At 52.7% G+C, this 142,027-nt stretch overlaps 1 protein-coding gene across 2 annotated transcripts; it reads right to left on the minus strand.

The window, feature by feature from the left end:
• Positions 1-3,550: 3,550 nt before the first annotated feature.
• RUNX3 (RUNX family transcription factor 3) lies at positions 3,551-63,854 on the minus strand. 2 transcript variants are annotated; one of them, XM_066375461.1, is made up of 6 exons: positions 63,362-63,854; positions 29,568-29,842; positions 27,549-27,705; positions 19,968-20,072; positions 10,203-10,361; positions 3,551-5,165 (listed from the first exon to the last, which is right to left on the minus strand). In XM_066375461.1, exons 1-6 carry the CDS (start codon positions 63,417-63,419, stop codon positions 4,621-4,623), a joined length of 1,299 nt encoding a protein of 432 aa, XP_066231558.1. In that variant the 5' UTR covers positions 63,420-63,854; the 3' UTR covers positions 3,551-4,620. The 2 variants fall into 2 exon arrangements, with proteins under 2 accessions (XP_066231558.1, XP_066231559.1); XM_066375462.1 differs by lacking the exon at positions 19,968-20,072.
• Positions 63,855-142,027: the final 78,173 nt, after the last annotated feature.

Consider the following 142,027-nt stretch of genomic DNA (forward strand, 5'->3'; position numbering starts at 1 on the left):
CCAGGCGGTGGCACAGTGGATAGAGCATCGGCCTGGGACACAGAGGACCCAGGTTTGAAACCCTGAGGTCACTGGCTTGACTGCAGGCTCACCAGCTTGAGTGCGGGGTCACTGGGTTGAGTGTGGGATCATAGACATGACCCCATGGTTACTGGCTTGAACTCAAAGATCGCTGGCTTGAAGTCCAAGGTCTCTGGCTTGAGCAAAAGGTCACTGGCTGGGCTGGAGCCCCCCAGGTAAAGGTACATACAAGAAAGCAATCAATGAACAACTAAGGAGCCATAACAAAAAATTGATGCTTCTCATCTCTCTCCTTTTCTGTCTGTCTCTGTCCCTTACTCTCTCTGTCTCTGCCTTGCTAAAAACAAACAAACAAACAAAAAACAAAGAAAAAAATGTCTTCCAGTGCACGTGCTCTTACTATAAGGTATCAAGGAAAACTGGTACAAGTCAAGGTCTTGCAAGGGGCATTGTCTTCTTGTTTTTGCACTGAATTAGGTCAAACCCCCAAAACCACAGCCTCCTACACCCAAGCTTCTCATCTCAGGAAGGGGTGGTCAGAAGGAAGAATAACCGGACATCTTTGTGTAAACCTTTAAAGATCCCAGGGCCTGGGATCCTGCTCCACACCTGGTTGGTGCCCATGTAAGATGTGAATAAAAAAGAGGCTCAGAGAGGGACAGGGCGCTCCCACAGCACGTAGCTGAGGGAGGAGAGCAGACCCTTCCTTCCCATCAAGACATTCCCTCGGCCCTCCTGGAGGCGAACCTCCGAGGTTAGGAGCCGCTTTCTAATACCTAACCTGAGTTCTGGCTGCAACTGAGGCCGCCCCTGCTCACCCTTCTCTGAAGGGGAATGTCCACTCGCCTCACTTGCTGCCACCTGCAGGTCACTGTGGTTACTGCAGGGCTCCCCTCCACAGCCCTCAAACTGTGTGACCTTGGGCAAGTCCCCGACTTCTCTGGGCCTCCGTTTTCTGGAGGAAGCTGGGTCTGTGCCTGGTGAGGTACAAGGGATGAAGTTTTGAGTCAGGGGCTCTGGAGAACACAGCTTCTCTCCCGTGAACTGTGCCCCCAAAGTGTGGCTGGCGGGGAGGGTCTTCAACTGTGGTCACCTCATAATCTGTATCACTCCTACATTGTGATCCCAGTGCACACGCCTATGGAAGCAGAGTGGTGGCCTGCAGACACTGCTTCAGGACCAGCGCGGCTCACCCAGGCTGATACTACTCAGCACATCACAGAAATTCTGCAGCCATGGCTGGGATCCTGCTCAGCGAAGAACCTGTGGTCCCCCCTTGAGAGAGGGGGTGAGCAGACGGGGAGCAGGGGGGTGGGGTGGGGTTAGGCCAGGGAAATAGAACTTCCTGTTGGGTGTTGGGTTTCAGGCAGGCCAACCTTAACTGAACAGGGCTAAGTCTTGGGATTAGCTTTCGAAGTGGGTACTTTCACTCGAAAATAAGGTCTGTTTTATGAAAATTCCCCTCCACAAGTCCCGACTAGACAGGCATGGCAGGCCCAGGCCTCCTGGCTGGCAGGGTGGGTGGGGGGCTGCCAAGACAGGCCTCCCCCGCATCACACCCATCACGGCCCCACCATCAGGCTGCGGTCCCAGCTCAGCCACAAACAACTCCAGGGTGATGTGAAGCCAGATGACACCCCTTCTTAGCACCTTAGTCGTTTCATCTGAAAAATGGGGGAGCTGACAACCGCTGCTTGCTTTGCAGTCTGGTCGCTGCTACCTTGCCACCGGTCCAGCAAGCACAGGTCCCGGGCGGCTCTCACCGGGGTGCGTCACACTCCGCTCCACGCCGCTGCCCTCTCCCCAGCGCTGAGCCCGGAAACAAGCTGGAAGAGATGCACTGTTTCTGCTGCTCACTCGTGAAAAACTACAGGCCACTGTAAGGGGAGAAGCGTGGTGGCACCTTGAGGGCCTGACATTCCTCGGTGTCCCAGCCACAGCAGGAGGAGGCCTTGCGCTGCATTTGCCTGCAGTGGGCTCTGCAGCCACTCCTGACGGAGCAGACCAGGGAGGCCTGACGTCGGGTTTCCACGCCAGTGGGTCTAATCCTGATCCTGCCCCATTCCTCCTCAGCCACAGTCAGGGGTGGGGGTCTCCATCAGCCCCGCCCCCCCCCCACAGCCCTAGAAGCCTGGCATTGGAATCCTGCAACACATCTCAGTTACATTATTGTAACAAATCAGTCAAAATTCCATTTTACAGTTAAATAGTATGGGAGACAGTTTACTGTACAAGCAAATTGTGCATTAAAAACAAATACACTAAGCAAATTATAGTGCAAAGCATTTTCCACCCCTCCCCCACCCTCTTTCTAGCTCTGGGACCAGTCTGATGGAAGATGTGTGTAGCAGGTATTATGAACATGACAATGTGTCACAACAGATGGTATCAAACACTTGGTTTCCTTGTGCTTTCTAAATCAGTGTGTTCACTCAGTATAACTTTAAAGTAGCCTTGTACAAAGGGCCCACGTCTCAAAGTCCAGGTTCTCTGTACCTACTATGGGCCTTAAGACTCAGCATGAATGCTGTCACTTTTAGTCAGGAGATGGGGGGGAGGGTCAATTTATTTGTCTCTGCCCCTACCAGGGCTTGGGTGTCAGGAAGGGGTAGTAATCTTGGGTGTGGGGGGGGACTACAAAGTGCTGGGCACTGGGAACCGAAGGGCACCTCCCACACGGGCCTGGGCCACTCCATAACCACAGAGGAGTGAAGATACGAGGACAATGGATTTATAGCTGCTTCCTGAGAAGGGGTGGGAGCCCCCCTGGGTGCAGGAGGTCAGCAGGACACCCCCAGCAGCTATTCTGAAGAGATGGAGGATGTTTCTCCAGTGGGGGAAGGGTAGGAGAAACTGCAGCAGGAGGGGTATGAATAATGAAGATCAGGAGGACATCCTATATGTCCAGAGTGTGAAACCGCTGTGCGTCTCTGGCTGCTGTGACAGGTGGGGGTGGAACAGCAGCCGAGTGCTATGACAGAGACAACCACTCAGGAGCATTTTGATGGGGAGATTCCCGCATACACAGAGGATGTGGCTGAAAACCACATGCTGTCTGTCCCTGTAAGCTTTCTTGCTCTTTTCCACATAAGCCCTTCTAGACATAGGAATCCACACAGCCTGAACCCTGGGCAAGGCTTGCTTTCCCACTTACAAACTGAAGGGGCAATCTTTACCTCAGCCCTGGCACGGGTGCCGAGCAGAGGCTGAACCTCTTCTGCTCTGCCCTCCCCCAGTCCTGCGCTCCACCTCCCACCCACCTGTGCAGAACGCCCTCTTGGATAAATGTTCAAGAGCCAGACGTGAGATTCTAGCATCTCACCAGTGTTTCCCTTGGTTCCCACCAGGGCCAGCCTCTGGGAAATGTTGGTGGGATGCTGCCAAACCAATGTGACCTCTTGGGGCAATATTGAGGTCCCAACAATTCCATACTCGGAAGGGGGAGGGATATTGTTCATTATCTTGAGGCATTACTTGTAAGGGATTGTGTTTGAAAGTGTTTGACTGAAGCTTCTTTTTCTAAAATCAGTTTTAAAAAACTAGCTTTGGTTCAAGATGGATTTTGGTTCAGTATTGGTTAAAGATGGAGAGTTGTGTGTTAGAGGTTGGAAGATTTGGTTGGGTCTTCCACGAGGTAGGGTTTAGGGGTGTACACAGCTTGGCTGGACCTAGGTAGGATAGGGACATTGACATCTGACCCTGTGACCTCTCACCCCAGTGCTTTCCGCTAGGACCTACCTGGCCTCTATGTTCTCTCCAAAAATTGCAATTTTGAGACCAGCCTAGGGTGAAGGGGGATTCCTGGCCCCTGACCAACAGAAGAGAGTGAATGCCTTGGGCTGGTAAAGTGCAAGGAGGACCCATCTGCCTTCCCTGGTTTGGGGAGCCTGCTGCCAGAAGCAGGGGACCCACAGGCGCCTGGACGGGACGGGGCTTCTTCGCTGTCAGGATCAGGAATCGTGGGAAGACTGGCTTGGGGGTGCCCTCCATCTCTGCCAGCGGTCTTTTTTGGGACTCTGGATGGGTCCCTTCCCTGTTTATACAATGAAGGGAACCCTTCTTAGGGTGGGAGGACCTTCCAGTTCTGCCTCAATTTGTGTGAATGCAGAGGAAGGGCTGGGCCTCTGGGCTGCAGGTCTCCGAGGAAGGTGGGGTGGGGAGGTCTCTCAGGGCCCTGTGGATAAGAGGCCAAACCATGTAGGCAAATGCTGCCTTTCTCTGGAACAGAGATGGTCTCTGTCCCAGGAGACCTGGGCCCTGTGACAACACTGGGCATAGCTGGGGACAGCCAGGCCACCACGAGAGGTGGCTGGAGGAGGATACTTTTCCCACAGGAAAAGTGGGATGAGATGACAAATCTGGACTGGGGGAGGTGTCCTGGGGCGGTCCTCGCCCCTCTGTCCAAAGACATGGCTGGACTAGACGCTCTCAGAGCCGCCCACCAGCTCTCGGCCCCAGACCTGTGGACCCTGGGCCCATGGCTGCCATGGAGCATAGGTCCCATTCCTGCCTCGAGCCTTGGAGCTTGGCCAGCCACTTGTTGGAAAGGTTCCTGGGGCCCTGGCCTCCATTGGGAACAGTCCACTTTGACCCAGGAGGTCAGTAGGGCCGCCATACGGCCTCGTCCATGCGGCCCGGCGTGCTCAAGGCGGTGGGTGAGTTGCTGTGGCTGCCGTCGGCCTCCACACCATCGCTCTGGCCGCCCAGGCTGGGGTTCATGAGGTTGCCGGCGGCCACAGAGGCGGCACTGCTGGTGCAGGAGGCCAGCATGCGCGTGGGCGAGCGGTCGCCCCCGCTGCTGCTGCCGGCCACCATGGAGAACTGATAGGAGCCAGAGGACGCGCCATAGTAGAGGTGGTACGGGGACGGGTTGGCCTGGAAAGGCCCGCTCTGGTTCTGCGGGGCCCCGGGGTAGGGCGGCGGGAGGTAGGTGTGGTGGAAGCGGCTGGTGGCTGGCATGCTGGCCACGCTGAGGCTGCTGATGCTCGTGCCTGAGGGCGTGGCACTGTAGGGGAAGGCAGCCGACATGGCCCCCGGGTAATGCATCCTGGGGTCCGGGAAGCGGCTCTCCGTGAGGGTCTGTAGAGCTGGGAAGGGGCGGTCGAACTGGCGGGGGTCGGAGAAAGGGTTCAGGTCCGAGGTGCCTGGGGGACAGCAAGGAGGATGGTCAGTCACAGCCCAACACCACCCCAGCGACCTTCTTTAAGAACGACCTTGCTCAAGGGGGATCAAATGCACTGTGACGGGAGGAGGCGGGGCTTCGGGTGGTGAGCACACAGTCGAGTATACAGATGTGTCATAAAGTTGTCCATCTGAAATTTATGTCTTACTAACCATGTTACCCCAGTAAGTTTAACTGAAGGGAAAGAACCACCGCAGGGCTCAGGTTCAGGGGCCTGTGGCCGGCTCCCTGGATCTACATCTGGCTCTGCTCTTACTGCTGCGGTCGCCTGCGGGCAGGAGTGCTCCCGACTCTATGACCCTGCCTCGAAGCAGGTAGGAGCAGGCACCTGGGCCAGCGGTGGCCATGGGCGCCTCCCTGGGCGGCCGGAGGAGGGGGAGGCTCTCTGTTACCTCTTGGAATCCTCTTCACAGCCTAGCAGCGCCGAGGGCTCTTAGGGGTGTTAGAGTGGGAGCTGACAGGGCCAGTACAGGCCTGGCCTGGCAGCTTCTGCCTGCCTGCCTGCCTCCCTCCCTCCCTCCCTCCCTCCCTCCCTCCCTCCCTCCCAGGGATTCAGAACCTGCTTTTGCAGATAAGGAAACTGAGGCAGAGAGAAAGATTAATTTTCCAGACATTGCAGAAAGAACTCAAACTGCTCATGAGGCCTCCGCTTTCTGCTCTTTGCTGGGGTGCTATGTATGCCCACGCCGCTCCTGCCGGGCAGGGGTTAGGCTACAGAATCTATAGAGTCTTGAGTCTGTGCCTGTTGGGGCACAGGTCCGGAGGGGCCCCCACCCCCACACACCTTGCTCTGTGCCTGTGTCTCTAGAGCCACCTGCGGGCAACGAGAGGCCACCTTCGCTTGCCTCAGCAGCAAAGTGAGATGGCGGCCAGGGGGCTTGGTGGCCCGGAACCTGCTGTTGTCAGAGAGACTCAGTGTCCAGCCCACGTCCAGTTTGGCTCCTCACCAGACTCCAAGACAAGGGCACCTGAGCCTTTGCCCCCCACTTTTGTTTACACAGATCCCCAATACCTCAGCATTCAAAGGGGCTTTGGGATTGAGTCTAACTTCCCTGTCAGGAAAGCTGAGGCCCAGAGAGGGTGAGGCATTTGCCTAATGGTCACAGAGCACACTGGGCCTGGCACAAAACTCTTGGGTTCCAGTCTTGAGCCCCATCACAGGCCTGACAGGTAGCGGTCTCCTCTCTGAGGCAGCACAGGACAAAGGTGAACTGTGCGGCCTCTGCAGCTGGATACTCATCTTGGTTCTGACACTTACTAGCTGTGTGCCCTTGGGCAAGTCACTTAAATTCTCTGTGCATCAGTCATCCCACATGAAAAATGAGACAGACAGTAACAGATCCTAGGAATTAAATCAGTCAATACTTGTAAAATGCTTAGACTGGGCACAGAGTAGAGGCCCGAGGAGGGTCTGTGCCGTGGCAGTGGCCGTGACACCTCTTGCTCTGGGCACCCAAGAGAACTGGCCCTTTTGGGGCCCTGCAAGGATGACCCCCGGGCCCTCAGTCTTCCTTGTACCCTGGCCAGGGGAGTGACCCTGGCAGCAGCGGGGAGGTGGGTAAGCCCCCAGCTGTGGTCCTGAAGGAAGGTCTGTCTGGCCCACCTCTCTGTGCAGCCCACGCGAGGAGTCAGGGAGATCAGCCTCTGCCCCCTCGGCAGCTCTGGGCTGGCACCACCTACTGCAACTAAGGCTTGGCTGAGGACAGGGAGCTGCAGGTGCCCTCAGGCCTCTTGCTTCCCCAGATTTTTTTTTTTTTTTTTTTTTTCATTTTTCTGAAGCTGGAAACAGGGAGAGACAGTCAGACAGACTCCCGCATGCGCCCGACCGGGATCCACCCGGCACGCCCACCAGGGGCGACGCTCTGCCCACCAGGAGGCGATGCTCTGCCCATCCTGGGCGTCGCCATGTTGCGACCAGAGCCACTCTAGCGCCTGAGGCATAGGCCACAGAGCCATCCCCAGCGCCCGGGCCATCTTTGCTCCAATGGAGCCTTGGCTGCGGGAGGGGAAGAGAGAGACAGAGAGGGAAAGCGCGGCGGAGAGGTGGAGAAGCAAATGGGCGCTTCTCCTGTGTGCCCTGGCCGGGAATCGAACCCGGGTCCTCTGCACGCTAGGCTGACGCTCTACCGCTGAGCCAACCGGCCAGGGCCTTGCTTCCCCAGATTTGCCTGAGGTGCTGTGCGACCTGAGGTGAGATGTGTACCTTCTCTGGGCTTTGAGAGGTTAACTCAGTAGTGGGCTCTGGTACTGACTATGGATCAGAATGGAATGGATGTTCCCTTGCTCAAGGTGGGGGCAGGGGTCCCCCTGGAATGTCTCCCTACCAGGTGCTTTTGCTGGTCGGTGCTGCCTTGAAGCCTAGCCGGCCAGAAGTGCCTGGCTCCCCACCCTCATAACCCCAAGGAAGGAGGTCTTGTTGGCACTGCCTGGTACCCCAAACACAGCCAAACATGAGGCTGACTCCTCTGCTCTGAGCCTAAGAGGTGAGTGCGACCCACTGGACAGGAGCCCCATTTCCAAAGCAAAGGAAACCCAAACAGGGACCCCAGGATGGGACAGCAGGGCTGCAGCCCAGGAAATAGGGTGGGCACGGTGGGCCTGGGTCTAGTGTGCCCGCCCCTTGGAGTTTACATGGGCTACAGGCTCTGAGCTGGGCCTGCCCAGACTACCGCTGCCCCCTCTTGCCTCCCTCCCTCCCAGGGTGGTGGGGAAGTGTCTGCCCTCAGTACCCCTGAGGCTCCTGCCCTCCAGCCCCTCCCAGCCCAGTAGCCCCAGGAAACCGGAGCTGGCCGGCTGTCGAGCAGCCAATCCCAACACTGGAAGGAAATGTTTATTTTCTTCTCCAAATTGCCCCAGCTGCTGCGTGGTGGCTGAATGAGCCCTTTGAGCTGTTAGAAGCCCCCATTGTGGGCGGCCGCAGCTGGGGAGGCCGGGGGCTAGGATATGGAGGGGATGGGGCCTCAGCACTGCTTGCCAGTGACCAAAGCCGGGGGTCAAAGCTATTAACAGGCACCGAGATGTGGTGGTGAAGTGTCCTGAGGGGATCCCCAGGACGGAGTCTGAGGCAGAGGCTGGTCCTGCCAGAAGGGGAGGGCCAGCGAGAGGGCCCCAAACCCAGCCCTGCCAACACCCCTCTGTGACAGGTACCTTCTCCTTTCCACTTTACAGATGAGAAAACTGAGGCCCAGAGAGGTTAAGTGACTAGCCTAGGAGCACACAGCCAGTGTCTGGCTGACGCAGAATTCCAAACCCAGTCCACTTGATTGCAAGGTTCATAGTCTTTCCCTGGTCCTGATTGTCAAACGAGCCCTTCCTCTCACTCCAAAGGGGTCAGACCTGGGGAAGAGGAGGTCGGGCTGGGTTAAAGGGCCACAGAGGCAGCCCGAGACCCAGTATTGTGGGTGGTCAGGGAGGGGCTGCGGAGCCCCACGGAAAATGCAGAAGGGGAAGTGGGCCAGGCACACCCAACTCAGGCCCCACCTCTCCTCCCAGCCCCAGGGTAGAGGCAGGGGCTCTGCTTGCTGCTGGCTGGACCTTGTCCTCTGGGGCTGGACAGAGGGAGGGTAATCTGCCTCAGGTTCCCTCAGGCACTGCTGCCTCAGCTCTGCCTTCACGACTGTGCACCCCACCTGCTGGATACCAGACTCCCTGGCTGGGAACCCATGCCCCACTGGGCTGCAGCTCTGCCCGGGGCCAGGTAGGGCCTGAAGTAATAGGCTGCTGGACCTTGATCAATGCTGACCTGTGGGAGACAGGAGCACGGACAGCTTCTGGGCAGGGGTGGGCATGAGCCCAGAGTGCAGAGTACCTCCCCCTCCCCCTGAAGTCAGGCCGCTGCCCTGCAGCCCTCCCCCACCCACTCCACACTCAACTGCAGCTTAAGAGCTGCCGAGTAGCTCAAACTTGCTAGCCCACAGGTTCAGAGCAGCTGGGCCAGAGGCCCCGCCCCACCTCATCAAGGCCCGGCTTCTCAGGCCAGAGTGTGAGGGACTTTCTCTTTACACTAAGGGGCTACCTCAAGTCTGCCACCATCACTCATCTGCCAAATGGGTTCTAACCAGGCCCTGGAGGACAGAGAAAGAACGACACCCACAGTGCGTGACAGCAACCAGCCCTCCTGCCTCCACTCAGTACTGCCAAGGAGTGCACTCTGCCCCAGCCTGGCCCAAGGGCCCGCTGTGCACACGGCCTGCTGTGCCCGACCCCCAGGCTGACCCCCTGGCTGACCGAGCCAGGAGAGGAGTCAATGTTCACCATCCAACCATCTACTGAGCACTTGCTGTGTGCCAGGCATCCGTCTACTCTGGAAGGCCTGAGGTCTAGCTTTGATTGTGCCTGATGTATGCATCCGGGCTATGGGGATAGGGACCCTTTCCTGGGCCTCGGCCCAGAGGCCTTTCTCCTCCTTTCTGTTCGGGAGGAGTCTTTGGGTCCATGGGACCTTCCCCAGGTGATGCTTTCTCCAGGGCTGCAACACCATTTTCCAGTTCACAGAGTTTGAGTGCAGTCACAGCACTTGAATGTCACTCCAGCCCTGGGCAGAGGCGTCCACCACCACCCCATCTTCGGGTGAGAAAGCTGAGGCTTGTGGGGAAGGTGTGTTCCGTGGGGACATGTCTGCCACAGGTTCCCTGGACAAGTCACACCCCATTTAACGGGTACACTATGAGAGTAAGGCCCACTTCCCCAGGGGACAGTGAGATCCTGGAGGACAGGGATCGTGTCTGTCCAGGCTGATCCCTGGGGCCAGGTGCCGGCATGGCACATAGTGGGCGCCAATAAACATTTGCTGTGTGAGTGACTGAAGAGCCTCGCCTAGGCCTGTGCCCAGAGTGTCCCTCAGGAAAACATCTGTAGGAGCAAATGAGCACAGCTGCCTCTTTTATGACATAGGGCGAAGCAGAGAGTGACTTCCAGATGAGCTTTTGGTCTGGAGCACAAGGACCGCGTCGAGGTCTTCGTCCTCCCCACCCCCACCACAGCCCCCGCTGTGCTGTACCTTGGATGGGGGTCTGGGCCTGGCTGTTGAAGTGGCTTGTGGTGCTGAGCGAGCCGCGGGGGCTGGGCATGCTCGGTGTCACCCGCATGCGCACCCGTTCCAGGTCTGGGAAGCGGTCGGAGAACGCCTTGGTCTGGTCCTCCAGCTTCTGCCGGTGTCCTGCAGAGCATGGGGAGCCCATCAGCAGCTGGCTCCCGAGAGTCTCAGGGGGACAGAAACGCCTCGGCTGCTGGGGAAGTTCTTCCTGAGGTCTAACCTTAGGCCTCTGCAGGAAGAACCCTTAGGTCACTACCAACCTCTTTTCTCAGGTTCTCCGAAGGCTTTCTGAACAGAGAATCCTCAAAGGTACCGCCCTGGGCTGCCATACTGATCTCAGCCCGACCTCCTTGAGCAGAAATACTCATTCTCATACCTGAATCCCTAAAACACACTGTTTAGCAGAAGGGGAAACTGAGGTAACAGGCATGGGCAAGTGACTCAAACAGGCTTCTGTAGGGGATGAGGGAGAGAACCCAGGAGTGTTGTCACCCTCTGCCTCTCAGCACCCCAGACCCCACGCCCCCCCATCTGGGAGGTGGCCCTGAAATGGGCCGGTTGCCCCCATCCAGCCCTGAGTCACCCTGGGGCCCACATGCTTCTCCCCCTTCCTTCATGTAGCCAGCTGAGGCCACCTTCAAGGCTTCTTGAAAAACATCAAGCTTCCAGGGAACGAACACACACACACACACACACACACATTTCAATTACACATTTTACGTTTCACAAGCAACACTCGAATATCCACAAAAATAAAAGCATTGCCAACATGGCTATGGCTCCTTTGAGTCCCCCCAAGCCTCTCCCCAGAACTCCCGTGTGAGGTCTTTCCTTCCAGCCCTTTTTGGTTTTACATGCGTGGAAAACATAGAGTTTCTCACTGCACTTTCTTGAATGGTCTCAGCCTGGTTGCATCATTCTGTAACTTGCTTTCCCAGCAGTGCACCCTGGAGCACCGCCTCAGTTATCTTACCCGTAAACCGGGGAGGCAGCCAGCCCCAGAACACAGACCTCCCTCAGGAGCCGGGGGCCCTCCCTCGTGCCTGCTAGTCATATCACCTGGACACTGAGTTTCCTCAGCCATTCTCCTCAGATGGACACTTAGGTTGTTTCCAAATTCCCTGCATCATTCCCTCACATGTGGTACTCCTGAGAACGTGCCTGTTCCCACCTCCGTGTGTCTGGGGATTTCTCCTGGGCAGATGTGGGCATGGGCTGCTCACACACAGGCCAGGGCATTCCTGGGCTCTGCTGCTCAGCCCCAGAGAGGCTGGCCCATTCTGCTTGCCTGGCCACTGAGGGAGGAGGCCAGGCAGGTAGGGGCCCTTTCTTCTTCTGGCAGGCAAAGAAGAGGTTGGCCTGAGGTCACACAGTGAGGAAGGGGGAAGGATCTCCCATACCTAGGACCTCTCGGAAAAAAGTCTGGGGAGGAGCCAAGGGAGAGGGCAAGGCTTGCCTGTGTCCTCAGGTCTGTAGTGACCTGGGGAACTTTCTAGATTGAAAAGGAGAAAAGAAGGAGCGAGAAGTAGCTGGGAGGTAGAGTAGAACTCCTCACTGCCCTTCCTGAAGACCTAGAAAAGGGCATCCTTGGGGCCTGGCAGTGTTGACCAGCACTGGGAATGAGGGGACAGAGCTAGAGGCCTAGAAATGGGCTTGATATCTGGTTTTTAAAATGGGAAAGCAATGGATTCTGGGACCCCCAGACCCCACAGGTCCCCATGCTCCCTACCCATCCCTGCCACAAGCTCAAATGGGCACCTGAGAGCCCTTAGAAATGGAACAGGCAGTCCTGGGAGCCACAGCGGGCTCAGCAAGGCACCTAGAACTAGGGAACCCACTTTCTCCATGAGAAGACCCCAGGCCTAGAGTCAGGGACATTTGACAGCTGAAACGGGACATCTGACAGCTGGGCGTCCGGCCAGGCTCCCCACTGCTGCCTCCCAAGACCCTTGGCAACAAAGGAGGAAATGTGGGTTGGGGATGAGTTTGACTGGAGCCAGGGCCAAAAACTGAGGTGCCTATGGGGGGCTTGACAAGTCCAGTAGATGAGGTACATGGGACGAGTGGGGACTGGGGCAGACTAGGGAGGGTGTGCCTTATCAGAGGGGTAGTTACCACCTAGTCTAGCTGACTGGTGCTCTGGTGGGGGTGGGTTCAGTGTTGCCAGAGTTTCCGAATGACCAGGAGAAACCATAAACCTGCTTTTATATGAAATCTCCCATATTTCATATGCTGGCAGTTAATTCAAACACTGAACAACAACAACCAAAAAGCCAAACTGACCACTTTGTAGAACGTGTCTTGCCCAGGGGCTGCCAGTTTGTAACCACCATGTTCGAAACTTCACTGTCCGGTTAGTTATGTAACCTCAGCCACCGAGACCTGGTTAATGGACACCCTTGAGGACTTGGTTTCTTGGGGAGGGCTGAAAGGCTCAGCCTCAGCCCTGGAGGAAATGTTGCCCTTGCTGCTGATGCATCCGAAAATGGCAGAGCAGAGTGAACAAACTGGGGGACGAATAAATTCAGAACCCTCTCACCCGGCAGGAAGCCGGCCAGATGGACCTGGAGACCGCAGGCTGACCTGACAGCAGCTTGAGCACAAAGGATCTGGGTGTCTTAGTCAACCGCAAGCTCAGAGTGAGCCAATGGGGCTACACCAAAGCTGGTGCAAAACCTCAGGCCCTGTTGTTATCGTCACTGACGAATAAAGTCCCGTTTCTGAGTCACACTGTGTACAAAGTGTTTACAGTGACTCTTGTGGCCCAGCAGAATGAGGGTGAGGTTCACAGCAGGCCTGGGTTCGAGGCCGGGCCCTGCCACTTGCATTCTGGGGGCCTCACTAAAGTCACTCTCCCTTTCTCCCACCCCAAGCCACAGGGTCCCCATCATGGCACCCTCACAGGTGGTGGTGCTGGCTAAACCTGTTCTGTGAACGCCCTCTAGCCACGTGGGTCACTGCCATCTCGACAGGAACTTCCACCCCAGCTTGTTCCAAGGGAGACAGGATGATCACCCTCATATTAGAGACCAGAACATGGAGGCCAGGATGGTAAGTCGTGTCTGGGACACAAAGCCAGGACAGCAGAGTCAGCATTGTCAACCAGAACCCAACAAGTCCAAGAACTCAAAGTCCAGTGTTCTTTCTCTTGATGCTTTCCCTGTTGCTCCCATTGTACAGATGGGCCACTGAGGCTTCAAGATGAGACCCTCGCCGAATGCTTGGTCTGGGATATAAATCAGGTAACCTGGCCCCAGAGCACACATTCCCACCATGTGTTGTTCTGCCTTCACACAGGGCAGACTTCCTGGGGAAGAGAGTTTTAATAGCACTTTGGGAACTGCTTCCTTGTTGCTGGGGAAGGCTGGAGCCACTGCCAGGGAGGAGCCAAGGAACCGAGGAGGCTCCACGCAGTCGGGGTGCCCGAGAGTCTCAGTGCCACGAGGCCGGCCTTCACACTGGGAGCAGAACGGAACTTCCTGTGCCCGAGGAAAGAAGAGGGGCCTGCAGAATAGGCCTCTTTCATTCAGCTACCCACAGTGGGAGCGAAACAGGGATCTCTCGCCGTGCCTCAGTTTCCCCCCTGCATGGGCTGCTCGCTGAGGCCCCTCTCGCTTGGAAAGTCCATGACTTAAGACTGCAAGTACCAGCCACTGGCCAGACCGGGGCCCCAGAATGTAGAAGGCGGGGCTGGCTGTTCCGGGGCCCACGTACCACCTCTTCCTCCTGCTGCGGCTGTTCACGGGGTTTCTCGAGTATTCTCTGCCTGTCGCACTTCACAGCCACAGCTCAGGCAGGAATGCTTTCCTGCCCTTTGGGGCTCAGCCCAGGAAGCCCCCTCTCCTGGCACCGAGCCCTCCAGCACCCCTGTGGGCCGTGAGCAGTAGCAAGCGTGGATGAACAAAGCAGCATCCACACACACCGGGCGCTTCCGCCTCTCCAGGGTCTGAGCAGGTGGCGTGCACTGCCTTTCTCCACCCCACCATGTGGGAGGTCTACACTGTCCTTACTTTATAGGTGAGAAAACAGGCTTGGAGGTGGTCAGTGGCAGGCTGGAGGTCACACAGGGAGCACCCGGCCACCTCCTCTTCCTGGAGCCCATCCCACAGGAAAGGACGCTGTGCTCTAGAGATCAGGGGCTCCAGACACTGGGTGTTCAGGTCTGGCAGGCCCAGCCCACGGCGGCCTCTGCAGGTCCAGGAGGACGGGTGTGGGAGCAGAAGATGACAGGTGCCAGTGGACTTGATCAGGAGCCCTGCCCTGCTCTGAAGGTCAGTGCTGAGAGGCCAACTCTAAACATGCCCCGCTTTAACCCACCGAGTCCCTTCCCTCCTCTGAGCCTCAGTTTCCACACTTATACAATGGTTACACACCATCAACCCCGGAGAGTGAGGAGGAGCCGAGGACAGAGCCCAGAGTTTAAAAGTGGAGCACTCTGCGGGGAGGATGGGGAGCACCTCACCCTCGGGACCTGGCTCAGGCGGCATGTCAGCCTCCAGCAGCTGGGCTCAAACCACTGAGAGCCCCTCCAACGTCACCAAACGCTGTGCCAGGTGAGCCATGAGTATTGTCTCCAACAGCCACAACCCTCTCACCTCTGCTACGGTCACATTTTACAGATGACAAAGTGGAGGCATGTGGTCAAGGTCAAACCTAGAATGGTCAGCACATTGCATGGAGCTTGGCTGCAGAGATCTTGGCTTTCTAAGACCTCCAGGAGAGGGGAGCTAGGGTGTCTGGCCATGAGGTCTGACTGGCAGGAGGCCAGCTCAGTGTCCCGCTTCAGCTGGGTGGAGGGTAACGAGAGGCCCACAGGGGCAGAGAGCAGGGAGCCGAGGAGCCGGGCAGGGCCACAGGACCAGGGTCATCTGTGGGGAACAATGAAGGCTCCCAATTATGGGGCCTTTCACCCATATGAAGCCACTCGGCTGCCTCCTTGGCTGCCGGGCCCGGCTCTGGTGTGGCCACAACCCAGACACAGCAGCCACTGTCTGCCCAGCCGTGGGGTGGGGCACCCGGGCCCTAGGCCCATTCTGCGGCCTGTCAGGAGATTTACACCCGACTCTTAACAACCGCGTGGAATCGCAGGCGGGTGCTGGGCCCGGGGTGGTCTGCCGTGAATCAGCCCCCTGTGAGCAGATGAAAGCCCATCGGTGGCTGGCAGGGGGCCAGCGGGCAGGGAGGCAAGCTGCTCCTTCCCAGGGCTGCAACTGGGGCTTCCAGCGGCCTGGGGTTGATTAGGGGAACCAGGGAGGTCTGAGGTTAACCCCTTCCCTCCGCTAGGCGCATTCCCCTGGGACACATGGGGGTCCTGGGAGCTGGGGCCAGGAGTAGTTGGCTCTCTTCAACTGAGGCATCCCTCCAACTCCCCACACTTGGAGCAGAGGACAAAACTGTGGCAACCGTAGGACCCTCGAAGGTCCAGCTGCAGGCTTAGGATTGCTTTTCCTGCCCATGCCGTCTGGAGCCTCCGGCAGCCACAATGACTGCTCACTTCTTTCAGGCCAGTGCTCAACTGTCACCTCTTCAGGAGGTCTCCCCTGTCCTTTACCCCTGCTGCGTCCCATCCCCTACACTCTGCCCCAGCTTTGCTTTAGCTAATCATTTGTTTACTTTTATTCCACAAATGTTTACTGAACACCTACTAAGTGCTCACTTCTGTACTCCAGAGTCTGCACCAGCGCCTGGCAAAGCAGAGGAGAGAACCCTTTGCCTTGTGGAACATATAAAATAGTGTATGTGTGTGTGTGTGTGAGTGAGAAAGAAAGAAGAGAATAAATGAGCGAACTGCAAAGCATCTTAGAAAGTGATAACTGCTCAAGGTAAAATTAAAGCCAGGAAATATAAGGGGGAAAGGGCGCGCTACTGTGTGTCCGTGATTTGAAACAGGGTGATCAGAAAAGGGTTCACTGCAAAATTTGAAGAAAGACTTCGGGGTGGGAAGGAGTGAGTTGTGAATCTGGGGATGTCTGGGAGGAGTGTTCCAGGTAGTGCAAAGGCCCTGAGGCAGGGGTGTGGTTGCCCAGTTTGAAGACCAGCCAGGAGGATAGGGTGGGGAGAGTGAGGAGGAAGGTGTTTGAGAGGAAGACAGAGAAGAAATGGGCACAGATCAGGTGGAGCCTATTGCCATGGTGACAACAGAAATGTTTACCACCTCTCCCACTTGTCTGAAACCCAAAATGCCTAGAACCCATCTGTTGGGTTCACTATAGTGTCTCCAGCTTCTAGAACAGTGCCTGACACATGGTAGGTGCCTAGGAAAATATCTGTTGAAATCATTCTATATATGTTCTTGGGAAGGGCCCAAGCACAACAGCAAGGCTGCCCCCTCTGCCTCGGACAGGATTCAGAACCTGGGTCCTACCCTTGCAGGTACCAGCACCTGCTAAGCCTGGAAGACATGGGGTGAGCAGTTCTCAAACCATGGTCCACAGCAGAATCACCCGGCGCTGTACTGCCTCCTGCCCAGACCCTGGATCCTGCTCAGCCACCTGCCTTTTAACTAGCCCCCAGTGACTGTGAGGGACACCAGCATTGAGAACCTCAGAAACCGAGGCCACACAAGCAGGAAGCCACCAAGCCAGCCTTCAAACCCAGCCGGCCACCTGGCTGTAGTTCGGGCACGCTCTGCAGGGCACCAGAGGGGAACGACCCAGCCACAGAACCCACAGCAGCCTCAGGTATCTGCAGGCTCCACTACTTGGCTCCCTGGACCAGCCCCTACACCCTACCCCAAAAAGGCTCGGCCCTCACATGGGCAGGGGGGTCACAAAGCAGGAGAAAGGCCCAGAAAGAAAACCCTGTGATAATCCATGAGGGTCCTCAGGCACTTCCTGCATGCCGGGCAGTGGTACCTCGGTCTAATGTTCACAAGAATTCCCCAGAGAAGATGCTAATATCATCCCCATTTTGCAGATGAGCACAGGAAGGTGGGAAGGCCCTTCCAAGTGGCTGGCTTCCCTGAGCCCAGGCTGGAGCTCTGGGGGCACCGAAGCTCACCCTTGGGCACATGGCTTTGCCTCTTGGCCTGTCTCCTACTGGGGCTCTTAAGGATCAATTAAAAGAGACTTCCCACAGGGCCTGGCCCTCAGGGAGGGCCCTATGACCAGCAACGGCTCAGCTGGCCTCATGTATAGGTGAGGAATGAGGCCCAGAAGGCAAGAGGATTTGTCCAAGGTCACAGGCTAAAGGCCAGGCTGGGACCGAACCCAGGGTACTGGTGAGCCCTGACCAGAGGGTGGGGATGGGGGCAGGGGCAAGCAGGTCCTCAGAATGGAACATGGCGAATGGCCCCCTCCCCCCATGGCTGCTCTATAAATGAGCTTCTGCTAAGATTTTGTTGAAAAAGTCATTTTAAAACCACTGATCTGACCCGTGCCAAGGCCCAGAGAGGGACGCCATCTTCCTCAGGTCACACAGCAAGCCTGGCCTCTGACTCAGGCTTATCTCCAGGCCCAACTTTCCTTTCCTCTGTTGCTTCTTCCTGTGGCACCCCTTCCCCACCAACTCACTCCAAGAAGGAGCTCTCCCAGGTCTGGGGGGCCCCGGGAGGGAAGAGCAGGCAGGGGGAGTTGAGTAGGGGCCAAGTCTCCACCCTGATCCAGGGGCCTCAGTGGGGGCCGGTGGGCAGCTGGAGGGCAGAACACGGAAGGGCTCTGAGGGATTCCCGGCACCGCCTGGTCCTGGGAAACCCTCTGCCAGGCTCCAAGACCCTGCTCCCATGCCTCTCTGCACTGGGTGCTCACTGTTCTGGGGAGTGGCTTCTGTGTGCTACATTGTCACACTGAGCCCAGTTGTGGTTTCCCGTCCATCCTGATTCTGCCCTTGGAGATTCAAAGTCCTTCAATAGAAACTTATACCTCTATTGCCATAGCCTGAGCTCTCAGCAGCCACCCTAATGGTAGGATGGCCGAGGACCAGAGATAACAGAACACCATAACCCAGCAACTCACAAGGGGCCTCCCTCTGCTGCAACCAGAAGCAACCCACCTGTCCGCACTGGTCTCCAGGGACCCAGAGTGGGTGATATTATCCCACTTCCTGGAGGAGGCAGCTGAGGCCCAGAGAAGTCAGCAATTTGTCCAAGGTCCCCCAGCCTGGCAAGCTGGCTCACAATCTGCTCTCTGCACAATGGCCTGTGGCCCGCAGGGTTTCCCAACCATCATCACCTGGAGACTTTGTGGATCACTGACCCAGTTCACAGACGACAAAACTGAGGCCAAAAAGGAGACATGACTTGTCCAGGGCTATGCAGCCCAAGGCCGGGCATGAACACATCCACATCCAATGCTGGCAGGAATCTGTTCATAACAGGTGCTTGCTAGAAGCTGACTGCCTTTGGGCCTAATGACCATGTGCAGGAGCTCAGGGTAGGTCGTAGGAGGTGGCCCTGAGAGGCATGGAGAAAACCCTTCCAGGGCCACTGGGCCCAGCTCTGAGCCTTTCCCAGGTAGCTGGGTACTGGAGTAGGCTCAGAAATTGGACAGATGGGCAGGCAGGCCTGCCTGGGTGGCCGTCACTAACCACACCCTGGCACAGTCACACTCCTGTTGTGAGTCTGCTGGGCACTGACAGAGACCAGAGCTTGTCCCACTCCCCAAGCCTAGTCCATGCAGAATCGGGGTCAAAGGCCGTCTCTGGGACACTGGATGCCTCCCCGAAGCTAAGACAGTGTGAGACCCTGGCCAGGATCTCAGGGTTCTCTCCTCACTGGAACTGGGTGACCCTCTGGTTCTGCTATCATGAGAATCCCACTTGAGACAATAAATGTGAGAGGGTTTTCTAAACAGCAGGAGGCCACAGTGACAAAGAAAGAGGACAGGCAGCTCTCAGTACACCAGACGAGCATGCATGAGGGACAGTCCAGACGTGAGCTCTGCTCAGAACTCAGGAGGCAGCCAGTCCAGAGATGGCCAGGTGATTCTTTGTTTCATTCACTCACTCACTCACTCACTCATTTATCCAGTGAACACAGGCCTCTGGCCCACTCTGTGGCAGCTGCCCCTCAGTTTCCCCAATCTGAGTCTGCAAATTCCAGGTCCTTCAGCAGGCAGAAGCAATTAAACACAAACTCTCTTTGGTGCTAAAATGCATGGACCAGGGCTCCCCACATAGTAAGTAGGTGCTCAATAAATATCTGCAGAATCAAACCTGCATTCCTCGTCTTGAGAGTGGCTCCTGGGGTCAGAGTGCCTGGGCTCTGTGCGACTTGAGTAAGTCACATACTAAGATTCAAAGAAAAACTGTCCAAGGAAGGGATCTGGCCTCCCTCAGCAACTGGCAGAGGAAGCTGGGGTGCAGTAGAGTACACCTGGCCCAACCTCCAGCCCCAAACACACATGCGTGCGCGCACACACATACACACACACTCTCTCTCTCTCTCTCCCTCCCTCTTTCTCTCTCAAGCCTTTTCCAGTCTCTTCCTTCCTTTAATGATGACAGTCATACTGCCCAGCAGGCTCTCAACGGCAGCCACCCCACTGGAGAGGGGGTCAGCTGACCCTGCTATCTCTCTGCCCCAGTCTCTTCACTAGCCTGCCGAAGCCCGGCACAGAGGGTTTCGGGCTTTGCTGGCAGGCACACAGTGTGTGGGGGTGCAGAGCAGAGGGCCACAACCCCCTAGAGCAGTGCTCCCAGGGCCCAGTGCCACCTGCCTGACCTCTGCTGCTGTTCTTCCTCCTCTGGACCCTCCTTCCTCCATTCAGAGGACTCAGTGACTCTGGCACTTACGTCGGGGCTCCCGGGGTCCATCCACAGTCACCTTGATGGCTCGGTGGTAGGTGGCCACTTGGGTGGGGTTGGTGAACACGGTGATGGTCAGTGTGAAACTCTTCCCTGAGGGGAGTGGGGAAAAGGCAGGAGGTTGGTACCTGGAACCATTCACAACACCCTGGTCTCCCACCTCATTTGCCTCTCTAGGAAGCCCCTAACCTTTTAGAAGGGGCAGGTTTCTCTCCTTTGAACCTGGGCAGAAGATGGGGCTCTGGGGAAAATTCAGGCTGCTGGAGTTGGCATTCAAGGCTCCGGGAGGTCTGGCACCAACTTTACTGCCCCCCAAACCCCACCCCGTCTCTGGCTGCCCTGGATTATTTCCTCTCCGCTTACTGTCCTGTTTGTGCTGCTCCTTCTATCCAGAGACCCTTGCAATACGGGGGTCAGGAGCAAGGATGGGTGTGTGTGTGTGTGTGTGTGTGTGTGTGTGTGTGTGTATTTTTTGTCCTGAAAGTAATCAGTGATGTTTATGGAAAATTTTGAGAACAGAAAAGATATATATATATATAAAAAAGAAGAAAACGCCCATTGTTCCACTAGCCAGAGATAAGCACTGTTACTATTCGGGTGTTTTCTCCTCCGATCCTTTTTCTGTGGGTATGTGTTTAAATACTTGCAGTGATTCTAAAATATATATTTTTGTACCCTGATTTTTCTTTTTCACTTAACATCACATCATAAGCACTTTCCCATATCATTAAAAATTCTTCACTAAGAAAAAAAAAATTCTTCACTGACTTCACTTTTAATGGCTTCAAAGTATTTCAAGTCACAGGAGCCTCATCCATCCCTTATCCGACTCCTTCCTTTGGGCTACGTTGCGGCTAATTTCTCATTGGGGCGTGTGGCTGGGGCTGAAAAAGGGCTGATTTGGGAGCTGCAGACATTTCATTTGCAGACACAACTGTTATTTCCAGAACTCTGTTCTATTTTTAAATAGACATTTGGCTCCAAAGTCCCCATTCAAAATTCCTGAGAGGGGAAATAAAGACTTTTAAAATAATAATTTATTTTATTTTTTTTTACCAGTTGAAATAAAATGAAAATGACCTTTCTGTTTATAAAAATCTTTGTCTACATCTCCGCTTATTTCCTCAGCGTAGATTCCAAGAAGTGGTGAGTGATTTCATTGCACCCGAGGGCAGGGACACATTTAAGGGCACTGATATCTCTAGTGAGATGACTCTCTGGAGAGAGTCATCGTGATTGGTGTGGAGCCGGTTGTCACCCTGCTGCCACCAGCATCGTGACCATGTCTATCGAGGTGGAAGATCTTTGAAATGTCCCTGACTGAACTTGCCTTTCCTCTATTTACTAGTGAGAAGGAAACCTTTTATATGTTTACTATCAATCCTAACCCAACACAAAGTATGGCTTCATGTTCTTTGATATTTTACTATTAAGGTTTCAGTGCCTTTAAAGCCTCACTCTGGATTAAGCGCCTCGACTCTTTCCATGTCGTATCTGTGGCAGTTTCCCAGTTTGCTGGTCTCTTCATTTCACTTTCTGACTCCGAGCTGTTTTGCAATTTTCAGTTCTATTTCTGGTTTGTGATTTCTCCTCCCGTTTTTAGGTTACAAGGCATTTAAAGGTTTGCCTCTGATAAACAGTGTTCTCTTTACTTTCTACATCTAGTTCTTTGATTCTTCTGGGATGTTACTGGTCCATGTGGTGTAAGGTAAGGGCATGATTCTCACCCCACCAGTTCTCTGCCAGCTCTTATCATCAAAGTCTCCACAAAAATGGGACTGGGACAGGGTGGGAGAGCCTCGCTGATCCCCCAAGTCAAACTTGCCCCCTGTCTGAGCACCCCTATCTCTGGACCCCACTTATAGGCCTGCACCCTCCCTGGGGGGCAGGGGCCATTTTCCCAGGTACTGGTGTCCCCAGGGCGGGCACCAAGGGAGGCTGCCCGAGGGGACCCCTCTGTTGTCCCTGTGCTCCCAACAAGGCTCCAAGACAGCAGGTGGGGCTGCTGGCCTCCTGCACAGGGGGGCGATGGGAACCCAGGGCGGCCTGAGCGCTCACAGTTGTCTCCGCGCGGTTCTTCCTGGGCACTTGTTCGTCCAGCAGTCAAGGGAAAACTCCAGCCCCAGACACAAAAGACTTCAGAACCAAAGGAAACCAGCCAGCTGCTGGGGCCACACAGAGGAACCCGGGGGGGGGGGGGGGCTCTGAGACAGCAGGGCTGGGGGCAGAGGGATGAGGCTCAGACTCAAGTTGATTGGACCTGGAAAAAGTGGGCTCTCTCTGGAAGCAGTTTCCTGAGCTAGCTGGTTGTAGGCAGGGACACAAATGCCAAAAATCAGACCTGGCCCTGGCGTCCTGGGTCAGAGGGACAGATATGGCCCCTCGCTCTCAGACCACAGGGGCACCTTCCATGGTTTCTGGAAACAGAAGGTCTAGGGAAATGCCAGGCAGGTGGGCTCAGTCTCTCTGCCCGCCCCCTCCAGGGGACCCTCCTTCCATTTCTCCTCACCGTGAGGTCACTTCTTCCCTGGGTACCCCTGCCCCTAACCAGTCAGGCACACTTGGGGGTCCCTGGGCCTCTCTGTCCATCATTTCCTTGGTGCTGCCAGGCGCCAAGTGATGGGGAGTTCTGATGGACAGCAGCCCAGAGCTGGGGGGGGGGAACAGCTGGAGAACTGCCAGGCCAGATGGGCCCCAACCCCCCCAAGTCCCCCTGTTCCTCACCTGACCTCCCTCAGGTCTCCACTGAAAAGTCACCTTCTCAGTGAGGCCCTCCCTGGTCACTTTATCTAACTTAAGTAGGAGTTTTTAACTTAACATCTGTGGCCTCCTCTTAGAACTGAGTATGCCTGTGATTAAAAAAAAAAAAAAGGCAATTGTATTTTCCCTAACCTCTAAATAAAATTTAGCATCTCTCTTGAGTATAAACATAGGCAACGAGCCACAGAGCATTACAGAAGTCCCTGTGACCTTGTCACAACAGACGTCATAGATATTTACATATCACATTACAGACATTGCAGATTTCTCTAAATATCTTTGATGCTCATCACAACTTCAAAACCATGGTCGTCATCAGACCCATTGCTAGATCTTATTATTTAATATGCTGCCAGAGAGACACATTTATCACAATTTTAAAAGACATCTTGCTGTTTTAATATAATTGGTTTCATTGTAATACTTTGTATTTTATTTTGTTCCTTAAAAAAACATTATTCTGAGACTGCCAAAGGGGTCCATGGGGTGAAATAAGATTAAGAAGCTTAATTAGAAGCATCACAGACCCTGCCACTCTCACCCTCCCTGTTTGATTTCCCCCAAATGCTTATTACTTCTAATTATTCATCTACTTATTTTAATTTGTCTCCCCTTACTAGACTGCAAGCTCCCTGGGGCCTGCATTTTTGTGTTGTTCCTTGCTGTTTCCCTAGCTCCTAGGACAGCATCTGGCACATAGCGGGAACTCAATAAATGTTTGTTAAATGAATTAAGGGCAGAGATTACTGCTCCCATTTTATAGAAGAGAACACTGAGGCAGAGGGGCAATGGGTCGACATGTCACACGGTATCCAGACAGGGCCCAGAAAGGTTAGACTATGCTGGAGCCTGCCCCTCCACACAGATGTTAAAGTTCTGCTGTGAGAAGCCCCCACCCCACCAGGCAGCAAACCACAGCCCACCCCTGAGGTCACCAGCCCTCCTCTAGGGGTGGAAGGAAGGCAGAGGCTGGGACTTGGGAGAAGTCAGAGGGCTGAGCAGGTGGCAGGGATCCTGGGAACCAGGGGAAGGGCGATCTATCTCTCTGAGTGCTCCTCGCCCCTCTCTGCCTGGCAGCAAACCCATCCATCATGTTTTTCCCCCTCTTGGAGAAGGAAGCCAAGAAAACTTGCAATCAGCCAGGAACCAAGAGTTATAAACCAAGGCACTCCCAGGGCTGGTGAGAAGTCCTAATCTGGAAACAGCTGCCCCTTGGAGCTCTGAGTGGCCCTAGACATTCCCACAGGACCTGGGGCCCTGGACCAATCAGCTCATACAACTGGGTCTGCTAGTATGACCTTGGGCAAGTCCCTGTCCCTCTTAGCCAGGGTTCCTTTGTCAGAAGCCCCAATCATGGGGTTTATGGATAGCAGGAAGGACCATGTCTCAGGGAACCACTGGGTTTTCTCAACACTGGCCAAAGTCATTCATCTCCCAAACTGTGGTCCTCCTAAACCTGCAACCCACACATCTCATCCCAATCTCTCTCCACATGCTACGGGTTCTTTTTAACCAGTTAATGATGGTTCAGGAACTCATGCTCTTTTCATTTTCACCCAGGCCTGTGGCCGCCTCCTAGAGGGTATTTTGGGGGTTGTGGCATGTGGTCCTCAGAAGGTGGGATGGGGAGGAGAAGGGGGTTGCAAATGGCCAGCATGCACAGGGCAGTGAAGTATGCATCCTCCCTGTGCGTGAAAAACTTGCTTTTAAGGATTCTCTGAGCCATGAACCGAACTAAATTTTGCATAAAACAAGGCAAAAATTTTTGCACACTTGTAATGTCTACTGAATTTTCCAAGAGGAAAGACAGTGTTCAAAAACTTTTGTTAAAAACAAACAAACAAAAAAAACACTTTTGTTCAGAACTTTACCAAGACTTGCTCACAACTTCAGAAAATCATGTCATGATGGCAATGTTACGTCCAGACTTTGAGTAATGGACACCTCCCCTGTCTGACCTGCCGTGGCTGTCCCAGGGCTTCTGCCACACGTGTAAGCATCTGCCCACCAAACAATGTGGTCTCGCCCGACATTTACATATTCAAGTAGGTATTTTATTATAAATCACCCCCCCCTTTTTCATTAGAGCTATGGAATTATACAGATTTTGAAACTGCGCGTAAGTAGGTAGGCTATGTTATCTACACGTTTCATTGTGAGAAGGTCAAGGGTGCGTTATAAATTATTTACGAAGGGGGTGCTGCATCGGGCAGGGTGGGGACTTCGGCCTTAATCACTGCAGGAGACATTAATGACTTGGCTTCCTTCCCTTTCTTTTCTTGTTTCACACCTCCAGGCTAATCATGAGAGCTCTGTGGTGGTGGTGGTGTGTATGTCTTTCATGGAAAAGTATCTTCCTGGAATTAAGACAGAATCAAGGAATAAGAAGCAAGGAAACAATCAGAAGTTTCCATCTGGCTTCTAAGCCCTGGCAGAAGTCAGAGAGCCCGGGAAAGGCACTGGAACCCAAATTCCAACATGTCCCTTCTCCTGAAGTAGCCCAGACGGTCTGTCAATCACGGATTTGTTCTCTCCGAGGGAATTTCCCAATGGGCAGGCTGGGCACTGCAGATGCGCTGCTGCTTGCCACTGGACCCCTCGCCCTCCCTTCTCACTGCCACCGCCTCCACTTCTCCCACTCAACAGTTCACACCTTCTGGGTTTCCCCCGCCCCCGCCCAAACCGCACCAGAATCAGAGAATCAGTGACTGTCACCACTCAAACGAACTACAAAGATCTCTTCCAGTCCCAGGCATTTGAAGTAATGAAATCTCTAACATGTATCCAGCTCTCAGTATATGCTAATGAGACACTTGTACCAAGTTCCTTAGCCCTCACAAAATCCCATGAGGTAGGTATACCATTATGATCCCCATTTTACAGATGAGAAAACGGAGGCACAGAAAGATGAAGCCGATTGCCCAACGTCATTCAGCAAGTCCCTGGTGGAGCTGGGGACTAAAATCCAGGTCGGCAGGTTTTAGAGCCCGGGCTGTTTAACACCACAAGCCTCTGAGGTCTGAACATCTTGTCAAGTTCCAGAGGAATTGAAATTTCCACTCGGGCCTTGTCCTGCCTCCCAGGACCAGAGACTGGTGAGAGAAACTCAGCCTCCTGCATCCCTTTTCCAGGGCCACAGTCTGGCCTCCGCTGTACCTGCTCCAGGAGCATGCTGGGCACAGGTGTGTGGGCATAAGTGCCACAAGAAAATCATTTTCAGCAGCAGAGTGGCTAGGCAAGGTCTCAGGGAACTCAAAGAATCATCACCTCTTCTCTTTCTACTTCATACCTCCTATAGGTGGGGTATGGTGCCATGGTCCTGATGCCATGCTGGGCTCTAGGGACTGACCTTCCCTTCTGCCTGCCGCCCCAGGAGCTGCAGCTACACCGCCACCTGGGCTGGCAGAAGGGGCCGCCGCCCTGCAGTCGAGCTGCATCCGAGCAAGCCACCACCAACCAGTGGCAGCTAGCGACTCTCCACTCAGGGCTGGGGCCGGGATTAAGTTGCAAAAGGCTTGAGATATTGGGGATGACAAAAGGAGCTTGGAGACTAATTAGGAGCAGCAATGAAAGCTTAATTCATAAAAGCAAACATTTTCCATCCATCAACCTGCAACCAGTTAAGGGCAACGTTTGAAAGAAATCTGTGCATGGGGAAAGGAGCCAACAGGAACAGGAAATGTTTGAAAGAATGTAAACTATTTCAGTTTCATAAAAAGTAACAAGTAAACAGTTATTACATGCAAATAATGCCCTGGTTTTAATTAATGCTGAAAAGTCAAAATATGTTTGACATTTGTATGTATACACCGAACGGCTGAAGAGGAAAAAATGGTGCCCAGATGCCCACTTCCGAGCAGGGCTGGCGGCTGAGAGGGAACTAAAACCTTGAAAAGGTCTTGTTTATTGGTGATGAAAAGTGCAATTCTGCCTCAGCCTCTGTTGAGACTGAGAGCAGAGGGAACCTAGCTTACTTTCTTAACAAAGCTGGATGGGCAGGCCAGGTGCTTGGGAAAGGCATTCCCCGATTTTCAGCATGCTAGTCTTAAAGGTCTAGTTAGCCCTCAATTCTCCTTTTCTCCAGGGCAGGGTTTCCAGGACTTCTCCACCCAGAAACGGTGATGGGTTTCAGGTCCTAGCAGCCCCTCATCCTCAGCAGCCACAGCTGCGTCTGGTCCTGCCTCCCGCCACACTGCCCGAGGTAGATCAGACAGGGAGGGTGACACATCAGCCTCGACTGCAGGCTGGGAGATGGCAGCCTTTGAGCCGCGCTTTCCAGTATTCAGCATCCTGTATGCATTCGTTTCTTTTCTAAACCACGTTAAGGCTCAAAGGGCTGGGGAAACTGTGGCTTTGGGAGACCACAGCTGCGGAGAGGCAGCCTCGAAGTGTGGGGAGAACGTGCCCCAGTGGGGAGAGTGGCTGGGGTGCTTGGGCCCCCGCAGACCAAGGATTCATACTCTAAACCGCCTGCCACCAGACCTACAAGGCCCCTTTTTGAGCTTGTTAATCTTCTCCCAGCATCTGTCGTGAAATCAGGGCACTTAATCAGGAAAGGGGAGGCATGGTAGGCTTCAGGAGTTAGTACACCCCAGAAACTGGGAGACAATTGTGGCTGTTTTTCTGGCAAGAGACCCCCAACTTCCCTCACATCTTCAAAGCGGTATGTAACACCCTAAGAGGTTCCAGACCGTTGTTTTAGATGGAATTGGGCATGGTCCACTGGGACCCCAAAGCCTATTCTCAGCTTCCTTCCCCCATCTTTTGCTACTGCCAGTGCTGGGCTGGCGTGGTCTCCCTTCCGCTCACCTCGCCCACTGCGGCCCACGAAGCGAAGGTCGTTGAACCTGGCTACCTGGTTCTTCATGACAGCGGAGGCATTGCGCAGTTCAGCAGAGTAGTTCTCATCGTTGCCCGCCATCACCGTCACCACTGTTCCATCTGGCACATCCCCCAGCGCCACCACCTGAGGGCATGGGCAGGGGACAGCTTAGCAAGGTAGGGGGATGCAAGGGAAAGGGTGGAGGGGTTGGGGCGGGCGGCTCCCCTCTGCCCCCGGCGCATTGCGGATTTCTCAAATGCGGGGTGGAGAAGAGGCTTAAAAACAAGAGACCTCCCCCAAATATAACAAAACAAAAAGATCTCTACCTTCCTTAGCAAAATTATAGATAAATTGGTTAAGCCATGTCCTACGAAATTACCCCTTCAAGTCAATTAAATGTAAGCAAGAGCTAAGAACAGGCTCAGTCATTAGGATGCAGGGTGCAGTTTCCCCTTCCTTTTGCTGAAGGAGCAAAAGAGGAATCAACATTGCCTCTAGCAACCAAATCTCTAAGTAAAAATAACATCAACAACAATAATAATGGGGCTCAAATAATGCAAGAGCCGTTTGGAATATGAAATTTGGCCTTGAAATGTGGCCCAGGCCCTGTTTATCAGCCTCTGCATAGCCTGAATTCGTTATGCAGGGAAAATGCAAAACGCATTTTCAAATCAAAAACAAACTGGTGTTTTTTTTTTGAGAGGGTCTGTACAGAAATCCCCTTTAAAGTGCAAGAGGGCCTTTTGATAGCAGGAAGATGCACCTGCTGGGAATTGCAGGATGGAGATACCTCCCCCCCAATCTAGGCTTCCCCCACCCTTCACCCCAAGGAGCATGGAAAGGCAGATGCCTTTCGAAAAGGAATCAGACTGCAAACACAGTCACAGCCATTTAAACGTGGCCACCGCGTGCAGGGACTAAGGGATCCAGATGGTAAAAATTTCAAGGAGAAAATGTTTAGGGTCTGATTAAAAAGGCCAGATTTCCTGTCAACATCCTGTCTTCTTTTAATTTCAAAGATTCCTTTTAAGCTCCAAGTGACAGTAAAACCTCCGATCTGAGGATTAAAGTCACACAGGCCTTCTTCTTCAGCACCCCCCCCCCCCCATGAGATTTTCCCCACTGGTATTTTAAGATGTCACCCGGGAGACCTCAAAGAGCCACTCATCCTTTTTTCCAATTTGGAGCCGTCTTAATGGGAAGCAAGGAGGGCCTCAGCTGCCAGGAGCCGCTGTTTCCAGCCACCTCGGGCACCGCCACCCCCAGCCACTGGCCCTTCCTGCCCTGCCCTTTCTCACGGCAGCTGCGAGAGGTTTAGGGGAAAACCAAGGCGTTTTCGTTTCATCTCGCTGCCCCCTTAAAAAAATGAAAATGAAACACTCGCCTACTCCCTGCCAAAGAGAAAAGGATCCTCTGAATGATTGGGGGCTGCCAGGAGTAGGAGCGCCCCCAGCCTATGTCTGACATTTGGGATCCCGGCCGCAACCGTTTAGGGACAATGACGCTGATACCGGCCCAGAGTCGCCCGGTGTAAAATTTCTGAAGCCAGAGGCTGAGGGCGTGAGCAGGAAGTGTTTCTGAAGCGGTGCAGGAGGAGGGGTGCCGGCAGTAGAGGGTAGGCCCTACCCACCCTCCGAACCCCATCTCCGGTGTCCTCGCCCTGGTCCCTGGGTTCTCTTCTCCCTTGTCCGCAGGGCTGTGTCTGAGGGCTCCGGGTTGGAGGGGAGCCCATCGGCTCGTTACTGTATCAACGTTTCGCCGCAGGGCTCCCCGAAGGTGGAGGGGGGGAAGCCTCTCTCCTAAAAGTCACCCGTGCGGGGTGCGTCCAAGAGGGAAGGCTTAAGTCTCCGCGCTGCGACACCGAAAGGGCCCATCGCCCAGCGGCCTAGCTTTCGCTGCGGGGTCGCGGGAAGGTCCCCTCCCCTTCGTTCTCCGGCTCCGGCTCCTGCAGCTGAGATGCCCAGAGCCCCAGGGCCGGTGTCACCCTCCCCGGGCCCTGCACTCACCTTAAAGGCGACGGGCAGCGTCTTGTTGCAGCGCCAGTGCGAGGGCAGCACAGAGCAGAGGAAGTTGGGGCTGTCGGTGCGCACGAGTTCGCCCGCGTGGTCCGCCAGCACGTCCACCATCGAGCGCACCTCGGGCCGGGCGCGCCCGCCGGGCCCCACGGCTGCCTGCGCGCTCAGCGTGCCGCTGTTCTCTCCCATCTTGCCGCCGCCGCCGCCGCCGCCGCCGCAGGGGAAGGCCGTGGAGGGAGGTGTGAAGCGGCGGCTGGTGCTGGGGTCTACAGGAATACGCATAACAGCGGCCGTCAGGGCGCCGGGCGGGCGGCGGCGGCGCGGCTCCCCCGGGGGCAGCCGGCGCGGGCGCCTCCTTGGCCGCCGCTGCCGCGAGAAGCGGGAAAGCAGAAGCGGCCGGGCCCGGGCCTCAGGGCGCAGGAGGCGGCGCCCGCCCGCAGCGAGGCCTCGCAGCCCCGACGGCCGAGCGCAGCCTGCCCGCTAGTCCCGCATTCTGGGCGCGCGACCCTTGTGCGCCCGCCCCTCGCGGCGGTCCCGTCTGCTTCGGCCGTGGCGCGGCTCCCGCGGACTGTGCCGCCGCCGTCCTCCGCCCCCGCAGCCCGCTTGCGGCCGCCCCACCAACTACGCGGCCGCAGCCCCAGAACAAATCCTCGAGAATCAAGTGGCGGAGCAGCGGCTGCTGGCGCGCGGGGTTAGTACCCCGAGGCCCGTGGGGCGGGGCCGGCCCGAGCGACGCGTTGCGCAGCCAATCGGAGCCCCCATCGCGGGCACCTCGGCCGCGCTCGCGGGGGGGAGGACCGGGGACCGCCGAAGGCCGCCCCACCCGGAGGGGCGGAAGGCCCCGCCTCGCTGAGGACGCCCGGGGTCGGATCCCCGGTGCGATAGCTCTAGGCTCCTCGAGGGTTCTAGGGAACCGGGGCCGAGGTTAAAAATGTGTTTAAAACGTCCGGGTCCTACAGAAGGCTCGTGTGCCGCCGTCTCTGGGGCCGCGCCTCCCCTTCTCTCCCCCTTCCCCGCTGCCTGCGGTCGGGCCTCCCCGACTCCAGCTGCTTTCGGCCTGCGCTGCCTGCATCCTCAGTGGGGAGCCGCGGGGGCCCCAAGGCGGGTGACATCGCGCGGGGAGCAGCCCAAAAGAGGCTTCGCACAGCGGCCTCTGCAGCTCCCAGCCTTGTGCAGCTTTGTGCAGCTTTGGTCCCGGCCTCGGTGCCAACCCCCAGGGATAGAGAGGGATGATGTCCCCCGCCGGCCCGCATCCGTTTTGGGGGCGACTAACCCCGTTCCTCTCTGCTCACCCCTCAAAATTACTGGCAGGATCACGCAGGCCTCACTGCGTCGTTTTTCGTTGTGGAGGTTTCTAGCTTCTTGAGAAAACACGATGGGGCCTGAAAAACGCGAGTGGTTTTCCCTACTCCTATGCCCCCAGCCCCCGTACTTGTAAGCACGGTCCTGCATCGTGGAAGAGGACGCCAGTTGGTGTCGAGAAGGAAACTGCGGAGTACGGGAGGCCGCAAAGCAAAGGGCCCCGGCTTCCAAAGGAGGGAATTTTCTTCCTCCACGTGGACGCAAACAGCCTCCCGGAGCTCCGTCTTCCCAGGTGGTGTGCTCCGGCCGTGCGGCAGGAACGCACTAGCTCTGCCGAGGCTCGGTCTGCCGCCGGCCCTGGGTCCTCGCTCGATCTCCTGGCGGCGCGGCCCAGCCACTCCCGGGGCTTCACGTCAAACAATCCTTGCTTCTCTCGCCTTCTAGGCAAGGCGAGCGGGCCTAGGGACCGGCTACAGAGGAGAGGGGAATACTAAAAGATCGAGCCTGATTCACTTGGGATTATCGCCTCAAATGCGCTCCCTGAAGTCTGATGAGTGAACTCGTGCCGAGTGATCCTGCTGTTTTGAAGACTGGGCTGGACATTCGTTGTTCCCGACCCTCGACAGGTGCAAAAGGACGAGTTCCAAGCCTCGGGATCAAAGAAGTACAGAATCCAACGGTGACTGCAAGATCCCGCCCTCGATCTGACCCCGGCCCAGTGAGCGCCATTTCGTCGTTGACAAACGAAATCAAGCCCGGCGTGCACGGGAGAGCAGACGGGGTTTGGCCCAACCTCGACCACCGTGAGAGCTGGTCCCAGGCCCTCTTAGCGCCTCCCATCAGCTCCTCTGGCCGTTTCGAGTGCGTAGACGGCGAGGGCCCATTACTGGATTTTTTATAGAGCGCTCACCAGGCCCGCGCGCTCTCAGGAGCGCTGCATTAGTAGGGAAACCAGAAGAAAGCGAGGGACCTGGACCTTGGTGCGTCCGACCTCTGGGAGCTTCCGAATGAAAGGCCGGCCCACAGCGTCGGAGCCAGGTAGGGCCCGGGACCTGGGAGGGCGGGCTACGCGTGCTGCCCTGCAGCGGCTGGGGAGCCAAGGCCCGCATCTTGCGGGGTTTGTCATTTCGATTGGTCTATGGTTTCCGTTTGCACCCGTGCCCTTACTTGTTTCTCCACCCAATTTCTCCCTCTTATCCGACGGCGGGTTTATATACGGGTTTCCTGAGCATGGAGCTCCTGTGGGGCTCGGCACCTGGCACAGCGCCCGGCTCGGCACCAGCCCTTGGGAGGGCGCTCGTTGAAGGTGGGAGCCGGAACCAGAGAACCCTGGTTGTTGGCGCCAGGGTCCCCAGCCCGAGGTCGCCCGGGCCGGCGGAGCCAGAGAGGGAGCCGGGGCCGGGGCGGGAGCCGGAGCAGTTCCGGGAGCCACCGCTAGTTGGTGCCTGCACTCTGCCAGCCGCGGGGTTGCCCCCTGCTGGCCCTGAGCACTCACGTGCGCCAGCTGCGATCCCCGTGTTCAGGCGCCGAGGATCATCTCCTAAGAGCTGCCCTTTCTGGACCGACGTCCTGTCCGACTCTGCACCATCTGTGCGGCCATGTCTCGAACAAACCCAAGGTTTTGTGTCATACCGAAGGCTGCCCTCCCCGTCCCGAATGGACATAACGCTTTGACACTGATGCTTTCTGCGTTTGCGTTTCAGACATTGGAGGGTCCTTGTACCCTCTATTCCGCAGAACATTCTTTCCGACAGAAATGCAGTTCTTTCCTGCCCTGTTCTGGGGGGCGAGGGTGAGGAGGACGCATAGAACAGACCAGCTCGTGCCCAATTTCGACCTACCTCTTCCACGTCCTGGAACCGACAGACCTAGAGGGGGCTCTCCCTCACCCCGCCTCCCCCTTCCCTTCTCCCTCTCCTCTCTCTTTTCCCCTCTTACCTCCCTCCCTCCCGCCTTCTCTCTTTGCTCTTTGGGAAGATAGTTGGACAGTTCCCACTCCCTTACCAGGAACACGTGGATACCCTTTCCCTTCCCCATCTTGTATGAACAGCCATCTCCTCTATTTCTAGATGAACGAACACGATGATTTCTCTTAAAGACTCCCACCTAAGAGCATCCCAAGTAGTCTGCGGCAGGGTGAGGAAGCGGGGAAGTCTGGGCCTACCTTGGCCAAGAGCTGGGTAAACAGGGCTGCAGAGCCCCTGTTCTGGAGGTCACTCCTTTACACTGTTCCTCACCCCTGGGGGAGGGTCCAAGGGGTGAGGATGGCCCTGCATCAGGAAGCCCTCTTTCTGTCCCTGGAAGGTGTCTAGGAGTGAGCTCTATCTACATGCTTTCCTGGTAAGGAGGTGCTGGCGAGAGAGCGTCCAAGGGCAGATCTGATTCCTGGAGAGTCCTGGTGCTTGGGGAGGGGGAAAAATCCTGTATGTGCCAGACAATGGACATATAGGCTCTGGAAGACCCAAGAGGCCCCCTGTTGTGAAAGGAGCTTGGGTCTGCAGTTCCACTGCCTTAGTATGCTTGTTCCACCACCTACTCTGATCTAGGGGAAATTGCTTAAAACCTCTTTGAGCCTTATCTGTGTTATCTGCAAAGTGGGGGCTAAGAATAGTGGCCTTTTCATAGAATCATGTATAAAGTGCTTAGTGCAGACCTGGCACATAGGGGGTGCTCCATCCATGCGAGCTGTCACTATTGTTAGACTGTAAAAATAAGGTCTGATTCTTATTTTTAAGGGCCCTCTACCAAGGGGACTATTTGTAGGGGCCTTTGGCAAGTCCCTTCCCCTCTCTGGGCCTCACACTTCCCATTGTGAAATATCCAATTCTCATGTTCAAAGCAGGGTCATCCTGCCCCCTTGGTTCCCTAGGGGCTGCCCAGGGAGGTAAAGACTGTCTGTGTCCTGGCTCCAGACAGAGCTTGCAAGAGCGCTTCCAGTATCCATCACAGGGCTGCCTGTGGATGCTGACAATTCCCCTTCCTTAGGTTCTCAGACCTTCACTTTAGAAACCTACTGGCCCCCACCCCTACCCCTCTTCCCCCACAAGCAGACAATTTTCTAAGTAGGAACTGGCCTCAGCTGACACTGTCAGCCACTACTTCCCTCCCGTCCTCCCCTGGAGGCATCTGCTCCCTTCATCCCGAGTCTCACAAGACCCCCAGTCTAGTGACAAGACAAGCACAGAGGACTGTCTTCTAGAAGCTGATGATTTCTACCACTCTGGCTTCCGCACCCCAACTCCAGAGTGATACATAGCACCATGCCATCCTCCTGCCTGGTGCCCTGGGACTCAAGGTGGGACATTCCTGTCCATCACTGAGCCTGACTTTCCACTTCTGTGAATGGTTCTAACCACTCCATTTTACAATCCAAAGGATTAAAGACCTCATCTAGGAGGGGTGGGGCATCGAGTTTCACCAGATCTAAAATACCATCAATTGTTCCACGTGGAAGAAAAAGAAAGACAATACTGCTAATTAAACCAGCACTTGCCTGCATCCTGGTTCCAGATACATATTTATATGTATATAATTATACATTATATATATATTACACATATTATATATAAAGATATATGTAAAGTTAGCAAGAAAAAACTGTATTATGTTTGAAGGGTTGTTACATCAGGGTTTGAGGCTTTAACCCCAAAGAATCCAGCTCTTAGCCATCCCTCCTGGGCAGCCTCTGAGCCTCTGGAAGGCTCCAGAATGTGCAGGCAGACAAGTGCGCTTCTCAAATTACAGAGGTTTTTTTTGTTTTTTTTTTTTTGAAGGACCAGACTCTGAGGGGAGGAGGGAAGAGCTGGGGGGAGCGCTGTGGTTAAGATACAGCTACTGGCTCTGCCGTTGAGTGGCTGTGTAACTTGTCCACCTCTCTGAGCCTTGGTCCACGGGCCAGTATAATGGGAAGAGCAGTGACAGTCATGTTTGCTGAGGAGTTACCGTGTCCAGGCACTGTGTTGGGGCTTTAAGGGCATCATTCCATGCTCACAGCAATTGTTTGTGGTGTTACTCCCATTTAAATGAAGAGAAACATTGCCTAGGGTTTTCTGGGCTAGGGAGAACCAGAGCCAGGTTGAAAGCCCCATCTGAATCAAAATTTAGGGAGCTGAAGCACCACCTGGTTATGCACATCCCCTTCTTTATTGAATAAAGTAATGGGAAGAGCCAAGTATATAGATGTTGAAAGTGCTCAATAAACATTTGCTATTCTGATGGTGGTGGAACGAGAGGCAATAAAGGAGGTTGAACAGCCACTATGGACTTGGAAATCAGCAGGGCCTTCAAACCCGGCTTGGGAGACAGGGGGGGCGCTGCGGGCTCATCCCGATGCTGAGGGCCTCCCACCTGCGAGGAGGTGACTCAGCTGTAGTCCCCAGTTTACAGATGGGACCACAGGGGACCAGGAAGGGGGAAAATGTCATCTGAGTAACCAAGGAAGAAGCGAGACTGAGACTGAGCTTGGGCAAGGGCAGGGGGCAGCATAGTGCAGCCTGAAGAGGGGTCCTGACCTCCTCCTGCCTGGAACCCTGCCCACCCTGCTGGAGCATGTAGGCAGAGACCCGACCAAGACCAGCACAATAGTCCTGAGGACACCATCTTATGGATGAATGCAACCTGTGAGCATCCATCACCAGAAGGAGAAATGCCAGAGTCCCCATCTGAATGACAGGAGTACACTTCCACGATCTCTCTAGGCGCCCAGCAGGCTCCCCACAGGACTCTGGCTGGCGGAGTTTCGAGTTTCGCTGTGACCATGGGTTGGAGCCCCCCAGACCACTCACCACCTCCTCAGGTGGTGCTGGCTCCTGGTGTCTGGGCTGCAGGGGAACCCTTAGCTCCCAGACCCACCTCACTGTAGGTCCACGGTGAGAGGGCGCCCAGCTTGGGGGATGAGAAAGAGAGGGAGGGAAGAAGGCGAGAGAGGTCATCTTAATGGGAGCCTGGTTCAGGGAGGCAAGGCAGGCCCCGTCAGCAGCTAAGGAAGTGAGTTCTGGGTTTTGGCTCCCACCACTGAGCCTGGCATTCTGACTACCCTCCTTGCTTCTCACTTCGGTCCTCTATAAAATAGAGAAATAATTCTGGTAGAGCCCTTTGGTCTATGACTAATAATTGCTCTAATTTATTGGACTCCAGCCACGTACTGAGGGTTTTAGCCTAAACTCCCCTCATGGTAGAGATTTTATTCTCTCCCTTTTACTGATGGGGAAATTGAGGCTCAGAAAATAAAGAGTTTCTCGGCTCTGGGCCTCAGAACCTGAGAGCCCTTCTCTCAACATGACGTGATCCAAGCTCTGTCTCTTGGCTCTGTCCAGTTGGCTGGTCACAGTGCCTTAGCCTCTCCATCCACAGAAGGGCATGGTACAGAGCTATCTGCTGGCAGAGCCCTCAAATCAGAGGATTCTTCTGTGGGTGAGGCGGGGATGGCGAGAAGGACCTGGGCAGCTTGGAGTTCAGGAGGATTCTGGGAAGGGTGTGACGTGCACTTTCTCCAGCCCCAGAGTGGGCTTCAACTCGGGCGGTCGGGGAGAGAAAGGGCTCCCATCTCATATCCCCTAGAGCGGAGGAAAGACAGGAGGATTTCCAGGTTCAGAACGCCTCCAAACCTTAATCAGGTGGCAAGACTAGGGGACAGTCAGAAACCAATTTTGGGAATAGGATTGTAACCATGGGAGAAGAATCCTGACCTCTATCCGTCTTTTCTGACAACAGTTAAGCTCTTACAGCATGCCAGGCCTCATCTCACACTTTATACTTATTTATGCCTCACAGTAATCTTACGAAAGACATACAGTTATCACTCCCATTTCACAAATAAAAAACCTGAAGACAGAGAGGTTAAGTAATTTACTCAAGGACACACAGCTGGGAAAGTGCAGAGCTGGGATTCCAACCAGGCAGCCTGGCCCCCTAGCCCACGTTCCTGACCACCACACTCTGTTTTCATGGACGAGAATCAGATGCTTGAAGTTACAGTCATAGAATAGAATTAGAATCCTGGCAGGAGAATTGTGGGCAGCATTCAGAATTTTATAATGTCAGACTCAACAGGGCTCTGAGATACCATATCCAAATCTCCCATTTATCAAATGGCAGAACTGAGGCCCAGGGAATGAGGGGAAAGGCCGCACTTCAGGTCACAGCCTAAGCCAAGGGCACAGTCTGGAACCCCCTCTCACCCCCTCCCACTGACTCTGGTCCAGGATGCCTTCTTCTTCACGGCAGGTCCTCCTCACCCCACCGCCCACCCAGTGGCTCCCGGGCCCAGCCAGTCCCATTAGAGATTTTCCACCTCCCTGAAAAGGTCCTAATGACTGTCAGTCCTTGTGAAGCTTTAATTAATCTCAGAGGCCGATGGCTCGAAGGAGACCGGGGCTTTGGCCTTACGCAGATGAAGATTACAGCTCCATTTCATGTGGTGGAGAAGGAACGCCTCAGACATTCCTGCCAGCAATAAAAGCCACATGGCTTTCCAGCGTCGCCCTTGGAAAAGAAAAAAAGCGCAGGCCTTTGCGGAAAGAAATCAACTATGTGCTGTATGCATGGCAGGAGATAAAAACGGGCATAACGAGGTGGAGAACAGTGGCCTTTTATGCTGCCTGTGATGGCCACCAAGAGTGGCAGGGTCCAGCAGTCACGATCCCAGCTGCAGCCCTGGGGGCAGGGGGTGGCCCTCTGCACAGTGACGGAAGTCACAGTGGAAGGACCTCAGCCCCTTCATGTGAGCTGGGTTTGAGTGGCCCCCGGATGTCCCTCAAGCAGGACCAGCGTCCTGGCCTGGGACCCATGCAATCGCAGAAGGCCCTGCTCTCAGAAGGGCCCTGCGCCTGGTTTAATGCTCTGCCATCACTGCCTTGAATTTCTTAATCCTTTTTGAACAAGGGATCTGCTATTTCATTTCGTGCTGGGCCCCCCCAATTATGTAACCAGTCTTGCCCACAGATTACCCCATCAGCCAATTGCCACGTCTCCTGGCCCCACCACGTGCCCAGTAGTGTTGTTGAGCACCTGTTTTGTTTACATTATCTGAGATGAACTTCAAAATAAGCTGGTAGATTGAACAGCTGTGGAAACTGAGGCTCAGAGAGGCCTGGATTGGAGTCAGGGACCTCTGACTCTAAAGCAAGTATATTAACCACTCTACATTCTGCAGTATCTCATCTTCTCCACTTCCCAGGGGTGGGGGGTGCATTCAGCCAGGCTTTGTTATTCTCAGATACCAGAAGGGATAACTGAAGCCACAGAGGCAAAGGTGCTTATGGTCACCCACAGTCAGTGACAAATGGAATAGTCAGTACCAGGCTGTGCAGCAGTGAGCCTGGCCTGGGCCTGGACCTGTTATACATTTACTAGCTCTCTCTGTGCGGCTCACTGCCTCAGTCCGGCCTGGGACAGACGGAGCAGGAGCCCTGGCCCCCACAGCTTTCTGCTCTAAACATCTGCGATTCCTCGTGACTTCCTCCATTCTTTCATGCTCCAGTTTTCTTCTCCCACCTCCACTGGTTGGGGAAGCAGTTGGGCCTCATATCTTGGTAAACTCAAACAAGTCCCAATCTCTCATGAATCCTGGAGCATTGGGCTGAATGGAGCCTGAAAACAGTATAGACTGGTAGCTTGGGCTGGGCCTGTTGCTCGTGGAGCTGGCTGCTGGCTCCAGCGGAGCCTGCTCCTTATTTCTCGCCGGGTGACCCTGGGAAAATCCCTTTCCCCTCCGGACTTCAGACACCCCGTCAGGGAGAGAAGTGCATGGGACCACACTGATCCCCAGGAGGACTGACCATCTTCAGTGTTCTAGAATTCCGTGTTAACTTCTGACAGGTCTGGGCAGAGGTGGATTTAACGGCGGGCGCACCAGGCGTGCGCCCTGGACCCCGACTTCTGAAGGGCCCCGCAAAACCCCAATTGTACACCTTTTTTTTAATGACACCAAGTATGGTTTCATACGTGCAATTTTAACATTAATAGTACATAATATTTTTTATTTATTTAAAAATATGGTTAACATGTATTTTTATTTTCCCTATCTCTCTCTTTTTTTTTTAAGGGGCCCGATATTTTCTTCTGCGCCCTGGGGCTTCAACCGATCTTAATCTGCCTCTGGGTCTGGGAAAACTGAGGCCCAGGAAAGGTCAGGGACTTGCTCAGGGTCACACAGGACGCCCACAGGCAGTTGGACCTGACTCTGAGGGCCCAGCTCTTCTCTGCAAATGCCTTTGGGAGGCCAGCCCTGGTCTTGCCCCCCCCCCACCCCATGCCCCTGCCACCCTGGCCCAGCAGGCACCCCGGGTGCCCAGGTCTGGAATCCACAGCTACAGGTCCTTGATAGGAGCTAAAGACTCACTTTAGAAACAAATGTGTTTGGTGAGGACAACGCCTCCCCCCCCCCCCATTCACATTTTGGCCTTTCCAAACCTCAGTTTCCTATGTCATTGTCCCTGTAATAAAGGCCCCTTTCCCATGGGTTATAATTTAGCTGGAAAATGGGGAGGAAGAGTCAGACTAAGATCTGAGAGGCAGTAAGGAAGAGAGTGCTGGGAAGTCAGGATGGGAAAGTCTCCACCAGATTCCTGGCACACAGGACACGCACACACACACACACGTTCCTCTTCTCGTGGGCACACTCACACACAGCACACAGCACACATGCTCATGGGCAGACTGTCTCATACACACTGGCAACTCACATGTCTATGTGGATGAGCCCTCATGGAGGCCAACACTGTTATGATGCAGCCACATGTTAATCGGTTAAGTGTATGTGTATACAAAGACTCATAAGGAGACACGCAGACCCACTAGTGTAGACACAGATAGGCCTTCACATAAGGTTGTGAGACATACACACAGCACACGCCAAGGTTGTGCAGACACAGACCATTCTATGGTCTGCCACACACAGACTAAGGCAGGTGTGGAATCGGGGCTCAGAGCTTGGATCTATAATCCAGGTCAACCCTGGGAGGAGTAGAAACCTGGCCATGGAAGTTTCTGCATCTCCTTAATTCAGGGGCATCGACTTTCTAGGTAGTTTGCCAGCCTGGGGTTTCCAGACACTTCCCCAGCATCGAACTTTTAACCTTTCTCCCCAGTATCTACCCCCCTTCAAATGTCATGGAGGTGAGGAGAGCCTGCCTTCCTCGTCCAGAGAACAGTGGCTGCAACAAGAGGGTTGCACACAGGGATCCCCAAGGCAGCCAGGGCTGGAGGGCAGAGCTCAGCCTGAGGGCCCAAAGCCCTGGGTTCAGGCTCAGGCTGAGAGGTCCTGGGCATGACAGATGCCCTCCCTGAGCCTCAGCCACCTCAATGGGGCAATTCCTGCTGTTCAGAGAGGGGGGTGAAGGGGCTGTCAGCATGCAGCGGGGGCCTGGAGAGCACAGCCATCATAGTTCCACCACCCCTGGAGAATGGGTCAGCCTGAACCGTTCTGTTAGGGCCTAGATGACACCTCCAGGGACCTCAGCATGGGGAGTAGTGTAGAAATGCTGTCACGTGATGAACTGTCAAAGCAGCTGGGGACTTTGTCCCGGAGAAGATCAGGCCTGAGGGCTGGGAGCCCCGCTTTCAGGTCTGTGAAGAGCTCCTGGGTAGCAGGGGGCCACATGGAAGTGGCGGATGGAACTAGCTAGAGAGAGAATGAGGCACCTCCCTCCAGGGGTAGAGAGCCGTCTGTCATGGGAGATAGTCAAGCTGAGGCCAGGATAGTGCAGAGGGAGTTCAAAGTGTTGGAAGGGGCAGGAAGCTGGACCGGATACTGGTGTCCAGCCCAGGGTTGGTTCATAGTAAGCATTTATTGATCAAATTAGACAGCGAAACCAAAGCTCCACTTATATATAACCTGTCAATCTGCAATTCCATGCATACCAGCTTTGATTTCCCACTCTGGCATCTTCACCTTCTGGCTGTGTGACCTTGAGTCTCCCCAAGCCTCAGTTTTTTCATATGTAAAATGGGAAGAATGAACCCTCTTTCATGCTCTTGCTTGCCCCATGTAAACTTCTTCAGTAGTGTAGCTCACACCACCTATTGCTGCCTTTCAGTTCACCCCAAAATTTCTGCTCTTATAAATAGAGAATGACATTGAAAGCAAAACAGTCTACAGACTTGCAAGAGAATGGTTAATACAAAGACCAGGGGAGTGGGTCTCCCATCCCGCCATGATGGGGGTGGTGGTGAAGGAGAGATGTGATTGGGGAGGGGACACTGGTGGGAGTCCTTAGGTCCAATCAGTGGGGGCTTTTTAAAGCTAGATGGTGGATGTATGAATATCTGTTTTATTGTTTTTCTCTAAATAATATTTATACATTCTCTGTTACTATATTTTATAATAAAATATTTAAAAAGAAAAGCAAAAGATAAAAAATAGAAAGAGCTCCCTTTGCCCAAACCTCTGAAAAAAGGATGGACAAAGTGTTTGCATTTGCATAGTCACAGAACTGCCCGTGGTGCATCCAAGTTGGGGAGTGTTTATCCTTGGCCAAATCCCTGTTTCAACCAGTTGTCCTCTCCACCAGATCACGCTTAGCTGAGCTATCTGGTGGCCCGGAAGCCATCTGCACTATGGCAACCGCCCCAATATGGGACGTTGTTTGGATGCCCAGCCCCTGCTGAGCATGCTCCCTACCAAGCCTCTTAAATCTTACCAGAGCCTTTCAGGTACATGTCCTTGGGCTGCTTTATGGGTGAGGAGCTGAAGTTCATTGAGTAAGTCTCCTGAACCCAGCTAGGCAGGGGCAGAGCTGGGATTTGAACCAAGATCTATTGATGCTGAAAATGTGCTCTGCTGTCTGTAGCAGGACCAGGCCCCTCAACCATAATAACCAATGCTATCTACACTTTACATGTATTATTTCATTTAATCCTTGCAATAGCCTTCTGTGTAAGGGCCCTTATTATCACCTCCATTATAACACTGGGAAAACTCAGGCACGGAGAGGTTAGTATCTTGCCCCAGTTCACACAGCAGGTGAATGTCAGAGCTGAGCTTTGAACCTAGGCAGGCTGTGTTGCCTTGGCCTGGCCCATGGGGAGCACAGACACCATGGAAGCTAGACACAGCTGTGGCCCAGGTTCCGCAGATGTCCCCCAGGGACCAAAGGCCCACAAGGGTGGATGGCTAGGGTTGGGGGGTGCAGCCAGGGAGATCCGCTCCCAGAGTGACGCCAGCCCCATGCAATGAGCTGTGGCCCTTGGGGAGGTGCTGAGGATGTGGGCAGAGCTGAAGAGACGCTAGAGCAAGCTCATAAATCCCCGCCTGGCATGTCTAGGCCACAGGCTCAGACACTGGGCACTCCTTGTCATTTGCTGTTCACATAACTTTGTCATTGGCAAGAATGTGACGTTCATCATATGTGTGTCTCTGGCTGTCCCTAAGTTGACTTCCGGAAAGGGATCAGGGAATGTGCTCAGACCCAGGGTGGGGGCTGGGCCCTCTTAGCGCCCCATTTCTGATCCTCAATCAAATTAGTGGTGGGCTTGATAGTTTCAAGGTCCTAGCTCACAAAGGCCTGGCCCCACCTCAGGGGCGCAGGGGAGAATGTTCCCAAGTGGGGAGTGCACCACTTGATGGGGGAAGAGCTGGGATGACAAAGAAAAAGAGAAAAAGACACAGATGGAGGAGGTGGCACCAGATCTATTCAGTCAATAAACATTCACCGAGCACCAGCTATGTGCTGAGGTTATTTAAGGTGCTGGGGTTCTAACAATGGGCAAGACAGCCTTGGGGCTTCGCGGAGCTTTGATTCCAGAAGAGAAGGCAGAAGATAGACAAGGAGGCAAAGAAATAAACACACCAACAGACTGGGCAAAAAGTTAGAGAGAGACCGGGTGGGCGGGTGTGGCAAAGGGGTGGCCTCTAATACTTCAGACAGGGTGGTCAGGGAAGGTCTCTCGGAGGAAGTGACATTCGAGCTGAGACCTGGATGTTGAGAAGGACCTGGGTGGAGGAAGGGAGAGGGGTCTGATAGGAGAGCCTACTGCGTGGCGGCGGGAACTGGCGCCTCCCCTCCCACAGGCTTTCTGCCCGCTCTTCTGCGCTGGGCGTGGCCACCGTTTCTAAAACGTTGTTCTCCCTTTTATCTCTTAATTCTCCCACAACAGCCCCAGATGGGGTGAGTTTAAGTAGCCCACTGGCAGCTGGGGAAACTGAGGCTAGAGGAGGGAGGAGCTCCTATAGCATTACTTCGTGCCTGGATGCCAGGACCAGACCCGCCCCCGCCTCTGGCCTCTTGCTGCTCAGGCCTCCCCATCATCCAGCATGTTCGTCAACCGCCCGTGTCCAGGCAGGCTGCACCAGAGCGGAGTTGGGCTGTGGGCACCGCTCCTCGGGGTCACGGGGCTGGAAACGTGGGCCGCTGGGCAGGGCCCGGGAGGGGCTGGGTGGGGGTCTGGAGCGGAAGGCGCCCAGCGCTGATTGGAACAAGGTGGTGGCACTGGGAGCCCAGCCGGGCTTCATTGATCTTGCCCGGTGTTCCAGCCACCGGGCGGGGCCAGCGCCGGGCAGGCTGCCGGTTTTCCCAGGTGTGGGGACACCCTGGGGGAATGGCTTTTCATGTGGTTACGGGGTAGGCCTGCCACCCAGCACGTGGGGGAGGCCAGGGCATTGGGGGCATGCTGGCAGTGGGGGGGGGGGGACTGGAGACTCGGAATCCCACAGCCAGCAAATGTCAGGTTCCTGGACACAGGGTCGCAGACTCCGGGCTCCGAGAATGTTGGGATCTTTGTCGTCAGAGCTCACGTTTATCTGAGCACTCACTGTGTGCCAGGCACAGCTCTGAGCACCTTCTGGTGCTGACCCCCTTTCCTCCTCACTCCACCCTGGGCGGTGGGTCCGTGAGCATCCCCACTTACAGATGGGGAAGCTGAGGCTCAGTGGGGGAAGCAGCCTGTCTAAGGTCACCCAGACAGGAGGTTTTCTCTAGAATATGGGATCCCTAGATAAGAGAATCTTAGAGTGTGGGAAGCACTGTGGGCAATGCTGGGAGGGACCTTGAAGATCCTTGAGTCCAACTCCCTCATGTTGGAGAAATAGGTCTGAGAAGGGAACATGGCTTCTTGAGGTCACAGGCTGACCAGTGGCCGAAAGGAGTCCAGTGCCAGGACCTACCACTTCTCCAGGTTATCTCGGGGGCTTGGCTGATCCCTAAATGCAAGGCCCTTGAGGGCACTGGCCTCCTTGACCTTCAGTCAAGACCTAGTCTCCTGCATGTTACCAATCTTTCTGGTTGGTAACCAACAACTTCCTGCTAGCACACTGGAAGTTCCTTTAAACATCTAATCTGAATCCCTCATGTTACAGGTAAACCCTCTTCCTTCTCATATTGCAATGAGAGGAGTTTGGCTTTTGATGTGAACTCTCTTAGAGTGGGTGTCAGCTTAGCAGAACAGGATGGTACTGGGGGCAGGGGTTGGGAGCAGTTGAGGGCCAGGCATGGGGACAGGCATCACCGAGTCTTCCTTCCCATCACCCCTCTGGGTATCTACATGACCAGCGGCCCTTCCATCTGCTGTCCTCATCTCCTTCCATTCTCCCCTTCCCTCTTCTTGCTCTAGCCACACTGGCCTCCTCTCTGGCTCTCGACGCACCAATCACACCCCCCACTGCAGCGCCTTCGCACATCCTGTCTTTCATATTCTGTCTGTACGGCTCAACTCCCCACTTCATTCCGGTCGCTGCACCCTCTGTGAGACACCACCTATGAGCTTCTGTGATAGGCAGAATAATGGCCCCCAAAATGTCCACATCCTAACCCCTGAAACCTGCAAATATGCCGCCTTTGTGGGACTTCGCAGATATGACAAAGGTTAAGGACTTTGAGATGGGGAGATTATTCTGGATTATCCATGGGGGCCCCATATACCATGGGGGTCCTTACAAGTGGAACAGGAGGCAAACAGGGCAGTCAGAGGGAGCTGTGATGTGGAAAACTGATCGGAGAACCGGAGCGATGAGCAGGACTTGACCCAATGTTGCTGAGTGTGAAGACAGAGGAAGAGGCCACTAATCAAGGACAGTGGATGGCCTTTAGAATCTAGACAAGGTGAGGAAATGGATTCTCCCAGAACCCCCAGCAACACAGCCCTGTAACCACGTTGATCTAAGCCCAGAGAGACTTACTCAGGACTTCTGACTCCCCAAACTGTAAGATAATAAATTGTGCTGTGTCAAACGTAGTGATTTGTTATAGCAGCAATAGGAAACGGATACGCCTCCTCCCCAGATTTACATTTATATTTTCATCATGGCTTGACAAATTATATTTTTACTTATGAATTGCTTTCTCTTTTCCCCATAAAAGGAAGGCAATGTTTTTGTTTTCTCATTTGGGATTGCATTCCCAGTTAGAGTTGCCACCTTTAGCAAATAGAAATACAGAACACCCAGTTAAATTGAACTTCGGGTAATCAGCAAACTCTTTCTAGTATAACATTGTCTCAAATGTTGGGATTATTCAGTCTGTCTGAGATTCAAGCAACTTGAGCATTCTGTATTTTTTCTGGTGACTGTTCCCAGTGCCTAAAAAAGTGCTTGGGTCCATTCTAGAACCTCAATAAATATCTGGTGAATGAGTGAAATGAAGGAATGAGTGAACATTAATTTCTAGCTTAAAAATCCTATGGCTTTCAGGATGCCTGCAGGTATAAATGGAAATGATAGCAAATAATAAAAGCGAATGGCTTCATAGCCCTTCTTATATACCAGGCACTGTTCTGACTGCATTGTAATTATTTATTCACTCAGTTTTTGCAGGAACCCAATGTGGTCATTATCCCATTTTCCAGATAAGGAAGCTGAGGCCCTGGAGATTTAGTAGTAACTTTCTCAGAGTCACATAACTATTAAGTGACAGAGCCTGCCAATTTAAGACCCCTGAAGAACCTGGCTCACAGAACATTCTGGCTTTTTCTCCTGACCCACTCCCTCTCCACCCCCCACTCAGCAGATTCTTTCTCTCTAATAGCCCATGTTGCCTTGGGTAGGGGCGCCCTCCCCCATTCTCTGACTGCAGAATTCTTGCTTGGACACCAAATCCCTGTGCTAATTTCCCTTTGTTGTGAGACCATCTCTGACACTCCCAGGAGGACTTGGCTCCTTTCTCTACTACTCCTGTGGCCCCTTGTTGCAATGCACTTTAAGGACTTGCTGTTGTGTCCTTTATCCCCCAGATGGGGACTTCCCTGTGGACGGAGACAGGTCACTTTCAGCTCTTTGGCCATAGAACTTAGAACTCAGCCTGGCTCTAGGGGGTTCCCAGAAACATTTGAGGATGAATGAATGAATGAATGAATGAACATCTCTCCCACTTTCAGCCTCAGTTTTAGAATCTATGAAAGGTAAAGAACAATCTTTGAGCCTCTCGCCCCCAATCTCTTAAAACAAAACACATTTTTCTCTGATTATAAGAATAATACACATTCACTAAAGAAAAATTGGAAAATAATAAAATTATGAAGAAGAAAATTAAAACCACCCATAATCCTGCCACCCAGAACAATTGTTAACATTTTGGTTTTTAGCCTTCTGGTATTCTTACTGTATGTATAGATTTAATTTCTTCTCTCCCTTCCCTTCTCCCTCTCTCCCTTCTTTCTTTTACAGTGTTGGGAACATGTAGTGCATGTTGTTTTGAACCTGCTTTTGAAACTCACCAACATGTAGTGTGCATTTCACCATGTCATTAATTCTCTTCCTGATGGCTGGGGACATGCCTGTGATGATCAGGCATAGTGGGGATAGGAGTGTGGAGACCCCCGTTCACCCACAACACCGGCTGGATCATTGCGGTGTTCCCTAGTAATTGGCTCTTTAAACTGTTTCTGGATTTCAGTTGTGAAGACACTGCTGGGACTACCCTGGTACAGACGTCTTAGCCACATATCTGATACCTTCCTCCCTTCGGATGAGTTCCAGGGGGAGCCCAGTGTAGATAGACACTGTTGGGCTCCCTAGGCCCACTCCCTCCAGCAGCCTCGGTCTTCTAGGCTTGGCAGGAAACCGGGGAAATTATTTGACCTCCTTTGAAGAAAAGCCCCAAGGCTTCACTGGGTCCATCTCAGCTGAAAATAGCCATTTATTCGGTCATTTGTTCACATTATGGTCTGAGGCGAATGGTTTCCATCTCAGTCACTGGGTTTCAACCAGAACAGCCTCAGAGATGACCACGGCCTGAGGGTGCTCGTGGCCTCTGGCCTGGGTAGGCATCACGCTTGTAAATAACTCATTGGCTGAGCTCCTCGCACCAGGCAGGCCCTCACATCTCAGTGTGCCCTCACAGTCACCCTCGGGGGTCGGGAGGGTATCTCTCTTCTTACAGATGAGAACACTGAGGGTGACAACTCAGTGGCTTAGCTGAGGCCACAGAGCAGGGAAATGGGGCTTTTGGGATCTACCCCAGGCTTGTCTGATTTGGTGTGAGGCTGACTTTCCTGCCCTCCAAGGGCTGTATTTTGTGTAGATCACTGATTCTGCTTGTACAGACCCCTGAGCAATGGGCTTTGTAATCTGGGGATGCACAGACCTTGCCCTACTACCTCTGCTGTGGGCTACCCAAGGGGGACACAACCCAGCATCACTGGGAGGCAAGGACTGAGCTTTGGCCTAAAAGCTGGGCAGCCAGATCCTGCTGCCTGGCCTGACTCCACGTCTGTCCTGGGAGGTCACTGTGCCTCACCTTCTCCATCTGTGAAATGGGAGATCAGGGACTCAGGGTAGCCCCTTGGGCTTGCGGCTGCTTGAACAGAGCAGTGGTGACACCGAGTGCCGAGTCAAAAGGAGAAAACTCTGTCCAACAACCTGCCTCGCGGCAGGCAGCCAAGCCTGGTGCTTGGGGGGTTGGAGTGGGCAGGTCCCGGTCCCAGGCCGGGCTGGGAGGACCTGACAGCCCCAAATGGAGCCTGGCCCCCTCAGGCCCTGCAGATGGGAGGCTATTTTTTACCCGACCCCACAGGAAGAAGAGGCCAGAAATGAGTTCAGGGGTTAACCCAGGTCCCTGGGGACCCTTCCTATTTGCATCCTCTTTCCTCTACCAGCCAGGCCTTCACTTGGAGCTCCCCAGCGCCCTCCAGATCCCACCACCTCAGATGGGTGGAGCTGGGAGGTCCCTGACTGGCCCATGGGTGATGGGTGAGGAAACTGAAGCCCAGAGGGGTCTGGGCGAGCCTGTCCTCCTCACTGCTGTCTCTGCTGTGTGCCTCCACGAGCTAGGTCACCCCCTCTGCCTCCACCTTCCTGGAGTGACCCTGCCCCTCCCAGCCTCAGTTTTCTCCACGTGTTAGGTGATGTGTCCCTTCCAGGCATGAGGCATAAGGCGTCTCCCAGACAGGAAACCTCTTCTGAGCCAGGACCTCCACTCTGTCCCGTCAACCCTGGGTTTCCTCCAGAAGCATCAGCCCAGTGGACAGGGGCCAGGGGGAAGTGTCTGGGGACCCCCAGAAGAGGAGGGACTTCCTGAGCAGAGAAGTGGGGACCAGGCTGGGTGGGGAAAAGCAGCTTCCTCCTGCGGCCGCCCTCCGACCACACCACCAGGGGTCCCTTGGTCCCCACAGGCAGGGGTTCCTGAAAAGAAAAGTTGGTTGTCTGTCGCAGAGGGTGTGGCCGCTGATGTGTGTTATCCTGTGTGAGTCTGTGTGCTCACAGGCGGGCTTGGTGGGGTGAGCGTGGGGGCTTGGTGGGTACAAGGTGGGAGCGGAACCAGACTTGGTTGCTAAGCTGAGGCAGCTTGTGACAGAGGAACCACACCCACAGCTCCTACCCAGAACCTCTCTGCTGGTGGGGCAGGTCTAACCTGCCGGTGGGATGCCTGTGGGGGAGGGGCGTGCGGGGGAGGGGCCATGCGAGGAAGGGGGCATGTTGGGAGGGCACAGGGCCCGGATGCTGTGAGGGCCTCTAGGCAGCTGGGACCCCGGTGAATGCTTGAGCAAGGGAATTGACTCTGACTTGCCTCCTTTTCTTTATTGTCTATTTATAAACAATACAGTTAATACATAGCATTAATTGAATCATACACACATGCACACACATGCCCGTGTGATACAAGTAATGGGAGCATAATGAAGAAAAACCACAGAAAATACAGAAAAAGACTTTTAAAATGTTGAAGCCTGAAATCCTAGAGCCAGAGTGAGCATCTTTGAGGGGGGCAGGGGTTTTCGGGGTCTTAATAGAATCATATTCATTCTCAGATACTGAGCATTTCACAGGGGCTGTGGGCGGAGCCAAGCACTTTAAATATTGTCCTACTTGATTCTCTGTCCTCTTACTCTCCCCATTGTATAGACGAGGAAACTGAGTGCAAAGGAAGTGAAATATCTCCCTTGGGGAGTAAGTGGCAGAGTCATGATTTGAATGCAGGTCTGGCTGACTTGAAGGTACAGTTCCTCTCAGGGTCCAGGTCTTGGATCCCTGGGCAAACTGTTCACTTACTCATTCCTCCTGCAGTATTTGCCAAGCACTTCCTATGAGTCGGATCTAGCTCAGCCCTGAGTTCCTGGCAGTGAACAAGACAGATAAGGCCCGTCTCAGCCCCCAAATGGCCACAAACTGAGCCCCAGCCTTGAGCACAGCTTGATCCCAAGTCCAGATTATGGCTAATTGAGCTATGATCCCACTTCCCCCACTCAGCAGGGCCCTCTACGAGCTTTTCAGTGGCCATGATGTGTCTAAAAGCCAAGGTCAGGTGATTCACCATGCCAGGTCCATTGTACACATGGGCAGGGAGGCCATCAACCACCACCTCAGGCCTAGTTCTGTGGGCCAAGACTCCCAGGGGAAGGGGCTGGGCTGGGGTGGCCCGGGGCCTGGCCCGACCAGGGCGGGCATAGAAGCCCAGCTCCCTTCCCGCACTTGGCCAAATGGGCCTCTGCATGGGGCTGCTCGGGAGTGTGAGCCGGTGTGCATCCCTGGCAGCGCCAGGCAGCATGCTGAGCTCAGGGCAGTCACTGGGGGGCTTCCATGTCCCCAGTCCTCAAACTGGGTCTCGTCTTCCTGACAAGGCCATGGACACCCCAGGACGCTGGAGGGACTGGGCTCCTTCTACTCACTCGAAAAAAGCAACATGGCAGGTCTGGTCTGGACTCCCTCTCCACCTGCATCATATTTCTGGGGCCCTGCATGTCCCCCCAGTCCTCAGTCAAGGCCATTACCTAATTTGTGGCACCCAGTGCAAAATGAAAATATGGGCCTCTGTTCAAAAAGAAGGAGAAAAACTTTTTGCTTTCTTCCGCAGTCTCTGGACCTTTCTTTGTCTTTTGTATTTGCTTTTTAATGTCACATTTCCTTGGCCTTGGGGACACCTGTGGGGTGAGTGCAGATCTGCATGGACACCTGTGTTACTGCCCCAAAACTCGGTGTGTGGGTCACAAGCTCTTTCTTCCCCAAACCCGCACTCCTGCCCAGGCCCTGCCCATGGTGGAGGGTGCTGTTGCAGACTTCACTCACAAAACACCAATCCAATGATAAAATTACTAAGAATTTCAAGACAGCAATTGCAGAGCATTGAACCCAAGTGTGGGCCCTGCTTCTGAGTTTGGATCCCTGTGATACCCCCTGGGTTATAGCCTGTGAAGCTGGTCCTGCCTGAGGGAGGGGCCCAGCTCAGACAGGAGGGTCAGCCACCCAACTCCGAGCCTGCAGGGAGCAGGGAGAGTGCAAGGTGTAATCAGCACCTGTATTCAGGAGCTGCCTTTTGTGCCATGGGGCTGTGCCCGTGGGACCCTGTGGCAGTGGTGAGCAGAGGCTGGGTTTGAACCCCCACTCCACCACTTGTTATAAACTATGTGAACTCTGGCTAGGGGCTTCGCTTCTCTGGGCTTCGCTTCTCTGGGCTTCACTTTCCTCCTCTGCAAAATGGGGACAAAAATACTGACCATGGGCTGTGAGAATTAGCAATGATGTCTACAGAGTATCCATCTTGATGCTGGCACACAGTAGGTTCCAGATGGTGACTCAGGGCAGGGGAATGCCCTCCCCTGGGCAAGCATGGGGGTCCGTGAACAGGGGCAGAGGCACGTCTGTATGCATGTCCCTCATCACACATGGGGGACCCGAGAGGGGAATTCCAGGGGACTTCGGCAGGACACCCAGGGCAGCAGGCCTGCTGCATGATGCTGGAACTAACAGGACCTGCACTAGGTAGGAGGGACCCCTGGGAGACCTGGGGGGCCCAGGGAGAGGAGCCCAAGGGGAAAGGCCCCACAAAACTGCTGTTATGAGAATGATAACATGTCTTCCTGACCAGTGAGTCAGAAGAAGCCCTCTGCTGTGGAGCTTGGACAGCCATGGGGTTTTTGCCTGGTTCCGTGGAGTGCTCAGCTCTGACCATGTCCCCTCTCTGTGTCTCAGTTTCCCCAACTCTGCTCTGGCGAAGGAGAGGACCACCACATTTCCAGTTTGTGCTGAGTGGACCATGCACTGTGGTTCACAAATCTCCCCTCTTTTGCTCCTCAAATGATTACTGGTCTACTTTTCCAATGAGAAACTTGATTCTGATTGGTGAGGCTCATAGAAGTACCACCTTCCTACCAGGAAGGGAGCCAGTGGGAGCCAAGGGATGGATATTCCTTGATCCAGGAAAAGCTCAATGAACTCATTCACTAGATTGACTACTGTGCTGTGGTGAGGTATACAGGCTCCAGATACAGGCTACCTGGGTTTGAACCCCAGCTGGGTGACCTTGGACAGGTGACTTAACTTCTCTGGACTCCAGTTTCCTCATCTATAAAACGGGCTTAATAATTGGTCTTATAAGGTTGTGAAGATGAAATGATCAAAGGTATGCAAAGCACCCAGACAGTGCCTGGGATTAGTAAGAGCTGTGTTAAGTAGTCACTGTTAATACTATAACTATTTAAAACTTGAGTTGTCATAATTCATTCATAAATTTTCTAGACCAATGAATTTTAACTAGTGTGCCACAAGAATTTTTTAAACATGCAATACCTGACTTGAGTCAGGGTCACTGACCTCTTTTCCCTTTGACTGTCAAATAAAAAAAAATGACAACAAAATTATGCCTAATTGTTTTGTAAGATCGGCAAAAAATGTATTTTTTGGTGTGCCGCAGAATTTTAGTAACTAGTTTATGGGTGCCATGAGATGGAAAAGTTTGAAAATCACTGTTCTAGACAATTCTGCACTTAACTAATTCCAATTTTGTACTTTTCCGTTTTGTATATAGGACCCAGAAAATATAATTTCTTACGTCCTTGAAAAGAATAATTCTCTGTCCCCACAGCGCCTGTAACCGTGGCCAATTTAATAGCTCTCCCTAGAGCAGCTTTTCCCACAGTGGGCTTCCCGCAGGAGACCCCCCCAGCCCCCCAGGAAGAGAAGCCTATGTTTCTTAGCATATCAAAGGCTCTGAAAAGTTCTGCAGCAAAACACTGTGTTGAACAATGTTTGCTACAGCCATTCCCAATCTTGTTTGGTCACAGAGCCTCCTGTATCTCTGCTCAACACCTGATAACATCTGCAGAACACACGTTGGGAGATGCCCCCTCATTTCCTTGTTTCTAGGAAATGGCACACAAGACTGAGCTGTGATAACTCCCCTCACAAAGATAAGTGGTTCCCAAGAACAGAAATCATCTCCAGTCACATAGCGCTTCACCACTCAGCGGGTCCCCTGTGTTCTCACCTTCACTGTCTGATTCAGTCCCCATGGCAGCTGGGGGAGCTCAGTAAGTGTCAATATCCCCATCTTACAGATGAGGAAATTGAGGTTCACGGAGGTTAAGTGGCCACACAGCCAGTAAGTGGCAGATCCGGGAGACAAACCCACAGCTTCTGATTCTAACCCTCACATTATTTCTTCTGCACATTAATAGGAAAAATAAAAATAGATCCTATTCTGTCAGGATCAATCTTCTCTGGTGATATGCTTTTAAAAATCTAAAGTTTTTTATTCCCCCAATAACATGGACTATGTTAAACACTTAAAATCTCTAGTAGTGTTCTTCTGATTACTAAAGGCATCCGTTCTTGTGGCATATAAGACTTTTCAAACATTTTGAGTTGGAAAATGAGAAACTCCATAATCTCACCCAAGAGGTAACCTAGGTTAACAGCTGGACAAATACTCTTCCAGATCTGCATGGCCCAGCAAGTTAGCTATTAGCCACACATGGCTATTGCAATTAAAATGAAACAATTAAAAATTCAGTCCCTCAGTTACACATGTTGTGGCCCTGGGTTGGCACATTTCAAGTCCTGAGTATTGACATGCAGCAAGTGGCTCCAGTCCTGGGCAGAATGGATATAAACTGTTTCCATCATCACAGGAAGTTCTATGGGCCAGAGCTCCTCTAGACTCTTCCTAGACACATCCCAACATATGTGCACAATGATTATGAATATTCTTGATGAGGTTCCTCGATATGTGATAAGTCTCTGTGTGGGCTCCCCCATGGGGGGAAGACAGCCTCCACAGGCAGAAACCAGACACTCAGAAGAACAGTCTGGAAGGCAATGCACTGAATGACAGCGGTTTCCCCTGGGTGTTGAGATAACAGACTAATTTTAAACTTCCCAGGTGAGCTCCAACACAAATGCAGGTTGTGGCAGGGATGTTGTGGATTCAAGTTTTCCCTAATGTTCTTGCTTTTCTGAAATCTCCAAGGTCTGATCTCGCCCAAAGCTTAACTTAGTATTAGTATTATTATTTTTTTAAGTTGCGAACTCATGAAGAATGGAAGCCTGTATAAGTCAAAGAAGTAAAGGCCAAAGAGAGAAAGGCAGACAGAGGTTTCCTTGCTGGCCCAGGGCCCCTTAGCCTAGCTTCCTGAGCATATGAGCTGTGCAATCATACAGACACCCTGGCTTAGAAGAGCCCTGTGCTTGATTTAATGTTCTGCAGTCCCTGTCCTGAAATTCTTAATGATTTTTGAACAAGGGGCCCTGCATTTGCCTTTTGCACTATGCTTTGAAAATTGTGTCATGGGCACTGGTCCTGGGATTCTCCCCAGGATAGGTCTCGTTTAGACTGCTCTGAACCACCGCGCTGTCCTCATCAGACCACAGGCGTGCTCATCCATGGAGCACTCTACGTGCCTGAGAACAAGTATGCTTCGGTGGCTCAGATGTATGTCTAGAGAATGATAAAAATAGGGCTTGCGAACGGGTGCAGGAGGGCTCCTGTGGTCTCTGTTCACACACATACACGCACTCGAGGCTCACGTCAACACTGGCCTATTTCAGAGAGCGGCACAGTGCATCATGGGAGTCTCTGCCCCACATCACTGCTCAGCTTGGATCCTGCCTGGACCCCCACTGCCTTGAAGGCCGCGATCAACTTCTAGGCCTGGCCCACCTCCTCCATGTCCTCTTCCATACTTCTGCCACACCATTCCCTCTGTGGGGACCACCAATGTTTCTTCCTTCTCAGATATACCTATTCTAGACCCACATCAGATTCCATCCTTTCGGGGAAGCCTTCTGGAAGTATTTGATAAGGGCCTGAAAGTGCTTTGGTGGCGTACAGGAGAATATGAATCACCTTGCCTGGAGGCATCAGGGAGGGCTTCATAGAAGTGGTGAGCCTGGACCTTAAAGAAGAAGAGATGTCTGCCAAGTAGAAGGGAGAATTTTGTAGGGCTGGTTTGGATGTCAGAATAGACCCTGGCTGAATCTGGGTTTTGCCTTTTATTAGTTGCATGAGTTATTTCCCTTTGCTGAGCCTCAGTCCCCCCATCTATAAAATGGGGATATTAACAATCACACCTACTACATGGATTATCGTAGAGATTTAGTGAAATGAGATTCATTTGCAAAGGAGCCACCACAATGCCTGGTAACTCATCAACAAATGTGGTTTCCTTCTCCCTCCCTCACTGCCTTTTCTCGTCTTAAATATTAGTTTTAGCAGGTCACCTCATCACTCTGAGTCTATTTGTTAATTCACCCCTGCATTGGAGCTAGTGATGCCCAGCACACAGAACTATGATGAGGGTCTCAGGGGGAAACAGGAGCATTTGTAGATGTTCCAGAAGGCTGATTCTACATCGATAGAAAGAGCACACACCAGAGGGGTGCTAGCCTCTCTCCCTGGGGCGAACTTTTTTCACAGGTCGCTATAATGTCAGCTCCAGGAGGGGGGCCCTTTGTTGGTTTTGTTTGTTCCTGAATCCCCAGCACGTAGAACAGTGTGTGTTGTGGCATGCAGTCGGTGCTCAATAAATGTTTATTGAATGGTCAGCAACACCAACTGGCCCATATCACACCCCAAGCCCTGAGCACTGGGAATGTGAGAATCCTGGGAGACTGTCTCCAGATTGGACCACAATGCAAGCCACAAGCATTTCCTGAGCACCTGCCGTGTGCTCTGCTCTGTGCAGCCCAGGGCAGACCCTGGCTCCACAGATCAATACAGCAGGGCCAGGGAGTAAGACGGAAGACACAGCGACCTGGGAAGAGGCAGGGAGAGGAGGGGTGGCCAGCAGGGCTGCAGTCTGCTGGACGGGGGGCCCAGCTCACCTGCTCCTGGGAGGGTGGGGCTGCTTCTTCCTCTTTCTTTCTTTGAAAAATAAAAGTTTTCTGCCTAAATCCACAAGCCATACATGTTCAGTGTTTAAAGGTTTGGAAAACACAGTCACCAAAAGAATTAGAAATAAGGCATTGGTGCACTGTGTAGCATTAACTAGGACATTTTAGTGGTTTCCTTCCACCATTTTTGTTAGGTGACCTTGTTCTTTCCCCCCCGGGAAGGGATATGGCTGCTTGTAGAGAAGGACCAGGCTCTCCCCTGGGCCTCTTACCACCTCTAACTTGGGGCTCCATACTCCAACCATTCTGGACTAGACCCGTCTTTCTAAGGTATGAGGGAGCACAGAGCTCTCCCTGTGGGAGAGGAGTCAGCAGGTCTAGCCTCCTGTCCCACTTTCTCCATGGGGAAAAGGTCTGACCTCTGCCCCTGCTTCCTCCATGGGCGGGGGGAGGTCTAGCCTCCTGCCCCTGCATCCTCCATGGGCCTGGGCATAACTCAGTTTCACGGAGGGAGGGCTGAAGGAAAACCCTCGGGGAGGGGGCACTCCTTGGGGCTGTGGAGTGTTGGTCTGCGGCCACTGGGCACCCAGGCAAGTTGAGCGTGGGGCAGGAGCATGGCCCCCTCTTCACCCTTTCCATTTCACCCCCTTGTCCATTTCAGCATCAGGTTTCTCTTCCTTTAGTACCAGCCGCCTTTCCCCTCCTAACAAAGGTGAGCAGATCAGGTGGACTCAAGGGCGGTAAAGCACCCATGACTAGAAAGGCCCCGCATTTAAAAAAAAAGCCCCGATGGGCAATGCTTCAGTCCAAAGGGGCTGAGTGCTCCTGGAGGTATTTTAGTCACTATGTCACCGTGAAGGATGTTTTTTTTTTGGGGGGGGGAGCTGACTTTGTTCACCTCTGCAAATCATAAGTTATGGTGTCCGCCCTCTCCGCCCACACACAAGTCTGAGCCTTTTGCCAAAAACACTTTTCCCAGACGCAGAAGAAACCCCAAAGAGGAACCTAAACCTTCACGCTGCTGCACCGATTGGACGACTGGACGCGAGAGCGCAGGCTCTCACCAGTGAGCGTTTCAAAGAAAAAGCCAGACGGTGAAGGGGGAAGTGAAGGGAGAAGCTAGAAACCTCTGGGACTGGTTAGTCATTGGTTCATTCATTCATTCGTCCATTCATCCCCCCTTTCCTCCAGTCACTTAGCAAGAAACAGCTCCTGCTCCCCAGGGTGGCCCTCCTGACAAGTGGGAGGTGAGGGGTGCATGAGGGCCGGAGTGGGGGGCACTCCGAGGCCTGGGGGAGGGACGGGGAGGGCCCTGGGGAGGCTCACCAGAGGGCCTGGGCTCTGGGAGTGTAGAGGCAGGTTTCTCACCCTCCCCACTCTGCTCAGAGTCAGCCTCTTCTGCCCCCAGAAGGGAGACCATAAAATAGCAATTCTTAATAGTAAATATAGCATTTCCTACTGTGCCGGGCCCTCCTGTACTGACATGTAATGTCCATTATCACATTAAATCCACCCAAGTTTTGAGGTAGGTACTTTTTGTTCTCCCCATTTAACAGATGAGAAAACTGAGCTCAGGGAAGGGACGCACTCTAAGGCCACACAGTGAGAAAGTGGTGGGGCCTGGGTCTCATAAAGGCATTTCCTGTCCCTCTGCCCCAAAGAGTGCCCTCTTCTTCACCCCCATCTCCAGAACCCATTGACAAAGGGCATGACAGTCCCTCTAGAGTCTCCCTTGGGCCCACCAGGGGGTCAGTGTTGAAGAGGGAGCAGGGGGGCTGAGACAAGGGAACCTCTGCTAAGTGGCAAGTGGCCACACTGGAGGCATGCTGACGGAGCCACGCTGCGTGAGCACTCCCAATGTGCCAGGGCCGTGTTCGGGGCCTCAGGGTGGGTCACACTCACTCTGTGTAGCCACCCATGGAGGTCAGTGCTCCTAGCCTCACCTTATAGAGGAGGAAACAGACTCCAAGAGGTGAATTAACATGCTGGGTCCCCAGGTATAAACAGCTTAGGTCTGGTCTGGCCCCCCCAACCATGTGCAAAACTGAGAAAAGTCAGTTCTCCTGCTGCCAAATTTGACTGTTATCACGAGCACACTCCTGTTTGGAACCCAGAACCTCTCCAGAAGTTGCTCACTGTTCCTGAGTCTCGTGACTTTTCAAGGTGTGATTGAGGCTCACTCCCAGCCCCAGTCCCCCAGTTCCTAAGCCCTGCTGTGTCCAGCTGCTTCCTCCAGGAGGCGCCACTTCGAGGCTGGTGATGGGGGCCTGGCTGAGCCCCGCCTCCCTCCCCTCCATTTTCACCAGAGAAGACGAGTACTGGGCACGAAGGTGGGAAGGACTGGCTGGGACCCAGGCTGGCCCTGAGACGGCAGCTCAGCGGAGGCCAGGGCTCCCTGGTGGCTGCAGGTGGTACTGGGGAGACTCCCGGTGTCAGGGCCCTTGAGGTCAGTCTTAAAGACTGGGTGAGACTCTCCAGCCACGCTGGGTGGTAGATTTGAGGAAGGGTCTGCAAATGAGGTACCCTCAGTCCCCAGGAGGCAGAAATAAGAGCTGGTGTGTCAGCTGCCCCACGGCCCAAGCCTCAGTTACCCCATCGGTGGAAGAGTCTGGACTGGGTGGAGTCAGGGGACAGTGCTATCTCCCAGCCTCTCAGAGGGTCAGGTTTGTAGGCCCAGTTGTTCAGGGGCATCCACCCCCTGGCCCCTCTCCCCTCCGTAAGCTCCCCCACCCCCTCAGGTAACTGAGCAAGCCTCGGCTTTGATGCGGCCACCTCAAGGCCGCACTGTCAATGGGCCCTCTATGTGACCAGTGGGGCCGCTGGCCGTAGTGGGTGCGGTGAGGCCTGGACACACAGTCCCACTGTGTGGGGCCGGCGCATGCCCGCCCAGACCCTGTGGCCGGTGGGGGGCTCCCAGGAATGCCCTTCCAGCCTGGGGAGCACTTTGGACAGGCAGGGTGGTCTGGGAAGACGGGTGTGTGCAGGGCAGCCTCAGGAGCGGCCATCAAAGGGGCCCGGCAGAGGTGGCGCCAGGCGAGCGCCATAGTGGTCGCGGGGATGGCTGGCGAACAGTCCATTCATCTCCCGGGGCTGGCGGGGGAGGGGTGGCCGCCACGCGCACGCCGCTCAGGGCGACCAACCGTCCTGAGGTGCTTGGGACTTGAGACTTTTGGTACTAGAACTGAGAGAGTCCTCTGCTATGGGGCACTGCCCACAGCTTAGGAAAGGACACAGTGACTGACCCCTCTGGTCTGGGTAGCTTCCTTCCTGTCCAGTGACCTCTGAGTCAGACCACGCCAGCGAGACCTGCCCGGGGTCCTTTTGTCTACCCCCCTCCACACACGCCTGCCTCATGCCTCAGGGGCCGTTGTCCATTTCTCCCAGGCGTCTTCAGGGGAGGAGCTGCTGGCCAGCTACCCAGCCCTGGCTAAGAGACCTGGGGCCAGACGGTCCCAGTCATCAGCCAGTGCCCTCACCCTGCACAGCGCCCTCCGGCCACCCCAGGGGGCGCCCAGAGTCATCCTTCGTGGCCTCCACACCTCTGTTAGGCCCTTCCCTCGGCCTCGACGTCCTTTCCCCCACGGCCACCTCCTCACTCTGCCACACTCGGCTGAGTGTCACTTCTCCAGGGGACTCTTTTCCCTGCCCCAAGCAGGTCCATACCCCTCTCTGACCTCCAGCCCCGGTTCCCCCCTCATCACATGTACGACACCCCAGTGCGGTTTTCAATGCGCCCATCTCTCCACCAGCTCATGAGCTGTTTAAGGGCAGAGAGCCTGGCCCAGTCAGTCACCCTGGTCCCTGAGCCCCCCGCACAAGGCCAGGCTCATAGTCATGGAAATATTTACTGAGCACTTAGCCTGGGCCAGCAGGCCTGCTTGTTTAATTCTTTCCAGAGCCCCATGAGGTTAGTGTCATCATCACCCCCATTTTACAGATGGAGAAACAGAGGCACAGAGAGGTGAGGCGACTTGCCCCAGGCTACAGAGCTAGTGAAAGGCAGAGGCGAGCGTTGAACCTGGAGAGTTTGATTCCTGAGCCCAAGCTTGAGTCTCAACACTCTACTCCTTGATAAGCTTTTGAGGAATTAATGAATAAATGAAAACCTTTGCTTCCTCAGGGTCTTCTAAAGCCTGCATGTGGCAGTTGAGGGCCATTTTCTCTGGTTCTCTCTCCTGGGGAGCGTACTTTTGCCTGCAGGGGTGAATTTAGGGGTGCTGTGAGGGGGACCTGCTGGGATGGGTCCCCTCCAGGGATGCAGAGAAGAGCCTTACCGGCTTCAGGACAAATGTGCTGGCCTCCCTGGGGCTGCGGGTGGGCCCTGAGGCATCCTAAGGCCAGTTGCCTGTACTGTACTTGTCAGAGGGGCAACCTGGGCCCAAAGAGAGGAGGGGACGTGCCCACAGTTGTGCAGTATGGCTGAGCCACAGCCGTTAGGTCTCAGCTTCCCCATCTGCCCATGAGAAGACTGGGTACCCCGTGTCCTGCCTGGGAGACCCCAGGAGCAGAGATGGGAGGACGGTGCAGTGCTCAGTCCCCAGGGGGCCCCTTTGCCCTCTCATGCCATCCATCTCCATGTTTGGAATTCTGCCGTCGGTCTGCCCGCTCTTGGGGTTAAGCATTGCTCTCTCTCCTTGTCTCCTCCTCACCTACAGCAGGGTGGAATCGCATGCCCCTCCACCCTCTTCCCAAACCTCTTCTCCACAGTGAACAGAGAGGAGTTCTGGTCCTTGGCTCAAAATGAATAATGCCCCCTACTCTCCTAAGGCAGAGAAACCCAGAAGAGGGGTGGTGGGAGAGCAGTTCTTGGATGTTACTCACAAGAAGTCAGACTCTTCAGGGGACCCAGGGTTCTGCCTTTCTGCTTCAGAGAGGCCCCTGAGCAGGCCCCTTGTTACTAGTTGGGTGGAGATGCCTGAAGGCAAGAGAAAGAGTGAGATGCTTCAGCATCACCCTGCCTTTGCCAGTGCAAACCAAAGAGCAGTCATCTCCCTTTGGTCTATGGGGACACAGGCAGCAGGCGCTTGGTGATGGTGCTGGTGACCACCATGGGTGGGTGGGTGGGTGGGTGGAGGGGGGATAGTGAAGATAGTGAAGGCTACACTGGGGGCTGGGCCATGTCCAGGGGCATCAAATCCTACTCACTCGTTTTCTTTTACCTATGAAAGAATGGCAGCATAGAGATGTCAAGTGACTCAGGTGGAGTCACACAGCACAGGGATGGCAGAGTCAGGCAGAGTACAGGGCTCCTGATTAGTGGTATCCAAACCTGCCCAGGCTGTGCTTCAGAATCACCTTCGGGGAACTTTCCAAACCACAGGGGCCCAGGCACCAACCCAAGAGATTCTGATTCCACAGTTAGAGGTGAGAATTGGGAATCTAGCTCTAAGGGTAATGATGTCCCAGACCCATTGGCCCCGTCGCCTTCTGCTGAGGGACTGGAGTTTCTGCCAGACTCATGGCAGAATTCAGGGGGTCCTTGAACAACTTGGGCAGGAAATGCACAGACGACTTCTTTCCTTTCACTGACCTCTAACCGAAATGTAGCATCTTTTTCCACGGTGATTTTGTCACAATGGAAATCACACATATTCTCCAGTCTCATTAGGGTTGTCACAGATGATCTAGAAATACTGCTTATGCTCATAACACATCACCACAATTGCTGGGCTGCTGTGAGATCTTCTCACTCACTGTGCTACTAAAGAGCCAGCCACATGGTCACGATCTCACAACTTTGCTTTTTGACAGTTTGCGAACTACATTTCCAAAGATTTGGTTTTCTCTGTAGTCCTATGGATTTTGTTTTACGCTTATAAAAATGTGATTCTGAGAAGGAGTCCATAGACTTCCTGAGACACCAGAAAGGTCTGTGGACCAGAACAGGTTAAGGACCCTGCGTGGGGCAGTGTGGCGCTGAGTTCTGCAGGACCGAGAGCTTGGGTGTCTGTGGGGACAGAACGGGCAGCTGCAGTCCTGTGAGCCTCCGGAGACAATCCGGGAGACAGATGCCCTGAAGGGAGCTGCGAGGGGAACACGGGGAAGAGACTGAGGCAGGAGAGAAAGCACCTACAGGGCGGACAGACTTCTCCATGGAATTACAGGGAAGGCCCCAGACCCCAGAGCCCGGGCCTACAAGGCAGGCACGTCAGTGACCCTGTCCACCCTGGGTCAGCCTGCTCTGCCCAGGGGCCCCCCGTCTCTGGGCACGCACTGGGCCACAGCCCCCTGGCTCTCCTCTCCCTCTCCTCCCGTGGCGCCGTCTGCCATCTCCCGGGCTGCACAGCCTCAGGAGCCCGTCCTCGGTGGGCCGCCCCTGCAGTCCTGTCTCCCAGTGTTCCTTTGTTTTAAACTCTATATTTCTTCATTTTGCTCATGGAGAGAGAAATACCAGATTACAAAGACCCAGCAAATGGTTTTTATAAACTCTTATTTTCTTGCCACAGAACTGCCTTTAATTAGCTCCAAGGACTACAAAGGGAACAGCGTTATAATAGGAGCCCTGAAAAGAAAGAGCCCACGGCTCTGGGCTCCTGAACTGGGGGCTGCTTCTGTCACCAGCCAGGTTTGGTGGGAGTGTCCCCGCTGCAGGGACAGCAGGCCTCCCTTTCCCCCCACTCAGTCCTCGTCTGCACCCACACAGCCTGCCTCAGCTTTCCTCCAGGGAGAAGAGACAGTGCTGCCGTCAGGCAAGCCCTTTGGGCAGTAAGCCCCCAAGTGTGCCTTGGTCCCTGCCCACAGCCAGTGTTAGCCAGCAGCAGGACAGGCAGATAGGCAGAAGGGCAGACGACAGTCAGACTGACTTCAGTGTCTCAGCTGGGTAATGGCCACACCAGTCCCCCAAGTCCTGTCTGTTCGGGAGGAGAGCTGGTCCCCATGTCCAGCCCAGAGGCACTGCCCTCAGACGTAATCCACTCTTAGCCTCAGATCATCAGCATGTCACAGCTAGAGTGGCCTCTGTTTGGGGCACAGAGAGGTTAAGTAAATTATCTAAGGGCACTCAGCAAAGCAGCACCTGAGATGGGACTCAAGCTCAGGGACTCTTGAACCCCATCTCAGGTGTATCAGGCCCATCAGGGCTCCCGCGGGGGGAGGGGAAGGAAGGCAGTAGGGGGTTGTCTGAGGTTACAGCACATCAACCCCACAGATCAGAAAGTCAGACAGTCTCCCCCTGAGTTCCAGACTCAATCAGATGCTCAAAGTTGGGGTTCCTGGGCCCCTACCCTTGTGGAGGGACCAAGCCCAGACCTCTGAGTCCTTTTCGGCTGTGAATGGAGGCAAAAGCTGCCTAGAAGCACTTTCTTGTCCCCTGTAACCAATTTCGCAAACCTTCTCGAGCCCCCCCCCCCCCCCCCAACACACACACCCATTCAGTTTCAGTGCCGTCTGGAGCTACACAAGTTCTGCAAAAAAGCCTATAGCCTCCTTCTGGGCTCGCTGCTTCCCTCACCCCAGGGGTCATCAGGGAACCCGTGTGTGGGGGGAAGGTTCTCAGGAGGGCCTCGGGAAGGGGCAGCGTTGCTGCCGCCCGCTCCATGGCTCTCAGAAACTGACCCGGCTCTGGGAGAACTAAGTGTCTCCTTGAGTCCACTGCTTGCCTGAGCCCAGGTGGACGGTCCAAGCACTCCAGGAGGGCCAGGGGCTGGGGTTGCAGGGCCCAGGAGCCCCGTTAGAGAGGCAGGAAGCCACAGGTCACAGGGACACCGCCCCCCAAATCTTGTCTACCCCAGGACCCTCCGCAATCTGCTCTGCTCTTTGAGGTCTTGAGGTATTCATTGCCTCCTCCCCCCCCCCCCCGTGCCCACCACTGTCCCCACCAGCTGAGGGTAAAGTCCACTGCGCTCCAGGAGACCACAGAGCCCACCAGCCCCTCTTCCCAGCTCAGGCTCTCAGAGGCCAGCGGACTCGGGTAGACAGGCTGTGCCCTCGAAGGCAGCCAGGGTAGTCGGTGGAGGGACGCGGTCTGGGGCCCGGCCACAGCTCCCCGCCCGAAAGGACAGCAGTTACTCACCGCGGATGAAGGTCGGCGTGTAGGTCGGGAAGGAGTCGAAGATGCTGTTTGATGCCATGCCCCGCTCTGTGGAAGGCGAGAGTGCGGTCCTTCAGGGGGGTGGGTCGGGGTTGACTTGGTTGGCTGTTGCTTTATTTTTTCCTAGCTACTTTTCAAAATAAAGGGGTAGTGGTGGTGTTGCTTTTTGGGCTTTTTTTGGTTGGGTTTTTTTTTTTTTTTTTTTTTTGGTGTTTTGTCTCTCTTCACCGCCCCCCCTCTACGGCTACAAAAAAGAAAAAGGGAAAGAACGCGAGAGTGTGTGTGAGTGAGAGAGAAAAAAAATCCCCAAGGAAAGTAAGTTTCTGTTTGTACCCAAGAATTTGGATTCTTGGTCCCACAGGAATGTCTAGCCACAAATTTTCAACAGAAGCGTATGCAGAGTGTATCATTAGATGGCGGGAAGGGGCCTTCGGCAGCCAGGGCGGAAGAGCTCGCAGGGCAATGAGAGCAAAGCCAGGCCGGCATCAGCGCCACGGGGAATGAATGAATGAGGCTCACCCCCGACGGAGCCCAGGCTCCAGTGGGTGCGAGGGTGGCCCGGGGGTGGGGAGGATCAGGAGCCAACCAGCTCCCGCGCAGGGCCCTGAAGGCAGCGGAGGGCCTGGCCTTGTGGTTCTGTGGTTGAGGGACCAGGCCTTCACAGTGTCAACCCAACCTCAGCTCACAGGATGCGAGAAGCCAGATCGCGGCCTTGGCCCATTGGCTGGGCTGCGGTCACCTGGGCTGTGATGTCACGCCTCTTAGATGATCGTGTGGCTGCTTTTCTCTCTTTTTGGAAAATAAAAAGGGAAAGAGAGAGAGAGAGAGAGAGAAAAGCAATGGTTTTTATTTGTAGGGCTGGCCTCAGCACGCGGCCCAGGAACAGAACTGAAAGCAGTTGGAGTGGGGGCGGCTGGGCGGTGGTGTGGGTCCTATGGGAAGCTCCTTTTTAATTAAGGCCAGTGCTGGCTCGGGCGGCTTGGAGCCCTGCAGGGCCCTCGCCGGGCAGCAGGGGCCCGGACCCACCAGCGGGCAGAGGGCTTTCCTCCATGCACCAGTGCCCCCACCCTGCTCCTGGGCTGCAGCCGACACAACTGCTGTCCACCACCGCTGTTGCCAGAGAGAGGCGTCCACATGTGTGGCTGGGTGGCACTTCGGGGGGGTTTTATGGGAGTTGGGATTAAGTACAAATGGGAAACACATGAAGTGGCATCTCCAGCGTTCACGCCTCGCTGCAGCCTGCCCACCGAGAAAGGGCTTCCTTGTGAAAGCCGGCAGCGCGGGGTGCCCAAGGGCCTTCCGCAGAGCTTGGGTTCTGAGGTCTGAGCTTGTCATTTAAGGCCTTTTGCTCATTTTGCACACTTGTGCATCCCCTTTGGGTTCCCTGTTCCAGCCTAGTGTGCCTGGGCTTTCCTGCCTTTGGGCCTTTGCTTGTACGCTGCCACCTCGGTGCGCCTTTTTGAATCCTTCGTGTTCCAGAGGGCTCAGAGGGACTCAGAAGTAAAGGAGACGTGGAAGACGATTCAACCCTACGCTTTCCCAGAAGCTAGATCAGGCACAGGGGACGGCGGTGGCTTTTTACTATTTCCCTTGCAAACTCTATCCTCCCATTTCTCAGGCCACACCACTGAGGTCCAGGATGTTAAAGTCAGCTGTGCAAGGCCACAGAACTCTGAGTGGGATTGGAACATCAGTCTCTGACTCACCAGCTCTGGCCTCAGCCATGACCACAGCACCCTTCACTGACCTCTCGGCTAAGTCCTGAGACTTCAGAAAACCCTCTTAGCCTTGGCCCTGCCCCCTGGCCCCTGCAGAGTCGACACGGGGGGCCAGGCCCCAGCACCAGTCTCAGGCTCATGGAGGTTGCTGTAGGCCAACACAGAGAAGGGACATCGGGAAGAGGAGGGGCTTATCCAAGGTCTCACAGAGACTTGTTTCTATCCATAGCTACACTGAGTCACCTGGGAGCAGGACACCCTTGGACACTGGCTGTCTGTGTCTCCTATGGAGCTCCACGAAGGCTCAGTCTTGTGTCCCTGAATGGCAAGTTGTTGCTGGTGGGGTTCTCATTTGCCCAGGGAGGAAGAAGTTTTACGGTGAAAACCACAGGGCTCTGGAGTCACATTTCTAGATTCCAGTCCCAACTCTGCTGATTCCCAGCTGTAAGACCATGGGGCAAGTCACTTCCTTTCTCTGGGCCTCAGTTTTCTTCCCTGTGAAATGGAGATAACACATTTCTCAGACAGACAGGCAACTGGGTGAGGGCACCATAAACACTGGCTTCCTTGCCTGAGTCTCAGTGACGTAATGTGGGCTCCATTATGAGTAAGCGCAGTTAAGGAACCATCACAGCACGTAGGAGGACAGACTGTCCCTGATGTCAGCTCATCAGCTGGCCCAGCCTGCGCGGGGCTGTGGGCTCAGAGGCACTGAAGGAACCTGCCCAGGGGCCTCCACCTCCTGGTTCAATTCAGAGCACTTGGAATTTGCCATGTTGTGGACTAGCTCAAAGACGGCCACGGCGGGGCAGACCCCCTTTAACAGAAGCAGGAACGGAGGCCCCCAGAGGGGCAGAGACTCACCCCAGCCCACAGTGAGTCAGTGGAACCCAGGCCCTGCTTCCCAGGCCAGGAGTTCTTTCCACTTTACCAACACCACCTCCAGTTTCTGACATAGCACCCTACGCACTTCGCTGGTTTTTTCCACGCGTAAGAGTGGGCCCCCCATAACACCTATAACTTGGTTACCCTGAGGGACTTCTCTTCCCTGGGAAACTGAGTCCAGGCCCAGGAACTGGAGGGGGCTCAGGAAGTTGCGTTGGTCCCAGGGGTGCACCTGCCCAGTGATGGTTTAGTGCATTCCTGGGGCAAGGTAGCAAACATGTACTGGGTGCCAGGCTTCATCCTTCCCTCAGGAGGCTTACGGTCTCTACACGCCCCCTCAAAAGCATGTACCAGACTTTGAACAAACCCCTGGAGCCTGCCTGGGGAAGCAGAAAGAACAATCTGGAAGCCTGACTTTAGTGCTTATGAGCTAGATGGTGGACAACAGACTTTATTTATTTATTTATTTACTCATTCATTCATTTTAGAGAAGAGAGACAGAGAGAGAGATAGAGAGAGAGAATGGGGGAGGAAGAGGAAGCATCAACTCCCATATGTGCCTTGACCAGGCAATCCTGGGGTTTCGAACCAGCGACCTCAGCGTTTCAGGTCGATGCTTTATCCACTGCGCCACCACAGGTCAGGTGAGGCTTTTATTCTTTTGAGCCTGCTTCTGACAAAGCCTGTGAGATGTGGCCAGTTGCAGTACCCACCTTCCAAAATTGCAGAAGATTGAGAAAATGTTGTGAGTGTGCCCGGCACATCGGAGGTGCCCGGTTTCTGGGTCTCCCTTTCCTTCATCTTGTCACTGCAGTCTCTCGGCAGGCAGTGGGCGTTGGGTCTCCTCTTGTTCTCCATTGGAAAGTAATTATCTGATGCCATAGATATATCTGCTACCATAGAAATATCCGAACCAAGTAGTGGTTGGCAAACCACAGCTTGTGAGCCACGTGCGGCTCAATCAGATAGAGGACGTTTTTATCAAAGGCCAGCTTAGGAGTACCCTAATTAAGTTAATAACAATGTACCTACCTATATAGTTTAAGTTTAAAAAATTTGCCTCTCAAAAGAAATTTCAATCGTTGTACTGTTGATATTTGGCTCTGTTGACTAATGAGTTTGCCGACCACTGGATTAGGTTAAATTTGGTTGGAAAAGGGAATCACACACACACACATAAGTATTTATGTTCCTTAAACGTTTAATTTTAACTTTAAATTTATAAATACGCCTTAAATGGCCTTCCTCTTGTTCTTCTGGTTGAAGCCAACCCCGACGGCATGTTCTAAACTTTGCAGTTTGGGCTTCTTCCAAGTGGAGCGTGAATGTAAAGACGCTTATAAGGCAATCAGCAAGCAGTCGCGGGTGGATTTTGCTGTTCCCCTCAGTCTTTTACAATGTCCCACCCATACTTAATTCAATTTATATTTTTATATTTTTAGTAACTTGCCTTGACTGAGTCTTTTTTTTTTTTTTTGGTATTTAACCTAGTTTTCATAGAAACAGACTCTGGTTTTGCATCGTATCCTCAATAACGGGTCACTCAGGAAAGGGGAGCCACTTCGAGTCTCAGAAAGCAAGGGAAGTTAATTCAGGGGTTATAGGTAACACAGGTGGTGGAAGAGCTCTTCCCCAAAAAGATGATGAGGAGCCCCAAGATTAGCCACAGCAGAAAGTCACTGCCACCCTTTGGCAAGAGGGACACCAGGAGAGGCGGTGTTGCCAGGGACCCCCAGTGGGAGAAGGATCATGGTAACAGGCTAGCATTCGCTGGAGCCACACAGGAGACTCAGCCACTATGAGGATGCCCCTGGGCCAGAGAACAGAGGAGCCTCTCTCTTCCTCTCATCCTTCAGTCTCCTCCCAATGCCGTCCTGGACCAGCGTAATATCCAGAGTTCTGTGACCATAAAAACCAAATGGGCATAAACAGATCTGGGAACAAACCCAACTGATATGTGGCAAGTTGACAGCTCAGGGAACTGGTGGGAGTGGAAGGTGCGGATCCCAGTGAGGGACCTGCTCTCCAAGGGCCTCAGCTGGCTTATTATACCGGAGGGTCCAGTGAGTCCTGTGAGCCGGTTCCCCTGGAGTCAGTTACAAAAGCAACTACTATGAATGGTGATGAAATCCGTTTTCTTTTTTTTTCTTTCTCTCTCTCTCTCTTTAGTCAAGGAGAGACAGAGAGAAAGAGAGAGAGGGACATACAGGGACAGACAGGAAGGGAGGGACAGAATGACAGGAAGGGAGAGAGATGAGAAGCATCAACTCATAGTTGTGGCACCTTAGTTGTTCATTGATTGATTTCTCATATATGCCTTGACTAGGGGTGGGGGTGGGGTTCCAGTGAAGCCAGTGACCTTGCGTTCAATACAGCGATCTTTGGGCTCAAGCCAGTGTCCATGGGGTCATTTCTATGATCCCACACTCAAGCCGGGGACCCCGTGCTCAAGCTGGTGAACCTGCACTCAAGCCAACGACCTCAGGGTTTCAAACCTGGGTCCTCAGCATTCCAGGTCAATGCTCTATCCATTGTATGACCACCTGGTCAGGCAAAATCCATTTTCTTAATCTGTGTGCACAGCTGATCTTTTATCATAACCTTGGGTTACTGTGATTGGGGTATTAAGTCACCAGTCATGAGCACTGGCTGCAGGGCCCATCTGTGAACGTTATTATGTACAAAGATGGCATGCCTGCAAATCCGCTGGGCCCTCCCAACAACCTCTGGGAGAGGTGTGGCTCTCTCCACCTTTCAGATGCAGAAAAGACCAATCCCAGGACTGACCCCAAGTTCTAGCTCCAGGAGTCAGTGCAGCCAGAGTGGATCAAACAAGGAGCAGATTTGAAGTGGGCATTGGTCTTAGAGTTCATTTTCTGGCTTTCCACCCGAAAATTATAGCAGTGGGCCCAAGGAAGGTGCTGCAGTGATATTCAGTACCTGCTGCAGGCTGGCCAGGGGTTCCACCTCAGGGCCCAGCACACAGACATCAAGATAAGATGCCCCCTTGTGTCTCCCCCACTCCCAAAGCCGGGCCTACCTACTGCTCTAGCAGAGCTCAGGGTGGCGGATGAAGCCTGCAGCCCACACACCCGGGGACCAGGATACTCAGGCCCAGGCAAGGGATCATTAGCTAAGGACCTACCACATGGTCGCACGTGCTGAGAGTTTTATGCGCAGGACAGCCAACCATACTAAGTGGTCTTCCTGCCAGTTTCCAGGGCAGTCAGAGAGGCGAAGAGACCTGCTCAAGGTCACCCAGCTTGCAGGTGGAGGAAGCAGGATTCAAACCCAGTCTGCCGTCTGTCTGCTTTCTGGGCTCCTCTCCCTTCCCCACCTCAGCCTCTCTTTCCTGTTGTTTGTTTTGAAAACTGCTCATGGCGCCACCTTCAGAACCAAACCACTCCCCTCTCCGACTCCACCTTCCTGCCTCAGCCCCCTTCTCCCTCTGAGACCCTCCTCCGTTGGCCTCCCTGCTCTCCTAGTGTAGCTACGCGGCCCGCGGGCCGCATGCGGCCCACCGAACAATTTTGTGCGGCCCGCAGACTAATCCACGAAGTTCAAAATATTTTGGATAAAATTAAGTAAGCCTAGGGGCCTACTTGTATTTTTCATTTCTCTAGCATCCTAGCTAGATATTAGCTTAGTTAACAGCAGTTGTGATGCGAACTAGTTTCTGGTCGTTTTGTGACACTGAGTAAACTGCATGTACGATTGTGCTTGTTGTACTGATTTTTTTTTTGTTTTCAACTGCAGTGAGAAAAGTGTTGCGTAACAGTTGCCTTTTGTAGACCTAGTGCGGCCCGACGACGAATGGCTGTGATCTTGCTCTGCGGCCCACATGCTGAGTTGAGTTTGAGACCCCTAAGCTACGTCATCACATATCTTAGTGGCACTGAGGATAATGTGGTGACAGCACCGAGAGCCCCACTCACGGCCTTTCCTCCTGCCTGAAATTCCACCCTTAGTCACTTTTGGGTTTGGATACATAAACCCGAATATGGGTTGAACCACAAGTCTTCTGTTAAAAGACAGAGGAGCAGTGGAGCGCTGAGAGAGGTTGGCCAACTTGGGAGAAGAGCGCAGGCTGGGCACCACGCAGCTCCCCTAGACGGGCACGCTGTCTCTCTCTCTGCGGACTTGCCCCGCTGCTTCAAGCCGTCATCCACGTGCTCCTCCTGCCGCTACCACCACGCACAGAGAAAACCAGGCAGACGGGGCGGAGATGGGGCTCCCCGTTTCACAGCTAGGGAAACTGAGGCTTGCAGAGGGAAGGGCCTCACACACAGTCACATGGTAGGAGCTTCAGCTGCAGGTCTGCTGCTGCCACACCCAGCGGCCCCCTAGGTTTCCCTTCTCTCTGCACCGAGGTCGAGGAGCTGGGGTCTTGGAGTTGGGTGGGCCGGGTTCAGATCCTGGTTTTGGCACTTCTTAGCCATGTGATGTCAACCAGGCTTATCAGAACCTCACTGCACTTATCTGTCAGATGGGGACAATCAAAAGCTTTCCTTGCAGGGTGTGCAGGTGGGGAGGAAACCCTGGGCAGGGCACAAGCAGCCACTTGGCCCAGGGAAGCTCTTCTGCTGCTACTGCTTGGCTGCTAATGGCCCGAGGACCCTGGGCGGCAGTGGAAGGGGTGTATGTGTGTGAGTGTGTAGGGGACGAGGCCACAGCTGGGCAGTGGGAGAGCATGTGGCTGATTCACAACTGTCCCCCGGTCCGTGGTGCCCACCCACCAGCTGCCCTCCCACCGAGTCCCACCAAAGCCCTGCTGAGTGAGGCCCTGGCTTTCCCGGCACTGGAGGCTGACCCCACAGGGGGCTGCCTGACCCGGGGGCCTAGGCTGTAGGACAGGGCACTGGAGAGGTCATCCCGGCCAGCACTGAGGGATGATCCTGTGTCTTTGAGATCTGCAGAGTCTTGCCCATCAGATGCCCCCTGCCTCCGAGTCCCAGGCCTCTCAGAGGAAGAAAGAAAACCCCAAGCTGCAGCTCCTTTTGCCTCATAAAATGGGTATTTCTCTGGGTCTTTCAGTAGAATAACCAATTTTAGTATCAAAGAGCTCTGAAAGGGGCTTAGACCTGCTGAGGGGCCAGCTCTGTGTGACCACAACCCCGGTGGAAGTGGGCACTCCTTGTGGGGTGGGGCAGGGCCAGTGGCCAGAGGGGCCTCCGAGGGCCGGACTCCAGCCCAGGGCTCTGTCCCTTCCATTCAGGGAGCACCACTTGTTTGGGTCCAGGCCGGAGTCTTTACTCCCTCCCCCATTTCCTCTCAGTGCATTTCCCCCACAAACCTAATAATAATAATCATAGCAAGTATCATAAACTAGCACTTACCATGTGCCAGGCACTCTTCCAAGAATCTCACATAAATTAACTCACTTTATTCTCACAATACTATGATCTTTTGACAGATAAGGCGACTGAGACTCAGAAGTTAACTGACTTGCCCAGGTCAGCTCAGAGGGGTAGCGCAGGATTCGGACCTGGGCCATTCGTTTTATCATTATTTAGTCTCCTTTTACAACTGAGGAAACAGAGGCTCAGAGAAATGGATGGAGTTGCTCAAAATAACATAGATCACAAATGATGGGAGGCCCGGGTCCCCGGGAGGTCTGTCTGATCCAGAACCTCTGGCCTGAACATTCGCTCCTACTGACCTCTGGGTTTGCAAAGCATGGCACCTATGACCTCAGCTAATTCCCCCAACAAGTGGTGTATGTGCGTGTGCACATGCACACTATCATTCTCCCACCTCCCATTTTACTGAGGAGGAAACTGAGGCTCCAAGAGGAAAGGAGATCCTCCTGAGGCTGCAGAGCCAGGACGTGGTGGAGCTGGGATTTGAACCACATCTGCTGGAATTCCTGAAGCCTTTGCCAGAAGCGGCCATCTCAGCCCCTACCAGCCCCCGCCCCCAGCCCCTGCTGCCTTCCCTGAGCGGGCTGGGCCCCAGGAGAAGTGTGAATTGGGTTGTACTTTTTAAGAAATGATTTGTCCTTAATATTCCCCACCCCCCGCCCCCTGCTGTATCTCCCTCCCTTTCTGTCTTTCAATCATAGCGATTCTGTTTGCAGGGTGTGCCGGCCAACAAATGTGCTGACCCAGGCAGAAGGAAGGGGGTGTCATTATGTGGTTGGGAAATGCTGGGGCGTGTTGTATGCCACCGATCTAGCATCCGAGGAATTTCAGCAGCCCTCAAGAAAATCAGAGAATTAGCTACCATGCAGGGCCATGGCTTCCTCATCACTCATGTGCGTGTGCGTGTGCATGTGCATGTGTGTGTGTGAGTACACGCTTTTCTTGACTTTAAACTAGGGCGCTTTAAGATCTGCACATAAGAAGCAACATTGTAGGAAGAGGAGCTGCCTAGATTAAGGAGAGAGACCTGGCCAATGAGGCTACATACAGGCCAAGGCTGACACTTGAGAGACCCAGGCTCAGAGAGGTGCAGGAACTTGCCCTAAGCCACACAGCCAAGGCCAAACTCAATATCACATGACTGGTGGCCTGATGCTCTTTCTAAGACACCAGGCTCTGCAAGTAAGTTGCTATGTAAAATCAGACAAGTCCTTTTCCCTCTCTGGGTCATTTTTTCTCATCTGTGAAAGGACGGAGTGAGATCATTGTCTTAGTTTGGGTTTCCCAAAGCCAGACCTGAGTCTAAGAAATAAGATGTAAGTAGTTTGTTTGGGAGAAGCAGGGGTGAGGAGGGGAGGAAGTGACAGGGGTAGGGAAGGCAGCCTGTACAAGGTGCAGGAGCGAGCAGCTTACAGCTCTAGGGAGCTGGAGCTCAGCCCCCCTGGGGCCCCCCTGAGGAACTGGGTGGGGCACCACACAGAACTGCAGCCCTGGGGGCAAGGTGGCGGGGTATGTACCCACCAACTCCTATTTCTCATTGGGTAAAAGTTGTTCTAGGAATGATTACTCCATCGAAATTCCAGGCCCCTTCACTCACCCAGTAAAACTCACTCAGGGCCAGAGAACAGAACATCCTCAGGCCAAACAGTCCTTTAGGGGAACTGTCTATTCAGGTGGGGTGTATGATTTCTAAGGTGTCTCTCAGCTCTGAGAGGTAAGGGTTCATCATTTCATAAACACCTTCGTCAGTATACTCTCTCAACCCTTCTGAGCTGCCATGCCACCAGGGAAACCATGTGTTGAAATGGGAGTACAAAATCACTTCCTCACCACTGTGCCAGGCCCCTCCCCATCCATGCTTTAGTATATTGGCTATTGGTTTTTAAATACTGTTGTTGGAACCCCTGGGAGGCAGTGCCATAGGGTGCCCCTGAGGAGGGAGGTGCCCAGGATTGGGCTGAATGGAGGGAAGGGACACTGTCCTCTCCACCACTTCCACCAGAGAAGCCTGCTTTGTCTGTGTTTTTATTTTTATTTTAGTTTTTTCCCTTCAAAGTTATACATGCTCATAGTTTAAATAGTCAAGATGTTTTTTTGTGTGTGTGGGGGTGGTTTGTGACAGAGGGAGAGGGACAAATAGGGACAGACAGGAAGGGAGAGAGACAAGACGCATCAGTTCTTCAATGCAGCTCCTTAGTTGTTCATTGATTGCTTTCTCATATGTGCCTTGACTGGGGGGGGGGGGGATACAGCAGAGTGAGTGACCCCTTGCTCAAGCCTGAGACCTTGGGCTTCAAGCCAGTGACCTTTGGGCTCAAGCCAGCAACCATGGGGTCATGTCTATAATCCCACGCTCAAGCCAGCGACCCCATGCTCAAGCTGGTGAGCCTGCACTCAAGCTGGTGACCTTGGGGTTTAGAACCTGGGTCCTCTGTGTTCCAGTCCAACGCTCTATCCACTACGCCACCACCTGGTCAGGCAAATAGTCAAGTCGTTTTTATAAGGCCTTCCTTTACCCTCATCAGAGAAAATCACTTCCTATTTTTAACTGTTTTTTTTTTTTTATTATTTACTCTATTTCTCTAAATAACATTTTTTACCAAGCTTATTACAATTTTTCACTTCTAGGCATTATCTATTGACCTCCTACCATGGAAGAGGATTTGGTTCCTTTTCTCTGGCCTTCTCCTTACCATGTATTCTGTCCTCCCAGGATTATAGTTATTTGGGTTAGAGTAACTGTTAGTATTTACCTTGCTACAATTGCTTAGATTTTTTCACAGCTGAGTCATATAGTCTGTTCTGATTACATTTCCTTGATTGTACAGCTTTTTGTTTTTCCTGTAGTTATAATTTGTTTAGTTTCTCATTTGCATAATTTTTTTGTGCTTACCACTAATTCATCCCCAAACGGTCCAATAGTTGTCCAAACGTCCTATTAGGAAATTCAGTAACATCAGGTATTCTATTCATTTCATCTTTTTGGAGTCATTTCTCCTGGAATTTCCTTACCTGCTCTGGTCTGGACTGATTGCTCTTCACTCTATGCTTAGCTGTCAATCTGGGATGACTTCCCTTCACTGTGATCCTGGGATTCTTTTTGCTCCGTCTTACATTGAAACCCTTGTTTCCTGGGTTCTTTCTCAATTTACTTCCTTGTTTTGATGGAGCACATCTTCCAGAAACTTCCCAAGAAAGGGTATGTAGGAGGTAGATTTATCTGTGAGCTTGTAATATTTGATGATAGGTTTAGTTTTACTTCATGGGTAGTTTGGGTGGGTATAGAAATTGGGATTGAAATAATTTTCCCTTCTTAAAGGTATTTTTCCACTGTCTTCTTGCTTCTTGTGCTACTGTTGATAAGTCTGAACACATTCTGTTTTTAATCTTTGAAAATAGCTTATTTTTTTCTCTTTTTTCTGAAAACTTTGAAGGTATTATTTTGTCCCATGTGTTCTGAAATTCCACAATGAGATACCTTTGTGTGATTCTATTTTCAGCCATTGTTCTGGACATTTAATCAGGCCTATGATCTGGATGGTCATGGTGATCAATCCTGGGTAGTTTTCACGGAATAGTTCCTTGACCATTTTATCCTTTTTCTTTTTCACTGTTCTCTCTTTCTGCTGAAACTTATAAAATTCTAAACAATTTAGGATTCTAATAAATTCTAAAATTCTTATCCTTTTTATTGTCTACTTCTTTGTTTTTATAGTCTTTTAGGAGGAGAGACCTTCATCATTTTTTTTTAGTATCCCTATTGAGTTTCATATTTCTATTATAATAATCTGAGTTTGTACTTTTGGTTTTCTGATTATTATTATTTCACAACTGCTTGTTCTCATTGTGTAGATCAGTGGTCCCCAATCCCCGGGCCGCAGACTGGTACCGGTCCACGGGCTATTTAGTACCAGTCCACAGAGAAAGAATAAATAACTTACATTATTTCCGTTTTATTTATATTTAAGTCTGAACGATGTTTTATTTTTAAAAAATGACCAGATTCCCTCTGTTACATCTGTCTAAGACTCACTCTTGATGCTTGTCTCGGTCACGTGATACATTTATCCGTCCCACCCTAAAGGCCGGTCCGTGAAAATATTTTCTGACATTAAACTGGTTCATGGCCCAAAAAAGGTTGGGGACCACTGGTGTAGATACAGTACCTTCCTCTTATCTCTCTGAGGATTTTAATGATAAAATTTAAAAAAAGAAAGATTTCATCTCCCTGACTAGCATGTTTCCTTTCATTTTCTTTTGTCCCTCTTTTATTTTGTCTTGTTTTTCCTGGTAGAGACTTTCTTCATGCAGCACATGATCCTGGGCTGTCTGCCCTATTTAATAGCAGGGTACTGAACTCTGATTGGAAGCTCTGTGTAATCGTGTGAGACTGCCCAACTCTGAACTTCACAGAGGGGGTCTGGTTAGGTCATTTACTTAGAACCTTTCCTTTCAGTCTGCTCAGATTCCCTGGGGTAGACTCTCCCAATCTGCTTGGAAGTTGTCAGACTGGCTGCCAGTATTCTGGGGTAAGAAGGTTGTAAATGCCTGTGTGTCATGTTCATTTGGTCCTTTACTTACAGTGCAGTAGTAGCCTTTGCCTTTGACATGGCCGGTCTCCTCCTGTCCAGAGACCTCTGTTTTTCTCTCTCCTAAAAGATAAAGAAGGTGTGGTACATACATACAATGCAATACTACTCAGCCATAAGAAATGATGACATAGTACCATTTACGACAACATGGATGGACCTTGATAACATTATACTAAGTGAAATAAGTAAATCAGAAAAAACTAAGAACTATATGATTTTACACATAGGTGGGATACAAAACTGAGACTCATGGACATAGATAAGAGTGTAGTGTTTACCAGGGGGAGGGGGACATAGTGAAGGGGGAGGGGGTGGCAGAAGGATGTAAAGAGGGACAAATATATGGCGATGGAAAATTATTTGACTTGGGTAATGGAAATACAACATAATCAACTGTTCAAATGCTATAGAAATGTTTACCTGAAACCTATGTACTCTTATGGATCAATGTCACCCTGTTAAATTTAATTTTCTAAAAAAAAATAAATTTCTTCTGGAGTGGAGGAGAGCATCTGGGGGTTCAACTGCTTCCTATAGACTTTCAAATATCCCTCCTGTTCTCAGTCACTTCTTCACCTCCATTTCTGTCTATATCTCAGACTGCCAGTCCCTGGGTCTTTGGCGGTGTTGCTGTGTAAGGAGCTGAGCTATTTTCTGGCTTTCCCACTGCTGTGTTCGTGGGGACTCGTGTGTCTCAGGCCAGCCAAGTCAGTGGTTTTTCATACCAGACGCTTTCCAGGTTCCTACACTCTGTTGTTACCTTTCCCCTGTTCTCTTTGACCTTTGCAGGCTCATGCCTTAAAAAAACCCCAAAACCAAGAACCACCACCAACCAGCCAACCAGCCAACCAGCAACAACTCTTTATAGGTAGGAAGCGGAGGTAAATGTGCGATTATGGAGAAGATTTTGTTTGAAATAGGATTCCAGAATATATCTTGTTTGCGTTTCAGATGATTCAATGTTTTTAAAGAGGTGAATTCTCCCCAAATTAATTTATAAATGATATTAGTAATTCCAACTAAAACCGCAACAAGATTTTTTTTAACAGAACTTGACACACTGTTTCTAAAGTTTATGTAGAAGAATAACTGGCCAAGAAAAACCAAGACAATTAATTGTGTAACAGAACAAGAGAGGGTGGAAGTGGGGTTACTCCGCCAAATACCGGGATCCAGAATACATTATAGTCACGAAGTCAGAGAGGTGCCAGCATGAGACTATACAACTCAGCCAGTGAAACAGACTAAAGAACCCAGGAACTGATGCCCCTAAAGGGCGTATCAATCAGGATCCTGCAGGACACAGGTGGTCCCCTCAAAGGTTTAGCTGAGGGGCATTTAGTGTGGCAGCTCCTTATGGATGTGTGGGGGGGGGCAGTAAGGAGCCAGCAAGGGGTGCCGAGGCACCCAGCTTCCGGCAGCAGTGGAAACCGTCACCCCCACGGGACAGGGACTCACCAGCTCCAGGAGAGATGCTGATTCGGGGGAGAGATGCTGATTCGGGGGAGAGATGCAGACACTGACCAAGCCGTGGCTGGCGGGGTGGGGAAGGAGCACCTCCTGCAGTACCTCCCACCGGCCGAGCCCAGATGGGGGGCAGAGACCAGGCAAGACAGGCCATAGCCGTCAGCCTCCAGGAGCACAGAGCAGGTTAGAGAAAGGCAGAGCGCAGGTCTGACGGGGACAGAGAATAAATGATACACATGGAAATAGCCAAGTACGTATAGATGCTCCACTCAGAGGTTCCACTGACAACACAAACATCACAGCTCCCAGTGATCTCAGCAGATCCCCTTCTCCTTTCATGAATGGCACTGCCATCCACCTTGTCACCAGACTGGATCCCGGGTCACTCTCTACTCCACATTTACTATCTAATTCACCTTCAAAATAATCCTCATTCCACCTCTTGTCTGATAGGCTGATAGGTGGAGGAGTCAGCACCCTGCCTAAGCGTTCAACAACTTCCCATGTCCTACAGGAAAGCCCTGGTCTTTCCCTCAACCCATCGCTCCCAGCTCCAGCCTTCCACGTGTGGTGTCTCCAGCACTCCAGGCAGCTTCACATCTCCATGACTTTGACCTTGCTGCTCCTCCCTGCCCCTGCTTCCTGTCCACGGTGAAGTCACTCCATGAAGCTGCTCTTCCTCCAGACTCCTTGCCCTCTCCACAGTCCTAGCCGCTTTCGTTCCTATGCCTGGCCCCTTCCACTGGCCTACGAGTTCTGACACAAGAAAGTGTGTCTCCAGCTCCCAGAACAGGCACCCATGAATGTTTGTTGAATGAGTATATGATTGAATGACCAAATAAAGGATCAAATGAATGCCCCTGCTTTTCTGAAACACTAAAGAAAAGGGACCATGGAGAGATGGGCTTGGCAGTTATATCATTAATCAGCAGCTATATGTTGTGCACTTACTATGGGTCACACGCCATACTGGTGCCAAGGATATAGCAGTTAATACAACAGATATGATCTCTCTCTTTGTGGGACTTAGAGTCTGATGGAGAAAATAGACATTCAAGTAACTTCACAAATAATTATTTAATTTTAGTCATGAAGGCTTCAGGGATGAAGTGACATTTACAGAGTCAGGAGTCGTGGCAACCCGAGTGTAGAGGCAAGGTCTGTGTGGCGTGGGCCTGGAGGAGGGAACGGCGTGGGCCAAGGGCTGGGGGAGGACAAGCGCTGGCCTGGCTTGGGAGCTGGCAGGAGGCGACAGTGGGCGTCAAGGAGAGGAGAGGCTGAGCAGGTAGGTGGGCCCGCTCTGGGGGTGAATGGTATGCTGACGGCAAGCAGAGGTATAGACTGCTGATAAGTCTTGGAAGTGGGGATGTGACGTGATCAGATTTGTTTATTTTAAGTTTTCTCTAGAGAATGAGTTGAAGGGGGACTTGCAGGGCCTGGGTGCCAAGGACCCTTAGAAAATGGCCCTCTCCGTGGCATGGAAAGTACCCCCTCCAGGTTTTTTGAAAGACTGAGGGGAAGTTTCCCGCCCCCACCCCGGCTCCCACCCCACCCAGCCCCTCACACATAGATGTCTGGTTTCCCCCTTTCAAGGAAACAAAGAAACCAAAGCTGCCCCCTGAAGCCTGGAGGGGGGGGCACGGGTGGAGGGCTGACAGGTGGGGGTGAGTTGTGCTTTCTGTGACCAGCAGGCAGGTGTACAGCTGTGGAGCCCAAGAGAGAAGACAGGAATTTGGGCATCACCTGCCCACACATGGCCAGGGAAATATAAAGGAACAGAGGTCTGGGCCAGGGGCAGGGGGTGGGAGGCCCCAGCCTGAAGGATGGGGAGGGGAAGACGGGCTAGTAGAGGTAACTGGGAATGTACGGGTGGGTCCAGGGGAGGGTCTGGAAGACGGGTGTCATCAGTGGGCGTGAATGCTGCAGAGAGAACCTGAGATGTGACCATTGGATTTTGGTGACCAGGATGTTGTTGGTGATTAGTCAGGTGCAATTTCAGGTGAGTGAGGGAAGGGCAGCAGAAACCAGACCATAGTCACTTATCCCACTCATCCATTTATCAGCTTATTCATTCTTTCAGACTTGGGGCAGAGATAAAAATAGCCCTCTAGAAGTCAAGGCTGAAAGGGCTGCAGGGGTGTGACCAGAGACTGGGGAGGAGGCACCGGCGGGGACGACCCAGAGGAGCAGAGGGTTCAATAAGAGAAGAGGGCAGAGCTGCCTGGGGCAGCATCTGAAAACAACCTCGGCAGTGGAGAGTGGACAGAGCGGCAGCTTCTTCTGGAGGGCTGCGTGGAGGCAGTGTCCTCTGGGGAAAGCCAGGTTTGGGGAAGGAGGGAGATGAAAACAAACAAACTCCCTGAAGATCTTGAATCTTCAGACAGCTGGTGGACCTCATCTGTGGGAAGGTGTGGCATGGTGGGGAGAGGGGCTGGAGGCACAGGGAGCTCCAGGGACTGGCACGGGAACCCTGGGCCAATCAAGGCAGAGATCGCCTTCAGAAGGCCCAGGGCCCCCCTCTGTCTCTTACCCTGCTGACTCTTTCTGCCCCCATCCTCCAGAACCCCTATGCTTTTCCATCCTTCCCATCAGAATCCACTCCCAGGAAACAATAGAAATGCCTTCCCTCCGAGGCCTGATGGACCACAGGGCTACCTTCCCCACCCCACCTCTCGTTCTGGTGGGTGAACAAAGCAGGCGTTAGGCTTGCGGGAGGCGGCTGACATCGTGGGATTTCAGGCAGTGGGGTGCAGGGGAGAGAGGAAGACCTTTCCCGTCTCTCAGAGCCAGCTGCTACAGTGCTGTTAGGGGCCTGGCCCCAACGTGACTCTGGGGCCTGCCCCTCCTGGTGGCCCATTAGTGACATTCCAGTTCAGCCCTCCACCCTCCACTGAGACTACTACAACAGGATTTCCAAGGCAGAGCAGCCAGAAACAAGAGAGAAATCAAGACACTTCCCTCATCAGCCCTGTCAACTCTGCACACTAAGGCACATCCGATAAGCATCTTGTCTTGTATGTGGTCGAGGTGTCAGACGGGCCGGCTGCTGTCTGCTTCCCTCCGTGGTTCTCGCTCCTCAGCTGGGCCTCAGGGAAGCCAGGGGAGGGCATGGACACATGCCACTCTCTCCTGGAGCCTGAGCTGGGATGGAATCCTCAGCCCCATTGCAGCGCCAGGGGGTGCAAAATGCCTGGTTCTCTCTGGCTCTACAATCTCTCATGGCTTCCCAGGACCGCTAGCATCACCTCCACACTCCTGAGCCTGGAGTCTGAGGCCTTCCAGGTAATCCTCTCGCTACTTCTCATCACACAGCTCACGCTGGCCAGGGTGGAATCTGCTCTGCACTTTTCAGCCTCCAGATAGTTGTTCACAGGGATTTCTCCTCCTGGAAGTCCCTCCCTTCCTTCTGCCAGTGTCTGAATCCTGCTCATCCTTCACAATCCAGCTTCAGTCCCTCTTCCTGGAGGTCCCTAGCTGCCAACCTCATTCTTTTGCCCTTTTTAAAGTCAAGATGTCAGCTTCTGCTTCTGTCTGCCCCTCAGTTCCTGGCAGTGTGGTATGTGGCATGGGCATCAGTAAATGCTTACACTGAATTTTCTACCCTGTTCATATTTAAATTGCATATATTAAGCACCTACTGCACACAGGTCTTTTATTATTATTATTATTATTATTATTATTATTATTAAGTGAGAGGAAGGGAGGCAGGGAGGCAGAGACAGACTCCTGCATGCACCCCAACCAGGATACATCTGGCAAGCCTCCTACAGGGCGATGCTCTGCCCATCTGGAGCCGCTGCTCCGTTGCTCGGCAACCAAGTTATTTCAGCACCCAAGGCAAGTCATAGAGCCATCCTCAGAGCCTAAGGCCAACTTGCTAGAGCCATTCAAGCCATGGCTGTGGGAGGGGATGATAGAGGTGGAGAGTGGGGGGGAGAAGTGGAGAAGCAGATGGTCACTTCTCCTATGTGCCCTGACCAGTAATCAAACCCAGGACTTCCACATGCTGGGCTGATGCTCTACTGCTGAGCCAACCAGCCAGGGATACATGCAGGTCTTCTTAAACTGCACATACTCAGCCTTTTTAAATCTGCATGATGATGTGGTAATGTCCATAGGACTGTCTCCATTTTCCACGTCAGGAAACTGAGGCTCAGAGAGCCTAAAGGAACACCCCAGAGTCACACAGCTAACATAGACCAGTCTTGAGATTACTCTGAGACCTGAATCCAGAATCCAGGTATTTCTACTCCCTGCCTTGTCCGTCTGGCTGGAACACACTGTGGCTCTCCTGTCAAACGAGGTCTTAGAGCAGCGGTTCTCAACCTGTGGGTCGCGACCCCAGCGGGGTCGCCTAAAGCCATCGGAAAATACATAATGCATATCAGGTATTTACATTCCGAATCATAACTGTAGCAAAATTACAGTTATGAAGTAGCCACCAAGATTATTTTTTGGTTTGGGGTCACCGCAGCATGAGGAACTGTATTGCGGGGTCATGGCATTAGAAAGGTTGAGAACCACTGTCTTAGAGGAAGCAGGAAGGAGTGATCTGAAGTTTCCATACTGACTTTGATTTCAAGCTATTCTTTCTTCTTTATTATTTTTTTTATAACAACAACAAAATAAAAATGGGTGTTCAGTTCTGACTTTTAAATTCAGTGCTCTTCCCAACACCTCCATTGTCTGTTCTAGGTGGAGTCCATGAGCCAGAGAAGGACAATAAGGTCAACCCCCTGCCTCCAGTCAGGACTCTTGATTATTTTAAGTGACAGAAACCCAACTATGATGGTTATTATTATATGTCAACTTGGCTAGGTGATAGTGCCTAGCTATTTGGTAAAACGCTGATATAGATCTGGCTGGGGAGGTTGTTTTCAGATGAGATTAACATTTAAGTCAGTAGCTTTAAAGCAGATTGCTCTCCATAATGTGGGTCGGCCTCATTCAATCAGTTGAAGGCCATAAGAGAAAAAAAGACTGGCTCTCCTAGGGAAGAAAGAATGTTACCAGCAGACTGTCTTTGGACTTGAGCTGTAGCATCAGCTCTTCCCTGGGTGCCCAGCCTGCTGACCCATCCTGCAGATTTGGGAGTTGCCAGCCTTCACAATAGAGTGTGCAGATTCCTTAAAATCTCTCAATCTCTCTCTCTCTCTCCTGCTTTCCTCTAGGGTTGGGTCATTCATGAGCAGGCTGTCATCGGGAAGTGCAGAGAAAGCAGGGAGCAGTTCAAACATTGTCTAGGCTTTGCAAACCATAGGAAGGAAGGCTTTAAAAAAATAATTCTAGGCCCTGGCCAGTTGGCTCAGCGGTAGAGCGTCGGCCTGGAGTGCGGGGGACCCGGGTTCGATTCCCAGCCAGGGCACATAGGAGAGGCGCCCATTTGCTTCTCCACCCCCCTTCCTCTCTGTCTCTCTCTTCCCCTCCCGCAGCCAAGGCTACATTGGAGCAAAGATTGCCCGGGCGCTGGGGATGGCTCCTTGGCCTCTGCCCCAGGCGCTAGAGTGGCTCTGGTCACGGCAGAGCGACGCCCCGGAGGGGCAGAGCATCGCCCCCTGGTGGGCAGAGCGTAGCCCCTGGTGGGCGTGCCGGGTGGATCCCGGTCGGGCGCATGCGGGAGTCTGTCTGACTGTCTCTCCCCGTTTCCAGCTTCAGAAAAAAAATAAAATAAAAAAAAAGGAAGAAAAAAAATAATTCTAGCAAAAGTCCTGGGGTTGACATTCATTGGCTTGGCTCAGGGCATGTGACTATTCTGGAGCCAACTGCTGAGACTCTGACTGGCCAGGAGGCCAGGTGGTCCTCTTTCTGTGGTCTGACAGTGATTCCTACATATTTGCTTGCTTCCTGCCTTGAGGCAGATCCAGGGAACTGAATCACCCGAAATTAGAACTACAGATCTGAAGAGAAAGCAGCTAGTGTGATGGAGCCCAGGGATCCTTGAAATGGGATCGAGGTGGAGCCAAGCTCTAAGCATTTCTTTGGGGAGCAGTTTGGCTGAAACTGAAATCTCCAGGGAGCTGGCTCATGGTTCGTCCCCATCTCTCATGGAGCTTGGGAGTTTTTTGGTTCCTGCTTCTGCCCAATGTTTGAATCCCTTTTATAGCATTCCCAAGTGTTGTATACCTCCAGTGACAGGGAGCTCATTATTTATCAAGGCAGCTCATGCCATTTTCTGCTGGTTCTGGATGGAAAAAGTTCTTCTTATGTCAAGCTGAAGTCTGACTCTGTATCTCCGCTTATCAGTCCCAATTCTGCCCTCCACCTGCTCCCTGTCCTACCCCCCCATCTCTTCCTGCCCCAGACCAGCACTATGCTAATCCCTCATCCACACCATGGTCCTCCAGGCCTCTGAGTCAGTAATTCTATCAGCTGTTCTCCACATGCTGAGCTGAGGATGCTACTCATGTATCTCATGTCCCTGTCTTTGAGGTAGACGCTGCTGTTGTACCCATTTTATGGAGGAGGAAACTGAGCCTTTTGTAGGGTCAACCTGACTAATGTGAGGCTTAGTAAAAGGACTTCTTTGACTCCCACGCCCATGTATTTTTACCACCAGGCTACTCTGCAACTGTTCCTTAAATGACGTTTTTTGTTTGTTTATTTGTTTTAAGTGAGAGGTGGGGAGGCAGAGACATACTCCCACATGCACCAGGACCAGGATCCTCCCAGCAAGCCCCTACCAGGCAATGTTCTGCCCGGCTGGGGTCATGTTCACAACTGAGCTATTTTTAGTGCCTGAGGTTGAGGCCATAGAGCCATCCTCAGCACCCAGGGCCAATTTTGCTCGAACCATTTGAGCCATGGCTGCAAGAGAGGAAGGGGGGGGGGAGATAGTAGGGGGAAGAGGGGTGGAGAAGCAGATGGCTGCCTCTCTCGTGTGCCCTGATCTGGAATTGAACCTGGGACTTCCACACTCTCGGCCGATGCTCTACAGCTGAGCCAACTGACCAGGGCCTCAAATAACATGTTTTTGAAAAGCTCCTACTTTCCTTGGGAGTTTTCTTCTGGTCATGGTCCAGTAGATCAAAGCTTCCCAAAGTGGGGTACCCAGGACTGAATTGTATTAGTAGCTTCATACTATGGAAATAACTCTCAAACTGGCTTAATTATTGGCTTATAAAACTAAAATTTCCAGGGGGATGTGGCTTCAGGTATGGCTGGATCCAGAAGTTCACACAACATTATCAGAACTCAGACTCATTTTCCTTCTGCAGTCCTCTATAATGCAATCCTCTGTCTTGGCCTTATTTTCAGACAGGCCTTTCCTTTTAGTAGCTTTCAGAAACCATAGTTTTACATTTTATCTGTTCAGCACTTCCAGAAGAAAGAGCTTCCCCTTTTCATAGTTGTAGGCAAAGTCCCAGGGCGGGTTCTCATTGACTTGGTTTGGTCATACGCTCTCCCTTAAACCAATGGCTAAATGCAGGAGCCAGTGCTCTGACGGGTCAGGCCTGGGTCACGTGCTCATCTCTGGAGCTGGGAATGGTGTCATTTCCATCCTAACCATGTGGACTGAAAGTATGTGTGTGTGTGTTTTGGGGGAGGGAGTTCCCCAAAGAATAACGGTGTTGTTGTTTTCAGAAGAAGTGAGAATGTTGGATAGCAGGCATAGACACAGTGGTCCAACTTATAAACCAAACCTTCCTATTGCTGGGGTGTGGGGGTATGTCTGAGCCTTGCAGGGAAGAGTATGTCTCTCAGCTCCTTCCTCTGGGGGCCCTACCTTCAGTAATGCAACCGAAAATTCTGCTGTCAGTTTTAGCAGCCACATCACCCAGTCAACGCATCTCCAAGTTCTAGCTCCCTGCCTCACACACCGCACGCAGCTCAAGCCAGCCTCTTCCTGCTGTAGTTTGGACAAAGTTCAACATTTTACATGTATCCCTCTGACATTCTGTCTTGTTACACTCGAATGAAAGCTGGGGTCTTTGCCTGCCTTATTCTGTCTTGTGTCCCCAGCACCTAGGACAGTGTCCAGCCCATATATACACTCAATGAGTGTTGAATGAATGAAGGAGACCAGCTCGCGGCCAGCAGCAAGGTGGGACAATACAGCCACTTTGGACATGTGTAAGCTTGATCCCTCCCCATCGGGTTGCACAACACAGTTGAATACCAGCAACTACCATGTGCTGAGCACAGAGCACACACTTCACATTCACCATCTCACTTAACCTTCTGTCCCCTCAGAGCCTTAGGAAGCAGGCGTCACTTTCTTCTTTGGCAGATGAGGAACACAGGAGCTCAAAGGGGTCATGCAACTAACCCAGGTCTCACACCCAGGGTGTGCAGAACTAAGACTTGAATTCACATGGAAGGACAAGGCCGAACTCCTATCCCAGGCTGCTGACAGTGATAACCATGGCAAACACATATGGAGTGTCCACTGTGTCTAGCATCACCCTGAGGGTTTTACCTGTATCATCTCAGTTCTTTACTCTTTACAGCCACTCTGCAGGGTGGATGCTATTCTATCCCATTTAACTGATGAGGAAACTGAGGCTCAGAGAAGTTAAGAGACATGCCCAAGGTACATGCTGTTAAGTGGCTGAACTGGGATTTGAATCCAGGATTGTTTGATTCCAGGCTCTTCAAGGCCACCGAGCGCTGCCTCCTCAGCAATGTCTCTTCCCCCACCCAGTGGACCCCGATCTGATGACCACACCCAGCACTGTTCTAGACACTGGAGATACAGCCAACCCCCATGGCTTGTAGAATGGACAAGATCCCTGCCCTCACAACCAACGCTAGTGGCGAAGTCAGAGGGGATAATAAACCACAAAGCACAAACAAAAATGGAATGTGTCAGGCAGCAGAGCATCAAAAAGGAAACATACGCAGGGTAAGAGAACAGTGAGTCACACGGCTGTCAGGAGAGGCCTCTCTGATGAGGGGACATTTGAGCAGACACCTGAATGAAATGAGCTAGAGAGCTGTGCCGTTACCAGGAGGAAGTGCTTTCCAGGCAGAGGAATGGCACGTGCAAAGGCCGTGAGGTGGGAGCGTGCTCGCTGTGTTCCAGGAACAGTGAAGAGACTAGTGTGACCTGAGCAGGGAGGGGGAGGGGGAGGTGGCGGAGAGTAACACAGGCCAGACAGTGCAGGGCTTGAAGCCCACAGTGAGGATTTTCTCCTTCTCCCCAGGGCAGTGGGAGTCACGGGAGGATTTTGAGCAGAGGAGTGACTGACCTGACTCTCGATCAGGTGATGCAGCACCACACGGAGAAAGCATGGAGGAGGGGCGGCTCCTCACAAGAAAATCTAGAGGCTGTTTTCAGAGGAAGGAAGGACGGATGCTGAGGGTGCCCAAACCACAGGTGTCCACTGCAGAGAAGTGGCAGCTGCCCAGCTTGCAGAGGAGGGCTGGTGTGCAGGACAAGGGGCTGTGCTGGGGTAAGGGAGCATGGTCCCCAGCGACCTTCCTCCTATCCTCGTCCTCTCCTTTTCCAGCCAGTCCTAGGAAACAGTCCTGCTGGATGATATAAAAACGTCCTGTCTCAGGCACCTCAGGGCCTGACTTCTCTTTCCAGCTTTCCTGACCACCCCTGGTCACTCAGGCTCCTCATTACCACTGCACATGCTCTGTCCAGTCCAACCTCCAGGCCTCTGCTCGCACCATTTCCTCCTCCTTGAATGTCCTCCTTACCATCCCCACGCGTTCCAATCCTGCCAGCCTGCACAGGGGACCACACGGCAGTGTGGCTGCTGTGGGCCCGCCTCCCGCCTCCCCCACGTGCCTGTGAGCTCCTGGAGGGCAGGGGAATGTGTTGTTTTTCCTCATCCTCATCACCTAGGCAGGAAATATTGACTGAATAAGGAATGGCGGATGAATAAATTATAATTGAATGATGGAAGGGAGGGAGGGGCAAGGGATGGAGGGAAGAAAGAATTAAGGAGGGAGAAAGAGAAGGAAGGGCAACTCAGTTCAAATGTGACCTTCCCTGGGACCCCCCTCCCCCATTTCCATGTTTCAGAGCCTCATGTCTTTTATTTCTTAGCATCATTTATGGATGTGCTGCCTTACCTCTCCTCCCTGGGACTCCAGGAAGCACATCATAATCATCCCTGCCCCCTCTCCCCTCTCCCCGCCCTCCCGGGCATGGTGTGCATACAAAAGGCTTAATGACTACTGACTAAAATGACTAAAGGCCTTAGAAACATACCAGTGTCCTCCCTTATCAGGAAAACCAGTATTTTTCTACTGAATAAGGATAAGGTTTAAATCCATTTTTCTATGGGGGGGGGGGGGGCTTAGACAGAAAAGAGAAGTGAAGAGGGTCAAGGACAGGCTTCTGAGTTCCCAAGGGAAGGAGATACATGTTGGGTACCTGTCATGTGTAGGTGCTTCATACAGACTCTAAGTTTATCTCCCCAGCAGCCCTGTGAGATGGGCATTAAGTCTTCTAATTGCACAGGTGGAGAAACCGAGGGAGTGACAAGACCAAGGGCGCACAGCTGTTAAGAAGAGTGTCTGGAACTGGACCTCAGGCAGCGGTATGCTAGTGGCAAACAGGCTCTCAAACAAACCAACAACAAAAAGCCCTGATTTGTGGTGTCTGCCCATTTTTATGGTGTAAATACTCCCACCAAGGCCAGTTTAAAGCTACCAATGACAGGCCTGAAAAATTCCCAAATATTCTCCAATTGCCTCCTGCAAGCTAGCAACAGCTAGCACAAGCCGTTTCCAGCACACCACGGAAGGTCTATCCAGCCCCCAAGTGAGGCCCTGGACTAGGTGGAGGCAGGAGGACAGGCTAGCGGAGCTGGGATGGGGTGAGGGAGGCCCTGGAGGGAAGGGTAAGGCCTTCCCAGCCTCATGTTTCCCCATGCCTCCCTTGCTCTTGCTGGCTCCCCTTCGCCCACTCTGCTGGCTACACCTATTGCTTTACCACACTGGGTCTCCCTCCCAGAAGCCTCTCTCTGCTTGGTCTCTTCTCTCTCTCTGACTCTCTGTTTGTTCCTCTGATATGTTTTTCCTCCCATTTCTATCTGCAGGTTTTTCTACCTCTCCTTTTCTTGAACTCTCCCTCCCTCTCAGGAAACATTTCAAAGTCTGTTTAAAAAACAACACAGTGACTGACTTTACAGGTTTTTTTTCCCCTCTTGAGAACAGGACGTGAGAAGGCCAGGTTGAATTTCCTGTGTGAAATGATGTGTGGGGTTTCTGAGCAAAACAAGGGTCAGGCTGTGGTCCTGGAGGAGCCCATGCCAAGGTCACCTGGAATCAAGCCTCAGACAGTGCAGCCCACGGGGTGCCCAGGCCACTCCCACACTCCCTGGGGACAGGTGGTCCGGACACGTGCTAGGAGAGAGCTAGGAGAAGCACAGAACATTCCACCCCACACCGCAGTTCCGCCCCATTTATTTAGGCCCTCACCACAGGGCAAGACGGAGCCCCTGCCAGTCCAGGCCCTGCTCCACCTCTTCCCGCTGTGGGTGTGACCCAGGGCAAGTCACTCTGCTTCTCTGAGCCTCAGTTTCCTCACCTGTAAAATGGGGGCGATGCTAGTGAGACTAAAATGTAGGTAACACACCCCGCAGAACGCCTGGCAAGTAGGTGGTGCTGAGGTAACATTAGTAATCTGTCCAGTGGGGAGGAAGCGGAAGGGAGGTGGTGTATGTATATAAAGGCTAACTGAAGTCTACCTTATTCTGTTTCAAAACCATGATTAATTGAAATTCTCTTGATAGAAACTTCCAATAATTGGCTGTATGGCCTTGGTCGAGTTTGTTAACCTATCGTGCCTCAGTTTCCTAACCTTTTAAGTGGAGTTTATAATTGGACCTAGCATATAGGAGTTTTGCATGAATTCAATGAGTTAATACGTGAAAAGGGCTTGGTGCATGGTAAGTACTGAATCAGTGTCAGCTGTTAGTATTAGTTTACACATCCCCAAAGGCCATTAAATGTCACAGAACATTGTGACATTTTTCGGTTATATTTACGGTGGCCTGTGATCGGGACAGTCTCGGCACATTTACCCTTTACTAGACATCATCATCAAGATGTTAGCCTGTCCGTGCTGCATAGACGTGGGAGTAGTAACAGCCCTCACCTGAGACAGTGTGTCTGAGCAGCCCCTGGGCAGTGCTGGAAAACAATGGCGGCAATTATTCTTTCTCTTCCTGGTGGCTCAGATTCTCCTTGCTCTGAACAATAGGGCGTGGCCTCTCTGTGCCACATCCTGATCGGGTGGTCAAGTTCCCAGGGCTCAGAAGGACGTGACCACGCCCCCAGCTCCAGGGCGGCACCTGAGCTAGACCTGGCCACCCAAGGCTTCCCTGATTGGTTTGTGACTGGGCATGAGACCCAAGCCAGACCAATGAGAACCAGACCCTCTGTCCAGGCGCAGAAATCCAAGCAACCATGATGGCTGATCCCTGTTGTGCCTGGCATTGTTCCAAGCAAGTTTGTGCATGATTTTTCTGACCTTTTTCAGCCTGGTTCTTCCCATTTTACAGACGGAGACAGGAGTCAAGAAACCTCATTTGTACCACTGACTCCCTCTGTGATCTTGAGGGGGTCCTCTCATTTATCTCTCGACCGTCCTTCAGTGTCAAGTACTGGAGAATAATAACGCCAACATTTATTGAGCCCTCATTATGCGTCCAGGGCTACACTAAACACTTTACATCTGAGAGAAATGCTATTATCTTCATTTTATAAGTAGGATAACTGAGGCACCAAGAGTTCACACAACTGATAGTGGTAGAGCTGCAATTTGAACTCAAGTGTCTGATTCGTCATCCATGCCCTTAAACTACTAACTATACTGCCTCTGCTGAGCTGGGGACTGCATCCCTGCCCTCAGGAGCAAGGATGGCGGCTCCTGGCCCCTCTCTCTGTTTTTCTGGTTAGTTCTGGCTTTAAGGAGGCAGAAGGAGCTGTGCCTAAGATCTGGAAATCTCATCATCAGCCTCACTCCTGTGTGGCCCCTGGCGAGTCTTGGCTCCTCTCTTAGTCTTTTTTTCTTTATCAGTGAGATGGGTTCCCAGTGAAGATGCTCTTAGCACCCCTCCACCATCCAACCCTGCCCCATGCTGTCCATTCCTCCCCTTCCCTCCCCAAAGCCTGGTCCCTCCTCTTAGGACTCGCCCTTAGAACTAGTGGGCTGTATATTTCCTGGTCTCCTTCCCCTAATGGGGAGAGGCAGACAGCCAGGGCAGGAAGGATCCAAAGGTCCAGGGTTGGTATAGATCCACCGCCCACCAGTCATGCAAGCCTGTCTGGCCTGGTGAAGGCAAGGCTGTTTCTATTGATCGGTACTGTCGGTATGGGGAAAGCAGTTGTTTTTCACCAAATCTGAAATCAATGGAACTCAGTTAGCAGATGAGGATGGAGGGCTTGGAGCCAAGAAATAGTTACTTTTGAGTTTCAGAAACAGTTTGCTTGGAGGGTCAGCTGGCATGGCAGGGCTGCAGGGCATGCTGGGAAGCCCCAGAGGCCTGAACCAGGGGGCACCTTCTTGATTCAGGACCCAGAGGTTTTGACAACTTAATGCTTCAACTCATTGCTGTTCTCCTTCAGCCCTTGACCCTGAACCTGGTGAGTAGCCTGGTGGTACAAGTCTGACAGCCCTGGGCTGGGGTCATCAATCTGGTTGAAATCCCAGCTCTGACACTGACCTGCTTTGTGGTCTTCAGCAAGTCTGTTTCTTTCTGGGCCTCAGTTTCTCCAGGGGTCAAAGGAAGAGGTCAGACCAATGAGCTGTCAGAATAGTCCAGCTCTGTCCTCAGTGATGGTGGTGACAATATTCCCTCCTGTCTGGGCATGTTGCAGTTCCCAAGGAGAGTCCATGGAGTGGGCATGACTTTGTGAGGGGCATAACTGGCCCCTTCCACACCCCAGTCCTTGTCATCTCAGAATGTCAATGACTCTCCCCTTTCCACACACTCCTAGCATCCCCTGGCAAGTTCCCTTCAAAATGCCTTGTCATATCCAACCCCTGCTCCCCATCCCCGAAGCATGCCCATGTCTGTAGTTTCCCATGGGGCCAGGAACTGGGCCCTGGGTCTTTGGCTATCTTTGTAAGGGTGGGGTTGCCCCTTAGGAAGGGGGCATCAGAAGATGTGCCTGTAGACAAGGTCCTTATGATGGCCTTCAGATCTGGGCTCTAGTGTTTGCTGAGTAAAGAACACTGGGTTGACAGTCTGGGCTGGATCCTAAGCTTTGGACACACCCAGGTTTCTGGCCCTCACTGTCCCGATCTGAAAAAGGGGCTCACTGAACCAGGACAGCATTAACGGCCCTTCCAGGCTGATGCTCTCTCTCTGTTCTCTCCACATGGTGTTGATTACCCTCCTTTCTGACCTCTCTTCTGCTGCTACCCTCTTGACATCTCCTCTTCCATCCTACCTGTTGCATCCTCATGGCCTCCTGACCCATGCTGGCCCTTCTCTATACTTTAAAAAATTGTGTCTGATCAGGTCCTACCCTGCTCAGCACTTCCCTGGCTCCCTGGTCCCCCAGTTGTAGAGAGCCGGCCCTCCAGGCAACATCCAAGGCCCTCCCCCCTTCCTACCCCCCAGCACTGCTGGCCATGCCTCCAGCTCTCCAGCCATGACACCCTGCTTCCTTTTGACAAGTAACGCTTGGGCTTCCCCGCCTCTGGGCCTTTGCTCTTGCCCCTCCATCTTCCTGTAATGCCTTTTCTCCCTTTCTCTTCTGTCAAAAATAACACTGCCCCTTCTTCAAGACCCGCACGTAGGTCATGTCAGCCAGGGTCCCCGCTGTGCCCCCTCGGAGCTCCCACAGCCCTGGCCTTAGCCTCTCCCACCCTGCTGGCCAGGGTCAGGTCCCAGGTGGCCCGCCCAGCAGGGGATCTCCCTGTGGCACGAGGCTGCTGTCTCTGCTCAAACACTGGGCAGTGGCGAGGGCCCAGTGTTTGAGCAGAGGGACAAGACTTAGGCCCTCTTCTTCATCACTTTTCTCAGGCTTATTTAATATTGAAGAAAAGTAGCTGCTTAATAATAGCATGTTGTGGGGCATGGGGCTGGGTGCCCTTTCAAGAGAGAACACAAGTGGTCTGGAACTGGGCTGAGTTAAATAGGAATGAAGATTTGTCCTAAACCAGGCAGATTTAAGTTGAGTTAATTGGGCTGGCTACCCAGTCAGCGTTAGGCTGGGTTTTCTGGGCTCAACTGGATTACTCAAACTGCGTTAATGGGATCAGGCTAGTTAGTAGAGGGGGATGGCTTAGTTGGTTTGGACTGGCTAGGGGATGGCCTGTTTAGTTGCCTTGTGTTGAATTACTTGGATTGGGAGAACTGGGTTGGCTTGAGCTGGGTAAATTGGGTTGGTTGAGGCTAGATGAGCTGCGCTATTGGGTTGGCTTTGTTTAAGTTAGTTCAGTTGGGTTGAGTGAGTTGGGTTGGATTTGGCTGGTTAGTTGGATTCAGCTAGGTTAGTTTTGTTAGGTGGGTAACGGTTAGGCTACTGAACTGAGGCTTTGTTAATTTGGGCTGCTAATAATAAGATGCCATAGACTGAGTGGCTTAAACAACAAATATTTATTTCTCACAGTCCTGGGGGCTGGAAGTCCAGGATCAGGGTGTCACCATAGTTAGGTTCTTGGTGGGGAGAAGGCCCTCTTTCTGGTTTACAGATGAGCATCCTCTTGTATCCTTGTGAGATGGAGAGAGAGCTCTGCTCTCTTCATCCTGTATGAGAGCACTAATCCCACTGTGAGGGCTCCACCTTCATAACCTGCTTATCTCCCACAGGCCCCACCTCCAAAACTGCCACATTGGGAATTGAGGCTTCCACATATGAGTGTAAGTGGGGGACACAATCAACGCAAGTTGGGTTGGCTGACTTGGGACAGGTCAGTTGAGTCGGGCTAACTACTTGAATAGGCTGGATTCGATCGGCAGAGCGAGGCTACTTAAGTTGTTCTGGTTGGTTGAATTAGGCTTGGTTAGATGGTTGAGCTTATTACTCGTGTTGGGTTAGTCGGCTGAGTTACTGGTTTGGGTTGTATGGGAAGGGTTAGATGGGTAGAGCTAGTGGGATGGGATAGGTCACTTGGGTTTCTAGACTGGGCTAGCTTAGACAGGTTGGGTTGGTTGGCTTGTCTGGCTTGGGACAGGCTGGTGTGGTGGCCGGGTTATGGGCTGGCCTGGTCTGGCCTGGGTTCCCAGCTGGCGGGGGAATAGCCGCAGTGCTCAGCGTTCTGCTCAGTCTCCGGCGCTGAGCAGAGCTGGGAAGGGGGGGGGGGGGGGCTTTGGCCACAAATAGCTGTGGTGAACACAAACAGTGTTCAAAGACCTCAGTGGTGGCGGCTGTAACTTTCCACAAGGCCCCAGCAAGCATGTCTCTAGGCCTCATGTTCAGGCCCAGCTGCTGCTTCCTCTGTAAGCAAACCACAATGTGGGGGACAGGAGAGGTGGGGAGCATGGGGGCTCTAAGCCCCTCCTTGCCAGGCACCCCCAGCTTAGATGCCAGGTGTCCTCTGTTAGAGAGAGAGAGAGAGAGAGAGACTGACCCGTGGGGGAGGGGAATATTCTGTCTCTGCAGTCCTGCACAGCAGGTGTGCCAGTCCTGGCAGGGGAGGGTCAGACCAAGAAGGACTTTAGGGAAGTAGGAATGGAGGTGGGTGGTGGTTAAACTATGCGCCTTGGAAAGTTTAGGGGTCCCTGGGACTTTGGCTTGCACAGCTGTGGTGGAAGCTGGGCTGGACATACATTCGTTACTCATTCATTCATTCATTCATTCAACAATCTACTTCTTGCGCACTCACTAAGTACAAAGACTTGGCAGGCAGCAGTCAAAGGAAAGCATAATGGCGATGGCTACAAAGACAAGCTTAGGCTTCCTGAAGGGCTGTGCGACCTTGCCAACCCCTGTTTTCTCTCTGCCTCTGCTCAGCCCCCTCTGTTCTCCTTTGAAGGCATCCACTGTGAGCAGCTCAGAGCCCTCCTGTACCCAGACAAGATATACTCTGTGGGCAGAGGTGTGAAGGTGGCCAAACCCAGACAGCAGGTCCTGGCACTCACCACCCTGCTTACCCCCCCGCCCCGCCCCTGCTTACCCCCTGCCGCTGGCCTTGCACCACACCTCACCTTCCCGGCCACTCCAGCTGGCCCCCGGGAAAGCAGAGCGTCTAAACCCTAGGGGCTGGCGTGGTGGCTGGTTCACAGATTGTCAAATCTAAGCCCACACTTTAGAGATGAGGAAATTGGGCCCAGAGTTGAGGAGCACCTTGCCTGGGACACACAGCACATTGGAGGCAGAACAAAGGCTCCAGTCCAAAGATCCCGACTCCCCAGGCCAGGGGCCGCCACGTGACTCAGTGGAAATTCTGTGTTTGCGATCCAGACAGCCCTAGGCTTACTGTTTACCTCCTTGGTCAAGCGTCTTAGTCTCTTAGCCTCAGTTTCCTCTAGGGTGATGGTTTTCAAACCTGGGTGATTTGGCCTCTCAGGGGAACATTTGGAAATCTCTAAAGACCTTTTCAATTGTCACGATTGGGGTGTGCAACTGGTATCTAGTGAGTAGAAGCTGGGGATGTTGGTAAACATCCAACAGTTTAGAGGACAGTCTCACAGCCAAAAATGAACTGGTTCCAAATGTCCACAGTGCTGAGGCTGAGCAACCCTGTTCCCTGATGGCCAGCTATCCTGGATCTGAGGGGTTTCCTGGGACATGGGACTTGCTGTCGTAAAACTGGGACAGCCCAGGACACCCAGAGGATTGGTCACACTAGCTTCCTCCTCCAGAAAACGGGGCCACTGTTCCTTCCCCACAGCTTCTGTGTGGCAAGAGCTCAGCACGATGCCAGGCCCAGGTGGGCACTCAGAAAATTGAGTGGGTACCACTATCACGGCACGTTTCTTACCAGACTCCTTCTTCCTGAGGGTCTTTGTTCCCACTTTCTCTGGTGGACACTACTTTTCCCTCCTCTGTGCTGGCCCATCCCCCCTGGGCCCCCAGCCCGCGCTCCTCTGTCTCTGGACAGTCCATCTAGAGAGACCTCTCCCTCCTGGGGCTTCCGGCCACTCTTCTGTCTGTCCCGCCCAGCTGAGCACTGACCCATCAGGTGTCCTGTCAGCTAAGGGAGGTTCTGAGGGTGAAGGGTCTTTCTTCTTCCCAGGCAGTTTACCTCATTACCCTGGAATTAGCTGACTCCCTGCTTGTGCCCTCACCAACCCGAGAGCTCCCAAGTGCTGGGTCTGTGTCAGGTGGGTGTGTGTGCCTGGCCCGGGGGAGACAAGAACAAATGTCCACCAGACAGATTTCGCCACGTGCCAGCTTCCACCCTCTGCGCGTCCTGGAGACGCCATCTTTTCTGTCTTCCCCTCCCCGGGCCATGCTGGTGCACAGAGGAGGCCCACCCTGGTCTGGGCGGTAGCAGCCCTAAGGGATGTCAGGATTGAGGCCAGTAAGGTGGCAAGAGGTTTGCAGTTCACCAAACAGGCATGAGCGCATCTTGGTAAATTATATTCACATGTGGGACAGGTTTTCTTTATATAAAAACGCACTTTGGCTCTTGAGGGACGAGGTGACAGCTAGACGTTGCCAGCGCCTGGCTGCTTCCCTGCTGTGCAACTCTGGGCAAGTTTTCAAATTTCTTGGGGCCTCAGTTTCCAGTCTGTAAACCAGGGGGGTTATAATAGTGCCTCCCACCCGGGGAGTCGGGGGAGCTAATGAGATGATTCTGCCGAGGGCCCAGGAAATGCTCGGTGCCCCCTGGGCGTCTGCCACTCTGATCATTATGGTCCGGGCCCTCAAGCAGGCTCAGGGGCCGCGAATTCCTCTTCTTTTCCTTTCCTGTCCTGCCTCTCACCCCTCCCTCCGCTCCCTCAATCCAGGCCCTCTCCAGCAACAGAGACCCAGCTCTGAGCACTCGTGTGGTCCCTGGCATGGGACAGGGAGCTGCGGGCTTGTCCTTGGGCATCTTGAAGAGGCCCACCAGGACCTCCATAGCATCTGCCCTGTTTCTCCTCAGTTCCCCCTCCCTGGCGCTCCGCCATGCCCACCGGAGACAAGGTAAACCTCTCTGCCCAGGCTCAGGCAGGGAAGGGGAGATTTGTTTACTTCTTGCCAATGCTGGTTTTTCTGTCCCGGAGGTGAAGGCCTGCTGGTAGCCCGTGTTTCCGGGCCAGGGCTAAGGTGACATGTCTTCCAGCCGCCCCACCCTGGACCCCCTCCACCCTTGCCACAAGTTCTCCCTCCAAGTCCCCTCCCTGGCCACCGGAAATCAGACTGGGGAGCCTCCAGGGCCCCTCAGGTCTTCCTTAGCAGGGTTGACACCCACAGGCAGCTGGCTCAGGCCAGGCCACCCTTGGGCCCCAGTAGAGATGGCCGCAGACTACACACTGGTCAGCTTTATGGAACACAGCAGAGCCACTGTCCTGCAAGGTACAGCCAGGCAACTCGATCTACAAAGAGATGCTTTCTGTCTCTGCCTCTGCCCATTGTTGGAGAAGCGCATCCTGAACTTGGCTGGGGGCAGGAACCCGTCTTTAACTCCCTGACTTTTGGCTTGATGACTCAAGAAGAAACAGAGCCACACCTACAGTCTTGGGTGGTAGGACTGCTCTGTGGTGAACTGTCTTCCCAAAGATACTTTTTTTTCCCCCAAGTTTCAGTCATTCCGGTAACAATCCTTGTGGCATTTCTTACTCTAAATTCACATCATACATACATAATATTCCATCATATAGATTTTCCTTAATATATGATTTAAAAAGTATTCATTCTTTTTACTTAAATAAATTTAGGGCCTGACCTGTGGTGACACAGTGGATAAATCATCAGCCTGGACCACTGAGGTCGCTGGTTCAAAACCCTGGGTGTATCTGGTCAAGGCACATAGGGGAGTTGATGTTTCCTCCTCCTCCCCCCTTCTCTCTTTCTCTCTCCTCTCTCTCTAAAAATGAATAAATAAAATCTAAAAATAAAATTAAATTGTAAATAAATAAATAAATAAATAAATAAATTTAGGGGCCTGGCCAGATAGCTTGGTTGATTAGAGCATCATCCTGAAGTGCAGAGGCTGTGGGTTCAATCGCCAGTCAGGGCCCATACAGGAACAGATCCATGTTCCTGTCTCTCTCTCTTCCTCTCTCACTAAAATCAATCAATAAAAAAAATTAATTAAACATTAAATAGAGTTAGTCTTATCCTAGGAACTCTTACCTGTGGAATCATAGGTTTGATTCACAAGGCTTTTCCTCCTAAAACATATTAAATAACTACGAAAATAGCAAATGCTGAGCAGAGCACCATCTATGATGTAGTCCTTAGAGGACAATTAGGAGGGTTATCCCCATGAAGGATCCCTGAGCCCATCTCTTGTCAGACCCCTGAGAAGATATAGATTGGCCCCTCTGAGCCACCCCCAGCTTCAGGCACCCCAAAAGCTACTCCATGTCAGAGGAGTTGATTGGAAGCCTAACTCCATTCTGCCCAGCTGCAATGAACACCGAGGAAAGTTAGGAAGTCCAGTTTGGCTTAGCTCCGGAGACAGGACTAATATTCGTAACCCCATATATTATCACAGCACTTTATAGTTTACAGAGCCCATTCTCAAATCTTAGGCTCACCATGACCAGCCTAAGTCTACACAATCAAAAAGGATGGAGCTGAGATTGATGGTCAAAATCACAGAATGTTGTCACTGGAAAGGCCCAAAAGGTGTCTGGTCTGTGCCTCCCGGAGGCTGCCCTGCAAAGTGATTTTGGTGGGGCACTGACTCACAGAGTGAGAACGGAGTGTCCTTTTCCACTCCTGCTAGTGCTGTGATCACCATCAGGGCAGAAGGCTCAGTCAGGTGCTGTAGGGTCATTAACACCTCTCTTATACTTACTGGCCTCCCCTCTATGCAGAAAGCCTCAGGGCAGACCTAGTATCTAGCTGGAGTTTCATAACGTTTGTGGTAGACAGCATTCTAAGGTGGGCCCCCAAGGTTCCCGCCCCTGCTATAGAAGCCTATGTAATCCTGTTCCCTTGAGTTTGGGCAGAACCTGTGAATGTGACTTGGAGTTCACCAAAGGGAGTTTTTCCTGGGTGGGCCTGATCTAATCAGAGGAACCTTTAAAAGAGGGTGAAGTGTCCAGAGGGGCACCTCTACTGGCCTGGAGGACAGCAAATAGCCACCTTGTGAATTACTCGTGGGCCACCACATGGCAAAGAGCTGCAGGTGACCTCTGGGAACTGAGGGCAGCCCATGGGTGACAGCTAGCAAAAATACACACACACACCACCCCACAGTTATAACAGACCGAATTCTGCCACTGTCTGGGTTTGGAAATGGAACTTGAGCCCCAGTGAAATCTCAGCTCTGCCAAGCCCTTGGTTTCAGCCAGGTGAGACCCTGACAGAGGCCCCAGCTAACCCGTGCCTGGGCTGCTGACCTATGGGAACTGTGAGATAAGAAATGTGATGATTTAAGCCAAGGGTAGTCAACCTTTTTATACCTACCGCCCACTTTTGTATCTCTGTTAGTAGTAAAATTTTCTAACCGCCCACTGGTTCCACAGTAATGGTGATTTATAAAGTAGGGAAGTAACTTTACTTTATAAAATTTATAAAGCAGAGTTACAGCAAGTTAAAGCATATAATAATAATTATTTACTTACCAAGTACTTTATGTCATATTTTTGCTAAGTTTAGCAGAACAAATCTTTATAAAACAACTTACTATAGTTAAATCTATCTTTTTATTTATACTTTGGTTGCTCCGCTACCACCCACCATGAAAGCTGGAACGCCCACTAGTGGGCGGTAGGGACCAGGTTGACTACCACTGATTTAAGCTGATAAATGTGTTGCATAGCAATAGGAAAGTAATACAATGTTTTTGTTTTTTTACACTTCTTTCTGTAGTTACTTGACATTGGTGTGGACTTGACTATTTAATGTGGAGCTAGAAGGTCTCCTTAAATTTTTTTTTTAAATTAAGTTAATTCAATTGTATGCTTGTGTGGCAGATTTTTAAACGGCCCAAATTCTTTGACACTTATATCAAGAGGTGGGCTTTATGTCTCCTCTCCTTGGATCTGGGTGGGCCTGAGTATGCTTCTACCTACAGAGTACGATGGAGGTGATGTTATGTGACCTTCATTTGAGGGCCATGCAGTTTCTGCCTGGCTCTCTTGGGACAATAGTGTTTGAGAAGCCAACTTTTGTGAAGGCCGCCTGACTACCTGTAGGCCACCATGCTGCAGAGGCCACTGGTGCCCCCATCGCCAGCGCAGCTGAGCCCCCAGCCGCGAGCCAGCATCCGCGGCCAGCTGTGTAAGCGAGCCCGCGGGGGCATCCAGCCCAGTCAAACCTTCGGATGAGTGCCGACCCGGCCGCCATCTGCCTGCCACAGCCGGGGAGAGCCCAAGCTAGAAGGGCCCTGCCAAGCCCTCCTGAACTCCCCACGGTAGCATCAGGAGCAAAACAGCATGGTTGTTTTAGGTTGTTACATTGTAGGGTAATCTGTCATGCAACAATAGCAACTGGAACAATTAGTGACACATTCATGTGGTTCAGAAATAAAAAAAAAGTACAAGATTGTCTGGGATCAGCTGTGGCTGAGACCTGCTCAGAGGCCGGGCTTTGAGGAGCCGCTGCAGCCTCCCCTCTGCCCACAGCCTCATCGGGGACAGACCTTCGCCGGGCGGCACTGCAGGCCCTGCCTGTGGGCAGCTGAGGCAGTCCGGGCAGAGACATCACGGAGGTGGGCCCGGGAGGCTGGAAGCCTAACTTGAGAGAGGGGACATAGATGAAGCTGACAGATTCCAGTGCGGGGTGCACTGCAGGTGCTCCATCAATGTTCCCTACAACAAACTGGCTGGCGAGGCAGCCACGCTGCGTGCTCATTCGTTCATCCACAAACCCTGCAGGGCACCGTGCTGGGCGCTGTGCTCATTGATTGGGAGACCGCTTCCTGCCCCTGCGCTTGCATCCCCATGTCAAGTGGAGGGTCAGTCTTGCCGATTGAGGTCGGAAGGAGGTGGGAGGCCTGTAGGCTGAGTACCCAGCAAAGGCACTCTGTCAGAGGGGCACATACAGACCTTATTATCATTATTTAGTAGCTGATGTGTTACAGTTATGTGCTTACTGTATACCAGACACCATTCTAAGTATTTCAGAGTATTTAATTTGAATCTCCTCAATGCCAGTGGATGATGTTACTGTTATCTCTCTTTTCAGATAAGGAATTGAGTGAGGATCAGAAAGGTGCAGTAACGTTCAGGAAGGTGGCAGAGGAAGGACTGGAACCCAGGCCTTTCTGAGCACCAAGCCCAAACCCTAATCCAGCACCCTGTTCTGCTTTCCCAAGGAACAGCCGGGCTGAGTCGGCAAAGAGGACACTCTAGCTCAGTGGTAGTCAACCTGGTCCCTACCGCCCACTAGTGGGCGTTCCAGCTTTCATGGTGGGAGGTAGCGGAGCAACCAAAGTATAAATAAAAAGATAGATTTAACTATAGTAAGTTTTTTTTATAAAGATTTATTCTGCCAAACTTAGCGAAAATCCAACATAGAGTACTCGGTAAGTAATTATTATTATATGCTGTAACTCTGCTTTATAAATTTTATAAAGTAAAGTTACTTCCCTACTTTATAAATCACCATTACTGTGGAACCAGTGGGCGGTTAGAAAATTTTACTACTAACAGAGATACAAAAGTGGGAGGTAGGTATAAAAAGGCTGACTACCCCTGCTAGCTGGTGGGAAGCTGCAGGCGCAAAAGCTTGGAGGCTGACGTCTGCCTCCTGGAGCAAGGGGAAGGCGAAGAGGCGGAGTGGGAGGTGGAGCAGGGCTTGATGCCCGGTCAGGACGTGTGCATGTGCTTGTGACGTTTATGGAAATGCCCAAGTCACCAAAGTCCAGTTCTTCTCCCTCGCTCTTTCTCCCTTTCTATCTCTCGCTCCTGAATTCTGCCTTTCTTTGCAGGAATTATTTTTTAAAATATAATGCAAATGAGTTATATACACACACATATGTGTATGTATATATGTATGTGTGTGTGTATATATATGTTTAACAAGGTAAATGTCTGTAATTAAAACTGGCATTCCCCCCCACCCTAACCCTCTACTGCACCCCTCCCACCCCAACCCAATAAAGGTATTTCAATTTGTCAAATATATAGAGAAGCTGGAATTGTTTTCTGGTTTCTAGCTTGTGGATCATTTGGCCTTTGTGACAGTTGGGTTTATGAAAAGAGCCTCCTGGCAGCCTGACACACACCACCCAGGAGGAAAGGGCTCGACCCTTGGGCCAAGAGGTCAGGCCCCTTCTCCACCCCCAGGAGACAGCCCTAGGCCTCCCCCGCTCCTGGGAGGCATGAATGAGCCTTGTCTATCGGAACTGGTGGGGTCCTTTGATTTCCTGTGCAGACGCGGCCCAGGGAGGGTGAAGGACTGGTCCAAGGTTACAAAGTCAGAGTATGTTACTTAGACCCCCCCAATCCAGGGCTTTTTGGGGGGCCACTGGGCTCATTCATGTGTAAGAATGAAGAATTATAAGAGCTCCAGATTGTCCCATGTCCCCACACTGTACCCACTGAAGGATGACGTGAGGAGAAGTGGATGTCCTGAGCCGAAGGGTTGGGGACGTAATGGTGGGGCTTCAGGCCTGGCTTCCAGGCTTTCTCCATTTGGGGGTCACACTACCAGGCAGTGGTGGAGATCAGACCAGACTTGGAATGGGGTCCTCCTGATGCCTCTGAGGAGGGAGGGAGAAAGCGAGGCTTATCTGGCCTTGGGCAATCCTCGGGAAAGCTAACATGGAAGAGTCAGACTTTCAGAGGGACACTGGGGCTCTGGGAGGAGCACTGGACAGGGAGTCAGGGGTCCGGATCTAGTGCAAGGAGGCTGCTGCCTTCCTCTGTGCGCTCAGACGTTCATCTCATTTACCCCGTGACTAGTTACAGGGGATCTGCACGCTAGGCCTTGTGCTTGGCAAGGGGGGAGGAAGCAAAGAAGCTGCCCTGGTCAGTTCCAGGAGCTGCGGAGAGAACACTTGGGGCTGTTGTTAAAATAGAAAGTTTGACGAGGACCAGGAGGAAAAGTGGGGGGTTGGGGGGGGGGTTGTGGAGGGTTGGGGGGGGGAGCAGAGGGAGAGAAAGCTGAGCAGGTGAGACGTGGGAAGGGTGTCAGTCTGGGCCAAGGCCTGGCAGTGGGAAATGTGGGGTAGGTAGTACATGGCCCTGCTCAGCTGGAACATCATCTTAGGGAGGAAAATATCATTTGGAAAGTACACTTCAAAGCAAGTCAGAGTGGGTCTTGAATGATCAGGTAACTATTTTTGACTGTATTCTTTAGGCAGCAGGAGCCATGGAAGGTTTTTGAATGAAGACTTATCAATAGGATATGAAGCAGGAAGAGTCAGTTTTTGAAAATTTAATGCCTCTTTACTTCTTCCAAGAAGGCTCAGTTTCTTTTTCAGTAGGTTGAGGGAATTGGACTAGAATAGAAATGGCAAATACCTGGCACATACACCATTACTTCCACGTCTGCATCCATAACAGGCATCACTAGTCGATTCCTGCACAGTCTCCCATGGAGCTCAGTTTTAGCTCCAGAGCACCCCAGCCATCTGCACCATCACATAAAACTGGCCTGAAAGATGGTGCTGATAGGCCAGATTTCAACAGTATGATCATGGCGATGCTAACTGCAATGAAACCAGCAGCACTTTTCTCTTACAGAAGAGCTTTTGTGCCATCTTGCCTTCTGATCAACTCACCACTCAGGGTACTATTCCTGGCTGCAGAGAGGAGAGGCTTATACAAGGCCTACTCAGCTTTCTGCAGAAACCTCTCCCAGGCTTGCATCCCAGCACCAAGGGCTCAACCCCATTTCTCAGCTAAATTCCATTGCCCTCCCAGGCCAGAGGAAGGAGGGCCAAGTTAGGGGGCACCTCCAGCCTTGCCACTGTCCCCAGAGCCGCTGGGGGCTTTCTCCCGGCCCTGGCTGCAGCCCTGGTGGTCCTAGACACAGAGTGTGAAGAGCTCCTGGAATTGTTGGCACAGGACAGACGCCCAGTTAGTTAGAAAAACATGTGGCTTACTCTTCCCTCTCAGGCCCCCTCTAGCCGCCACCACCTTCTAATTCAATTTCCCTTGAAAAACAATGGTTTCAATGAAGGGGGAAACAAGATTTTCCGAAACTTCGTAAAGTTTTGCAAAATAATTACCCCCCAAACTGGCAGACTCCCCGCCTTCCTCCTCGAATAAACGCCTCTAGGACAATTTTACAGACTTTAAATCCAAGCTGGATTTGCCTGTCACTTCCCCCTGAAGTTGCCCACCCCAGCTTAGATCCTAGGCATCAGCTAGGCGTGGGCCCTGGGGGTCAGAGCCCTCCCTCTGGGTTGCCCACCTCCTCTTCCAGTGAGGCCTGGCCAAGGCACGGCCACCCCCGCTGGAAGATCCCCGAGTTAGCTGCACCACCATGGTGGCCTAGATGTTCCCACAGGTGAGAGCTGAGCATGAGGGGGGAGAAGTCTGTGTGATGTCTCCACGTGGTGCAGCAGAGGACAGAGCCAAGATCTGACCCTGGACCCCAGGCTCTTCATACAAGCTGCCTCACCTAGAAGCTTTGGACGGGCCCCTGTTGTTGGGCTGGAGGCCTCCTGGGAATGGGGCCTCTTGGCTGGTCATTTTCCACCCTGAGTTATTGCCAGCCCCTTGGGCAAAGTAGGCTTCTTCTTCTTTCTCACTTCTTCGGGGGTGCTTATTGAGGGACCTAGAGTGGTCCTGCTCCAGTGTTGGCTCTTCTGGTCACTAGTGGGCCTGTGACCCACCCCTCCATCAGTCACACCGGCAGGCAGGCAGCCAACCACACCCTGTCAGCCAGAGTCAAACCACCAGGCCAGAAGCTTCTCTTTGCATTGGCTTTTCACCTCCATGACTCTGCCCTCTCCTGATGCCCTCACCTGGGCACTTAGTGATCCACAAGTGACCCTGAGCGATGGGGAAGCTCTGAAGTCCTCTCCTCACTGTGCCCCTTCAGGGGCCCCATCCATGTACTGCCTGAGCTGTCCCTTTCTTAATGCTCCCTCCTCTGGTCCTCCCCCCCCCACACACAAAAAAGCTTCTCACAACTGCATCCTGCCAGGGACTCCCACCAAGTGCCCTGCCTGGTCTACCCTCCTTATAAACTTGACCCTGCTCCCTCCAGCACTCATCCTAAATTCAGAAAGTAAAGACTGATGAACTATTTCATGCCAAGGTGTGACTAACTGACAGCCTACCTCTCCCAGACGCAGATTCTGAGATTCTGGGGTGGGAAGAGCAGCTTTTGCTCTGGAGACACACCCAGCTGTTACAATGAAACGTTTTGAAGCAGAGTCACCTGCCCTGTGCCCTTTGCTGTGTACAGTTGCATAGGAAGCATCCTGAATAGCAGGGCGCTGAAGGCAACTTCTGCATGCTACCTGTACCACCCACAGCCTCTGGCGAAGAGAACCCTAGAGGTGTCCATCATTGGAGCCTGTCTCCAAGATGGCCCCAGTGACCGGGACTTCTGGTGGTCACCTCCTTGTGAAGTGCCCACCCACATCGGGCAGGGCTGACTTGTGTGGAATTGCCTGTTGTGGAAATGGCAGAGTGTAACTTCTGAGCCTAGGTCACAGAAGACATTACTACTGCTGCCTTACTGTCTGGGACCACCAAGAAGCTGGCTGCCATGTTGAGAGGAGACTCAAGCCACCATGGAGAGGCCTACATAGCAAGGCCTGCTCACAGCCTGTAACACTTTGCAGCCATTTGAGGAGATGCTCTGGGAGCAGAATCTCCAGTGCAGCCCACACTGACACCTGCCTGCAACCTCAGGAGGGGCCCCGAGCCAGAAACTATAAGTGCTTCCCAATTCCCGACCCACAAAAACAGCAACATGGTTATTGTTTTTAGACACTAAGTTTTGGGATGCTCTTTATACAGAAAAAGATGATCTACCAGCCAAACCCTCTACCACCAGAACTCTCCTCTGTAGCCTCTCCCTGTAGCCATTTTCCCCAGCTTTATTAATAAAAGGCCTGACTTTAGAAGTTATGTGATAATTTACAGATTTCTATCTAGTAAAAAAATAAATAAAATCCAAAGGTTATAGATTTTTTACCCTTTAGGACATTTACCAGTTTTGTATCTAATGGAGTAATTTTATTCTAACATTGTTTCTCCAAATTCTGTAACTCTCTTCCTCTGGTTTCCCTTTACATTGTTACTGTTTTACTGGTTGTCTCATTCATGAGTTAATTTTTTTATTATTATTATTATTATTTTTGGTATTTTTCTGAAGCTGGAAACGGGGAGAGACAGTCAGACAGACTCCCGCATGCGCCCGACCGGGATCCACCCGGCACGCCCACCAGGGGCGACGCTCTGCCCACCAGGGGGCAATGCTCTGCCCCTCCGGGGCGTCGCTCTGCCGTGACCAGAGCCACTCTAGCCCCTGGGGCAGAGGCCAAGGAGTCATCCCCAGCGCCCGGGCCATCCTTGCTCCAATGGAGCCTTGGCTGCGGGAGGGGAAGAGAGAGACAGAGAGGAAGGAGGTGGGGTGGAGAAGCAAATGGGCACTTCTCCTATGTGCCCTGGCTGGGAATCGAATCCGGGTCCCCCGCACACCAGGCCGACGCTCTACCGCTGAGCCAACCGGCCAGGGCCGAGTTAGATAAATTTTTGATATACATTCAAGCTATATTTGAGTGAAAGTCATGCATTTTTAAAAAATATATAGTGGGACAGCTTACATACCCCCAGGAATAGGAGACTCACTACCTATAAAGGAACCCAGGAACCTTAAGGCAGCTCTGAGAACTGGCTTAGGAACTCCTTCTTTTCCTTATGACTACATCCTCTAGCCCTGGTTTTCCATTTGAGTAAAACCTCAGAAAGTACATTGAACCTCTAATTCCCATGGTAGCCCTTTAAATTTGGCTATTTTCTATGGAGCTGCACTATAACGTACATACTTTGTCATCAGAAGAAGTTATTAAATAATAAAAAGGTTGAGTTCTAAATTTTACTTCTGTGAGTTCATGAAGAATGGACACAGGGGAAGAGCCATTTATTGATGCTGCTCTGCACCCAGGCCTGTGCATTTAGAGGAATTGTAGATTGGCAGGGGTCCACTCTGACCCTCTATCTAATCTCTTCTCTTCAGGCTTTGCGGGGATCTCACTGGGTAAAACCTTCGCTTGGTTTCTTTTTCTGGCTTTGAAGCTTCTGGGATGAAGGCCAAATCCCTACCACAAGCCCCTGTAAGGCCCAGCGCTACCCCCAGCGCTCTCTTGTTTCACACCAGGTACCCGTTTGCACCCATTTCTAGGCACACTTTCACGCCCAGAGGCTCACTATGATCCCCTGAACCAGCTGGCCTTTGCTGTGCTGTCCTCTCTCCCTGCAGTGCCTTCTTCATCTCCATCTCCTCTTTCGCTTGACCATTCCCCTCCGCCATAGAGGCTCTCTGTACCCACTCCTCCTCCAACACTCAAGGAATGACCCGCTAGAGCTGGGCTCTCCTGCTGGACTGCAGGTCACAGAACGGTGGCTGCGCTACCTCTGCCTTGTCCTATATTTTGTCCCCCCGACTCATGCTGGGCCTAGTGAGCAGCTGACACTCAGAGCCCATGGGGTTGAGGGCCTGGCATTGGAGAGACATCAGGGAGAACTTCCTGAGCCACTAAGTGAAGGTCTCATTGCAAATGGTGGGAGATGGGAAGTTAACACCTAAGTCTCTGGGCTCCCGGCCCAGCGCTCCTCCTGCTGTTCCGAGCGTGTAGCGGGGGCAAAACTGTTTCTTGTTAACTGGATGGGAATGCCTTGGCCTCTCGCACACCCACGAGCCGTGACTCAGGTTATAAAGTACAATCAAATGCGCCCTTGTTTTTTCTCTAAAGGGAGCAACTTATAAGCCACAAGAGACCTCTTGCCGCCTACTCACACTTCAGCTCAGCCAGAGGGCTTTCTTTCTTTCTTTTTTTTTTTTTTTTTAAAGTATGTACAGCACAATAGAGGCAAATGTTCATTGAAAGAAAATGAGAAACGCTACTGTAGTGCGGTGAGTACAAAGTGGCAACCGTCCTGCCATCTCCCGCCCAGAAGTAACCACCGCCAGCAGCTAAGTGTACACCCTGCACACATGGAGAATAATAACGATCACAGATGACACTTGCCTGGGACTTACTCTGCGTCAGGCTACTATATACATATTTAAGTGTCAGAATAGCCCTATCAGGTGGGTACTTGATTTTCGTCCCCATTTCATTGATGGGAAAACTGAAACACACAGAGGTCAAATAAGTTGCTTGGGGTCACACAACCAGTACGTGGCAGAGTGGGGATTGGATCCCGGGCGGCAGGCTGGGGAGTCTCGGTGCTTGATCCGGAGACCTCTTGGTTTTATACGGGTGTCTACACTGAGATCTTCAGGCACACCTGTCCCAGTGTGGAGTCTGGACTTGCACCTTGACTCTTCTCCTTCCTAGCTCTGTGGCCTTGGGAAATTTACTACACCTCTCGGTGTCTCAGCTATTTTATCTGTAAAATAGGGACCACAGTGGTTCTACTTTTGGATGGTTGCGAGTTAGTGGATGGAAAGTGCTTGGAGCAGAGCTTGGCACGCGGTAGGTGCTTAGGCCATGTCATAGTCCTTATTGTCACCCAGGCCAGGCCTGAGATGTTCTCCAGGCGGGAGGACACACACTTCCTGCTCACTTGCAACACGCCTCAGCCAGTGCAGGAGCAACCCCTGCGCCGCTACTCTTTACTGACAGCCCGGGCCTGAGCCCAGGCCTTCTGAATCCTGGCAGATGTTACTTTGAAACACAGCGGGTGCCACTGTGTGACTCCCGCCGTGAGCCAGGGGCCTTGCCAGGGCTTTTCTGAGCATCTCAGTTGACTTGGGCTGTAGTGGTTCAGAGCTTGGGAGTCCGGCGGGACTGGGCTCAGACCCGGCCTCTGGCACTTGCTGCCGCTGTGCCTTGGACAAGAAGCTTTCCCACTGGGAACCATAGCGGTGAAGGTAGAGGAGGCAGGTGGGGAACACCGGTGCACATGGTGCTCAGCCTCGTGGGAGCGAGGGGATGAACTGAGGATGTGCACTGCTGGGCCCCAAGCCCACCTTGTGATCCAGGTGATGTCAGCTGTGAACGTGATCTCCTTTTTCCTCACCACAGCCTTGTGAGTTAGGAATTAGCAGCCATTATTTACAGGTGAGAAAACTGAGGCTTACCAAAGGCAGGGACTTATCCAACGGCATATTTCTGGCATTTAATCATTTCAAGCAGGAACCCAGGTCTGCTGGCTCTGAGAGGGCCACCCAGCCCCAGGGTAGCCAGCAACCTCCTTCCCACCTCGGGACAGGCCCCAGCCCCTGCCTCCAGTCCCACACACCCCTCACACCAGGCTCCTCCTGCCACGGCTCAGACACCTCGGGACCACAGGGACACTGAGGCCAGTGAGGAGGGGGCGGGGGCCAGAGGCTGCAGCTGCCAAGAGGGGTAGTCTTGAGCACTGGCTAGAGAGACTAGACTCTCCAGATCTTGGAACTAGAGCAGCAGACCTCCTTAAAAAGGCTGGACCCCCATCTCTGCCCACCCCTCCTTGAATATGCCCTCACCAGCTTGGCCCCTGTCAGCCAAGCAGGCCTCTGCCTCTGCTTGCACACCCGCCAAGAGGGAGCTTGGTGCCTCCTGAGTCCCCACTGCACCGGGGGACAACGCCGGCCCTTGCGACCACACAAGAACACAGCTGCGGGGCTCAGACAGGCCGGTGGAAAAGCACCAGTTCCAGACAGCCCACTGCGTCCTGCCCCGGTGCCCAGGGAGACGTGGCCAGCTGAGACCCACACCCCAGAACTGTCAGCCCCACTCCTCCTCCCAGCTGATCCAGTCCGCACGTGCCAGAACGTGACACAACCAGGTTGCTTAATTTTCCCAACAATCTTGTGCCTGTGATTAACCGCTGATGGAGAAACAGAGGCACAGAGCAGGGCAGGGGCCTGCCTAGGCACACGGCAGTCAGTGGCAAGGCTAGACATCAATCCCTACACTCTGGTGAGATGTCAGAGCCAGAGGGCCCCTCACACAGAATCTGGCCAGGACCTTCCACTCTGACTGCTCAGTTGAATCAGCTGGGGTGGGTTTAAATGGTGCCCACCCCCAAACCTTCAATAAGTGTATGTATGAAATACAAAAGATCTCTGATGAACCCAAACCCTCATTTTATAGGTGAGGTGACTAAGACCCCCAAAAGGCCAAGCCACGTGTCCAAGGTCACACAATAGGCCAAGGACACTAGACCTGGGTCTTGGGGATCCTTAACCCAGCAGGACTCTGACACTTTTTAAGACTGATGCATAATGAACTAATTGAATTTGGTTGGTTAATATGCTGCCCACTCCCACACCTGGTCACTACCCCCCCCAACCCCCTCCCTGGACCCCCAGCTTGATTTCTTTTCCAGATTGGCCGGGTCCTCCACACTCAGAGACAGAGGGAAAATCCACCAGGGGAAACAGTGGCAGGTGTGAGGTTGCTCCGCCTGTGTCTGTGGGTTTGTCTTCCTCTTACCTCTCGTGAGACAGGCCGCAGAGTAAAGAGAGCAGTGTTCCTTGTGGAACAAGGGGGGGCCACACTTCTGCAAAGACACTGGGGGGAGGGGCCTGGGCATGAGGCTGCCCCACCCTGCAGGGCCCCTGGCCTGGGCTACTGCAAGTGAGGCTGGGGGCACAGCACGGACATAGGGCTTGGCGCCCAGCATTCAAGCTCAAATCTCTCCTCTTCCATTGGCCAGTTGAGTGGCTGCAGCCTTAAACTTGCCCTGAGTGAACACCCACTAACAAGATGGGGCTGGTGGAGCTTGAGCACGGGGTCACTGGCTTGAGCGTGGGACCACAGACATGGTCCCATGGTTGCAGCCTTGAGCCCAAATGTCACTGGCTTGAATCAGCCCATAGTCGCTGACTTGAGCAAGGGATCACTGACTCAGCTGGAGTCCCCCGATCAAGGCACATACGAGAAGCAATCAATGAACAACTAAGAAGCTGCAACTATGAATTGATGCTTCTCATCTCTCCCTTCCTGTCTATCTGTCTCTTTCTCTTGCTAAAAAACAAAAACAAAAACAAAAAACAAAGATGGGGCTGTGGTCTTCCGGCCAGGGCAGGATGCGATGAGATGAGACCCGTGTGGCAGGGCTTCCCGCAGGTGGGTGTGTCTGTCATGAACACGAGGCTCCTCTCTCGGGGCTGGAGTGTGCCGGCCCCTCACCTCTGGCCTAACCCCTTTCTATCCCAAGGCCTCAGTTTTCTTCTCTGTAAATGAGGGTGGGTGATTTCTGGGGATTCTTCCTGCCCAGTTGTTCAGGGTTGTTTTTTTTCACTGTTTGCAGAAGATGTGGTGGTCACAAGTTTGGAGCAGACAAGGTTGAGAACAACACCTGAAATCCCTTCCTGATCCTTTTGACAAAGTCAAGGCAAGCAGTGCAGACTGTCCTCTATGCAGGACGGGCTGGAGGGGCACCTTCCCTGGGGACACAAGTTGGAGGTCCAGGCTGGCTTCTCCCCCCCACCCCCAGCTGCGCAGCATCTGCCTGACCTGGAGCCTGGTGCTTTCTAAAGCTCCCGTTTGTTGACCGTCTACTATGCGTCAGACCCTGTGATGTGTGATGTGACTTGCTCAAAGTCTCAGTGGCAGGGTCAAGCCTGACACTCAAGCCCATGTGATCCTGATTCTTTGCACTTTGCCTCACACTGGCCTACTTTGCTAAAATAGTGCTAACGATGCCTTTTATAAATGCTTCGCTAGGCTCCTGGGAGTATCTGGAAGTCAGTTAGGAGCACAGGCTCAGAAGCCAAACTATCAGCATTGAAATCCTGGCTCTGACCTTTGCTGTGTGACCTGAGGCAAATTACTTAACATCTCTGTGCCTCAGTTTTTGCACCTGTAAAATGAATTAATGGCTTCCTTCCAAGGAGAACAGCATGGAAAGAGAGGGAGGTTGAGTGGGGCGGGGGGGGGGGGGGTAACTTTACAGTGGAGAAACCTAACAAATACGACCTCAGCTAGTGGTCCAGGTTACAGTAAAAGGTCCTGTGGATAGTATGTGCCCTTTATATGATGTGATAAAAATGACACTTCCTCTGTGGTCTTCCTCCTCACATCCTTTAACTCCAGCCTAATCACGAGAAAAACAGAGAAATTTCAAAAGAGGGACATTCTACAAACTACCTGACCAGTATGTCTCAAAACTGTCAAGGTCATTACAAACAAGGCAAGTCTGAGAATCTGTCAGTGCCAAGAGGAGCCATAGGAGACGCGACAGCTAAGTGTAGTATGGTCTCCTGGGCGGGATCTTGGATCAGAAAAAGGACATCAGGTCAAAACTAAGGAAATCTGAGTAAAGTATGAATGTCAGCTAGTGATATCAATAATTCATTGGTTGTAACAAACACACCACACCAATGTCAGATGTTCATAAGAGGAGACACTGGGTATGTTTAGATGCATATGGAAACTCTTGGTACTATCTTCTCAATTTTTCTATAAATCTAAAACTGTTCAAAACACTAAAGATTATTTTTTTTTCAATGGAATTAACACTAGCTTCTATACCTCACAGGATAGTCTAGAAGGATAAAATTAGTGAATGCATGAAAATTATTTTGAACCGTACCTACTACATACTATAAGCACTCAAGAAATGCCTGCCGTTATTATTATCATTACATTCAGGTGGGACCCTAGCACACGCACTGGAGGACTGGTAGACCAGCAGATCATACAGCGATGGTGGCCAGGGTTGGCTCCCTACTGCCAGGGCGGTTTCTCCTGCCATTCTAAGGCAGGTCTGGCTTTTCCATGGCTGGGTGTGCCCACCTCACCCTGTCTTGGTCAGTCTGTCTGTGCTGCCTAGGACAGGCAGAAGAGCTGTCCTGGCCCAGGTGGTGTGTTCAATAACAGGAATAGTTCAGGGGGCAGGGTGGGCTTAGGTACCAGACGGGGGTCCTGGATTGGAGGGATGCCCACGACGGCGCATTGCTCAGCATCCCATACCCAACCCTGCAGAACTGCCCTGCTCTGGGCTTTATTTGGGCTGAGACAGGGCTCTGAGCACAGGTGAACCCCAGAACTGGGGGGCAGATGGCTCTCTGTTCCTATAGGAGGCAAGTCAGGAGAGGAGGGGCCTGACTGCCAGCTGCTTCTCCCCAGAGGAAAGGAGGGTGAGGGGATGGCCAGGTGTCACCGCCATCTGCACGCACCTGGAGTCCAGCAGTGGTGGGTGTGAAGGGGAGAGCCCGCAGCTCCTGCTCCCAGAGACCTCAGAGCCCTGGCTTCGCACCTTGTGTCAGCCCTTCACTGCCCCTACACCTTCACCGTTAACAACCCTGGTCTTTGGGGTTTGAAGTCCATTTGATCTTCTATAGTCATTTTGTTGTCTTAGCCTCCTTGGCTTTGAACCCCAGCCACAGACCAAGCCCTGATTCCTGACACACAGCCCCAGCCACACACCAAGCCCTGCCCCTGGTCTCCGATGGACCCATAACCACAGCCACAGCATCCTGACCCCAAGCGGCAGGTCACAGACGTAGAGGTGGGCCCTGGAATAGCCCAGGCCGCTTGCTCCTTTAGGCTGGCCTTCTGGGCCAGGGGCATCATCCCCAAATGTGACAGCCATCCACATGACCCCCCGGACAACCTAGACACCCTCCACAAAGACCTCGGCCGGCCCTGGGGAGACCTAGCTGTAGCTGGGCCCTGCACCACGCCCTGTATGATCCTGGACACATCCCATCCTCCTTGGCCTCAGTTTCCCCTGTGTCCTACAGGGGATGAACAGGTGATCTTTGAGGACTTCCAAACTGACAGTAGATGATTCAGGAGATAGGACGTGCTCTTTTGGATGGGTTTCTAGATTTTTCCTGGCTCTCACTTCCCTAGTCTGAACCCCTCCACTCTTCCCTCCTGGCCTCAGTGTCACACCCCAGTGGTTAGAAGCGGCCCTTGGGGCCACACAGACCAGGCCTCAAGACCCAATCACCACATCCTAGCTGGGGGCCCCAGCAAGGTCCTTAGCTCCCAGAGCCTCAGCCTGCTCCTCTGTGAAAAGGGATTTCGGGTGTCGGGAAGACTCGTGCAGGTCACAGAGTCTGGCATGAGTAAGGGTGAGTTACTCAGAACCAAACATAGCGCCCTGGCACGGAGTCCAGACCTTCCTCAGCTCCAATGTTGATTTAAGATGCTGTAACACCCCTTTCTTCCTTTCCTCAGTGGAGAAACTGAGGCCTGGAGAGGCCAAGCTTCTTACCAGCAGAGTAGAAGCAGCAGCACCCCACATTCCACCATGTACCCCTCTTCCTCTGCACGTCATGGAAGCCACGAGAATCCATCCTAGGCCCGGGTAGGCCGCCGCCCCTCCCTGAGCCTCAGTTTCCTCTTCTGTAAGAGCAGGGAGGGGGACCCGTGGGACGTCCTCATCCGGCCGCCACAGCTCCTCCTGCCCAGCTACTGAAGAGGACAGGAGCGTGCCAGGGTTGGAGGGCACGGCCGGATGGCCGGCCTTGAGAAACCTCTGGAATGTGGGTTTGAAAGTTTGGGACCCGTTTTTGCTGTAAGAGCCCCCCCTTCTCCCCTCCTTTCTTTTCATGACTTTTCACCAACTGTTTCTTCCCTAATCCAAACCATTGTTTTTCCAGGGTGAAATTTAAATCAAAGCCACATGGCTCCCCCAACACACACACCGTTGCCAAATGGAAGCATGTTCTGGGGAAACAATAAAGACCTTGTTGGGGATTCTGATCTCGCTGCGGGGACCGCCAGGAGATGGGAAGACTTAGGGGCTTTGAGTCGGCCTGACTGGGGTGGGCTCAGAAGGTGCTAGGTCCAAATGTGTCTCAGACTAGCAGCAGAGGACCCTTTCCTGAGTCTGTTGTCTCCCTCTCACAAGCCATGGATATGGGATGTCCCCAGGCTCCTGAAGCCCATGGGGGGGTCACAAAGTCACCCCAGCAAGGCTTGGCCATTTAGGTGACTTGAAGCATGATAGCAGTGTGGTCTAGTAGGTAAGAAATCTGGACTTGGACTCTGGTTTGTGTCTGACTCTCACTCACTTGCTGTGTGATCCTGGACAAGTTCCTTAACTTCTCTGAGCTTCAGGTTCCTCGTTGGTAAAATGGGACTCTTGCCAGACCTCTCTCGTGGCTATGGTGAGAATGATGCAGGCCAATGGCCAGCACAACACAGGTAAAGCACATTGCAACTCACAAAAGCAACTCAGGAAGGTACAGAAGTGAGGGGGAGTCTCTAAGAGGAAGCAGGGAGACGCCAGGCACGGTACTGAGAGAGGAGGCAGAGCAGGAGGGGTAGGGCCAGGGCAGCAGGGAAATCTGGGTGCGTGGCTTCTGACCACGTAAGAGCCCTGCAGTGGAGGGTCACAGGATTTTGGAAGCGGCAGACTGCTCTACTGCGGGGGGGGGGGGGGGGGGTGCTGGGCAGAGGCACATGGGGGGGAGGAGGCCTGGCTAGTCCCCAGGGCCTACTCTCTAGGGACTTCCCCAGGCCTGGCCTCTGTTTTGCATAGTCTGGCTCTTTCAGGTGGGCCACTGGGGTAGAGAAAGGTCAGAAGGGCAGGGGGCAACCTCACATCCCTCCATACACAAAGAATTAATCCCCCCCAGGTATATGTCTACATAAGGCTTGAACACCTGTGGGGCGAGCACACTCATACATGGAGATGTCCAGGCACACTGACTGAAACATACATGCAAATCTACACACGCTAGACCCCTATGCAAAACGAAGACCCAGACAGGCCCAGGCGCATGAACACATTTCCACACTGGGTCAGACACACATATAGGAGTGTGCGTGCATGAAAACACATGCATGTGCACATGCGTGCACACAAGTCATGCTGAGCAAGGGCAAAGAGGCCTTCTCCAACACAGGCCCCACGAGGACAGCTATCTCCCTTCCCCCTTATTCTCTCCACGCACACAGACTGGACACCTGCACGTATCGGGCGCTGTGTCAGGCCCTGGACACAAAGCAGACCCGGTCCCCACTCCTGGAACTCACATTCCAGGAGGAAAAGCAATCAGTAATGCTGGAGGTAGTGACTGTTCTGCTCAGAGCTGTGTGATTTTTGTTGCTTTGATCCTCACAAGGACTTTCTGGAGTTGGGGGTATCTGCCCGATGAATGAGGACATGGGGGCCCGGAGAGGTGGCTGGGCCTGCCCAAGGTCCCTGAGCGAGCCAGCGCTGCCCCACTCAAAGGGGTTGGGACAGGGCTCTGCTTCCTCTCAGTGACCGCCAGGGTTGGGAGGGGGTGTCTGGGCCTGCAGAGGGGCCTGGCTGCAGCTGTTAGTCCAGCTGTGGCTCTGGACTAGCTTCTCTCTCCCTGCTCTGTCTGCAGCTGCTGGAGGAAATTATTCTGCCCATTGTATGGAAGAAGACGCAGTCTGTGAGGAGACAGGTTCCCTTATAAGGGGCAGACTGGGTATTGTGGGCGGGACCAAGGCCCTCTTGGCCCCAGGGTCAGACACAGAGAGAGGAGCACTTCCTGCTCTCCCCAGGGTTCCAGCTGCCCCAGGCTCCTCCCCCTCCCCCCCATCAATCAGTCAAGGAGTCCTCCCAGCCCTAGGTGGACACAGGGCTAGACACAGGGGCCGAATGAGTGGTAGACCTCAGCCCACACCTGGTGTCAGCCAGTCCCATTTATTCTGTGCTCATCTCTAACCATCAGGCAACCCAGCCTGTGTGTTCAAGTTGCTTCCCAAGTAACCCAGAGAGATACCACCAAGCACCACCAGGCCTGAGAGCACCAAGCTCCTTCAGTGCCAAGACAAGAGCGAGAAAGCCTTTGGGGCGGCAGGCACTGGCTCCCGCCCCCCCTGCAGCAGGGCGGAGGAGGGCACCATTCATTCAGCCCCTCTCCGTGATGCATCATTTCTGGGCCTCTTTGGGCTGGATGTGTGCATGCAGGTTGGTGCAGGAGTGGGAGGCAGTGGTGTGAGCCTCCCATTAGAAGCCCTTGGAAATCACCCTCCTGTGGAGGCAGCACCTGCCCTCAAGACCTCACAGTTTGTCCCAGAGCTTTTCAGTTATCTGATCAACTTGAGGAATCATCTAAAATGCAGAGTCCTGCGCCCTTTCCCAATCTGCTGAATTGACATCTTGGGGCAGGAGTCCAAGAATCTGTATAATTTCCAAAGCCTAGAAGTCTGGATGAGAAGCACTGAGGACCCTTGGCCTCAGGCTCTGGTGACTGCTAGTTAAGTTTCTGATCCTAGTGGGAGGCCATCTGATTTCATCCTGGGTCCTCACCCCCCCACCCCCAAGAATCCAGTAGGTGCTCAATCAATACTTGATTGTGCTGCTGGTGGGCCGGCCAGTTTTGTGGGCCCATAAAGAGGTACATCTAGATCTTCACTGACCTTGGGCAAGTCATTGCCCTCTCTGGACCTTGGCTCAGATGGTCTCTGAGGGCTAACACTTAACCCCTGCTGGCCCCCAAGGGCTGCTGAGACACCAGGAAGATGATCACACTCCCAGACAGATCTCCAGGCATCTCTGGGATTCCCCCAGTTTACCTTCTGAAAAATGGGCCCAGGCCACAAGGCATTCTGAACTAGCCACAGCTTGGACATAGAGGGTATTCTCCTACACCTAAGGGAAGGAAACTTTGCCAGCCTCAGAGCCCTAGCCTGCCTGGGCCTGAGGGCTGAGCTGGAGAGACGTGAGGACCCCCAGCCCCTCCCATAGTGCCTCCCAACCCCCAACCCCCACGCCCCGTAGAAAAGCTGAGATGGTGGGCGAGGAGCAGGTGCTCAGGCTTCCACTTCTTAGAATCCCTTCGAGGCCTGGGTGGGTGAGCTCATTTACGGGAAAGGAGGATGGGGGGCTCGCTCTTCTCACCCGTCCTTGCTGGGGGGGCGGCAAGTGCGTCAGCAGCCCCGGCTCCCGTCCTGCCTCCGGAAATGCCGCCCGGGGCTCAGTCACGAACCCAGGCAGCAGGGGGGGGGGGCAGCCTGAGCACAGAGGGGGAGTCAGGTGACCTGCAAGGAAGTTGGGCTGGGGGCCTGAAGGCTGCACCAGGGTGCAGAGCGAGGTCAACTTCCCCCTTCCTGGGCTTGTACCCCGACACATCCAGCTGCCTGCCTGTCTGTCCATCTACTGGTCCCCTGGCCTACCATGGGCTCTGAACCTCTGCTGGGTGCCCCTGCTGCCTGTGAGGTCTGAGTTCCCACCAACAGCCAGCCTCAAGGGGGCCTCAGGTCCTGGTCCAGCAGGGGGTGAGGTGGAGACCCCAGCCAGGGCCTGGTGGGGAGAGCCCTGCCTCTCACCCCTCCCTCTCTCCTCCACTTCTCTGCAGCTATTTAAAGCAACTAGTGGCGTGGGAAACTTCTTCAGATGTGTGGTTTCGTCTTCTTCAGCACAGGGACCGAGCGTCTGTTCTCTCAGTCTGGTGACTCATCCAGAGTGAGAAAAGTCTTTTTGTTGTTTGACGCTCGCTCGAGGCTCTGTGGTCTGAGAACCTGGCCCGATGGGGCCTTCCCTCACTGGGACTCCTGGAAGGCCCTGGAAGTACTCAGAGCGGCCCCTTGTCCTGTCACCAGACCCAGGGAGCCCAAGGGCTAAAACGTTCTGCTCGGGACAGGGGCTGCCAGGTTGGGAGGGCGCCTATCCTAAGAAGCTCATTACAGCCACCACCTCCTCCAAGAAGTTGCCCCTGATTCCTCCAAAAATTCAACCAATCTCCACTTAGTGACTCAGTCCTCTGCCCTCAGTCTTCTCATCTGTGAAATGGGGCAATGATCCAAATTTGCAGATCTGTGTGAAGAACTACAGAATGTGTGGCATGGTGCCTGACACACAGTAGGTGCTCAGTGGGTGGGGTTTATGATTGAGCATTGCTAACATTTGTGGAGTACTTACTTTGTGATAATCCCTTTATCTAAATGATCCCATTTAACCCTCCCAACAACTCTAGGAAGTGCTTACTAGTATTATTCCCATTTTACAAATGAGGAAATTGAGGCACAGGAATCAAGTAACTTACACACACGATCTCATAGCTAGTAAGTGCAAAGCGAGATTCAAACCCTGGTGACGTGGCACCAGAGCCAGAGCCATCAACCGTGGTGGCAGCCTGTCCCAGGAGCTTGGCGAGTGGTGGCTGCTAAAGTTTGGACTTCAAGGGCTGTAAAGAGCAAACACTGCTGCTCAGAGGCTTGCTCATGCTGCTCCCTCGGCCTGAAGCACTGACTCCTCCCCCCCTTGCCTAACTTTATCCTCCTCAACCTGGGACCTCAGAGCGAAGGTTCCAGTCTGAGGATCCAGCTCCAGAACCTTCCCGGACTGGCTCGGTTAGGTGCTTATGGCATGGAGCACATCTCTGCCTGCTCATAATGCAGTTAAATCAAGACTTGTGCAGTCTTCTGCCTTGGCCCCTACCCACTGTCCCCAAGAATGTGTCTGGCCCTGCATTGCTGCATCCCCAGGGCAAGCACTGTACCTGGCACACAGTAGGTTCTCAAGGTTTTGGACTGAATAAGTGCTACCAAAGGCTTCCAGAGAAGGGTGGCACAGCCGTCACCAGGAAGATTTTCCAAGAATTTCTCTTCTCTCTCCTAATACTGAATTCCTTTGGCAACCTCTGGGAAAAGCAGGCCCTCGGACCTGCTGCTCGATAGGGTTTGGGGAGTGACAGGAGTGTCCCGGGGGGGAGGGGTGTCAGGCAGGGGACCCATTTTCCCAGCACAGCAGGTAGAGACCCCTCCATGACGTGGGAATCCTAGCCTATTTGCTTATGGCCGTGGAGCATCATGGAGTAAGGAGAGAGTGTGTCCTGTGTCCCCACCACTCCCTGCCATCATGTAGTGGCCCCATGAGGAAACAGCACCCAGTCCATCCTGGGGGGTCTGGAGGTCACCAGGGCCAGGGTGGGTGGTGCCAGTCACAGAGTGGGGTTGGGATTAGAGAGAGGATCATGGAAGAAGTGAATGCACGGTCTTGGGTCTCCAGGGTCCGGGGGGAGCCAGAGTCCCCTGAGTGGTGGACCTGGGAAGGGGGTTGGCTGACCAGTTGAAGGAGCAGCAGTCACTGTCTGGTGGATCCCTTGAGTGCTGCCGTGAATGTAGAAAGTCGTGGCCTCAGACTTTGATCCGGCAGCCATGCCAGTGGGGGTGAGGACCTTATCTGATGATAGGAGCCGCTGTGCCAGCTGAGAGCAGTGGAGTAAAGGACAGATGACCACAGAAGAAGCTACACCAGTAACTCTGTGAGCAGGAAGAGTACAGAGAACCCATGTGGCCACACCAGCAAGAGTACTACGGCTGACCACAGAAACAAGTGTTCTCTTTCGACATCAAATGATCTAAGTGCCCCTGAGGGTGCCCACTGCTGATCATCACTCTTCCGGTGGCCTTGAGAGCCTTCTGAGAGGCAGTGCTGGCCCGTGGAGGCACAGGGAGCACTGACACCAGGGGAAACCGCAGGCAGGAAGCTAAAGTATGGCTGGAGAGTGGCCTGGGCATCCTGGGGGGACTGAGGGGAAGGAGAGCCATCTGGGACATCGGTGTCATCTTTCCCAGCCCCAAAGTGCTTCTCACACCCTCCCCTGCCTCCAGGCCTCACCCAGCCAGGAGCAGGGACTGCTGCTCTCTCCCGGGCTCAGATGCAAACAGGGAGCTCAGAGAAGTGTGAGAACTTGAAGGCTTAAAAGCCAGGCCCTGGAGCCTCAGCCATGGGCCTCTTCCCATGGCGGAGACCCCTCCGAGACCCATTCCCACGCTCGGAGGCTCCTGGGGGAGGCAGGAAGAAGGGCGTATGGGAGCGGGTACCTCTAAGGGGAAACGGGACATGAGGAGTGGGGGTGCCTGGCCCTGGGCAGGCCTCTTTTGGACCCCAGCGCCCTCATCTGTGAAACCAGACACTTGGCCTCCACCACCTTCAGAGCTCTCCTACAATAGGAGGGATGGCAGGTGGCCAAAGGGAGGGGAGTGGGTGACCGGGACAGGATGCCCTGCTCTGAGGCAGCTACCCGCCAGGTGGGTTTGCACCTCACCTATCTGCTGGGTCCTCCTGGCACCCCTCCACTCTAGTGAGTTCTGGGGTTTGAAATGTGAACAGAAAAGATAAAGATTTCTTTCTCCCAAATTCTGCTCTTGCTTTGGTTCATGCAGCAAGCATTTATTGAGCACCTACTAGCTGCCATGAGCCCACCTGAATCCCGACTTGTTTCCCACCTGAGCATGCTCCATCTCGGTCCTCTGCCTGTCCTCTCCTCTCTCTGACTCTGCTAATCTGCCCTCCTCAGCCCTGGGGAGTCGGGAAGCGAGGGTGGAGCTCAGAGGGGTCGTGGTTGTCACCAAGAGGGAGACTGGCTGGTGGTCTTCAGCTGTGAAGTCGGCTTTGGTTTGTCGGTTGAGAATCACACCCACAATGGCAGCCCGCGGGAAGGAAGACGACTGGGGGCCAGATTCTGTGTTCTCTGGAAACACCACAGAGCGGTGAAAGGTTTTCCAGGCCCTGACCTCAAGTCAAACAGGCTTGATTCTAATCACTGAACTGTCATTACGTGCTTTCCATGGATGGAATCCGGCTTTGCAAACTGTACTCACCAGAGGGAGAGCCGTCCTCGGCACCGAGACCCCGCCACCTACAGAGCGTATGGCAGAATATTCGTGGAGCATTCCACGCTACTTCCCTGGGTCTACCCACTGAGTTCTCAAAACTGTCCCGTGTTAGGTGCTGTGCTTCTCACTTTACAGAAGGGGAAGCCGAGGCTCAGAGATGTCAAGTGGCACAGCTGTGGCCACACAGCCTGAACTCAGAGCTGCAAAGCTCAAGCTTTGAACTGCTAGGCCACGAGGCCCACCTCCCACACCTGCAATGCCTCGGGAGCACTGCCTGGCCAGCAGGACCTGGTGGTGAGCCAAGAAGAGGAGCCTGTGAACCAGGAGGTTCAATCACGGCACCCACCGCAGTGGGGGGTTAGGAAACGTCTGTCAATAAACAATCCTGTTTTCGTAAGAACAAAACTGTGTGTGTGTGTGTGCGCGTGTGCTTAAAATAGGTACCGAAAAGAAATGCACCCAGACATTAATATTCTAGTGGCGAGGATAAGGAATGAAATTACTTTTTCTTTTCTGTCTGTATCTATATTCTCCAAATTTGCTACAAGAAGTTGGAAGAAAAGAAAAACAATAAAAGGAAAAACAGATGCCCAGCCCAGAGTTTTCAACTGACTTGGAACTCAGGGGGCTTCAGGGAGGGGTAGTCTGGGATGTGGTTTGCAGGACAGGCTCCCCATTGAGGTGCAGACCCAAGAGGGAACAAGGACCAGCAGCCCTAGCCAGCCTCCCAAGTTTTTGTTCAGGGTCAGAAGATACCACTTTGAGCATCTTGATGCACAGGTAGATAGGGAGACATGGGCATTTTGTGGGCTAGTGATCAAGGATAGGGACTTTGAGGTCAGGCAGACTCAGGCGGTCCCAGCTCCCCCTTTAATTCAGAGTACAACTGGGGGCAAGTCACCGTCTCCCTGAGCCTCGGTTTCTTCATATGTAAAATGGGGCTCTGGAGGGGTGTCACAAAGACTAAATAAGATAATGTGTATAGACTATGTGCCAGTCCCTGGCACGTGGTAGGTACTCAAACAGTGGTATCTCTTTGGTCTCTTCTTCCAGGCCCCAGTGCCTTTGGCCAAAGTCCTAGCACTCCAACTAGGCATTGGCTGGAGGAGAATTGGGTCTAACGCCCCCGCTTAGAATTTCAGGTGGAGAGTCTGAGGTTCAGGGAGGAGAGGAGGTAGAGACAGGATGAGACCCTTCCTCCACCACACCCAGCTGCCTCTTCCAGCCTCAGTATCCCTGTGCAGACAGTGTGGGACTTAGGTGTTCCAGGCCCTCTGAGATCTGAGTCAACACACCCCTATGTGCGGTCTTCACACCTTCCTTGTGGTGGCGTGCCTCCGCCTCCCACCATCCCCAGCCCCACCCGGGCCGGGCTCAGGACTCATGGAAACCAGTAGGACCGACAAAGTTCTCCTTCTCTCTCTCCTTCTGAGTCAGCCCACCACACTACGGAGGTGACTCAGAGGAGACAAGCTCCACACCACACCCCATCCATCCCTGGAGAGGGGGCCTCACTCCAGGGCCTGAGTTCCCAGGGTCTGCCCTGCCCACCTCTACCTCTCGGACTCCCCAGGAGGAGGCTAGGGGCCGGAGGGATGGAGGGATGGGGGGATGGAGGGATGGAGGAGGAAAAACAGGTGCGGGAGAGGGCTGGGCACCAAGCCCTCCAGACCTATCCCCACGACAGCCCCAGCCAGAAAACCCAGTACGGCGACAGCGAGAAATCTGGACATCCGATTATTCACACTTGTTCAGTTTGCTCATCCACCCATCAAATATTTGTGCAGCGCCTTCTCTGTGCCGGTCACTGGGTTGGGCTTGGAGGCACGAGATGAATCAGACCTGGTGTCCACTCCCGGGGGCTCCCAGGCTGCTGGAGGAGACAAACATGGAAACAAGTAATTAACAACATAAAAATACACAGGATCTGTGAATACAGAGGGGCCACCGAGATGATAAACTCAGCGTTCTCCTTAAATTTAACTAGAGAGAGAAAAATCTGTCTCCCCCACCCTGGCGGAGGGGGACAGGGTTGGAGGAATGTGATCTTGAGGGATGCCCATGGCCCCACCCATTGCCAATGACCTTCCTGCCTGCCACCTGCATGCCATTGTTGTCCTGGGAAGTGTGATCCCTTCAAAATTCAGGACCAGGGAGAAGCCCTACAGAATACAGGAATCAGATTTGGACTCAGGAGTTCCATTTCTAGGCCTCGACCTGCAACCCACTTACTTTGAGATCCTGTGCAAGTTACTCGTCCTCTAAGCCTCAGTATCCTCATCTGCGGGGTGGGGGTGGGGGCTGGATTGGAAGGTAATTATAATAGCTAATATTTGCTGTGTACCAGACATTGCACCAAACACTTTGCATACATTACCTCTTCAGTCCTTACATCGGCCTGGTGAGGTAAGTGCTATTAATAGAAGAAGACGGGTGGTTTGTTAATAGAAGAAATATTTAAAGCAGGACATCCTATGATACATAAAATAAGCATTTTATTGAACGTAATGCTTGTGCATGTACATTTATTAGATGATCTTTTGATGCAGAGCCAAAGCTCTGTGAGACCCAGGCCCCCGGCCAGACTTTCACCTTGTATTTCTTGCACTAAACAAACTTGCGCAGCCGCGTTTATGGTTCCCATTTGGGTTTCTTTAGAGTGCAGTGAGGCTTTGCAGATGCTTGAGAAGAGATCTAAAGACAGACTCCTTCTGCGTTTTTAATAATTTCCCTGAACTTTAACCTCCACCTAATGCAACATAAATTTTTGTTAGATTTTAACAATTGTTTCCCCCTATCAGTTGTCTTTTATAGTTGTTTTGCTCACACTCAATTCAATAGCTTTTTTTTTTTCTTCTTTTATTGAACCTTTTCAAAGCCCTTTCTTAGTTTTCAGGGACACGACAAGTTTGTGCCTGGCTCTCATTCCAGACCCATTGGTTTAGGAATTACAATGGGCAGCGACAGGTTTGGGGACAGGCCTCGCTGAGCCAGCAGGTGTGACTGCATGACACTGGTGGTAGCCGGCCAGGCTGGAACGTTCAGAAAGCAGTGGCATGTGCTAGTCTGCCTTTCGAAGGAAGGGACATGTTCGTAAATCCAGAGACTCGGTGGGATGGAGGCCAGTTAAGACAGATTTTACTGTTTTGTCCCCATTTTACAGGTGAGGAAATTGAGCCAAAAAAGTCATTCCTGCAAGGGTCCCGGCAGTCTTGGCAGAGCTAGGATTTGAACCCGGGCCCGTCTGGCTCTACCACCTTTATGTCTACGTTCTGCCGCCTCCTTCACATGCTAAGATCCCGTGAGCCTCTGGCTTCCCTGCTAGAAGGACCAAAGGATGTTGTGATCTTCCACGTGGGATTCAAGGTGCATTTAAAATTTTCGAGCACTGCACTCAAATAAGGAGAATGATCACTACTCTCACAGGGAATGGGGACCGCCTCTCCCTCGGGCCTGTGTCACCCAGGCCAGGGCTTATGAGTGTCTGTGGAGCAGGACAGGAGCAGGCCCAGGGCCAGGTGCTGGGCTGCAACAGAGAAGAGCTGAACACGTCGGCGCTGCCCTAGGAGAGCTCGGGGTTGCGGGTTTCTCCAAAGCCTGTCATGTCCAAGGCTTCTCCGGCTTCGACTTCCTCTGGGGGCCCCTGGGGACATGAAATGTGCAAAGGATGTGGATTTTGGAGTCACACACATCTGAGTTCCGATACTGGCTCTGCCACTTACTGGCTGTATGACCCTGGGTCAGCGTGACCTCTCTGAGCCTCGGTGGGACTATTAATGCCTCATCACAGGCCCTCGGTGGTCAGACACACAGCAGTGCCCCGCGCACGGGAGGGCTGGCAGGGAGACGCTCCCTCCGGCCTCGGGGACAGAGGCCCGCTGGCAGGGGGGTGCTCCGTGAGGACAGGGGACCGGGAAGGCGGCTCTGAGCAGCTTCCGACCGTTGGTGGCTGCGGAGAGGAGGGCGGTGAGCGGGGGGGAAATGAAAAGAGGCCAGACGCTGTCCAGGCCGCAGCACGAAAGGGATGCCTCACTGAGCCACCCGGCTCAGAAAGGGGAAGACAGCCCAGACCGGGAAGTGGTCGGCTTCTGATGACCACCTCACGGGGACCGCGCCAGCCCGAGCAGGAAGTGGTCGGCCCTTCCCACCCCCACGCCGGCCAGGCCAGCCTGCGCTCACACTTGGGGAACAGCTGGGCCTGAAAGTCCCCATTCTTTCATCTGTTCTGGGAGCGGCGCTTATTCTTAGAAACCCGCTCGGGCGGGGCCCCTGACGTGGTGCTGGGGGTCTGCAGACCTGGGTTCTCCCAGCGCGGCCACTTCCTTGTGCCAAGACCTTGGTCAAGTTGCTTCCCTGTCTGGACCTGTTCCCCATGTGTCAAATGGGGGGTTTATTCCCCACCTGCTACCTCAGAGGGACCATGAAAAGTGACAGGCCGAAAAGGTCAGAACTGGAAAGTCCCCCTGGGCTCCTCTGGTCCGACGTCCTTTTATGGTCGGGGAGACCGAGGCTGGAGAGAGATGGAGGAGGCTCGCGCTAGCAGCCACAGCAGTCACCCAGCAGCAGGGGCACCTCGGGGTTTGGGAAGAACACTGGACTGGGAGCCAGAACTAAGCTCCATCACTCAGCTCCTTCCTTGCGGTGAGACCTTGGTCAAGTCAATCCTTCCAAGCCTTTGCCTGTGACGACAGACCAAGCCTTGGGGTCCTCGTGGAGCTCACCTGAAGGGACGCGTGTGGGGACACCTTGTAAACAGTAGTGTGCCGTGACCGTGACTGGCTTCTTAACTGAGCTTGAACTGGACTGGAACCCGGATCTCCTGGCTTTCTGCTCTCTGCTGCCCCCCCACACACACACACCTCCACGTACAAGGAGTGGCGTCCAGGCCCCAGGGAAGCCTCCTGGGGGGAGGACTTATCTTACTTTTCCATCACCTCTTGGGTAGAAGGTGACAAATCTCTTCCTCTGATTCCACTGAGTCACTGGAGGTGGTGTTCCTGGAGAAGCCAGGTGTGACTGCACCCACGTCAGTAGCCAGAGGTGCTATCGCCACTGACACCCACCCCTTCGTGTGTGGCTTTTACCCACCAACTCCACCTTTCCTGCAGCTGAGAGGGCCCCCCTGGGACGCCAGTGCTCGAGCCGCCTTTGCGGTGGGGGTGGGAGAGGGTGAGGCTGGACCAGACACGGGCAGCCCTTACACACCAGCTCCCCAAGGCCGCCTGGCAGAGGTCGCCCGGGCCCAGCTCGGGCCTCGGGAGAGACGGCCTCAGACAAAGGAGTCAGTCCTGAGTGGTGGAGCTGGCAGCAGTGTTAGAGGTTAGCCCATCTATGGGGCAGACCTGGGGTCCACGAACCTGCAGGAGAGCGGAAAACCCCAGATCACACACAGACAGGGTGTGTGTGCATATGCTTGTTTGTATGTATGGTTGTGTATGCATGGTTGTGTATGTGTGTGTGTGTGTTTGCATTTCCTGAGGGGAGGAAGTCAAGTCTTCAAAGCAAAATGTAAAAATCCAGCACAAGTGTGCTTTCTCCCCTTTCCTATTTTACAGATGGAGGAACCAAGGCACAGAGAGATGGAGATGCTTTATGGCAGGATGAAGCAGGGTACACAGCACTCCTATTATAACACTTTTTTTTTCTTTTTTGCTCAAAAATAGGCCCCGGGAAGTTCAGAGGGAACCTCCATCTTAGTCTCCATCCTAGGATTTTGTGGGTGACTGGGCCTGAGAGACTGGGCTCACTCAGGACAGAGGAGGGTTAGATTAAGCTCCTACCACCACCATCAATCACCAGCAGCATCACCACCAGCATCACCATCCATACCACGAGCAGCAGCACCAGCACCATCCCCCACCACCAGTGTCACCACCAGCATCACCACCAGCATCACCACCATGAGCAGCAACACCATCATCACCATCCACACCACCACCAGCAGAACCACCAGCACCACCACCATCCCCCACCACCAGCACCACCACCAGCATCACCACCAGCATTACCACCATGAGCAGCAGCCCCATCATCACCATCCACACCACCACCACCAGCAGCAGCAGCACCACCACCACCAACCCCACCACCAGCACCACCACCATCCACACCACCACCAGCAGCAGCAGCAGCCCCACCATCACCATTAACAGTAAGTAGCAGTAGCACCACCATTCCACCAGCAGCAGCATCACCACTACCATCATCAGTACCACATCAGTACCCCTATCACCTCCATCACTGCCATCAGCACAGGATCTGCCTGACAGGCTGGGCTTTGCTTCCACCATCGCCCTGTAGCGAGGGTCTTCTTGATTCTGCTGGTGGGAGTCAGGATGCCCAGTTCGGACTCATCTAGAAACCTGAGGGATATAACCCGAGGATGGGGTGAAAACCAACCTCTGTGCTCTAAGGCGGGCGGGGGCGTTCTGAACTGAAATGCCCATTGCAAAATGAGCTCAACTGACCTGACCCTCCTAGAAAACTTCCTAAGAGACAGGTGAGCTCTTATCCAATTAAGATTGGGGGGATGTGCATGCTGTTCCTTCTATCTTTCCACAAATGTCTATTATTATTTACCTGACACATATCCAGCACTGACTGAGCACTGTTCTCAGTACTTTAGACATATGAACTATTCCATCTTTGCAGCCTCTCTATGAGGCAGGTAGTATTATTATCTCTGATTCATAGTTGGGGAAACAAAGACACAGGAAAGTCTAATAACTTGTCCAAGGTCAGACATCTAGTAAATGGCGAGGTCAAGATTTGAACCCAGGCATCCTCACATCAGAGAGTACATGCTCTTAACCACTATACTACCCTGTCAGATTAAAGAAATATGGGTGGGCCAAAGAGAACCCCAGGTATGCAACACCTGCAAATGATTGTGATCTCTTCAAAGGCATGGCCTCTACCATTTTTATTGCTGTGTTCTCAGTGCCTAGTGCTAGTCTTGGTACATGGTAGGGGCCAATAAATGTTGAGTAAGTGAATCAATTGATAACACTGCTCTCCAAACCCTTTCCTACCTTCTGCTTCTTCCTCTCCTAAGCCCCATTTGAGTGCACTCACTGAAACTGTAGTTCTTCTTCCAACCAGCAGAGGGCAGCTTAGATAATAAGGTGAGACCTTCCTCTAATAGCCAGGAAGAGGGAATTAGGAGGAAAAGGAGGAAATACTTTGTGGCAGGCATGAGCACAGTTACTGATTAACACAAATTGAGACAAACCCTGCATCTTACCATATGATAAGATACCATGGCTGGTGTTCTTAATTTGACAGCTGAGGAAACTGAGGTCCAGAGGTTCCTACCCAAGGTCACACAAGTGAGTGGCAGAACCAGGCTTGGGATCCAGGACTTCTGGGCTCTTTTCCCAACAGAATGGTAGAAATAGCTGACAGGCTGGAATACGGACCAGGCTTTCCTTGTGTGTCAGGACAAGGTGGACTCTGGAATAGCAGATGTTAAGTTACCAACCAGGGGGCAGCCCTTTATGCACATAGCCAGGTTGCCCCCTGGTGGCTATAACTGACAGGTACCCAGAAGCACAGTCACCAGTTTGTCAATCCATTAGCCAATAGAGTGCATCTCTTCCTTACTGGACTAGGCCTGGCCTCAGGCTGTTGGGAAGACAGGGGACAAGGAGGATCAGGTTCCAGTCCCTCCAGGGACTGACAGTTCAAAGGATAAGGCAGTATGACCCCTGAAACAAAACGAAAGAGTACGAGTGCCTGTGTGCCAAGGATCCCAGCCAATGGCCCCTCTGTGCGCCCAGCACAGGGTTCAGCACTGTGGGTGCCCACCCCATCCCATGGGGAAGGTACTCATATCTCCCCATTGACTGTTAAGACACTGAGGCTTAGACACAAGACATAATTGTGCTTGAAGCCAGACAGTTAGGAAAAAAGAGACCCAAACCAGCAGAATTCACATCTAGAGCTTGCTCAACTGCTCCATGTGACAACTGCTGCAGTTCTGAGTGCAGTCACCTTGGACTGAAGTGGTCTTAGAGGATCTGTGAGGAGCCGCGGCCAGACCCGCCTCCTTATGCGGTTACTTCATGTGTTGACGATGACAATCACCACCATAACAAATACCATCAATTAAGTCTTGAGTGCTGATGTGGTGGTTTAAGTACTTTTTCATGGGTCATTTATTCATTTATTTGCTTAAAAAATATTTAGCAAGCATCTCCTATGCTCTATGTTTTAAGTGTTGGGATCACAACAGTGAACAAAACAGAAAAATATTTGTGCCCTCATGAAACTTGTATTCTGGAGAAGGGAGATAGATAATGAGCTAAATACATAGGTAATTCAAATATATTGCGTATCAGGTGGTAATAACTTCTGTAGAAAAATAAAGTAGGGAAGGAGGGTGGAGATTGTTTTGGGAAGGGAGTGGAATTTTAATCGATGTGGTCAGAGAAGGTTCTCCGGATATGGCACCTGAGCAGAAAGCTGAAAGAGAGGAAGAAATGAATTATAGGGTGTCTGAGGGAAGTGTGTTCCAGACAGGTGGAACAGAGAATGCAAAGGCTCTGAGGCAACTGTCTCATTGATCCATTTCAATCAATTTTGAGTTATAAATCACTGTTGTTCCCATTTCATAGCTTCCCCTAGATTAGGACGCACTTCCCAAGTCTGGTTGAGAAGAGGCATGGCAGGTAGAGAAACTGAGGCCCAGCACAGTCATGCCTGAGGTCACATAATGAGTCAGTGCAGAGCTGGGGCTCAGACCCTGGTCTTCTGCTTCCCATACTAGGGCTCATTAGAATTTTTCTACTTTAAAGGGACACATCACCTCTGGCACCTTCAGAGATCAGAGTCTCTTAAGAACTAGGGCAGGATGCAGGCTCCAGAAGGGCTCATCAACTAAGGAGAGATGCTGAATTCCAGCCTGATGCATGCAGGGCCGGGGTGGTGGCTGTGGTCAGCCATGGTGGGACCGCAAAGGTTAGAAAGGCCCAGCTAATAGTGGCTCCCTGCTGCCTCACCAAGTGTCCCCCAATACAGTGAAGGGGCTCTCCTGCTTCGAGCGGACTGTACTTCAACCCACTGGCAGGGAGAGGGGCAAAGGGACATCAGAGACTAATCTCAACCTGACCACTCACACGGCCCAGTAACCAGAGTGATGCCTGTGGTTGGTGTCAGAGGTCAGCCTGGGTCTGGGGTTTGTGGTTGGATCAGGGGTCAGTCCATAGATGGGGTCAGTCTGTGGCTGGGATGAAAAGTCAGTCTGTGGCCAGGTCAAGAGCCAGTATATGTTTTGAGTCAGGGGTCAGTCTGCAACAAGGACAGGAATCAGTCTGTATTCAGATCAGGACTCTGTTCATCATCAGAGTCAAAGACAGATGGACCAAGGTCAAGACTCAGTCATGGCCAGAGTTGCAGGAGCCCCTTATGGTCACGACCCAAATGGACTACCTGCAATTCACATCCTAGTTTTATGGTCTGCTTTTGGATTAGTCCAGACTAAGGCATGAGTACATCACGTATGTCATCTCATTTAGTCTTGACAACCCTGAGAGGTAGGCCTTACTGCTTCATTCCACAGAAACCAAGACTCAGATGGTTTAAGACCTTTGCCAAAAATCACACAGCAAGTAAAGGGGAGATCTGGTATTCCTCCCCAGAACTGTCTGTCTCCAGAACCAGCACTCTCAACTATGATGTTTTATAGCCCCCTTCAGGGACCTCCTTATTAATGGAAGAAAAAGCAAGGACTGACTATGAATAGAGGCAAGGACTTAGTATGGATAGAGGCAGAGGATAGAGGCAGTGCTGTCATACAATGGTCCCTCAGCAATGGTCCCTCAGCAAGCCAAGGACAGTTCACTGGGGACATGAGACTTGAGGAGGTGTTGAAAGATGTGTAGGAGTTATCCAGATGGTGAAAAAAGAAAAGGCACTCCAGGCAGAAGGAAGAACATGTGGAAAGGTCAGAGGTATAAAAGATGTTGTGTGTTTAGAAAATGCCAAAAAGCAATGAATGTTGTGGAATGCCATGTATTCAGAGGAATAGTGGGAATCTTTGTTACAGTGTTGGGCCCTGCATGACAGGTTGTAGACTGGATGTCACTGTGCTCAGGAGGTACTAGGGGGCTGGCAGAGGCTTGAATCAGAAGTATGATGTGGTTAGAGGGGTGGCTCTTGTGGCAGTATGGAGGGAATAGTGCTTGATGAATTGTATATGCTCAAAACAGATATGTTAAAACTTAACTATTACTCTTTTATTTTACAATTTGAGCTTTTGTATATTGTTATGAAAAACTACCCCAATGTCATGAATAAGCACTTTCTTCTAAAAATTTCAGATTTTACTCTTTTGCAGTTAAGGCTTTAATACATCTAAAATTTATGTTTATGTTTGGTGTGAGGTAGGGATCTCATTTTACCTTTTCTATGTGCATAGCCGGTCGACCTAGCACCATTTCATTATTAAATAGGTTGCTCTGTTAATGCTGATTTCTGCCATATGCTAGAACCAACACTCCCACTTATAAGCAGATGCACTTATCAGCTCTCTCTTCTGTTATTGAATCAGCCTCCTTTAATTACTGTAGCTTTATAATGTCATAATAGTCTTCAAAATTGTGTTGGTGTATTAGTTTTCTACTGCTAAAAAACAAATCACCACAAATGTAGTTGTTTTAAACAACACAAAAAATTTTTCTTCCTTTACAGTTCTGGAGGTCAGAAGTTTGAAATAAGTTTCCCTGCTCTAAAGGCGAGGTGTTAGAGAGACTGCATTTCCTTGTGAAAGTGAGAAGGTAGAGTTCACTTCTGTGCCTTTTTCAGATCCTGTGGCTACGTGTATTGCTTGGCTTGTGTCCCCTTCCTCCGTTGTCAAAATGCATCACTGATATTTCTACTTCTGTCATCACATCACTGTTCCCTCTGATTTTACTTCCTCTTTATAAGGATAATCTCCCCAACTCAAGATCCTCAATTTAATCACATCGGCAGAATCTCAGGTGTGGGCGGGACTTCAGATACATCCATCCCAGGGCAAAATTCCTCTCCATCTGAGGACCTGTGAAGCTAGAAAACAAGCTCCCTGCTTCCAAAATACAAAGGTGGACAGGTATTAAGACCCAGGTTACAAACAGTGGCATTCAAAAAGAAAGAAAAACAGGAGTCACCAGTCTAAACCAACTTCAGAACCCAAGGGGGCATACTCTTTTATGTTTCAAGGCCTGGGGAAACCCTCAGTGGTTCGCACTCCATATGCAAAACAACAGAACTGCAAGACTTTGAACCTTACCTCACACCATATAAAATTAAACTCAAAGTATACATTTAAACACACAATATACTAAGGGGAAAAGCCATGTACAAAAGACTCCAGTATAAAATTCAGCCTATATAAAACTCTAGAAAAGACAAAGCTATGACAGGTAGCAAATCAATGATTGCCAATGGCCAGGGAGCAGGGAGAGGAGACTGACTGACCACAAAGGGTGTGAGGTAACTGTGGGGTGATGGAAATGCTCTGTATCTCAATTGTGGTGGTGGGTCACAGCTTTAGAAAGAAAGAGAGAGGAAGAAAGGAAGGGAGGGAGGGAGGGAGGGAGGGAAGAAGGGAAGGAGGGAAGAAGGGAGGAGAGAGAGAGAGAGAGAGAGAGAGAGAGAGAAAGAAAGAAGGAAAGAAAGAAAAGAAGGAAAGAAAGAAAGAAAGAAAGAGAAAGAAAGAAAGAAAGAAAGAAAGAAAGAAAGAAAGAAAGAAAGAAAGAAAGAAAGAAAGAAAGAAAGAAAGAAAGAAAGAAAAGAAGGAAAGAAAAAGAAAAGAGAGGAGGGCAGAAAGAAGGAAGGAAGGGAGGAAAGATCAAGAGGGAGGGAGGAAGGGAGAAAAAGGGGAAAAAGGAAAGAGAGGAGGAGGGGAAAGAGGAAGGGGGAGAGAGGAAGGGGGAAATGATGGAGAGAAGAGTCAAGTCTCACAGGCCTGGGGTGGGTGGCGTCCCTCAGCCAGGAGGGTCCGCAGACTTCAGGCTGCTAGACACCTCCCCCCCACCCCAGACAAGTTTATTGAAGTTTTGGCCTCTAAACCTCTGGAAAGGCATCTCCTGCCCACACTTTAGAACAGAAAAGTGACCAGTGTTTGTGTCTGGATCGCTCAGCAAGCAGTCCTGTCTCCTTAGCAAGTCCCGCTCCTTGCCATGCCTCTGTTTCCCTTTGAGAGCAGGGACTTCAGTCTGTCCAATTCACTGCTATGCCCAGTGCAGACAGTGCCTGCCACACAGCACAGGCTCGAGAAGCGTGAGCCGTTCGTGTTATTCTCGCTTTGACCCTACCATAAACCAGCACCGTGCCACTTGGGCCCCAAGCCCAGCTGTGCAACCATCACACTGTGCCCAGTGTGGGGTCCCAGGGGCTCAGCCCAGGCCTCCGCCTGCAGAGTCCCTTGGTGGGCAGCAGTTCACATCGGCCTCCAGTGACTTCCGATGCTCACCACCCAGGAACCGCCTCTGCCCTCTAAGGACAGACTTTAACGGCCCTTTCTCCCCTGAAAGTAGCACAAATGTGTAAAGCAGGTAGCGCAGGGCCCGGCCCTCAGCTCCAGGCTCTGGAGCTTGAAGGCCTGGGTTCAAATCCTAGCTCTGCCCTTGCCTTTCAGTGTGACTTTGGGCAGGGTACTCAGCCCATGCCTCAGTTTCCTTACCTGTAAAGATGGAGAATGGTATCACCTACTCCAAGAATTGTGAGGATTAAATAAGTGCAGAGTGTGGGCCTACTGTGTGCTGGCCCATTGCTTTCCTTCATTCTTCCAAAGGCCCAGAAACCTGCCCACAACCACAAGGCTGAGCAGAAATATAGTCCTCTCCTGGAGGGCCGGCCCAGCCCCCCACCCCCTCTCAGAGCCTCTCCCGTGCTGGGGTCCCACCACATGGCCCTCAATCAACACAGCTAACTGTGGCTTTGGGGTCTCAACCACTAGCCACGGAAATTGGGCTGGTCCAGACCACAGGTCCAGCTGTGGCTGAAAGCCAGTGGAGGTGACTGGTGGGGAAGAGTATGAGCGGGTTCCCAGGCACACCAGGTGACTCCTGTGGGTGCAGCGTAGGCCTCACCCCAATGGCATCAGTCCCAGGAGGGGAGGGTGAGGGAGGGCAGGGGGGAGGTGGAGGGCAGGGGTTCCAACACCCATCTCAGCTGTGCCACCATCTTGCCGGGTGATCTTTACCAACCCACTTCTCTCTGAGCCTCAGTTTCTCCTCTAAAATGGGAGGATGGGGATGGGGGCAGGCCCCGCCACCTCTGCCTCAGCACTGTTATGAGGGAAAAGGATCAGGAGAGCTCTGTCTGGTCTGGAGCTGAGGGCCGGGCCCTGTGCTACCTGCTTTATACAGAGTGCTCATGATGGCCCATTTTACAGATGAGGAAATGGAGGCTTACATGTTCTTGAAAGCTTTCTCTCTGGGAAGGTCAGTTTCATGACAAAGCTCATTTCACAAATGGGGACACTGAAGCTCTGGAAAGTGAAAAGCCCTTGTCTAAAGGCTCCCTGAAGGAGTCCAGGTCCCAGGTTTAAGAAGAAATCATTTTCTTCCCAGACCTAAACCTCAGCAAACACTTTGCCCCACCCCTCCCAGGCCCCTTGTTCACTGAAAGTCAATGTTGGGGTTATATTTTCCACTTGCTCTTTTTCAAGACTGTCACCAAAGGGGTGACCGAAGGCCTCTTCCGGAGTGTGGTGGCTCTGCACCACATGGCCAGGCCCAGGGTCCCTTAGAGCTGCTGCGTTCTCAGCCAGGCTGTGACCCCAACCGCCTTTGGGGAAGGGGCCGCTGGACACCGCCCCCCTGCAGGGTGGGGCCGGAGCTCTGGGCATCACAGCCTCAGCCCCAAGCAAGCTGCCCCCCCCCCCGCATCCAGCTGGTTTCTGCAGACCCGTGGGGTGAGGCTGGTGGTGCCCAGTCCCAAACCCCCAGCAGCGTGGGCTTCCTGGGAGAACAGCGTTTCCTGGCTCGTTAGAGGACACTTTCAAAGACCCCACCCAGTCTTCTCCTGGCATAAGTCCCTGTCATCCCAGCTTAGCCCCTGCGTGGCCATGTATTTCTGAGACCCGGAACCTATAATACTAATATGAATAAGGGGTAGGGTGGGGGAAATAGAGAATTGCTGCTATTTATTCAAACCTTAATAAAGGTCTGGTGTTACACCAAGTACTTTAAATACATCACCTTATTTTAATCCCAAATAAGCTTATAAAATAGGTACTATAATTATCCCCATTTTACAGACAATGGAAACTGAGGCTAAGGAAGGTTAAGTAGCTTACCCAGGATCACCCAACTAGAAAGCAGAAGGGCCGGTATTGGAACCCACTGGCTATGTGACTCCAGCACAGCCCAGCAACCCCCACCCCACCCCCTTGTTAGCCCTGGACACTGCCCATCCTACCTCCAGGGAACAGTGTCTTCTTTGGCAAAATGGCAGCATTGACTGGACATGTGACCAAAGAACAGTGTGTGCTGTGATCCCCAGGCCCCACTCGGACCGGACTCCCCACTCCTGGAGCAGGGATTTGGGTCCCCTCTTCACCCTTACACCCCAGCATCCATCCTGCCACTCAGAGCTGGGCTGTCAGCGCAAAGATCCCCTCTGGGTTCTGTTCACTTCCAATTCCCCAGGCCACCAGCAGAGCTATTACTCATCTGGTTTCTATTATTCATTTATTCAGTGGGTTTAGGGGCAGCCAGGAGGCCCTGGGGACCCTGGCGTGACTGGATCGGCTCGGGGCCAGGCCCAGCCTCTGTGTGGACACTAAGGCCCTATCAGGGCCCTGGAAAGGTCATCATCACCAAGGCCTCGGGCCGCATGCAGCTGTTGTGGTCAGTCCTGGGGCAGGAGCCAGTGTCCGAGGCCATTGCTTGCCCTGGCATGAGCCCCTCGCCATCAGAAAAGGCTGGGAGAGGAGGAGCCGAGGGAGGGTAGACCCCCTAGGAGTCGCCTGGTTATCCAGCAACCACAGCGACAGACCGGACAGCCCTTTGGAGAAGCCTCACACTCGCCCCCGCCCCACCACACACACAGTCTCCCTACCTTCCCTCCAGTCCCTGCCCGAGTCTTGGAAGCTGCAGGAGAGAAGGCAGGGGACCCGAGATGTGAAGTTCAGACGTGAACAGGCAGCCTCAAACACCTCTCCCTCCATCACCGTGACCATCATCGAGGCCCCTGGGCATCCACTCCTCCCTGACCATTTGTCTCCATTTGCTACTTCCCACGCTTACCTGGGGTCCCGATGTCCTGAAGGCACCCCAAGCCTTGGGAATTAAGAGTAACAGCCCCTTTTATCCCCTCCCTATAATTCCTAGCCCCTCCTCAGAGGGGAGCCCTGTTAATAGCTTGGCGTCTATTCTACGGATCCCTTCTGTGCATTTAAAAAGCCTACGTATTATTTACATCTACACATGTAGTATCCACTTTACACAGAAAGAACCACACCATATACATGTTTCTCTGACTTGTCTTCTAGTAGTGTATCTTTTCATGTTTGTATATACAGTTCTATCATCATAGTTATTAACTGTTGCAAATTTTACAGTGAAAACAAAACAGAAAGGCTAAATCATTCGTATGACGTAGCTCTTTTCTTAAGTATATCAATGAAGAAGTAAAGCCCTTGAGCACGGTGTGTATCTTTCATATTCTTATGTGTATCTTTCATATCCTTTTCCCAAGATGATTGAGACAAACACCGTGTAGAAGACATACGCTCACTCAAACATGCACATGCATTTTCTATAAAGCAGAACCATACTGTTGGAGTTGCTCTCTCATTAGTTTTTTTCTGTTTAGAAGCTGTCTTGGTGATTTCTCCAGATTAGCATGTTCAGATGTTACTTGATTCTGTTCAGCCTCCAAATAGTACTCCATCGCATGGCCATATATACATGTACATCTATACATAACGTACCCACCATTCCCCGTTTAGTGGACACTTCAGTTTGTTCCAGGCTTGCGCTGTCACTGCAATGAACAGCAACAGTGCCCTCCTGCTGAGGTCTGAAATCGGAGGGACTGGGACCAATGTGGTAGGGGGTGGGCAGCATGCTTCCAGGGTCTACAAATATACAGGCGCGCTCCTTTGTCTGCATGTAGTGGGCACGATATAGAACCGCACTGCCCACGGCTGGGAGTGAGCTGGGATGCAGCTTCCAGGCCATTCCTCCCGACTCTCCTCACCATCCTTCCTGGAGCAGTGCGGTCACTCAGGGTGGGATGGTGGGTACCACAGGCCCCCTGTATAGCCCTGGCAGGACTCAGAGGCCAATCGGACAAGTGGCGGGGCGGGGGGGGGGGCTGTCTCCATGCATAGTCTCTGGGGTCCAGGCAGCTGCTCAGCTGCTTTCTGTCCAATTGTGTCAGACCGATATAAAACTAAAAAGCTCTAGATCTGAAGCAGGAAAATTGGATCTGCTATTGATCCTTGTCACTTGGATGGCTTCTGTGACCCGTATTAGCCACAACCCAGCCAAGAGCACCTGCCTTAAAAACAAAGAGTGTCTGTGGTGGAGAGAGGGAAGGAGGAAAGATAAAGACAGAGGAAGGGGGGGCCGGAGCGGGAGACATGCAACCTTTCCTTTATCCCCAGAAAACTGCAGGGAAAAGAGCTGCTGGCAGGAAAATAGTAGCGTGAGGAGAGGAACCATGGGAACCCCTGGGCCTCCATTCCCACCGGTCATGGGAAACAACCTCAGGCCATGTCCACAGTCCCAGCAACCAGCCTACTGTGTGCAGGGCCCAGGGTGGTCTTTAAAGTAGATAATGTCCTCTGTACATTCACTCCTGTTCCAGAAACAGAATCCTGACAGTCAGGATGAGGGCCTTGGAAAGTAAATAGACGAGGCAGCACCAAGTTGGCTCCGAGAAATACAGATTCCCAGGTGGCCCCGAAGACACATTTGGCATGTCGGGGGAGGGGCCTGAGCACATGTATTGTGAAGAGTTTCCAAACTCAAGACCCTTAACTCCAACTGAACTGTGTTTTCTGAAGGTTTGGGGGTATCAGTGGGGCCGAGGCTCCTGCAGGAATGAGGACACTGAACGGGTAGGACCCCAGGCGCCTTACCTCTTCAACTGGGTGCCCTAATTCTATTCTATGTATACTGTATTCTCCCGGTGAAAGACATCTTCTATTGACGGTTAGACACACCATGCTCTTCTGGCCCTTGAAGAAATGTATTACCAGTTAAACTAAAGAAAAACTATAGATTATAAAATGTATCTCAATTTCAGAGATGTTAAAGGTAAAATTGTAAGGTATTTTTCCCCACCAAGAAGTAAGGAAGGGGCCGAAGCCACAAAGTGTGGAATAACAAAAGGCTTTATTAAGTACAGCGCATCCCGCTCAGCGAGGTTCCCTGGCCCTGAGGAAAGATGGAGGCCAGGGAAGTTGCAAGGAGTGACCCATGTGAGGGATATTTAAAGGGTCCCTAGGGTGGTCGAGCTAATATGACGTGGTGAAATCTCACTGGCCGGCAGACGGTCGCTTTTTTCCAAAGGGTTCCTGTGAAGCTTCTTTTGGTGCGCTTGGTTGTGGGCGGTCCTAGCCAAAGTTCGCGGGTCTGACCTTTTGTAATTATCCACCGACCTTACAAAAATGTGTGTTGTAGAATCCACCAAATAGTAGTATTTTGGTAACACCCTTCAGTGGCATCCCACAACTCTTAGGGATATCTTTTTACCTCCTCCATCTGACTCCCAAGGCTCTAGATACTCTGGCCTCAGCCCACCTCTCTGGTCACCTCCCTGAACTCTTCTTCCCTTCTCTATGCTCCTGCACTTTGGCTCCTTGTTCCTTCCCACCACAGGGCCTTTGCACAGGTTGTACACTCTTCCCTTTCCTTCTTAAGCTGCCCATCCTGAAGAATACAACTCAATTGCTACTTCCTCAGGAAGGCCTTCTCTGACCGTCTTTGCTAGGTTATACTCCCCATACCACCACCATCAGACTGTCCCAGGGCACATCCACAGTGCTGGTCTGTTTCAGTCTCCCCTTGTGTACACGATGAATGTCAGTGATGAATGTCCGACTTCCCTGACTGACTGTAAACCCGTGCAAGTAGGGACTGCCCTAGCAGGAATTGCTGTTGAATCCTTTGTGCCTAGCCCTACCCCAGCACACAGTAATCTACATGAACTGGTGCCTGTCCCCTCCAACATGGGGCTCCAGATTTCAGTGTCTTGAAAGGCAAAGTCATAGGGCAGTGGTCCCCAACCTTTTTTGGGCCACGGACCAGTTTAATGTCAGAAAATATTTTCACGGACCAGCCTTTAGGGTGGGACGGATAAATGTATCACGTGACCGAGACAAGCGTCAAGAGTGAGTCTTAGATGGATGTAACAGAGGGAATCTGGTCATTTTTTAAAAATAAAACATCGTTCAGACTTAAATATAAATAAAACGGAAATAATGTAAGTTATTTGTTCTTTCTCTGCGGACCGGTACCAAATGGCCTGTGGACTGTTACCGGTCCGTGGCCCGGGGGTTGGGGACCACTGTCGTAGGGGGCAGTTGGGAGAGTTAACGCTGAATAATGCCACCGTTGTATTATTGTCGCATGCTGGCCATGTTGGTTTGGTCATTGGATGGGAGAGGGCATCTGACGCAGATGCCCGCACGACGGTGGCCCAGCTCCTCGCCCCGGTTCCTCAGAGTCTCAGCCCAGCCTGATTGCTCAGCTGCTCTGTGGAACTCAGTTCTGCTTTCCTGCCCCTCCGCACCCACCTCCACCTGCCCTTCACTCAGGAAACCAAACCAGAGACAGACAAAGGAAACAGGCAAAAACACCTGCCCGTCTGTCCGCCAAGCTAGCAGGTGAGGAGGCACCAGCACCTAACCAAGAAGAGACAATTTTGGAAAAATAAATTAACAAGAGTCTGGGATTTGGAATCAGGCTGTCTGGATTTATATCACTGCCCCAAAAGGGACAAGTTCCTTTAACTTCTCTGAGCCTCAGTTTCTGCCTCTGTAAAATGGGGATAATAAGAACAGCTTTGCAGGGTGTCTTGTGGGATGCGTAGGGCGATGGGCTAGATCAAGTGCCTCCTCAATAAGCTCCGGTGGCAGGAAAGTGCTTCTCAGGGTCTCACGCTGCAGGAGTGCTGCTGCTGTGCTCCTGTCCGAGGGGTCAAGGTCCCACCCCCAGGGCCTGCTGAGCTCTCATCGACCTGACTGCCCTCATTGATCTGGCTAGGCCCCCTGGGGATCCCCTTCGGCATGGACAGGCCACCCTCTGCCCCTGGGCGGCTGCCCTTTGCCAAGTTCACGGTCTGGAGCAGCCGGCCAGCTGGGCCTCCTGCTAATGAGCCCTTCACCTTGCTCAGACCAGCTCCCCCATGCCCCATTGATCCCTGACCTTCCTGGGAATGCTCCCTCCTCCACTCCTGCCTTTCCATGGCTGCCGCCGCCACTGCCTGCTCTGAGCTCTCCTTGTCCCTGGCTGGGCCGCATCTGCGGCCCCTGAACTCCAGCTGCTCCTGCACTAACATGTATGCCTCAGGGCAAGGGCTGTGGACAGACGGTCTGGGTTCAAATCTCGACTTGGCCTCTTCCTAGTTGTTATGGACCAAATGTTTGTGCCACCCTCCCCAATTCATATGTTGAAGCCCTAATCGCCAGTGTAGCTATATTTGGAGGTGGGGCCTCTAACTAATTAAGGATACATGAGTCCATAAGGTTGGGGCCCTGAGTCAATAGGATTAGTGCCCTTATGAGGAAAGACACTAGAAAGCTTATGTTCTCTCTGTTCACACATGCACACAGAAGAGGTCATGTGAGCACACATGATGGTGGCTGCCTGAAAGCCAAGATAATAGGCGGCCTTAGAATGAAATCCAAACTACTGGCACTTTGATCTTGGACTACAACAGCCTTCAGAACTGTAAGGAATAAGCTTCTGTTGTTTAAACTACCCAGCCTATAGCAGCCCAAGAGACTAAGACACTAGCTTTGTGAACGTGGGTATGTTTCTAAGCCTCCCTGTGCCTCAGTTTCCTCACATGTAAAGTATAAATTGGAATGCTGGCTCCACAGGGCTGCTATGAGGACTCCACATGTTGGAACTATAAACACGTGTGATAGAACTCAGCCTACATGGGGTCCCACACCAGCAGTGATTGTCACTCTGCTGTCCTGAACACACTGTGCACCTGCAATGCTCTTCCCCCCTGAAGGGCCTGGGATTTTTCTCTTCCCAGATGGGTGGATCATGTCTCCCCCAACACACACACACACACACATTCTAGGCAGGCCTGGGTTGTGCCTCTTTGCCTCAGTTTACTGCCTTCCCAGGAAACCAACTGCAGGGCCAGCTGCACGGGAGGTGCTGAAGAGCACCCCCTACTTCACCACGAGAAATGCACCGCCAGGCTGTTCACTCCACACGCAAACACGCCCTTCACTCGGTCTGACGGTGCGAGAGCCTCTTGGCTGTGGCTCCGGTACTTCTAATCACAACGATGCTGAGTGCCGAGGACACTGCCGCGCTCATCCCTTGAGGTGCACTGCCTCGTTTCATCCTGCCAACAGCCTGCTGTGGGCAGCACTACGACAATCCCCACTTTACGAAGGAGGAAGGAACCGCGGGCTCAGTGAGGTGAGGCGACCAGTGGGAAATGACAGAGCAGGCGGAGGAGTGACGGTGAGCCAGCCCTCCACCCCCACACTCCACCCCTGCTGCCAGGGGACCTCTCTCCCGGGCCAGAGCACTGGCGAGGCATCTGCTCGGAACACAGCCTAGGATTTTCTGAAAGCCTTAGGCCTCTTGCATAGCTCTCTGCAGAAATGCAGTTTCCCAGCAGCTTCTCAACGTCCCCTCCTCAGCTGTCACCTACAAGTGGCATGAGAAGAGGCCTTGGGAAAGTCATTGGTGCATACACGGAGGGAGGCTGAGAACACCAGCACCCCATCACTCAGGACCCCTTCTCACAGAGAGCTGGATTTCCCCTGAGGAACTGGTGGGCTTCCTCCTTTCTGACACCAACACTGATGTAACTGACCATATCTTCCTTTTTTGCCTTGGCTGCTGGGAAGC

Source organism: Saccopteryx leptura, chromosome 3 (genome assembly GCF_036850995.1).
Source record: "Saccopteryx leptura isolate mSacLep1 chromosome 3, mSacLep1_pri_phased_curated, whole genome shotgun sequence".
Lineage (NCBI taxonomy): Eukaryota > Metazoa > Chordata > Mammalia > Chiroptera > Emballonuridae > Saccopteryx > Saccopteryx leptura.

Coding starts and splice junctions, on each gene's coding strand:
- RUNX3 (XM_066375461.1), bottom strand. CDS start 63,419: ATGGCATCAAACAGCATCTTCGACTCCTTCCCGACCTACACGCCGACC. Junction 27,706..29,567: donor CGCTGCCCGTCGCCTTTAAG/GTGAGTGCAGGG, acceptor CCATGCCCTCAG/GTGGTGGCGCTGGGGGATGT. Junction 5,166..10,202: donor GGCCCAGACCCCCATCCAAG/GTACAGCACAGC, acceptor GCTGTCCCCCAG/GCACCTCGGACCTGAACCCT.